The sequence below is a fragment of the Agelaius phoeniceus genome, chromosome 1 (genome assembly GCF_051311805.1).
Source record: "Agelaius phoeniceus isolate bAgePho1 chromosome 1, bAgePho1.hap1, whole genome shotgun sequence".
Classification (NCBI taxonomy): Eukaryota; Metazoa; Chordata; class Aves; order Passeriformes; family Icteridae; genus Agelaius; species Agelaius phoeniceus.
The window spans coordinates 19,338,312-19,460,207 of NC_135265.1; the positions used below are offsets into that span (position 1 = coordinate 19,338,312).

Consider the following 121,896-nt stretch of genomic DNA (forward strand, 5'->3'; position numbering starts at 1 on the left):
AGTCAAACTTACTCCTCTCTCTTTGTTATCATGTTCTAACTCCAGTTTGTGACTCTCTACCGTGTAGCCACTCACTCCCTGCAGCCCTCACCAGTGGGAGAGGAAGGAAAATCAGAATGAGGAGAAAACTAAAACTTAAGGGTTGAGATAAGAACAGTTTAATACTTAAAACAGAGTAAAGAATAATAATAAACCAAATAAAGAAACTAATATCAAGAGCAACAATAACAAAACTACAGGAATGCAACACCATCAATAACAATAAAAAGGAAATTAAGAAAAAGAGAGAAATAAATGCTAAGAAAAATGAGTGTGCTCAATATAATCGCTTACCACCTGTTGACTGATACCCAGCTGACCATCAGTCACTCCCTCCCAGCCAATTTCTCTCAGTTTATACACCAAAAAAGATGTTCTATGGTGTAGAATATCCCTTTGGCCAGTTTGGGTCAGCTGTCCCAGCTGCACTCCCTGCCAGGTTTTTGTCTCCTCCTTCCTGCCAGGGCATGAGACACTGAAAAATCCTTGACTTAGGGTGGCACTACTTAGCAAGAACCAAAACATCAGTGTGTTAGCAACATTATTCTCACACTGAATCCAAAGCACAGCACTGTATGTACTCGCTACTAAGAGGAAAGCTAACTCTATCCCAGCTCAAACCTGATCCTTATGTAAATAGGAAGGATTGTAATTGTTTTATTAGAGCATCTTGTCTTTAAACTGTCCAACTTACTCTTGCCTTTGCCTGTGCTTTATTTCATTGGTTTGTAATCTCTGCTGACTGCAGGATCAGAGAGAATAGGAGAAATACATGCTGTTTATAAGGTCTTCCTACATCCACTACTGTTGGGTCTTTCAGCACATAAAGAATTGTCAGTGTAGAAGTTAAGTGACATATGAAGGGCTTGCACAGGAGAGCTGTGTCTGTGATGTCCAAGTGCTGTTTCTTTGGACATTCTCAAATAACCCAGGAGAAATGGGGCAGCTGCAGAATCTGGTAAAAAGTTAAACTACTGTTCAGAATAATCACTGTGTCCTTACTGTCATTGGTTAATCTATATTTTTGCCCATAGTTTCCCTTTTGACTTTGTGATTGACTTGTAACATGTTCACAGACATTGTATTCTGACCACTGAGCAGCTGAGCTGGAATTTGATTGTTTTGTATTACAAATGAGAAATTTCTTATTTTTTATTAAGCAGCATTCGTGAAATGAATGCATTTGATTATAATATGCTGCTTATAATTTATATTCTTCTATAAGGAGTGGTAAACATTGCAGAACTACTTTGAGGATATATAAATACCTGAAATTCATTATTGTATCTTCAGGTCCTGGGTAATCTTCTTTTGTCCTGAAATTGTTCCCTTATTACAGGCATGACTCCATAGATAAATGAATATTGCCTTCCTGTTCATCTTCTCTAAGATAAGTAATAAACAAATCAAAGGAATTGTAAATAAACAGATTTAAACAATCTTGATATTTCTATGATATATTCTTATATAGTTTTATTATTTTATCTTTCTTACATAAGCAAAGCAGGCAGATTACTGTGAAATAAGTCTTTCTTTTCCCATTCACTGTTACTTCTACTTTTTAATACACTTTTAAGTATTTCAGCATTTAGTTTAGAAGAGCTATCAATTTACCTCAACAAACAAATAGGAAACCCAGCAATGTGATACTTGAATGTGAGTTTGGATATAACTACTTCGGTAGAGAAAATAGTAAAATGATACACAGGGTGGGTATCAGCTGCTCATACAGGGACCAGAAGAGTTCACAGTCCTTGCAGGTATGAACCTATAGATGTCATTGTTAGTCTATTAGTATTAATATTCCTCTGTAGAAGCAGCAGTTTCAGTTCTGACGGATACATTTAAAAAGCTCAACAAAGGAGAGAAGGTTTGGAGACATGGTGAAGGATTGATCTGAGGCAATATTTTAGTCCTTAGGCTAATACTTTTTTTGTTGTTGTTGAATAAAATATTGAAAGGATTTCATTGTTTTGAAATATTTTGTGAAGAGAGAGGGTGTTTGTTTGGAGAAAGATACTGTATGTGTTGAAGAAAGCAAAACTAAGATCTACTATCTGGAATAGGAGCTTAAGTTTGAATTAAAGGGAACGTTTTCAAGAGAAAAGATAATTAGCCATGATTAACCATGGATGATTAACCATGAGGATTGTCAGAAAATGTTCATATTTGTATGAACTTATAAGGCTAAGTAATGGTTATATTTCTATAGGCAAAATTTGGTATTTTACATCAATTTGTGGATTCATGGTAAAAAAACTGGTCAACATGTTGCAGAGCAGGTAGATTCAATATAGACTTACTTACACATTCCAGGAGTTAGGCGTGGCAAAATTTATAGGAGTGGAACACTTACTGCTCTTCAGGGTTGATTATGTGCACAGGATTGATGGCTGACCATAAGGATGCATTTCAGGCTGTGGTGTGACATTTGTCTTGGGCTGATCTAACGTTATGTTTCTGTTTAAAGAGATCCTACTGCTGTCTGCCGTGACAGTGACAGGGATGTTCCTACCCCTCTATGCAGGAAGTTAACACCTGTGAGTTGTGTGGGAAGACTGGGAGAGGACAGGATTCTCTTTTAAGTGACAGTGAAGTTCTGAATTGATTTAAGAGAATTGTGAATCTTGACTCATTTGTTTAATGTCTATGAGGAGGTAGGAAGTCAATGGAAGTGGGTAGTAAAAGTACTTATAGTGCTGGAAGTTATTTAAGATCTGATCCCCCTGCAAAATGTTTAGCTGATCTAATTAAATTGGGTTTTACTTTGGTTTAAACTAGTAAAATTTGTGTATCTGAAGACAATTTCATGAAAGGTGAGGTTGAAGAAGGTGGTCTAGTGGCTTCCTGTAAGATGCTGCCCAAGAGGCACATCAGAGAGTTTAGTGCTCCTCTGCCCTTCATGTTCACCCTTGATTCCTCTGTCTTACAAAATTGTTATAAGTTAGTGCCTGATAATTTTGACTGAAAGTGTTCCAAAGGTTTGATGCATCACTGTGCACAGAATTAATGCTGAAAGAAAGAAATGTGTCTCTTCGTGTGGGGTATTCATCAAATTCTCCTGAAATATGGTCTGGTCCTTTTGTCATCGGTCTGTATATAGGCTAAAAGTGGATGCTGCTTGTAAGGGCTGTGAATCCATAAGAATTTTCTAGTGGCCTGTCTTCTGCCTTTTCATGTAGGTAAAAATCTGCCTCCAGCATGAAGCTGGAGTTTTCCAGTACACCAGAACTTTGAAGTAGCAGACTTTCAGTTTTGGACATTTCTGCAACATCAAAAGGCTTTATGGCATCCAAGCCCCTGCTTTGTAAGGGAGATGATCAGCACATCAGTGAAACTGCTTCTCATGGCTGCAGGGTGTTTAGAGCTGTACAGGTGTGTGATTTCCATCTTTGGACAATAGAGACTGGGATATGCGAGAGCAGAGCTAGGGCACTCAGGAGAAAATTCTCCTCTGTAGCGAAGTCATTAATGATTTCAAAGGGCTTTAAAGGTGTAAGTTCATTTTCAAAACAATTCCAAGTTGGTTATGTTAAGAAAAAAAAGACAAATATTTGTGGATTGCTTAATGACTAAAAGTTGCTGGAAAAGTTAAGGATGCTAAAATGTTACCTTGTGTCACATCAGTCACATCAGACTTTATTCACTTGTATTGGAGTGGACATGGATTCTCCATTCTACTTGCGGAAACCACTTCCATTTTTCTACCTCAGTTTTTGAAACTTGAGTTATGAGGAAAAGGTAAAATTTAGGTGGAAGTATCCCTCTTTTTTCCCCCCTGGTCGTGAATGGTGAAAATAAAGGAGATATAGGACAGCAGACAGAGAGGCCAAATGTTTTTCCATATTTTAATTGGTAAAAGTGAAAATGTAAAAAAATATTTGCCAAAGACTATATTAATATAGTTCCTTTTTGCACTTGGTTTTGGTGCCAGTTATAATAAAAAACATGAGAAAAATTTTAATGCTTAATTGGTCAGTTCAAAGTCAATGTATGAGATAATATTGAAACTGTATTAAACTTCTTAAATGCAAGTTATGCTGCAATTTAAGTGCCTTTTGCTACAGAGAAAAATTGTTCTATTATAGTCTGGTTTTATGTAGATAATGGATGCAATTCATTCAAAGAGGCTTTGTAATTTTGTTTTGGTATATGAAATACCATTTCATATATGCCTTTTGGCATTTTTCATGCAAATTACTTTTTCATCAAATGCAATTTTTGGATACTAGCTCTGATTTTCAAAAGATTAGCATTCAAAATAAATTGACGCATAAGTATTGAATTTGTGCAATTAAAATTTACTCCAAGTAGAGAGAGGAAGTGGTTTAAGAGTCTGCTGAGATGCTCATTGTGTTTATGACTGTTGCAATGACAATAGATGCCAGTGTTGACCCTCTGTTACTAATTTAATTGCTCATAGGGATATAAATTTTCCCTTTGAAAGCAATAAAGACAATGTTTTTATAGAATCAGTGGAGAACATTGAGACATCCATTGCATTTTGTCCATAATGTAAAACATTCTCTCATAAAGATAATTAAAAATTGGTTAAATTCCACATGGTAGTGAGTGGGGTAATTTGTTTCTTGTGAGCTGGGATCAGAAATGGACACTGGGCTTTTATTTTCTGCACAGTCAGAGGATGACTCTGAAGTCCCTCCTGGTTGGCACTCAGGCTGTTTTGTGCATAGCTGTTGCAAAATGCAAGTCATTATTTTGTGAATCATGTATATACTGTTAGTTATTTAAATAAGTAGAATATGAGTCTCATGTGAGGTTTAAATCAGGTCTGTTCCTTCTGCATGGGGCAATCTCTGGGTTGTTCAAAATAATAAAGACAATTTCTAGTGAATACGACTTAGAGACATGTATTTTTTCCTTCAAATTATATAGGTAGTTTGTATTTATCATCTCCTGTCGTGTACAATTTTGATTTGATCACAGTATTAAGCATTGCTCCTGTGAGGAAGTTCATAGGGGTGCATGATTTTGCCTGAGCTGTGAAGTGGTTAGTACTTTGAATAAAGGCAGATCCTGACCTGCACTGAGCTGATTGCAGGACTGTAGCTGTCGAGACTGCATTAAATAACCCTGGAAAATATGAAAACAAAAGTCTAATGATTCTTATGAGAAAATTATATTTTGTCACTTTCTTAAGACAGAGCTAATTAGTTACATGTCTTAAGTTACTCTAAAGATGCTTGGGCTGTACTCTTGCTCCATATGTGTTGATATGATTGCAGTTAAGTGGTAATTAAAGGTAATTTGATCTTTGCTGATGCATACACTTCTATATAAAAATATATATGTAGACTGCTCTACTGACAGTATGGAAATCCCATGGGATGTGAAAACTTGTTACACAGAATTCCAAGCAGAATTAGAGCCATAAGTTCAGTTTCCTCTTTATGAATTTTCTTTTTTTGCAAAGTAAATACTGGAAAATGAATGGAAATAGATTGAGGTTTCTGGAAAATAGGAGGACCGTGCCACAAGAAGCAAATTTCTCTTGTTCTTCCCCCAAGGAAAAACTCTGTAGTAATTGAAATAGACAGAATGAATATAAATTCCTCAGCCCTAGTATTCTGTCTAGCAATGCTGTGGCCTGTGTCATTGCCAGGTCAAAATTTATTAAATGATAACAAAATAAAGAAAGATTAAGGCTTTTTAATTTCAGATGTAATTACAGAAAAATGTATCTATATGTTTGTGCTATATGCTGTGATGTAGGAGTTACTGCATGAAATTTATGAGTTTTCAGAGGCTAAAAGTAAATATTACAGTGGTTTCTTGGCTGAAAATTCGTTATTTTAGGACTGCTTTCTTTTTAATTTTAACTGTAACTCTTATATTTTGTGTTTATAATTTATTTCAGGATAAGTAGAATTTTTTTTTTGTCTGATCAGCCTGAGAAAAGTGGATCTGGCACAGCCCTGTCTATAGTTGCTTATGTTGTGGATGGGATATAGGAAAGGCTGGGGTAGATCCAAAGGTGTGGGGATGGTGTAGAGACCTTTGGAGAACCAGTGTCACAGCTGGCAGGGATTTGTATGTCTGAGCAATAAAAGACAGTGGGAAATCAAACCTTGTCTTTTCTGGGGCTGGTGAAAAAATCAGTTAACTCCTAAGTTATTGATACAAACTTTCAGTCATAACTCCAGTTTCACACAGCTTTGTCTGGGGCCCTGAGGCTTCTGGTGCTCTGTTTCTTCAGTTTTAAGGAGCCATAGTATTTTTCTCTCCGGTTGGTTACATTGACAGAGGACTGAGAAAATGTAGTGATATAATTTACATTTCCAGCTGAAGTTTCAGTACTTAGTAGAACAGCCTCCATGTCAGTATTTCTTTAGTTTTATTAGTGCATCTTTACAATGTCTGTTGTGTCTGTTACCTGAGTCTACATTTAAAGCAGTTCCTATTGCTCTTGCTCTTTTGGAACTTTTAAGAGCACAGTGCAAGAAAAGCAATTACTTTGAGGTGCATCTATACCAATTCAAAGATGAAGCCCTCAAAATATATTTTTTATTTGCTTTTTTGATAGTGTTTGTGTTGACCATGTTTTCCTAGTCTTTTGAGCTACGAATGAGAAGGAACATCTTTCACAGTATTGACCTTTCAGCTGAGTTGGGCAGTGACTCAGTGTCATTTTGGCATCAGTTGGCATTTCTCTGGAAAATGTCATTACCAATGGCTCTGCTGCCTTAGAGAGATGCCTAGAGGGGAATGTAAGCTTGCATTATAACTTAAAGAAATTACAGTGATCAATACAGAGTTCTGGTATCAGTGTGCAGTAGTGAATATTGTACACGGTCCTGATTTGTTTTTCTCAGAGAAAACTTAAAGCAGGTTCCATTATGAAGGGGAAGGACTCAGTTGCTTTTTGGGCAATGTGTGCTACTTATGTATAGTCAGTTCTGTGGAATATTAATAAACTTCACCTCCTACTTGTGCATGTTCCAGAACTGCTGATATGATTCTTTCTGAAATTAAACAGTGCTTTTGAGACCTGCAGTTTACAGATACTAATTTTAAATTTTGACTTTTGTGACATTCCTCTGTTTGAGTTGGGAGAATGAGTTTTATATATACTTCATGGGGGAAAAAATGTAGTGTAAAATTAGGAAGGAAGGAATTGGAATTGGTTTCATATGCCCCTGCTTGTATGGAAAAATGTTTAAAAAAATGTCAGCAGAGATGTGAGATTTATTCTGATGTTGGTATGTCAAGAGTATCCTTTTTTTGCCTTGTGTTTTTTTTTTTGAGGACACCACTGAAATGCTGAAAAGGTAATAAGCCCACAGTCAGATTTGTTCCACTGGGATTTTTCTATTTGTTTTTTTTTTTTTTTTTTTTTTTTTCCCTTTTCATAGACTTTACAAAAATTTAGAAGTGTAAAAGGATAGTAAGTGGGAAAAATTTGTTTCAAATTCATAGCAGAGTAAGGACAAAAAAGGGATCTCAAAAAGGTAGGTAATGGAAGACATACAGGTGGACTTCATGTTCTGAGATATTCTGTACAGAGCTGTAACAGAATTTAATATAATGTTGGTCAGAAAAGATACAGCCGGGGAAGAGGATATGCAGTCCCATGTCTCAAGGACTCAAGGACTATTTTTGCATGTCCCATGGACTTTTCTGTGACCTTAGACAACTCATAATCTTCCTAGATAAGGGAAAAATCCTGTATGAAACCGAAACTGCTGTTCACATCTAAGAGGAGTAGGCATCCTATGACAAGGAGAACTATAAACATGTAAATGAATTATTACACTTTCATCTTTATTCTTAGAAGAATCCAAACAGTGCAAAACAATTACAGAGCTGAGAATAGAAAAGTGGTGGAGTTCAGGATTTGATAAACTTTGACACCAGCTTGTATTTAGAATAGAAGCTTTTTGGGGGAAGGAAGTTTTGGCAGCTCTTAGAACCCAGCATGGTGGAGACCTAATGACAGACCAGGACCACTCCTCTATGCTCCAGTACAATCTAGAAGCACAGTTTACAATTCAGCCAGATACATGATATCAGTTAAGATCATTAGAGAAACAGGAGTGTCAAAATATGAAGATTAACCATATCCACAGACACTCTGGTGGTCTGGTGACATTCTTGATTCATAACTTTTACACTTGATTTTTTTTTAATGGACAGAAAGAAAAAAGAGAGTAGTTAATGGAAGATTCAGAGATGAAGTAGAGAAAGAGAGCTGGAGCAAGAAATAAAAGAGCTCTTGGGTTAGAATTAGATTAAATTTATTCTGGTCTGTTTCTGTTCTAGTGCTGCATTTGTGCATTATAGTAGGATATACCCAGGAAGCACCAAATGTGTCCAGTAATACAATATTATTCTCTTGATTTAAATTGAGAACAAGCATGTTGTTAACAGGAGAAGGTATCTTTTGGGGTTCTTTCTGTTTATAAGTACAGTGTGATAAATGAAATACCCCTAAATCTCAGTGTCAGTCTTTCTTTTTCTACCCAGTGATAAAAGGGTTTATTTTTATTCTCTCTAAGATTTCATGTGATTTACTAATAGATCTTGAATGAAGTCACAGTACTTGCAACCTGGGTGGAAGCCATGTGAGTGTCAGTACAGGAATTCCTGCTTTCTTAGCTTTTGGGAAGATAAACTAGAAAATTACATACAAAATAGTAGAGAAAATGTTACTGTGAATACACTGACATATGACACACATTTGTAAGGTTAGGTAGGAAATGCCAAATTTCAGTTTGTCTTGGCATCCTCAGTAAAGACCATATGTGTGGTGATATAGTTCTAAATCACATTCAGATGTTTTCATGTATAATATTTTAATATTGTTAATAAGCTAACTACTGTATTTGCTGTACTGTCAGTGTCCAGCTTTTGTCTTTCCACCTCATGATTGTGTATCCAGGACTGATCTTCAGTTGTAAATCTGAAACATGAAGTTCATTCCAGCTTCCACCAAGCTCATCTTGGTTCATCAAAAGTATCTGCCATAAACTTCCTGCTTGGACCCGTAATTGTTCCTCTGACTCCTTACCAGAGGACTGCATTTTCTTTATTCTTATTGATTTTGACATTTTATATGAACTGATGTGAAAGTTGACCTAGACCACCTCAAATTCTACAGTGTCTAAATTTTCTGGAGAAGTGTATTTTCTTTTTGCACTGCTTTTGTGAAAGGGTTTTTATTTGGTTCTAGAAGTAGAGCTCTTATCTGAGGGCGACAAACTGCGATCTCCAGATCGAACACATCTGTTTTTTGTATATTTACAATTATTCGCAGATTTAATTCAAAAATGAATGTTCGTATCTATCTTAGTACTGTTGGCTCTTATGATGTAGAAAAGTGTGAATTCAGTTGAGCTTCACACAGTATGTTTTTTGTAAAGTAGGCTGCTCTGGTCATGGCCATACACATTCATTGTAGGAGAAGTTGCCTTACTGTGTGCCAGCATCTGCTTGGTAGGGCCAATCTGAAAAAGGCCATTGACCAGAAAACAGTAGAATTAAACTACCCTGGTTGGCTTTGCACTGAAGAATATTTGGTATATAAAAATATAAAAATATTTGGTATATAAAAATATAAAGACATTGTTAAGCTTGAAGTGTAAACTCTCACATGCCCAGAGGGAGTGTGCTGCAGCAGAGCTTTAAGGCAACTTGCACATGTGATGTGGATAATGCAGGAACCAACACAAGGTTAGGCTGTGGGAGCACTGGAACAGTATTTTGCAGTTTTCACTGTGGTTGTCTTCATCTTGGTAGTTTTGTGAGAGCTGACCATTCTTCCCCTTCACCCTCTTCATCTCCTTGCCATAGAAGCCCACACTAGTGCAGGCAGCATGCTGCTGATGCCCCTGTTGTGATGTGTCAGGCCAGCTCTGATTTGCAGTGTCATGGGATACACTGTGTTTTCTGTGTGGGTGGTTTTATCAAACCTGTCTCAGAATGTTGTGTGGAGCTGCAGAAATGTCCGAGAATGGGCTGGTACAGCAGAACCATCAGCTATGGTCTGCTTAGTCTGAATCTGCTTAGTGCATCTTGAGGTTCATTTGTTCTGGCCAGGAGGAACTTCATGTAGATTGGTGTATCCAGAGATGGGAGGCAGGATGGGAGGGCAGAGGCAGAGCAAGCACAGCAGTCACTCTGACATCCTGAACTGCTTTCGTACCACGTCCTGTGCAAGGCCCACACTGTGGCAGCAGTTCTCAGTAAATGAAATCTGGCTGTAGGATTTAAGTAAAAAACATTTTTTAACTGCACCATACAAATACAAGAGCATGCTATTGAAAGTATCCAACAGTGCCTTATTTTCACAAATGTGTTCAGCTTTAGATTTTGGAAGAAGAATGAATGTTCTGTGCTGCCAGCTTTTTCTTCTGTTTGTTTCTTCCATAAATTTGAAATGATAGTGGGGACTTTGTGCAGCCAAGCGCCGCTGGTGAATAGATGTTGGAAAAAAGAATGAGAAGCCACAGTGGTATGGAGGAAATCATGTGGCTACAGCTATCTGTAGGAAAAATAAACATCCTTTTTCCCACTTCCCCACAAAAATGTTTTTGTATCTGGAAAAAATATGGAGCTAAGGCAGATAGAGTACTGAAAGGAATTAACATCTATACACAAAATACATTGCCTTATATGAACACATCATTTAACAAGCTATTTCACCTGAAAGGAAAAGTCTGTCATTGCATTTGAATTTGGAAATTAAAAAAAAAAAAATCAGTGAAAAGAAATATAACAATATGGTAAAAAATTATATTTAAGTTAAATTTCTGCGATACTGTGTCTGAAATGACAAAAATTTGTATGCCTGAGCTGAGGACTGCCCCTGGTTACAAAATAATTTGTTTTCTAGGTTTTTGTATCTGAATTCTTTCTTTCAATGCATTATTTTTTTGCCACTACCTATCATTATTATCTTTAAATGTGTTTATTTTGTATTTTTCTAATTGAGTTTAGGAGTAGAGATGAAAAGAGACTTTTTCAAAATCACAAGCTGAGGCATGGAAGGCATGAGATTTAAGCTTACCATTTGAAAGACATATCCAGAAGATAAGGGTGTGCTTTAAAAATGTGCATTGTTGTAGCTGTTCCCAGCTTCAAATTCAGCAATAACAAGAATTTGTCTCTCCAAGTGGAGCATTTTTTCCAATAGAATAGGATTCTGTATTAATTTTTAATGAAAGACTAAGCAGAAGTCATTAATACTCACTCAGAACAAGAGAACTTTACTAATGTCAATTCTCACTGAATTTTTCTATTGATTCCAAACACAGTCCATCATTCTGAGCAGATACTGCACTGGACTGCCTAGAAAAATGCAGAACAAAGTCTCTGTGACTGATATGTTTTGAAAAAAACCTTCTCATTTATTTAAAAGTACAAAATACTTTGTTTTCTATTTATTAAATGAAAGATCAGGATGTCTAGATGTCCTGAAATGAGCTGATGGGGAACTAAGAAACTGAGTGGAAAACCACAGAGATGTCTGATTAAAACCAGGATATTCACTGTCTTTGATTTTTCCAGTGGGTGACGTAGAAGAGATTTCTGCATCTTTATGAATCTTAAATACTGACAGACAATATTTGGCATAATTTGTCTCAAACATGATACTTTTTGTTTCATAATGAGCAAATGTGTGAAAACCTTTTGTCATCTTCAGTTTAGATTTGAATCAAGACAAATAAGACATATTTCAGTATATAGTAGCTTATAGAGGACAATTGTTCCATTCCAAATTATTTATTTGTTTCCATGGATAGAGAATATATGAATATATTTTTTCCATACCAATGGAATTAGTTTTTTTGGCAGAGTACAATCTGCAACTCAGAGTGCAATAAACTAAACTATACTGTGGATGGCACATCTTGTACAATAAGGGAACCTGGATTTTAGTTCTAAATCAAAATTTGCTTAATGATCTGATACTCTATTTATACCAAATTGATTTTAAAGTTCTGCTAATTTTAGCCTGTTTTCCAAGCTCTTCCCAGCTCCAAGCAAACCCGTTTTTAACTCTAGAACACCTATAATGATTGCATTGGTAATCAATACGTATAAGCTATTGTATCTGTGAGTGAGCTGTGTCAGGGCTTGCATGAAATGGACATGTTAATAAAGAGATCTGTTTTTCATGCATAAGATTATTTTGTAATGAATTATTGAAAGTAGTAAACTTCAATTCAGCGTACTCTTTAAAAGAAGTCAGGTGGTGTTAAACTGAGTAAAAAGTATGTGCTAAACTGCAATTTTAGCAATGTTTTTGCATTGTACAAGGAGATAGTCATACTTTTGACTAAAATACAGGTCTGAAAAAAGAGATGCCAATTATGCTGTTTTACATTGCTTGGGAATAGTTATCCAGTGAGTGCTGAGACCCTGTAATATTTTCTACTATTTATGGATTCTGCCATTTTCCCACATGAGAATTGTGTATGGCAGAGAATTTCTCATGTATTTGCTGTTAAATGTAATTCTGGTTTGGTAGAACCAGACCCTTAGGGATTAGTTGTGTTGTCCTTATTGATGGAAAGATAATGACTGTCTACACTGGAAGAAAATTGTTGTTGTTGGTTTTTTATAGAACATAGAGCATGTTTATTTTTAAACACTCTTTTCTTTTGTGGCTAGAATACAAGGAATGGCTACTGAATAAAAGTATCATTAATTTGACTCTCCAGCAGAACGAATTATAATTTAATGGACAGAAAATCCATGAGGAATGTCCATACTCCTACATTGTTTGAAAATCACTTTACACCAGATGTAACAATGGAAGTTCAATGCTTTTCCACTGAAAGCAAAGTAGCAAAGACTGATTGACTTTTATGTAACAAAAGTGATTAAGTGGGACAATACACAAGTTCACTTAGATTTCTACACGTGAACAAAATCTATCTGCTTGCCTAACTTGTATCTGTACATCTTTTAAGTTAAGCTGGGATAAAGATAATGATTTTGCAGTTAAGATGCAGGTAGAAGCAGGACCTCAGAGGAAAATCTAATTGAAGCTTGTAAAATTTAATCTTAATATTTTGTTTGTCTCAAGATGAAACAGAGAATGTATCATTCAGGATCATTATACATAAGTAAAGACTTAAAATACTTAGGTGTTTTCTTTGGTTTTCTTATATATGTTTTCTTGTTTAAGGATTTTTAAAAACTTTCTAAGATAAGGGAATTCTGTCCTTGAAGTGACTCTAAGCTTTTTAAAAGTTGATTCCCAGAAATTGGAGTGTCACTTCTCTAGGCTTGGTCTGGACAAAATGGTAATTATTTATTCTCTGTTTTAAGATCTTTAACAATTTCATGTCTGACAATTTATTGGCCTTTTTGAAAGTGACTTAAAAATATAAAACTTTAATTTCAAAAATAGAAACTGGTATTTTTAAAAAAGTTATCTATCCATGTTCATGAGCATTTAGCATACACTTTTCAGATTATAATCTCGTCATTAGACTTTAAATACTGCTAGTCTGATATATCTTATCTCCATCTACCTCGGTATCATGATGATATTACCAAATAATGTTGAGAAAAGCTGCTGGGTCTCGCCCACCAGTCAGCATTGTAAAAGTCCTGATACTGAAGAGCATTTTGCTGAAGCTGTACCCTGGTGTTGTAGATGAGAACAGAGAGTTCATGGGCCAGAGAAGGGTCTCCTGTGGTTGTCACACACTAAGGGCTGGCTGTCTCAGTTCTGTCTGCTGCTCCAAAGGCTGTTGGTATGTTTAATGATGGTGAAACAATGAGATTAAACTCATTATTAGCTTTACAACCAACATGAGATTAGCATGACTTGTGCCCTGACACTCGTTTTGGACCTCAGCTTGATTTTTAGCTGTAAAAATTTCTGACATCTTAAAAAATCCCTGTGGGTAGCATTAGTCAAGTACTGTGCACTACTGGATGTTAATGTCCTAGGATTTAAATATAAGCTTGCAGAAGCTGAGTCTGACATATTTTGAATGTCTACATGGAGCATATTATAGCTGCATCTTCCTCTAGCAAAGAGATGGTTTAAAATTGTTGGGAGTGAGTGAAATGTGTCGTTACTTCTGGGGCTGTAGAATAGCGTCCGTGGATGTAAGATTAGGCACTCGCTGCCCCCGGGGTTTGCAGTTTTGTATTACAGATTATCATTATTGCCTACACTTTTCTGATGAGATTGAGAAATTTCTTTAGCTGTAGAGTAAAGCTGCCAAAATACATTTACCACAGACCTTAAGGCAAATATAATTCTTCCAGAGGCAGCCTCAGGCTTTGGAGGTTTTTGTGCTGAAAGCAGGCTTAGACTTCCCATGAGATCCTCAAGGAGATAAAAAGACTAAAAGCTCTTCAAAGCTAGGCCTTAGGCCCTGACATAATTTAATTCTCTGGTGAGGGTTTTTGTATGTAAAAAAATGAATAAATATTTACAAAAATTTAAATGGAAATGTACCCAACTAGACCTGAAAATAACTTTTTAATATCACCTATTATTTTGAATTCAACATAAAAAAGTCTTCATATAACTTTAATTTAGACATCAGATGACCAGGAAAGGACATGGTATTTTCTCTCTCTTTCTATATGCAAAATTTCAGCAAGGTTATCTTGCTTTTTTTGTGCAGAATATTTACTCCTGATAACTGAACAGACGTTGAAATTAATTTGCATAACAAGTAACTGCGCTCTTATTCTAACTCTATTCTGCACATTAACCCAATCACTTACTAATTGTAATTGAGTTTAAGGTCCTAAATTAAAGAACAGCTCTGTGTTCTGATCTCCTCCCACTTTCTCCTTTCTTGTTTTTTAGGCTATATTAGCACTAGATTTTATTTAACAAATAGCAAGATGTTCTAGAAAAATCCCCCAATCTTCAACACTGTGAGTAGAGTATTTTAAGTTAAGAGTTAATTTATGCTGGAAATGACTTCACAGAAATGTCACTGAAAAAGAGCCAGGAAAAATCCTGTTGAGAAGCTCTTTGGTATCAGCATTAAAACTGTAGGGCTGGGAGTCAAGAAATCTTGACTGATTGCAGGCTTTCCTTCTTACTGTGGAAATGCTGCTTTGCTTCATGGCTCCCTGTTCTCCACCTTGTAAAACAAAACGATGGAATCATCATGTATCTTCAGGTGTATAGCAAGGAGCAGCCCATTCCATTAGCTATTTATCCTCTTCACAAAATTCCAGATGTTCAGAGGAGACTTCAGAAGTTTGCTCCCCAGATCAAGTCTGCTGCACCTCTCATTTCTCTGTTCATACCATGATTGTCAATTGGCCATGAATCAGCAGCATGATCAGGAGCAGGTTTTTTGGTCAGGCTTACTTATCCATGGCTGTTCTCACTTAGGCCTGACTCCAGCCTAGTCTTCAAATGCCTGAGGGTAAGGAGAGAACTTGGCTTGCTCTGTGTCTGTATATTCAATCAAAAGCTTTATCCCTCTATTTATAAAATTCTTTAAATCTTATCCACAGGAAGCTGTATGAGTTAAAAGTATTTTTTGCTCTTTAATGTTATTTACAGCAACAAGCGATCAAATCCAAAGATGGTATTTCTGGATAATCTGTAGTGTACAAAACATTGCTATATAATTTCTTTTGCTTTTCTCCTCTCAGGAGGTGCTTACTGAGGAGTTTCACATAGTGCTGTCATTAGCCTTCTTTGATTTGAAGAATTGTCGTTCAGTGTGCTTTTTTAAGTGGTAACTTAGATATACTGTGTTATATGAAGAGCATCTTAGGGTTATGTTTTCATTATTTATTTATAGGAACTATTTTTGCTACAGTAAAATATGAGAACTGACATTTTAATAGTTATATAGGAATGTTCTTAATAGATTAGGAAGTATGTTCACCTAGAAGTACCTGTGTTGAGATAACTCCCAAGCTTAGGTTCCACTGTTGTCATTGGAATTGCTTGGTTCAAGAGTAGCCAGGTCACAGGAGTGACTAAAAAGTAGCTGAGGCAAGAAATTCCAGTTTTATGTCTACTACTGGTTTGAAGAAAACAATTCAGACTAGAAGTAAGATAATGCTCTAATGTGAAAGCAAATTAAGTAACTGATAAAACATAATGGCTTTATGTAATTTTTTTTTTTTTTTTTGAATGGGGGAGCAAAATTAAGCCAATTTAAAAATAAGACATTCTTCTGCTAAATTTAGCACTTTGGAAAGTGCTAGATCAGCTTTTATTTGATTCAAACAAAAGAGATTTCCCCAGGGGTAAAAAAATTTTTAAGCTGAAATTTTGAAGTTAAACTATAGACCATAATTAAAGTAAAAGATAAGTTTGATGTAACTTGTTATAAAAGACTAAAAAAACCAGATAAATAATTTTAATGTCATTCAGATATTTAATGAAATCCTTTAAAATTATGATCTGCATTTCTTTGAATTTAAAAATATGTTACTAAATGCAAGTTGACATTTCTAAATTAGGTACTTGCCACTTCATAAGTGATATAATCAGAAAAGTACTTCTCAGGGAATGATGGAAGGTGTTTTTATCATCTTCTCACTGTTGTCATGGAAACGTGTGTGTATCATTGTTAAACAGACTGTACATAAGGATCTAACATTCCTGTGACTTACAATTGCCAGCTATTGTATTTTTAGTGTATTTTCACCAACATTGTAGCCAATGCTTAGGAACTTGTGAGTTGCTCTCCTCAATTACAGCCATGAACACAATTACAGGATTAGGCGCTCCAGAGACCCCATAGTACAGGGTTCTCTGTTAAAAGGTTCTTTTCAATACAGGGTTATTAACAGTTTTATTTCCTAATCCATTGTAGCCTACTATAAGCACTTAAAAATTAATATTCCCTCTATTCAAGTAGACTATTTTGACACCAGTTTCTTTCACCAGCTATCCATTAGTCATTATAAACTCTGTCTTGAAAGCTTTGGATCTTTTCTGCATGTGGATTTTTTATATTATGTGCTTTTTTTTGAACACAGTGCTAAATTCATAATATACCTCTTGTGTATCATTGTCTTAACCTATCATGCATGGAACAGCAGGCTGAAAGAGAAGCTTGACTGGAAAATCCAGATTTAAGAGCTCCTGGACACAAAGTATATGTAACTTGTGTTCTTGTTAAAATCTTATGATGGGCACAATTGACAATGTAGGAAAAAAAAGGTAAATTCCCCCCTCCCCCCCATCCCCCAATGAGATTTAGGAATCAGTAATTTTAAGCACAATAAAAGTGTTGTATCTTTTGCATAAGTAAAGGTTTGTTTTGTCTTTTAGTGTTTGGAGTTACTTCAAAATATAGCTTCTGCATCAATTATTTATGACTTGAAATTACTTTTATTTTTTAAAAAATGGAGTTACTTAAATACATTTTTCATCATTGAACAAGTGACTTCATTTATCTCAAAAGTATTCATTAAATTTATTTTCTTATCCTGGCCTGTCTGGTTTCATCTTTTGGGGAGTTTTCTGAACACTCTTCTGAAATTTTAAGGCTATTATTTTAAATAACCGTCAATGAAGAATGTAGGTTTTGTGTTAGAGTAAGCTGTCTGTAGCAATTTGATGCAAATTTAACTTATCTAAGAATCACAGTAAGATGGATTATTCAAGAATAGTAAAGTTGTAAAGATTTTTTAAAGATATATCTTACTATGTTGGTATTCTGTTCAGAGAGTTACAGTATCAGGACTAGTAAAATACAAGTACAGAAATATGAAGAAGAAAAAACTGAAATACAAGTAACACTGTGGCCTTAGTTTCTAGAAAAATGCATTCATAACCTTCAGTAAGTGAGGGTTATAGGTTGAAAATTGAATTTATAGGAAATGTGTACTTTTCACTTCCTGCTCCAGGAGATTCTGTCAGTTCAAGCAGTTGAATTCAGTGTAGTGCCACAAGAAAAAATCCTGGCAAGTAAACATGCCAATCTATATGACTAAGAACCTGTACATAAGAGAAATGCATATTTTCTATTATTCCAGATTACAGTCAGCTATATATGAATGTATAGTCATAGGAGGAGATATACTGAGCTTTTTAGGATTTATTGAGGCAAAATGGAAATACAATCATGAATGATTTTAGCTGGGATTTGTAGAAAAATAGAATTTACAAACTTTATATATTCCTGTATCTTTCTTTCAAAGGATTTAGTTTTGGATTAAATGGAAATTTTGTGAATGGAGAACTTTGATCTTTTATCCAAACTTTTCTGCATTAAGAGAAAAGCTGTAACTCCCTCTTCTGCTGAATGTGATTTTACTTTTATGGACACCTCACACAGTAACCCAGTCAGCTGATGAGTTTGTTTTGTAGCCATCTTCTGTAGAACAGCCTTAGGAAATCTGAGTCTCAAGTTGCAGAGCAGAGGGAAGAAAGCTGGGGTGTGTATTGCTTCCCACTGGTTACAGGGCAGCAGCTGTGGGTGCATTCAGCACATGTGAGCTTTGGGACTCTGCATTCTGTAGGTAATGGGAAAAAATATCCTGACTATTCATTGCTGTAATGCACTGGGAAGAGTTGGGAGTGCTGAAGAGCTCATCTGCTATGCCCCAATGCTGTCAGCTCTGCTGGACTGCTGCACCTTGGTGAACACTTGAGTAAGGGGACAGAGGCTTTATGACAAGAAAGGGAAATGCCACAGCAGTTGGGTGGAGTGGATTAAACAGTTGCAGTGCAGCCAAATGTGGCATCTCAGCTCCTGATCCATCAGCTTGCAAAAGGACCTGTAGGAGGGATAGGTTTTCAGGCTTCTGGTTAAAATGAAAATAGTGAGGGAGTGGAAATATCAGATTCCTTCATTGTTGAGAATTTAATTTCTTGACAAATGAAAAACTAGGAAAATATAGATAGATAGAACTTTGTACCCCACGTAGAAAATACTGTTTCTAGGCTTAAAAAGTATTGTGTAAACATAGTAAGCAATTACAAATATTGGTAGAAAAATGAAGTGGAGGTCTTGGGGTAATTTTAATGGCTTATTTTGGTTTATTTTAATGTATTGTTCCTCATGACAGGTAAGGCTACATCTATATGTCGTAATCCTGTGCCCTGATACATACTCTCCCTTCTGAATTAGTTAATTTCTCAGGATAATGAGTTGTGTGGGAAAGAGTTTATTAACTCAGGTTACATGGCTTCTGGTATCTAGATTAGATTGATTATTGTTATAGTTGAGTACCATACAGACATCTGAAATGCTCTGCCATCAAAATCCAGTTAGGCTAGACAATGTCTGAGAGTGTGAGTTTACAAAAAATGTCTGTTTCGGTATCTATTAGACATTGAAAATTCTTTAGGTTTTCTAGGATTCAGAAATCAGAATTCTAACATCTCATTTGTATTTGTCCTTAAAAATATCATTGCCACTCTCTGCTTTACCAAAACATTGAATAAAATAACTTTTATTGAATGAAAATCCTAGCTTAGAGCCATGAGGTATTTGCAGGTTCTGAAGTGCTGATGATGAGTGCAGTGTTAATGATCTGACAAATACAAACTCGTGGGTAAGTTTTTTCTCTAAATAGAGTAATCTCTTGAATTTCTCTAGTTAATGTGAACTGGTATTTCATGTTCAGGGAGGTTAAGACTGGCAGGCTGAGATTCCTTGCATTTTTCTGTTTTTGATTGTGGTGCTGATAGCCTAACTATGAACTTCCTTATCCAAGGCTGCTAGGAACTTCCAGTCTGAGTATTTCTAGAAAAGAGAATTGATTGATTCTCAGCACTTAAAAATGCCTTGTGTGCTTTTTGAATAGACACCACCGTCTGTGTTGTGTTGAATTAATTGTAGTTATTTTGGTGATGTCTGTGTGTGTCCAGTAAGAACAGAAAATAACATTTTAATTTCAGGGATGTCTGTGGGTTGATTTTTAACTGGCTGGAAACAGGATAGCTAAAGTGCTACCTTTACCTCTGGTTTTTTTTTAGGTTTTCAGTCCAGAATTGAAAGGAGTATATTCATGTATGTATAATATGCATGCATCTCAGTATAATGCTGTGCAGATTTTCAGCTGAAAAAACTTGGTCCTTAGTTTGCAGCCTATGTTCAAGCACCCCATGAGGAACTCTGCATTAAATAAGTTTGACTTTATGAGGTTTCTGTTATCTTTACCAGGGCAAATATGGGTTCTGCTGTTCTGTGAAGTGGTAGACTAGTCCTTTCAGCCCAGCAGTACATATAGATATTGAGTATATCAGAAGGCTTTTAGGGGTTATGCCCAAGAATTCCAGAGGTATTGTTTGTTCAGGGACACAGCTGATCATCACTGCTAACTTGTTATGTGTATCAGGGCCAAAACGAGATGAAGCCTTTTAACTTTCCAGGCTAACAATTCCCAAATGTTAAATTCCCAAATTTCTTAAAAGACTGATAAAGGGACAGGGAGATGGTGGGGCTCTGGCCAGATGTGGACTCAGCTATGTGTGATCAAAGTGGGAAATCTGCCCAGCTGAGCACCTGAACTATTCCCACTCTGGGCCAACTCACATTCAGGGGGATTTGGGCTCATTTACACTCCGTGTTTCTTCCTCTTCTGCCTCCTCAGCAGATACATGTTTACATCAAGTACTTGAGCGATGTTCTGTGACAAGAAATAGTACACTGACACATGGAATGATGGCTTTAAGTGCTGGGAGACCAAATGTCTCCTTTCATAGCATAAGCAAAGGTTGTGTATTGCAGCTACAGGGCTTCTGTAAACAGTATAGACTAAATTTGAACTAAGATGTGAAAGGTCCTTGCAGGAGTGTGGAAGTAGAAATGTGGAGCAACACAGCATTTTCTTACAAAATTTGAATCAGTTCATGTTGGGTGCTTCCCTGAAGAACCCATTTGTACATATTTTAAGGTATCTGTAAAGCAATAAGAAATTCTAATTTTGCCATGCCCTGTGTGCATATAAGTATTGTGGATGCACAGCTTAGCACTCCATTACAGTGTTTTCTTAAAATTCTGTGCAATTGGATTTTGCCTAATCTGTGCTGTTTCATGCCAGAGCAAAAGATTATGGATCATTGCATTATATATAGTGGAAAATTATTCAGAAGTGTCAGTTTGAAGGTTTTGGTAACATTGCAAATTTTGTAGGTGAAAAGTAATCCTTACTATAACATAGTTCATAATTGTTTTGGGGATGTAAAAGCTCAGCATTTTAACTGGGTCTTTGTTCAGATTCGATTTAGTATTTTTATAGTAATTTTAGAAATACTGGAAATGTACATGTACATTTGCAATGCCAAACATTCCTGCAGATTCTAGATTATTTACTGCTTCCTATAGAAGTAGCTAAATCTTCTTTCTCATGCCTGGCCACTTCAACAAGGCCAGGTTGGACAGGGCCCTGAGCAGTCTGATGTAGTGGGTGGCACCTTTGCCCATGGCAGCGGGGTTGGAACTGGATTATCTTTAAAGTCCCTTCCCCCCAAGCCTTTCTATAATTCTTCATGACTTGCAGGCTGCTCAGTGAATCACAGTGCACTTCTAAACTCTGCCACTCTTAAATGGTCCTAACAAATTCTTCCCTGAATTATATCTGGATGAATTAAATTTGCAGACTTGTGTTATTGCACAGCAAACATTTTCTGATGGTATTCAGTGTTTTGAGGAAAGTGAAAAAAAGTGGGACAGGTCTCTGTGTCATATATTATCTTGCTGCATTGGTTATGTGAAAAGTTGAATTTTAAATAACTTGTGTATGGTTAGTTGTGATTTTTTCCCTTACTCCCTTTGAGCATAGTGCTGTTTTTCTTTAATATAAGTTGATGAGTTATAGCAGCTGTCTAATGCTTGTATTTTGGAAGTTACATGGTGCACAGGGTATTTGAATACTTGGTTCTGCCTGACCTTGATCATGCAAAAATGAGAGAAAATGAATTGTATCAAAGCTGCTACAGGTAGGATAAAAAAGAATGGAATGGAATAGAATAGTTCTGTTGGAAGGGACTTGCAGTGACTGCGTAGTCCAACTGCCCAATCATTCACGGCTGACCAAAAGCTATCTTGCAGATTTTGATTATTCAGAAGCTATTGCAGGAAAACCAGAATTAATATATAAGTTTTTCTGTCCAGTTGCTGAAAACCCACCAGATATAGTGCTAAAAGCATGTTAAAAAGCCAAACACTTCCCTTTTGCCCCAAAACATGAACAGCTTTATTGTACTTGACCATATTTTCTTTCCAGTGCAAAAAATAGCAAAAGATTTCCCTATGTTCACAAGCTTTGCAGCTACTAATAGTTTTCTGTATGCTCTTAAATATTTTTCAATGTCTCCACTTAAAAAAAAAATAGTAATTGTAGTAAGAAAAAGGAAGTTAACTGCACTGAAAGCATATAGTATTGGCAATACTATCACAAAAATCCCAAAGTGAAGCTTTAGTGCTGCATTTCTGTCTGACACTTTTGTAGGTACTCTGTCTCCTTACTGTGTGGTCCTTAAAATCATGCATGAGTCTGTTGTTTAGAAATATATTTGCTGTAGCCATAATCTTAAAAAAAGACCTGTTACTGTAAATACTCGTAAGACTAAACCATTTGTTTCCACCAGGATGAAGCATCCTGGACTCCAAAAGCAGTCAGCATATATCCCAGGTGATTCTCACCTATGCAAACTGGACTTCTAGATTTTAATTGGAACTTTAGCAATGCTGAAAGTTCAAACCTGAAATTTAGGAACTTATATTTGAGAGTGGAATGGAAAGTCTTGAAGCTTTCTGTACTATTCATGTATAAAGAGTTCTCTCTCTCACTTTAGGCTGAAAGCAGTTCCTGCCTTTGTTCTTAATTTTTCAAATTTTTAGTCCTTAACTAAATAAAATGCTGTATTTTTTCTCATCTTTGAAATGTTTATTTTTCTAAGGAAAGGTGTGTTTTAAAATAAAAACAAAACTCTGGACATTGTGTGTGGGCACATCTACTTAAAATTCTTTAAAGATTGTTTTTAGGAGCACACTTTCCTTGTATCTTTGCCTGATTGCAAAGCCATGTAGTGGTGAATGACTTTGCTTGATGAACTTCAAAATCATGACCTCTACAAAATAAGAAATATACAAGCTTCAGTTTAAAAAGTAAGATGATACTAAAATGCTGGTTTCTCCAACTGGTCTTGTATTATCTTCTTGCTTGGTCTTACAGAAGTAAACACTGGCACTGCACCCATGAACATCAGGATATCTTTCAGTTTCATTCAAGCTGGAGTCAGTGACTTCATACTGAAAAAGGTTGGTTTTTAGACTACAGACCATGACAGTTTGTAACAGTGAAGGAAAATACATGTTTGTGTGAATACATAGCTGTGTATACTTGTAATACAGACTTGTCTGTATCTATGTATGCACAGGTTTAACCTGCAGCTGACATGATTATGGAAAGCATTTAAGACTTCTGTAAGCTTTGTGGCAAAGAAGTAATTCTGAAAAAATATACATGTATATAGCAGTTACATGTACTGGAAGATGAGAATAGTGTGCTAAACAAGAAGCCTTATTATTGGGACAGTAAAATAAAGTTTTGTCATAACTGATTTTAGAGTCACTGATGCCTTGAATCTTACAATTGGGCATTTTTCTCATAAAGTTAAGAGTCAATGTTCCCCTTTTAATCCTGTTAATTTTACTGAATTACTTATGTTACAAATTACCTGCATCACAGTATTTTAATGGTGTTTGTAGTAATTTTAAAAATAGTTGCTGGGGATAGGTCATTTAATTATATTTTATCAGTAAGAAAGCATTAGCTCTGCTGTGAGTGATAGCCAGCAAGGCCATCTGCAATGCCTTTCAGTTCACTCACTCTGAATTGTTCAGATAAAGACTGTCAAGTGCTGCCTAAATAAGGAAGGAGCCGTGGCAGGGTTAAGTGCAGTGGAGGACACAAATGGAGCATTGATTCCAGGCGTGCTGGAGGGTCTGAGCTGTTTCCTGCAGCACTGAACCTTTTAAGAGTTTTCATTGTTTCCCACAAAGTATTAAAATGCGAGTGTCTGCCATTCAGGATCTCAGGGAGGATGAAAATGAGGATTGGGAAGAAGAAGAAAAGGTGAGTTAAACCCCAATAGTTTTGCAAAGTACTTATTTCCTTCTATTTTTCCTCTTTAGGACAATAAACCTGTAATGATTACCTTTCTCTTTCAGATCTTCCTCAAGCCTGTTATTGAGGACAGAAATATGGAACTGGCCCGAAAATGCAGTGAATTAATAAGTGATGTAAGTGATGGTGACTATTTGCACTCTCATATTTGCATTTCTTCTTTCAAATGCATTTATATTTATGATAGATATTTTCTCAAATATGTACAGTGTAGTGTGTGCCCATCCAAGGCTCAAATAATAAAAGCCCATAAAATAATAGAAAAGCACAGATTATTCTAGTACTGTAAATTATCAGCCACAAAAGAATGAGCTTTTCAGAGCACTTGGATGGGGTGAAGCACAGGCCCTAGAAAGGAGTGTTTCAAAATGTGGGTCTCAGGGAGAGGGTGTCTGCCAGGAGAACACCTTGGCTGCTTTCATCAGGAAAATGTGGTATTTTTTCTGGTTGTAGCCTAATTTTATGCAGTTTAATTGGTTTGAACAAAACTAGGTTCCAGTATACATAGCTGTAAGGAGGGAAGTTAAAAATAAAAGATAAATTTTTAATGTTATCTTTTGTTTGTGCTGATAGATGTCCAAAACTGCTCTGCATATTGTTATTGACTATGCTTATAGGACAAATCCACTGAAATGCTAGAATATATTTTAAAAATATTTAGCTCACTAATTCTTGATTTAGTTACTATAGATTCTTAAAACTGTAGATCTGTTATATAAACATCATAAACCAGGTCCCAGACATTTTAAATTGGAGTAGATCTGATTGCTTCAATGGAAGAGGATCAGATTTACCTTGATGGAAATTTCTTTTTGTTTCTGAGACAGTGTGTCAAAAAAAGTAACTTTGTCCCTTCATGGGTGCATGGGTGTAAAGAATGACATTTCTCCTGTGAGAAAGCTGTGGCAGGAGAGGAGACCTTTCTGAGGAGATAGTGACTTACCTCAATAAATGTTCTAAAGAAACTGAAAAATGGTGTCTGCCTCATGTTGTAATACGATATTTAGGTGTTAATTTAATGGGAATAGAACATACAGAATCTACATTTTAGGTATAAATTTTTAGGGGTTGTGTATCAGAAAAGAATAGTTAACTCAGAAGACCAGTATCTGGGATGTGAAAAGTCTTACAGTGCTGACTTGAGAGTGTGACTTGACAAGGTCAAAGTTTCCTCTTTCCTCTTGTCCATACACCAGCTACTTCAGTTTTCACAGAAAGAGTGCTGAAAATTGGATAGATCCTTAAGAGAAACTACCAAGATGAGCCCTTTGTAAACTCAATCTGCTTTAGGAAGCAGCAGAGATTTATTAATACTTTTACTGATATATGCATGCTTTCTTTGGGAAAAAAGGGTATATGGTGCGTTAAGTGCCTGTCAACTCTTGTAAAGGCAAAAATGAAAATGGACCTGAAGCACTTATATGACCCAATATACATTTGCATCCATGCAGCTTCTTTCTGAACATGGTCACTGTTCTTATAGAAAAAAACTCCTTGAAAAATGCTGAAGAAATCTATCTTTAACTGAAAAGGAATTATTACTCGGCTGTGTATCCATTAGGAGTAATGTTGGCCGTGGCTCTTAATTAATGGATATGGAGTGGCTGTATATTCTTGGATTTTCTGCAGGGACTTGAGAGCTAAGGCAAATAGCTAAGTCAAGCCAGGCTTCTCCTGCTTATAATGGTTCAGGGATCTGGGCTTTTGCTGAAAACTTGTGATGCATTTAGCCTGCAAGTGTGTTAGATTTTCCTTGAGATATGTCAGGCATAATGGCAAAGTGTTGTTAATGCTTTCAAAGCAAGAACAATATATAATGGTCCAGACCAATCTAATTTCAAAAAAGAGGCTCTTTGTGTAAAAATAACATCCAGCTTTGGGGCTTTATTCAGCCTCTGATGAAATCAGTAAGTTTTCTTCATTGGCTTGAATGGAATACGCATAGAACATGAATTTTGTTTCCCAGAATTTTTTGCTATAATGGAATTTCTTATGACCAGTGAAGTCCTTTGTACCTGGGTATTAATTCCTCACCCTGCACATTTCATTGTGGAGACCAATAAATTGCAAGAAGTTTGCATTCTTACCTTCAATTTTTTGACTTGCTGACATTCAGAACTTTTAATATATTCCTTATCCTTTTTAGCATGAACCTTTCCGCATACTACTATTTGTGTGGATTTATGATTGGTGTACATTGGTACATTTAATTTGTGCAGTGGTTTTATGGCACTTTCTGTTTGGCCCGTTGGATGACCTTGGGGGAGCAGCCTGTGTCCTTGCTGGCCACAAGACTAGGTGATTGTCCTTTTCTGATGGTGGAGCTGTCAGCACATCTCCTCCATCAGAATGCAGAGCCAGGAGTGCACATGCCAGAGATACTGGGGCTGTATTATGCTCGCCCTGCATTCTTTGCAGGCTGACTTTAATTTGGCAATATGGTTTTGAAAAAGTGTTACCCTGGCAGTCCTTGGTGAGTCTGTAATTGCCAGTCTTGAGCTGTACGTAGGGAAGCTGTGAAGTGTTTATGTGCTCCCGTTCTTGAGGAAATCCCCAGTTTCATTTGAGGTTGGCAGATGTTTGTTCTGTGGCTGTGATACCCCCTGGATTGTTTCTCTCTACAGTCGTTCCATTTAATCTCCCTCTATTATGAAATTTTATTCCACAGATGTTTTCAAAACTGTCATGTGTGTTTGATTTATATGAATTGCCTTCCTCTCCAGGCCTTTTCTCTTCCACATTGAAATCGAGCTCGTCCATTTGCTTGTAGTGTATTTTCATATCTTTTTTGTTTTGATTATGTGGTGGGATGTTGTCAGTACTGTTATAAGCAGAGATGGGAACAATTATAGAAGGTAATTGACCAAACTATTATAATCCTTTTTGGTAGAATGGCAGACACTGCCTTCTGAAGATTCTGCTGAATTGTGGTAATGAGTGGTACCAGCACTTCTTTTCCTCTAAAGCAAACAAATAGGACTGCTTGCTATTTATCTGTCCTTGCACAGAGTCCAACTTAGCTTTAGGATGTCTCTGTTATAAAGCAAAGTCCAAAAAGACCTAGAGCCAATAGTGGAAACAGTGTGCCAAAGTAGCAGGATTTTGACTGCCTAATTCTGGGTGCAGCTGTTCACCTGGACTCACCAATACTAGTCACAGCCTCTAACTCAAGAGGACCTTGAGTTTGAAATTGCTGGAGATTACTAAAATGCTATGTACTTTATGAGCAATACTGTATGCCTGTCTATTTTACTCTAGGTTCCTATGGCCACAGAGAAAGGATTCTGTATTAGATGAATCTGTGGTCTTATAAGAGATTGTAAGTTCAGAAATGTAGGTTTGGAAAGTGAATACTTAGTGGAAGGAAGTTTCCTTTTGTTCCAGCATAAAAGCTAGATAAGAAGGTTCAGACATTTTTGTTGTTTTTCTAAACAAAAATGGGTATTTTAGATATGACAGTTCTACAGTGGATCTTGGCAGGATGACTGTTGACATAGTTACGCCATTGATGTTAAGATTATTAAAAATAGCTTTTGAGTATATTCATATTAAATTAGTTAGATGAACACGTGTCCCTGAATAAAAGGAATGGTGGCTGCTTGGATTATGCTGTTTCCATTGGAGTCTTTCCTTTAGCCCACACTCTCCCTTCTGTGTTTTCCCCTGAAAAAGGGTGGTGGAACAGGCCGTGGGTGAGATGAATTTTCTTGGTGAACCAGGAAGCTTCGGCTTAAAAGTTGCATGCCCTTGTTTTATAAAGTTGATCTTCCCATTTAAAATCCATTAAGAAAAAAATGCAGCTTGAAACTTAATGTTTTGGTGGTTGTCTAGGAATTTTAATCCACTTTACTGGATAGTTGTGCTGCGGTCAGAGTTGGTTTTATGATGAGTCAGGGAGAAGAAAAGGATCTGGAGAGAACTATGAAAAATTGAGCCTTTAGTGAGCTATTGAACTTCAGAAGTATATTGAAAGAGCAGTGGCTTCAGGCCATCATTTGCAAATTCTTCCTATTTGTTTTTTTCAGAAGGCTTACCAGATCTGCTCAACGTAAACAGTGTATTTTGTGGTGAGGGGTAAGCCACTTGCAGGCAAAATTTCCTATTCAATATTTAAGAGATCTGAATTTTTAATTACTGACTTTGAAGAGGAATATCAGCTTCTCTGCCTGTTCATTCCATTCATTGGTTATGTTAGATCATAGGCAAGCTCTTGAACATCTTCCTTGCATCGTTTACACTAAATATGTTTTATAACTGCAGGTGTCATGACTTCATTATACTTGTCCCGTTTCATCTTCCATCTTTCTGATTCCAAGCAATGTGGACAATACTGTAGCAGAATGGAGTTTGTTGGATCAGAATTTGGCCAAACATTTTGTTATATGTACTCTCTAAATTGTGTATTTGAGTCTGTATGCATTTTGTGGCTTCTATGGGTTACTATAACAAATGTGAATAATAAAGGATTAAGGAGGTGGCATTAGTCATTTACTGCTTTCAGTTCTTTTGAAAGCATGACTTCTATAGCAGAACAGCTTTGTTTCTTCCAGTCATGTCCTGTCATTCCCCCCAATTAAGAGATACCTTAGGAAGCTTTTGTGTTTGATTCTTGAATGTAATTATTGCTCTGCAATTAAAATGGATATAATTACAGTCAGCTTTCAGATGTCTGTGGATGATTTATCTAAGTTGTGAGCAGCAAGACTCTGTCTCCTCTGCCAGAGTCACAGCTTTACAGGAATTTCTACTGGGAATGCCATCAGATTCACCCAGTAGACAGTCAGCTCTGTAAACTTCCAATGCATGTGTGCTGTTTGGACAGTAAGTGCCTGCTCATACTTATCATAAAAATGTCTTTTTGTGTGTTGCTCTGTGATTACCTGTGTGTATGTCACACACAGGTTGCATGAACCATTGGCTTTGTGAGTCAAGTCATGACACAGTAATGTTACCCATTGTTCACCAAAAGGTTTTCTTTGAGAATAGATTGTAATCCACAAAAGCAGACAATGTGATTTGGAAGTGACGAGTAGATTCTTTCAGAAGTTCAAATCTGAATGAGCTCAATATCAAGCAAAATTGTTTCTTGTGTGAGGATAAAGTAGTCATGAATTTGAGATAAATTTGGCATTATCTAATCCATTTTTCAGTAAACACAAACTTTGCTTTAGACCGCACAGGAGCTGAATCTGTAAGCTGCCATCCTTCTCATAAGTTTTCCAAGTCCCTGTAGAGGAGCATACACTAGAACTTGTGATATCCATTAAGGATTCAGAGAAAGAGGATATTAAGGCTGCATATTTCTGTAATGCTCAGATGCAGATCATATTGCTTCTGTCAGTGCTTGTCAGCAAGTCTAGAGTGCATAAATTCGAGCTGCTGTTAGGCAGAATGTGAAAATGAGGTTAGAGAAATGGTAGCAGATAATAACCATGAAAGCTTAGTACTAAATAATTCAATTTGCATTGATCTAAACAATTCTCTGTACAAAGAAAGAAATGTCACTGAAAACATCTAAGGCTATCCATGTAAAGTGTCGTTGTTAAAACTTACTTAGTCCATCTCATCATAATTCACCATCTTTCTTCATGCAGTTTGTATATAATGAGTGTTCCTACATGTTAACCATGTCCATAGATTTTATCCTTCTTGCAGTCTCACTAATACAAACAATAACTCTGACTTTAGCAATGCTTATGTGATTATTATACCTGCTCATACTGTTTGCCCCATTGTAGAAAAAGATTGGCTGCTTAAAAAAAAAGTTTGGGTTTTTTCTTTTTTTTTTTTCTTTTTTTTTTTTTTTTTGTTACCAAATCTGTCATAGTATTCTGGTGGCTTTTTTCATGGTTTCCTATGTGCATACACATTTTAAAAAATGCCTCAATTTAAAATTTGTTTGGTCTTAGAGAAATTCTGTAATTACTTAAATGTCATGAGTGTTGGGTGCTTTGTAGGCAATAGTTTAGCAGCGGCCTCCTGAATTTATTCATGTGAGTCTTGGATTCATAAAGGGGCATTTGATGATGTTATACAGAATCTGTGCTTGCTAGGTCTGTGTTAGAAGTGAAACAATTTTTATCTTTGAGATCAAGGATCAAGGAGATCAATTATTCTATTCTTCTTTCTTTAGAGACACTAAAACATCTACAACTGTCATGAAAATGTGCTCTAGATGTAGAGAAAAGTCCTGTCTTTTTCATCTATATTATTAAAGAGTTCTCTTTTACATAGCCCTGGTAATGTGCGTGAGAACTCGTAGCTTCCCTTTATGGTTTAATTTGAACCAGCCGGAGGTATTTGCAAGCTGCCCAGCACAGAATCCATGAATAAAATAAAATAGAAATACTACTAATAATAAAACAATTAAAATAACCAATGTTTGCTTTTCTGTGTGTGTGTTTTTAAGAGCAATTAAACTTCTTTTTCTTCTCTTTGTAGGTACACTATAAAGAAGAGTTTAAAAAATCTAAAGGGAAGTGCATATTTGTACCTGACACCCCGCAGCTAAAACATGTGAAAAGCCTTGGTGCTTTTATTTCTGAGGTAAGATCTAAAAGACTGAAAAATTTTCTTGGCTTCTTATCCTTCCTAAAAACTCTTTCAGTTGAGTACTGTGATTTTTAGTTGGGGAAGGATGGCTTATTTCAAATAATAATTCTGTTTAAAGCTGAAGTGAATTCAAAGGCTGTAATTAGTGTATACTGCAATGTGAATAATAATAATAATTTGGAATTACATGACACTTTTATTTTGGGATTTGAAGATACTTTATTAATGGTTCTGAGCAAGTCCTAGCTATCCCATTTTATGTGTGGATAAACTGAGGAATAGGAAAAGAATGTTACATTTTCTGCAGTGATGAAGTTTGCAAATTACACCTGTGCAAAATTTCCCTGCTGTGGAGATTTCACAGCCTGATATCAGACAGGAGACAAGGAAAATGTTTCCATGTTATCATCCCTGTCCTCCTTCAGCAAGAGGGCTGGGGCAGACATCAGGTCAGTGCCATCTGTGGGTTGCCTGAGCACTTGCATATCTGTCTGTCTGTCTGTCTGTCTATCTGTCTATCTCTGCATACCTGTGACATGTGCACACATACACAGCCTGAAAGAAAGAAAAGAAAGATCAATAGCTTCCAAAGTGCCAGAGCAGCATTTACTGCCAGCTCTTCATGTCCCAGGTATGAGGTGCTGTAGGATTGCATCTCTGATTATTTTCCACAAGTAAGAACAGCAGCAGAAGTTTCACCTGAGAGACAGCAGCTTTATTTAGGAATCGCTGGTTCTGAGTAATTTTTCTGTCCCTATGGCCCTTCAAAAAATTAAAATTTTGGTCCCTCATTTTTTGTGCCACTTTTATGGTTATAATAAAAAAGTCCAAGTATCACTGTCTGAGGTTACATAAATTCAAAATTCTCTTTCTGACATACAACAATTTGCTATGTGGCTTTCAGTATGAATGCATCAATTAAATACTGTTCTTGTATTTATCTTCCTGTTGTCTGAGAAGGAGTGGCATGTCCCAAGGGAAGTGAATCTGATGTAATTGCACTTTATAAGAGACAGACTATTGTAGTCTACAGAAATACAGTATATAGAGAGTATTTATCTAATCTGTCTGATTCCAGCGAATCTGCTGCTAATTATTAATCAAAGATTTAGAGATATAAAAATATTCTAAAATTTTAAACCCTGTAGGTTTGATATTACCACACTTCTGAGCATGCTGCGTGTTTATTGCAGCATTACCTGAAGCCAATGAGGTGATGGATGGTTTATCTTGTAAATTACTGACCTCTAGTGTCCCATCACCTGTATTTGCAAATCTTGGACACTGACATTTTAACAGCAGTGAAAAAGAGTGCTCTGTTTTGGGGAACAGCAACAAATAATACAGCAAATTATTGATATGTATGCATATAATGCATTTGGGGAATTAGCCTTTAGTGAAGGACTGTATATTTCACAGTAAATAAGTGATATTAGTGTAATTGAAAATATTTTTCGTATTTATGATTACTTTCACAGCAGTGTTGCCATTACTGTTTTGTGAACTTGGAAGACTTAGAACTGAAGCAAAAGCCTCACACATTTTTAGCTATTGTTCTGGTACCTCTTGTAAAACCCCTTTGTGAGGAGCTGCCAAACCTGAATACTGGAGGAAACACAAGATAAATAAAATGTAATTTAAAAATGAGACTGTAATATGAGCAGATGAAACAGAAATGATGACAGGCAAACTTCAGTATTCCTCCCCTTTCTAGCTACATTTAGTTGCTGCTACTTATTAGTTGGTAAAATATTTATGGTACGCCTCCCATTTGCTCCCATTGTTCAGGACTCTGTAAAAGAGAAAGAAGAAAAGTAATTTTTGTATTTGAAAATGATCTGAGAAAGGATAGAAGAAACTGCCTTGCTTATTTTATTTTGTATTTCCATTAACATTATTGAATTTAATTAGGAGATATTTTGCATTGCTTTGTGAATTAGGCACATCCCTAGAAAGTATTATTAAAGATGTTTTTGCTAGAAAGTTAGTGACAGTTAATGAAATTTTTCCATTTCTGTTCTCTGCCATTTTACTTACTAGAAAAAAAAAAGTAGTATGTTTACTGTATCTTCATTTTTGCATTTTATGTCGCCTTTTTCTGCCCTCTAGGTGAAATATAAAGGAGCTGCTAAGAAAGACCTTTCCAACCCTCTCTATCAGCAGATGCCAGCCACAATTGACAGTGTATTTGCGAAAGAATTAATGCACCTTCAGAGCAAGGTACAACTTTAGAATTGCAAAAATGATTTTTTGATTAACTGTGTGTCAGAATAAGTACACTTTAAACAAAATACTTGAAAGGACACTTGATTGTCTGCTTGATGTATTTGGGTGAGCTTATCATCCAGAGTTTATCACCATAACTTCTTAAATTCAAAAACTGCACATTTTTAAAATGTTGACAATTTTACTTGCGTTTATTAAATATGCATTTAAAAGTTGGTAGTGCATTCATTGATCCAGTGAAATCAGTGAATACAATAAGGAATTATTGAAATTAGTGACATTGCATGGTCCTTATAGAATGGGTGACTCTTATATAACTTTTCCCCGTTGGGTGTTGTATTAACATATATTAAATGTAATACCAAATATTTGATGCTGAAGGCAAGAGAAAAGAAAACTGCTTTAATGACTTCTAAAGGCACTTAGTGGTAGCAGCAAATGTATTTCTGATGATCTGCATACGACTACTTACAACAAATTTTATACAATTAAAATATGAAATCAAGTATATTGAATATGGTATAAAGCTTGTGAACAACCAGCAAAATAGTGAATTCTGGTTCAGTTGCCTTCAAGGACTTAAAAATATAATACCCTAAGAGTAGGCAGGTGACCCTTCACTTCCACTGACCTCAGTGGAATTATGAATGTTAAGCACGTGTAATATGAACGAGGCTCCAGATTTTCATTGTTACTCATGAGAATTACATGGAATAGATGGTCATGGCTTTCCGTCCACCAAGCATTTCCATGGTTTTCTTGCTTTTGCTTTCTCATCTCTCAAAGATATCAACTACATATGGTTTAAAACAGCCAGTGCATGAAGGGAACACCCTTCTAAATCCATAATATTGATTGTATCTCAATATGCATTCTTGTAATGCAGTGACACTTTTTCAGACAAAGGAAAATATTAATAAAAAAAGAATGGACTAAAATTTCAGGACAGCTTGTGGAAAAATGTTTTGATATAAAACATTATGTTAATCAAGGCTATATTAAGCAAATACAATAACACATATTTTAGTTTTCAGAATTTGAAAAGGAACATATATACACACAAGTTAAAGCACCACAGTAGCTGAAATGACATTAATGTGACATTTCATTGTAAAGTGAGTGATTAGAGGAATTATAGTAAAAAAAAAATGGGAATTGACCTTGTATAACATTTTTAAGACATTAGCTTGACTTATAAAACGTTAGTTAACTATTTTGCCACAGATTTACTCCCAAATTCATTCCAAATTATTGCATTCTACATTTGTTTACCCAAATGAGATTAATTGACATTGGTGATGTGGCAGAAAAGATAAATAACTGAAACTAAAAATGAATCCATTGATTCATAAAAAAACCCTTTTAAGGAAAAGACTGACATTTTTATTTGGTAGTTTTTGAAGGCTTTCTTCAATCATCCAGCAGTTCTAGAGAAAAAAAATATGCATATAGGCTGAGTTATATTTAAGCAGAATTTTTTCCCACAAAATTCATACTATCCCCTTAGGAGTAGATGCATTATAAATCATAATATACCATAAAACTTAAAGATACGCTGACACATTTTTCCAACTTGTGGTTTACTGCTGCAATGGACCTGAATTTAATGCTACTTTGAGAGAGCTCTCAGGGGATTTTCTAGTGAAAAATCTTCTCCACAGTATTCAAATCTAATCCATATTGTGCCTATCACTGCAGTACCTAAGTAGCTAATACAAGGATTTCAGATTTCATCTGGGTCAGGATATGGCAGAGGGGGTTTCTGCTGCATCTGTCTAGCTGGGACTGTGAATTTACAGGTCATCACTTCAGGAGGAGGCTATAGATATTCCATAGGAAGGAGAGAGAACAGCACCAGCTGCCTTTTGCTCCATCTCTACTCCAAAAAGGCTGTGCAAACACAGAATTGCAGTCTGTTTCTGAGTTGTAGTGAACTGATTTTAAAATAGTTCTGATTTACCGAGAGGTGGAAAATATGAGCGTGTGTCCTCCCTACCCACACTAGAAGAAATTTACACCTTTGACTCCCTTTTCATGCTTCTTGGATGCAATGCTGGGCTGGAATGCTTTTGTGGGCAGATCAAGCAGGACTCTACTTGCTCTGTGGTGCCGTGTTCTTGGCAGGATCACAGCCTCACATGCCAAGCAGGTGCATTGGGAGTAGAGGATCATGGTGGGAAAGAAGGAGAGCCCCTGACCTTCCCCAGAGCTGGCTGCTGGCACAGGCTGGGTGCCTCTGGCAGAGGATCTTCTTACCCAGGTGCATCCCCTGGGCTCTCCCCTGATGCAGAGTTTGCTCCTGAAATGGTGCTGCTGCTGCCCAGCAGCCCTGTCTTCAGCCTACCTATATCCAGCCCAGTTTAGTAATTTGATACACAGTTTCAAATCACACACATGATTTAGGAACTTGGAGGAAACTAGGGGAAATATCCTGCTTTTCTTAAGGAGATATGCCCCCCCCAACAGCTGCCCTCCACTGTCCTCTCCAGAGCCAACAGGCTGCCACAGCACCATTGACCATGTTGGGATTGTTTAACTCTTGTGGCAATTGTCAGTGATCTTAGCAGAGCCAGGATCTCCTCCTTCAGGGGTGCTGCCATGCAGTGTCAGCACTGACATAAGGATCTTGCTGTAATGGAGAGAATAGCACCCTGACACATGTGGTTCTCTTCCTGTGGAGCCTCTTCCCCATACTGGCTGTGTTGAATCATACTCAATTCTGTCTTCAAGATACTCAGGAAAGCCTGAAACAAGACTTCCTCCTGGCTTTTGCATGAAACTCATGTTTACTCTTTTGTGTTTTTTGTACAACTGGCATGAGGAAGGAAATAAATACCTATAGAGAATGACATCTATCCAAAACTGGCAAAAAAAAAAAAATATCCCAATGCTGTTTATGGGAAAAATGTTTCAGGAAATGAAAAAAAAAATTCACAGTCCCACATACTTGGGTGGCTTTTATAATTTAAATTTTTTTCCTCCTCACAGAAAATTTGACTGTGGCCTCCTAAATGCCTTTCTTGAGAGTAAGCAGCCAGATTTCCCCCCTCTCTCACTTTTATCATAGCTGTCCCCAGGGAAAGCTAAAAAGAGGAGGAAGCCCCTGTCATCACTGAATAACTTCACTCTCCTTACCAGCCTACAAAGCTCTCATCAATTTCCCTGCTTTTCACAGTGAGAAAATAAATTTGATGCGAGCAGTCTAGGTAGGGAGCCTTCATTTTGATTTTTCTGAAAGGAAATGGAAAATTTTGGAGAAATTGCAATATTCCTATGGAAAATATTGCTGAAGAAAAATTCGTGATCATTGCTAGCTCTGTGCTAAATCTTTTTCTTGTCTGAAGATCAGTATGCTGTATACTTGCTTATGTAAAACAATATTTTTCTTAATAAGGTGTCACAAACAATGATAAGGTATTTAAAATTGCTTGGGGGAAACAATGTTGAAAAAAAATAAGCACTTCATCACTTTTTTCATCACTTCATTTTTGCCATAAGAAGTGATTGCACTGTTTTTCTTCTTATCTAAAAGGGATAATCTTAAGCAAACTGAAGGCAGTTTAATTTTCTACTTTGTACAGGGCAATATCTCAAAGAGTCAATATTGAACAGTATTTCCTGTTTCTTTATAAAGGTGATGAGCCAAGAGAATCTTAATCAACGTTTTCAACTTCCAGAAGAAGTTTCAGAGGGGTTTTTTGTACTGCAATAAAAATTTTGTTGTTTATTGCATCATTTCCAATCATATTACACATTATCAAATTGTTTTATGTAATTTTTAAGGGTTTTTTATGGTAGGAAATGTCGTATTCAATATTCCTTCCTTTTATGGTGGCAGGTATTAGTCTTCTGGACTTCTGTAGTTCTGTTTTACACAATTACATTGGATAATCTAATTCTCTACATGGAGATTAAAGTGATGTTTTTGGTGTTCTTGAACGTTTCCTTTTATGAAATCCTACTTTGTGGATTTTAAGTTCAGAGCACTTCTTACTGACTATAAATGGAAATAAAAATAAAAATGTAATAGTCTTTAATGTATGCCAAAACAGGGGGCCAGTCAGAGCTGGGTTAAAGGAATACAAAACCTTCCTTAATGCAGCTTCCTATTGACACATTGGTGTAAAAGAGAGAAGAAAAATAAAAAATGAGTACTTACAAATTGATTCAATCTGAAGTCATAACCACTTAAATAATTGCCTTGTATTTCTCAAGTTAATAAATGACACCACTAGAGGGTAAAGGTTATGTCAGTGACCTATAATGCTTGATCTCTGTGTAGAGTAGTTTCATATGTAGATTTGATTAAGGAAATTCAGTCTAGCTAAAACTTAAAAATCAGCATGAGTTTAGAAATAAATGTATGCATACTAACCTATAAAATAATGTTATTAAGAGTATTGATGAAATAATGATAAATATTTTTTCATGCTTACTTGGAAGCAATTTACAAATCTGGGAATAGTTCTGCACTAAACTGTCCCAAACTAAACTAGACAGCCCAAACTAAACTAGACAGAACCCCTCCTAGCCTAGGACTGCAACAAGACTACTTCTGTGAGTTAATGAAAATTGTGGGAAAAGAACAGATGCCAAAGCAAGTGAAATATTGCTACATTAAGCTAAAGAAATGGTCATCCTTTCCCAAGACAGCAGATACTCGTAATTTCTGCTAAATTTCTCATGCTGAGGGTTGATGTGTTACTGTGTTTTCATAACTTGGTTACATAGCCCATTCACCAAGGGAAAAATAGAGCTGTTGAACCAGCAAAATGGCAATGTAATAAAATATCTGTAAATTAGTAGATTTTGGAAGTAACCGTATGGGTCTTCTGTTCATAATGGCTGTTCTGTCCCCATAATTAAGTGGGGGACATCTTGAAAGTGACAGTGTAAGCAAGGAGAAATAGCAAAAGAGTTTTTGTGGCATATATTTGTATAGGAATTCTGCTTTTGTGGGGGATCATTTGTTAGTGGAGCTTCAGTCGTGTTAAAGATGATGTGCTTTTCCATTTGCAAGACGTAACCAGTGTAGGCAAGTTACAGACTTTTTGTTTCACTGTCAGTTGTGCTTGTTCCTGCAGAGGGCTGATTGTGTTAGACTGGATAAAGTGGTGGCACATTTTAAGGTTCCCTATTTGATACTTTTGTTCACATAGTAGCAGTGACAAAATACCCTTCCCCCCTTCTTGTCTTAATGTCTCAGCCTGTATATCATTTTGTAATCTGAGATAGTCAGGGAAGATACTAACATATTGCTTTGGGCACACTACTCTGTAACTCAGATGAAATCTTGCTTTAAACAAAACCAGATACAGCATTTTCTCACAATTCCAGTGTCCTGTCCTGAAAGAGTCTGAATCTCTGTAGTTGAGAGTTTCCGTCTCAAAACTTTCACAGTATTCTTTTATTGCTACCATGGGTTTTTGTGTCAATCCTCCTCCTCCTAATCAGCTTTCCATCTTATTTAATACTTGCTGTTTTCTTATGGATTATTTTAATGTTCGCTCATGAGAGCTATTAGAGAATGAATTTTCTTAATGCTTGCTACTTTTTAGGCATCGGAACCTGGTGAATTTTCCTTAATATAAGTCTAAGAGCTTCTGACAAGGATAAGTGTAAGATCAGCTTTTCAGGCAGTTGTAGTGTGTGAGAGTGTGTGTATAAGTATAACACAGTACAGTGAAAGATGGATGAATGCCCAACAGTGAGTTCCCCTCCTATTATAAAAGTAAAGGTGTTTATAAATTCACAATTCAATTCCATTTTCATTTACTATGATGACAATTGAATGTAAATATTATTTTTCTTTGTGAACCTGGGGCTAAGTCAAAATGCATATTGTGCTGGTTGCTTCCCAACAGTGAAAGAAATAGAACTGTGGGCAATGGGTTTATAATAAACAGTAAAACTGTTTGTTTATGACAAATGCATAAAATATTTTTTTCTCTGAAAATGGAGAATAATTATATAGCTGATTGCTTCAAGTGTGTTTAAAAAAACAAGGTGGCTTTTGATTATGTTTTCCTTGGGCTGTCTTCTCACCTTGTTAAGCTTAATTTTCTGTTTGTGTATTACTATTTCTTTCCCCTGTCTATTCATGCATCTGTTGCAATAATGTATGCAGAGAAATCTCACTGCTGACTATGCCTCATATGTCTCTGTTTTGGGTGGAAGCTGCTCTCATTTCAGTGTTCTGGACCCATGAAGGGGTTAAATTATTTATTAAGTTTCTTCCTGAATGCAGGTACACTATGCCACTAGGTTTAACCTAGCTCATGTTATTATACCTGCTCTTCCCAGGTCACAAAAGTATAATGTTGCTCTTTTCAGGTTCTCTATAAACAAAAACATGATGCTGAGAAAGGATTTTCAGACTATGCGCGTATGAGGGAGCCTCCAGATGTTAAACATGCCATGGAAGTCAGTAAACACCAGAGTGATGTAAGTACTCTCCCATCTGAAATGAGTGTGCTTGTTTTGGGTAGATACATCTGTTACAGCTTACTGAAATGAAATGGGCATGGAATATTTCCATATTTCCTTAGTTGCTATTTTTCATAAATTATTTGCTCTGAAGTCATTTAGGACATGGTGTGTGTATAATATGTGATATGAGTAACAGTATGTGAATTTTATTCTGAGTGCAGTGGAAAAGGATAGTTACTGTTTATCAATAATAACTAAGTGCTATCACCTTGAAATAAAATTGCAGGCACAGGTTTTCTGAATTCACTACTTTTGAAGTGAATAAAGTTTTTTGTTTAAATGTACACCAGTGTTGTTTCAGTGTCTTCATCTGCCAGTACTTGGGTAATTCTTCAGGGGTGCTGTGTAGAGGAGGCAAGTGAGCTGTTTCTGCCCTGCTCTTGCACTCTTTTATGCATATGAATAAGTTTGTTCCTATCTTCTGAATATGTATCAAGTGAATTTTCCAAAGAATTTAATAGACAAATAAATGATTTATTTTAAAGAATTTGAGCTGTAGTGTTCAGTTTGATGCCTGCTCTGGTTTATACCATTTGACCGAAATATTTATTCTTGTAGTTTTATTTAGATAACTTACAAATAAATAGGAGTACTTAGCAGTATTTTGAAAGTTGATTGCTTTTTTTTCAGCTGCTTGTTAGCTTCCTGAAGTTCTGAAGGTTTTCACAATATCAAAGCCTAATAATGGTATTTATATTTCTTATTAGAATCAGGCCACATTTGATTTCATGGTCAAGCTAGCAAATACTAGCTCAATGCATCATTTCTTGGGGCAGAAATGCTGCCCTGATTATTCTTGAATGATACAGACCCAACTTTGAAGAAAAATTTATGTTAGTTTTAAGTTTTGTAAAAACTTAGTTGTAAGAAAAACAAATTTTAGGAGAAGATTGGTTAAAATAGTGATGCCATTTTAAGGGGTACACAAAGCTTGTAAGAAGAGCTGATGTGTAACCTTAAAAGTTATGATCCAGTTCCATTCTTGTTTAGGTAACCAAATCAATTGAGGCAGGCATGTCATTTTACAACACTTTTTTGTTAGATAAATGGGATATTTGTTTGCTGCTAACAATGTAGAAAACATAGCTTTGGTGTTCGTTTTAAATTATCTTATATTTACCCCATCTTCTCCTACTAACAGTGCAACAAACACTCTAAGGTTATGTGGGCTGAAAACTAAATGTCAGTGCTAAGATGTATGTCTGTGTGCAGAATCTTGACAGCTGGCTGCTGATTAAAAGGCTGCTGGAAAACTTCAGGGAAGCATTATGTTTGAAGAATAATTTTTTCTTCTGCTGGGAAATACCTGCAATGGAATTCCCAGCAGTAATTTGCAACCTGCCTTGATTACAGAATTCCCTCTTCCTGTCAAACACTGTCCATTTCTGCTGTTGGAAGCATCAGGGTGTCATGCTGACAGAGCCTAGAGCTGGGAATGTGAATGCCTTTCCCCAGAAGCAAGAGGTTTTTTATTTACCTAGCAGTAGGAATGATGGTGAACTGCTAGGAAAGGAAATAATGCTGGAAAGAGAGATGTGAATCCCTCTCAGAGAAGGGACTAGGAGGAATATGAGACAAGTTCCTGTAGCAAATTCATCATACTTTGAGGGTTAGTATGCTAGTGCAAAACCTATTCCCCTTCTACAGCTGTATATCACCTGCTAATAGAATTAAGGAGAGCAGGTTACAGATGTGAGGATAAATGAAATGCAGTTGTTTCATCTTTCACCCTTAAAACAAGCAAAAAAAAAAGAAAAGGAAATGAAGGAAGATATGGGAGGGAAGGATGTTTTGATAAATGAGAACTTTTAACAGCATGTTAGAAATAATGAAAAAATATGAGGGAAATTATTTTCAGCCTGAGCAAACTTCAAAAAATCAAATAAGTCATCCAAATGCAACACAAAACTCTAACCAGTTAATGTGTTTAAGAACAGATTCTTTCTGGTTGCTCATGAGTAGCTGCAGTGCAATGGACAAATATCTATCACACATAAGGGAGCAAGTTATGTCAATCTGGTTATTGCTCAGCAGAAGCACACATCTCTTGTGGGTAGTATTTGGGCATCATGGTGAATAGCTGAGGATTTCTTCTTTTGTAAGTACAGGTTTAATTAAGAACCATGTGAGTTTTCATCTCGGAGTCAGAACATGGAACAGTGAGCATCCCAAATATGGAGCATTTGTCTTTCCAAACTATTTCAGGGTGTCTGTGTAATCACAGTTTTGAAAGTGCAGAGGAAAAGAAGGGAAACTACTGGGCAGGTAGAAGGACAAAGGTCTTTTATCCACCATTCTGCACAGTTTACCTGTGGGAGCAGAATGCATGTTTACCTACAATGCTCTGCCAACTCAATTCAACCTTTACATGGAGGGTTTGCATCTAAGAGGATTAGGATGTGTTTAAGACTATTTACTCAGCCTTTAAATAAAGCTGACATTTATACTCAACTCTGTGAAATGTCCAATTTCCTTTAAAAATTAAAACTGTATTCAGCTCACCATGCATTTGTGCTGACATTTTGAAACTGTCAAGTGCTGTAGGCCTTCACACCACTTTGAATATCATTATCATGCTGGACATGTTTATAGGCATCATTAATATGTTTGGGCAGAAACTGGGTAACAGGGAAATACTGTAAAAACTCCTGAACAATGTGATAATGTCTAATAAAATAATTTTTCTCTTTTTCATACTTAGTCTGAAGAAAATTGCTCTCAAATTAACACAAGTAACTTTTCTAATGACAGGAAACATACTTTAAAAAGAATTGAAATACTACATAATGCTTGAAGGCAAGCATGTTTATCCAAACCAGAGTACTTTTCTCTATAAATTGTGTTTGTGTTTTGTGAAGTGAATGTTAATGTTAATGATGTGACTTTGGCACACAAAGTCATTTTCAGAAAAGTGAAGTAGGGACCATCAGCCTACTTTGTCTGTGCTGAGCTGATCAGTTAACACATCTGGAAGTTTCCAAACTTGGGACCAAAACTAAGTGGTGGTCTTAAAACAGTGTCATGTCACATTTTTGCTTTATGTGTATCTGAGTACCATGTGAATGGAAGGATGTAGTTGAATGGTGAAATGACATGACAACTACATTTCTAAAGCAAAGAAACCATTTGCTATGTTGGGTCCCTGTGGAAGCTGCACACAGCATTTGATGAAGGTACTCAAAGCTGTGCATCATGATTTTGTCTGTTCCATGACCTGGTCCATCACTGGGCATTTTGAATAGGAAAACAATGTTAATATTTGTACAGCAGTTTAAATGTTCTGCTTTGTTAAAATGACTCATTCTCCTCACAACACTAATGGTATGAAATAAGGATGTGATCTTCTGATTTTACAAATAAGGAAACTGCAATACTCTCATCTATGGACATTTAAAAGGCAGTTTGCACATCTGATTTTAAGGCCCAGGTATCTTTTCTCTTATGCTTATCTACAAAGAGTGCTTTTTTAGAAATATTAGTTGACAGCTGGGCAAACTTCTGATGTGTATATATACACTCTCCACTCTACATGAGATCAGTAATGATAATTTTTATGTTTCACTCACCATCTACATTTGAATATTTAAGATGTCTATATTGTCTTAGGAGTAAGTTGTTTTTCATTTTCAGGGTATAGTGCAGTCACAGTCCACACACACAAAAAAAGTACATTCTTTCTGATAAAACCAAATCAGCAGATCTTAAAGTGGATGTGCTTAAAAACCATCAGTAACATACCCAAATGTTAATGTTTGTTTTGGGGCAGATCATGGTAAATTCAGGCTTCTTCTGTCTCTCTGTTCAGTATCTGTGTTAGAAAAATCACCATTCACTGACAAACTTTCTGCTGACAGTGGTTGTCAACAGCAGGTCCCCCTGGACCACTTCCAACTGGTGCTGAAAATGATGTTTACTCCTGGTGTAATTGGGACCAATCAATTTTAAGGCCCATTACTGGAAAGGATGACTGCATCAATCTGTAATGGGCCAGAAATGTGTTTGTCTCTTTTACACAAGCCGGAAGACAGTTTTCAACATCATTTGAGCAGGAATTAGAAAAGCTGTTGCCAATGATGATTGTCACCAGCTAGTCATTTTCTTAGTGTTGATGGACCCTAAAGTGTAGATGAGAGGAAAGAGGGCAGAGACACAGCTGACAGGCCATTAGTTAGTGGCCTTAGCAGCTCTTAGAAAATGCTAATCAGGGACAAACAGTAAGAGACAAATTCTTGTGCAGACAGGTGTGCCCAATTTCTTGCTGAATCCTTAAGAAGGCAAAATGTGTTCATAGCTGTTTGTGCATATTTGAGTAATTTATTATGTATTGTTTGGACGAGTTTGGTGTTGGAATAAATGAGAAGATAAAAGATTTCAAGAAAGGTTTGAATCTCTTAAACCCAGGTTTGCTTGGCTCACTATGTAAAAGTTTCTGTTTGTTGATTGACAGTCTGAGATGTTTTGCAGCACTGTTAGGAATCTGTTTACTTTATGGCACTGAAGTGCATTTCACTGGTATTCATGTAAGGTGAAGCATCTTGCAGACCCTGCTGGAGTAACTAGATCAGCATGTTTATCCTCACTGGACCTTATGCATTTTATAAGAGCTTGAGGTTTGGCCTATTAAAATCAGTCTAGTAATTATGAGCAGGCCCTGAATATTCTCCATGCTTTGCAATAACCAGTTGCAATTCACATTTGAGTATGTGGGTATGTAATCACATTTGGGATTAAAGATGAGAAATGATTTTGTTCCAATTATTGCTTCACAATAATATTCAACAATGTAACCACTTTTTATTGTAATTTCAAACTGGGTTGAAACCCACTTTAAATTTAGTTAGTATCTTTAATTTACTGTTTTCAACTTCAAAACTCAAGATGGTATATTTTTTTTTCCTTTTTAGTTGCTCCTTCTTCCTTGCTTGTATTTCCCATTGGTTGGCCATAACTCTCCATTTGTTCTTTCACTGCTGCTCTAAAATTGTTATCTCAATTACTTTTCCTATACAAGAGTCAGCTGGAACAATTTTTTTGTATCCTGTGGTCCTCGTGAAGTGGAGCAATTCTTGAGCCTTTGCTGATTTTTTGGTAAAGCCTGAGTGACCCTTTGAAGTGCAGATTGAGTAAGGACATTGTGTAATGCCTGGAAATTCCAGTCAGGGCATGAGCCTCTTGGCTGAACCAGCTCAGGACAAAAGATGGCTCCTTCTCTGGGAGTTTCCTTTCTTTTTGTTGTTTTTCCCCCCTCATGGGCTTCTTCACTTTCCATCTTCTGATGCCCATGGGTGCACACACCAAGCTGGTTGCTTTGCCCTGTCTACATCTGTTCCCCTGCTCTCTCAGAATAGCTCTGGTTTTACTGTTCTAACATAGCACTATTAAAAAAAAATCACTAGATGGAACAGAATAGCAGCTGTGTAATAGAGGCCAGCAGAGTGTCCCAATGGGAGAGGGTCAGCATCCAGGGATTGAGGTTATTCAGGAAATGGGAAACATATTTTTTCTTTCTTTGGCCTACCTCTGACAAACTACTGTTCTGCTGCATAACATTTTTATTCTCACTGGAGTATGACAAGCTGCAGAATGGAGCAAATATATATTGCAGACATTTGTAAAATGCTAGATGACTTTCCCTCAGACATAAGTAATAGGTATACTGGTTTAGGTGCAGGAAGAATAATAATTCACTCAGGGAAAGATATAGCAATTGGCCTTGCATCTAATATAATTGGAAATGGTGAAATATAAAGGACTGTCACTGTCTTATTTCTCCCCCCCCCTTCCTTTCCCCGAAATTAACCACAATCCATTATTTCATGTACTATATGATCATGTCATTTGGGAGCAATAAGTGACCACATTTCCTCAACTTTATCACCACTGTTCTTGATTCTCTGATGTTAAATTCACTGCATTCCTAATTTCTATTTTGAGCACATATGCTGGCCCTTAATTTGCAATTTACATGGATCATAGGGTGCTATTCAGAAACCTGTTTCTGCTGCCTTTGTGGTTTTCACCTCACCTCATGTGGTCATTAGGATGAACAGCATATAATTAACTAAATTCATGTAAAGTCCTGAATTGCAAATGCTTCTCTCTACCTCTAGTTTCTTAAAAATTAGAGAAAATCTAAACATAACTAAAACAAAAGTTCCAGTGGTTTACACCAGCTGGAAGAATCAACTTTTGTTTTGTATGTATGTGATAATTTGGGCTGAATGATCAAACCTATTTATTTGTTTCTTTTATTAGTGATTACACTTGTGTGTCACGGCAGATTAAAAATTATAAGATCTATTTGTGGGCAGGCAGCCAACAGTGAAGCCTGTTTAGCTTGTCTGCTTAGCTGAAGCCATATGGACGCAAAATTACTTTCCTGTTGCATGTAAAATATTTGCCAAAAAGTGAATTTTTTTCCTTTTCTTTTTGCAATACCATTTCTATGAAGTATATTTGTCACTGAATACTGCAGTTTATGAGTTTGTTGTATTGTACCCAGAGTGAAACTTTGCATTGGAAGTAGGAGCAGAGGTTATAATAAGAAACTTCAAGCTGAGAACTTTCTTGCTGGTGAAATACTATCTTGAGAGGTTGATTAACTTTGTGAAGCAAAAAAAGAAAATCTAAAAGATTTCTCAGTAAAGGATGAAATATTCTTTTACTCCCTATTTCCTCTAAACTTTATTTTATGTTCTCCAACTTCTGCCTGAAACTTCAATTTGTCAGACGCTTTAGAATACCAGGGACAGAATGTCATTAAGAATAATTCAGTAAGACAGCCCTTGGAAATTGGCTTAGATTGGCACATGTGCTAGAGCAGGAAAAAGTTGACAAACCTTGAGGAGGAGGGAAAAGCAGGATGCCTTAAGGAGCTCTATAATGTCCCTGAGGTCTGTGCTGCTCCTGTGATCGCTTTGCTAAATGGAGAATGTTTGGACTCTCCTATCTGTGGTTGAGCCTTCTGGCCAAAGGTTTCTGAGCCCATTCATTATGGTAGTGGCTTTGCACAAACAGAAAGAGTCAGTTGTGTGCTCAACACGCTGGAACTCTCAGCCTTCTTGTTCCCATGATTGTGCAAAGGAGCAAGTAAGTGGTGTTGTGGGCATGCTGAGGTGGAGTTGTATCATTGAATTCCATACAAGCTACATGGCTGTCTAGTACTGACAAAGAAACTCCCTATGACAGAATTACAGTTTCTCTTCAGTGTAGCTGCAATCTGCTAAGCTGCAGTACTCAGTATCAGAGGAGGAGCTAATTTATATTAAAAATGGGTACAACATAGTAAAAAAACTCCTATACTCTTAAAAGTCCTGTGAAATTTTATGGTAAAACCTAATATTTGTGTCTTTGCAATGCTTTTAATTTTCCACTGTGCTTCTAAGCAAAACCAGTTTTCTTTTTCAAATTGTATTTTATGCTTCTGAATTTCTTCCTTATCGTGTTGCCTTGTGTGTGGGTCTTACCTTACAATCCCTGTCAAGCAGAACTCTATTGGAATAAATTAGGTGGAGTTCTCTTTAGTTTGATGTCTGATTTGACCAGTCATTCAAAGCTTATATGTAGACTTCAAACTTTATTGTTTATTTTAAACAAAACTGTATTTTCTTTGACAGGTATCTTATAAGAAGGATGTGCAAGATACTCATAGGTACACTGAAGTGCTGAACAGACCAGACATAATGAAGGCAACTGAGATAACAAAGATAATAAGTGATGTATGTTCTCCTTTTACTCTCTTTCTATTTTTTAGACATGTAATTTTTTTTTCCCCAATTTTAATCAGATTTTTTTAGAATGCTACTGGAATTCTCAAATGTTTTGAACAGAAAATGTGCACCCCCAAATCTGCTAGGGAGATTTGATTAAATGAAATCAAACATAACCAAAACAAACCAGTCTTGCCTGGCAGGCTAGAAAGCTATGGGTTTCTCCTTTTTAGATGTTGACAGTATGATCTTTGAAATTATTCATAATTGATGTAAGGACAACATGAAAATTATTAAAGTTGGTTTTGTTTCATCTTTATTTGTGATAATCATTCTCAAGATAAGTCATGTGCTTGTATGCTATACTGCCCTTCAGAAGACATCCCAAACCTTTTTTTGCCTCGGTATGAGAGAAACTGGCATCCCAGGATACCCCTTCCTTTTGCCATCTCATCCAGCAGTGACAGGAAAATGTAATTCCCTGCTGTCCTTCCAAGAGCTGTTGGGATGCTGCTTCTTTCATAGGGGCTCTCCTCCCTGAACTCACCTCTCAAATTCTTTGCCCTTCTACTGTGACCTTGGCTAACAGACAGGTGAAGGAGCAGTTTAAGAAGCAGCAGTGTGTGATGCAGTTCAGTATTTTATTGTAGACAAGGCAAACAATATATATACTTAAAGCCCTGAGTCAAGTTTTTAAGTAGTTAATTAAATGTGAGGCTGACTAGACACATTTGGAGAGACAGATTTAAGAGATTGAAATTCACCTTTCAATATTCAAGATTTTTTGAAAACCAAGAACTTCTACTAAGTGTTCTACAGCATTCAAATTTACTAATTGCTGTTCAAATGCTCTTAGAATTAGAGTGGCTTTGGAACTTTTATTTCTTCCAGTCTATTCTTATGATGTGTCCTTGCTGATTCACAGTGCTTGAGTAATGCAAGAAGCCTGTTTTAGGCAATGGGTAATTTAGGTTGTGGCATTGCAAAGCACCCATTGTTGATTCATCTGTGTTTTTTCCCGATACATTGTGGGGAAAAATTGCAGCAGTTTGCATGGCAGGCAGTTCAGCTGGAGAGATCAGGTAACATTAACCTTGCGGGACTAATTCAGCTCTGTGACACCAGCGCAGTCTCACTGACATCCAGCGAGACCGCAGTGCTAAAACTGAGAGCAGAATTTGACCTCACCGTTCAAAAAAGTTGCCCCTCAGACTAGTTTTATTTCAAGACTACTTTCAGCTGCTGCAAATCATCTTGGGTTAACTGTAGACCCTGTCATAAGAAATGCTGAGCCACTGTGACTCATTCTGCCTTGATCGGGAGGACAGTATTTCTCTGGCTTAAGCTGTGCATTTGGTTAAAATTGAATTCTGTGAATGCTGCACATTGTGTTTTACAATTAATAAATATTATATTGTTAAGGAGCTGAACCCTGAGAAGGGCTTTACTCAGAGCTGATTAGAACAGTAGTCAACTCACACCACTCTGTGAGACTTTTTCTACTAGCTTTAATGCTTAAAAGCTAGTAGAAATTTTATCATTTCTCTTGATAAAACAAACCCAAACAATTTATTAGTGATTCATATCCCCCCCCCCCCCCCTTTTTTTTTTAATTTTTAAGGCAAAGTACAAGAAAGGAAGGGGAGAGCTGAATAAGGAGTCTGCTGTGCTTGGAAGACCTGATTTTGAACATGCTAAAGGAGTTTCAAAACTTTTAAGCCAAGTAAGATTCTTTATCATTTTACAATGATTTAATCCAAATATCTCATCCCTAGTAATGCAGAGAAATACTTAGATTTTCAGATGATTATCTCTAATGGCCTTGAAGATTATGTTCTCAAACTTTTCATTTAGCATTGCAATGACTGGTAAATTTTGGATTCTTAGGAAACAAAATACACATTTTGAAGCAAAAATACAATGAACTTTGACTATAACTTGTCTCTTATGGAGATGGTGTATATTTATACAGATTTTCTAGGATTTCTAAAATATTAACTGTATGTAATTTAGAGGCAAATTTTGCTCCTCATTCAGTTTGAGTGGAACCTTACCCTGTGATTAATCCCACTGAAGTAACTGAGGTCTTTTGTGTAGCTGCTTGCTAATGTGAGTAATGGGATCTGAATTTGGCCTGACATGTAAACCACCCGCCTTCCTTCCCCCTGAAACTGAACCTTTTATGTACTACTGTTATATATTAACCTCAAAAAAAAAGTCCTTAACTAAAAAGAAATCTGAAATAGAAATATTCCCTCTTCCTCTTAGTAGTTTTCTACTCATAAGATGTACACATAAGATCTCTACTACAGATCATCCTGACATTGTGAGAACAGATTTTTCACTGCTGATCTGTTTTTTGGATTCTTTTCTTCCCCATCTCCTTTTTTTTTTGTCTGAAGTAGTTCTTTAACAGTGCCTTGCATAATCCTTGCTAGTAATCCTGTCCAGCTACCCTTGGAGCTTTTGAAAATCCAGGAACTGCCCTCCTGTAAGAGGAGGATAGTGCCCTTTGATTGAAGAAGGCTGTGTCAGCCTTCTCAGAGCCAAAAAACCTCTCAAGTGTAAATAGTGTATATTCTAGGACAGACTCAATACCAGTGATATGTAAAAAATACCTGTGATTTGGCCAGATACTAAATGTCTTCCCTAGAACTAGCATAAAATGAGGATAATGTGTCATAGAGAATAAGCTGAAAAACAGTGCAGTGTCTGCAGGAGGTAGAGCTCCTTTTGCTGTTATCCTTAGATACCTGCTGCATTCACACCATTGTAAACTTTGAAGCATTACTCAAGGAGAAAAAGAAGGAAATAAATATTTTTTATTGCTTTGTTGGTGATGTGCCCAGAATCAAAATGAGTTTGTGTTTTTCAAATAGATTTCTGTCTTCTATTTTATAGTGGATCATATTCTCATTTCTCTGCTGATGGGCAAGTCTGCTAAGAGATTATTTTGTGTTTAGCATTGTGCAGGCTTGGAAGTCAGCCTGTACTTTCTAGCAAGAGCCACTGTGATGCTGCTCAGACCTGAGTGTCACTTACAGGAAATGGGACTGTCATTTAGCAAACATGCTCAATGGTTTTTAAAAGGGTCCATATCCAAATTTAGTGTGTAATGTCCTTTATATCTACTCAATGGCTGCCTACCCACTCCTGTCCTTGCAGCTCACTCCTTTGAGCTTGCAGCTGCCTGTTTTTGCCAATGAGACCAGGCTGTAACCCTTTCCAATAGCCCTCTCCATCTTCCCAAGCCTGGTACCCGTGAGATTGTGGCCAACAATCACAAGTGAAAAATAACAGCTGGATCATGAGATCCTGCAGGCTGCTGAGCCAGCTACGTGGAAGGCTTCATCAATGCACTCTTTATCTCGTTTTTATTAGATGTGCTTTTTATCTTGGACAATGCAAGCTGCATCTGCAAATGCTTTATAATAGGGCCTCTTCACTGCCAGGAACTGGGATGGCAGCAGTTCTACTTGACATCTTCTGTGGAAGGCAGCATTCACTGTGCAATTTTAACTTCTTTAGAGAGTCCAAATAGTGCAGAAGGTGTGACAGGAAAGGAGAAGGTGACAAAATCTATCTTATATTTGGTTTATTTGTAAAGAAGATTCTTATTAAACCTTGGTGGTCCGAACTCTGCAGTCACTGGCCCTGGATCCAAGTTTTGGGATCCTTTCTTGCATTGTCCTCTCCTCAGTCTAAGCTGCTGTGGCTGCTTTGCAATGTGTGTGATGGGGACTGTGCTTTCAGAAGAGGGGGCAGCACCTCAGCCTGACGCTGTAGGGTGGAGGGTGCAAATGCTGGGCAGCTCTCAGCAGCAGGGAGGTGCACTCAGCAATTCCCCCATGTCCTCTGAAGGGAAGGCAGTGGCCATGAGTTGTCTAATGTTCTTATATATTATTTGAATAATTATAACACTTCGACATGCTAATCATAAATCAAGACCACAGAAAAATGAAGATGACCCCTGTGTCCAAAGAGCTGGGTGGTGGGGCAGAATGAGGAATGCACCTGTGCTAGAGGAGAAAAAGAGATCTAAATACGGGTCCGTCATTTCAGTCCTCTTCCTGCAAGGATCATGAAACAGGCTTGTAACACTTACAAGATTTAAAAAGAGTAAAGTTAATGATCTCTTTATTGTCTCCAGACTTTCTGGCTTTTAGAGTTTCCATTTGTTTCTCAGAAAATGGGAAGATCATAAACTTTTTGTGTTGAAAGTTGATAATCTCCCTTAATTGCATGAATCTATAAGCTGCGACATGCAGAGAAATATTAGTTATTTGACCCTCACAGTAAATTTGCAAAGTTGACAATTCTGATGGATGTAATGGGAAGAGAAGATGATAACATGTTTTAATGTGGTGCATATGGGTAGGTAATTTAGGGAGTATAGAGAACAGGAGCAAGAAGAGGTCAGGCAGTGTGGGTGTAACGAAGGGAGAAAGCAATCAAGGCAAGCAGGAAAGCAAACAAAGCGAAGAAAATAGTGTTAATGTTTGACTGGCACTCAAGGCTCTACAGAAATCACTGTTTTCTCTCTCTCTCCTTTCTTTCCTTTTTATTTTTTATTTAACAAAGCTTTTGACAACAACAGCAGCAAAAATAATAGCTCCCAGAACTAGTATATTTACCCACAGCATGTGGTAACTCTTTTCTGTTGATTTTAAATGAAATTTAAAACAGAAACTGTGTTAGCCCTTGTGAAAACATGGAGCTTGTCAATTTGCCAAGTGTGCATTGTATAATTTGGGCTATTTTTTTTCTATTTTTTAATTAAAACAAGCTCTTGTTCATGCCCTCTTTATGTTTTTAATGTGTTTTATTAGCTTTTTCAAAGAGCTGCTGATATGAAGTATTCCTCTTATGGTGTTTAGCAACTGGTTTTAAGATAAATAATTTTGGATATTCATATTTGTTGCTGAATCTGATGCTTATTGTTTTAAGGATAAAACTGTTAGGGGTAGAATGTTTTTCAAAATGCACCTTCTCTGAGATTTTTCAGTAACAACCCGAAGAGCCTAGGATTTTCTCAGTCTTTCTTTGCTTTAAACTCTGCTAGTGCTTTTAGCAATGAATGTTTCAATTTTGCTCTTTGTTTATGCTACATTTCCTTCAATATATATGTGCTCTGACAGGTTTTTTCCTTTTTTAAAGATGGTTTCATATGGTCATGAGGAAATGCTTTAGCTGCAAGTGTCTGCTTCATCATGGGATCCTAGTGGTTGAATGATTCAATTTTTGTAGTTTCTTTGTAAATCTGAACAGTGGGTGATGTCATCCACTTCTGAAACTGAACACTCCCTGTGTGAACAGCTTTGAACTACAGATTTGATTTAGGAATGTTGCTGCTAAGCTTCAAAAGACACTGCTCTGTCCAGCTGCAATTCTGACTTTTATAGGTTTTGGGCAAGGCTGATGAGAAGTTTGTTTATCCAGGCCTTATTTAATTCCAGTTTGGTTTTTCAGGGATGTTGTTGTGATAAAAGCCTGCAGAGTCTGCTCTTTCTTAAGCAGTCTTTAGAGAGCAACCTCCACGCATTTCTTTTAAATTAACCCCCACCATATAATCTCTAAAAAAATAAACAAACTTAAGACTTTAATGAGGATGGTAAACAAGTAACTGTCCTTTTAAGCCCTCATTAAAGTAAAGCTTTTGGTTAATGATGAAATTTTTAGGTAAGTGTCCACTAACAACTGTCAATTCTACTCCCACTTGTTTGCTCTTCCACCATATTATAGCCTTGCAAAGACCTCCCCCTTTCAGATGGTTTAGAAATCATATGAGGTATTTTTCTTCCTTGTTTTTATTCAGAACTCTTTCTCTCAGGCATGTTTCCTCTCTTTAAACTGCATTTACCCTGTTCAAAAGGATGATGAATTCTGCGTGGTTTCCTTCACCATGACTCATCCATGGGCTTGCTCTTCTTTCTTCACTCTCTCCCACCCCACGCTTCCTTTGAAAAGGGAGAAAGAACCAGAAAAATGGTAATAAAAGAGAAAGTGTACATCTACATAGCTGTCAATGCAACAAGTCCCCTATGGCAGGTCAGTTAAATGGCTGCTGCAGTGCTCTGGAGACACTGCCAGGGTTGTCTATCTTACTGCTGTGCTCCACTTTGCCCAGAGTGACCCGTGTGATGGGGAGGGGAGCCAAGGCAATGAGCTGAGCAGCCAGGGCAGGCAGCTGGGCCTGGGGCTGTAAGACAGCCCTACTGCAACCAGAACATTTACACTCACCTTGGCTGGGGGGTTCCTTTAGTTTTGAAACCCTCCTGGACATCAGGATATGGGGCCCTGTGACGACTGGGTTCACTGGTCCCCCCTCTGTCCTTCAGTGGCAGCAGTGTGATCTGAAGTGACTCTGAAGAGGGGCTGCTACTGGAACCTCTAGATTGAAATGTACTGCTAAAAAATTTTTAATGATGGCATGAAATGAAGATGGAAGATGGCAAGCCAGTTGTGAGGAGAGGTCCCTTAGGCACCAATGCTTTCCCACCTAACAAGAATTTCAATACCATGTTGTGCATTTGGTCTGTGTGCACTGTTTGAGGCATTTATTGGCCAGGAGAAGGCAGCCTGTAGTAGCTGGATGTTTAAAGTCTTACGCTTGGTGGTGTTGTGATGTGGGTAGAGGAGTAAAAGACAGTTTTGCTCACCCAGCTGTCTTGATCTCTGGCTTTTTGAATGGCATATTACAGCACTGCCTGATTTTCATTAGAAGGCAAATTTTGGATACACCTTTTAAGAGAGAAAAGCACTCTGATTTATTCCTTCACTGCTCATACAGAGCATGGATTTGCCTTTGTCTTTGTATTCAGATATATGCTTTTGCACTTGATCCAATGCCAAGGCAAATATCAAACAATATAAACCAGATGAATATACCAGAAGGCAATAGATACTCTCTTCTTCTGTTAGTGTGAAAGATTATGAAGTTCATCATGTGTTCAGATAAAGTTTCTCTTTAAAAGTAACAATGTTTTAGAATTTCCTTACTTCTAAAAATTAACTAGGTGCTGGAATAGTAATATAGTGCTTGAACATACATGGCTGGTTCCTGTTTGTGTAGCTTAGTTTTGGTTTCTTGTTATCCTGATTATCTTTACCCACAATGTCCACTATTTCATTAATGAGGTTGCATAAGCTGAATCATGTTGAGGGTCTTTTGAGGCAAGGAAGAACTGAAAAGGGAAAAAAACCCTCTTCCCACAACTAAGGCTGAGAAAAAAAATTGAAGATTGTTTGAGGTGGCTTAACCACTTTATCAGACATTCATGTGGGAATAGAGAAAAAAGGAGTAGGGAAGAATCCATGTATTTATTTAGTGCAGAGCGTGGTAAATTATAATGGATGTTGCATAGGCTCAGATATCAGGTGTCTGCCTAAAATTCATGAAAGCAGCATAATTCAGACTGAACTTTATTCTCCTCCATTATGCCCAGCTGTTGGAAAGAAGCAGACATGTGTGCAGAGTCTCCAGATGTTTGATGATCGCTCACAAAGGAAGCAAAGAAGGGAGATAGTGATTTGTTCAATTTCATATTTTCAGATTCTGAATGCATTTTTTCAGCATGTTTTATGGAATTTTTGTGACTTATTTACCTTTACTGCCACTGTCTCCATATTTCTGTACTGCTTATTTCCTCTTACAAGTATTGTCATTCCCCCTTTTTCTTTGAGTGAGAAGAAAAAGATGATGAAGCTGATGGCAGGCAGTAATTTAATTATGCTTTCCAGCACTGTAATGAGGTGGGCATTATCCCCAAGAAAGGACTGTACTACAGAGGGATTCCTCAGTGTCCTCTGGGAAATTTCTGGCAGAATTAAAAATAGACTGGCAGTACTGGTGGCAGTCTAACATAGTGGGAGTGACATGTGGGCCTGGTGGTGGAAGTTTGATTCTGGCTTCCCACTTTCAAGCAGTTGAAAAATTTACAAGTGATTTGTTTTACAAATGTTAGAATTTATTCACCTTAGAATTTTTTTTTGTTAAAACCACAATTTTGGTGTTCATTATGAATCAACTGATTCTTTATTTGAGTACTGCTAGTCAATTTGACTATTGTTAGTCAAAGAGTTCTGTTTTATTTGATTACTCATGTGAGTCCTATGGTCTTGTTTCTGTTTTCTTTTTATACATCCCTCAGCACCAGTAATCACATATGACAATCTTAAAATTTTAGTAAACATCAGATATATAAAACTTAATTTGAAACCAACACAAGACTGTCACAGGTGTGGGTAAACTAAGTTTCTTTAAACTTTGTTTAAAGATTTATAAATAAAGTAATTGCATTTAATAAGCTTCTTTGTAGTCTGAATTCTCTGCCTTCTTTAAGTGCTACATTTTAACATTAGACATATTTGTTCTTGTGAAAGGTAAAATACAAAGAGAAGTTCAGTAAGGAAATGAAGAGTCACCATTACAATCCTCTTGACAGTGCTTCCTTCAAGCAAGCACAGATTGCATCCTCCTTGGCAAGTGATGTAAGTTAATTTGCTTTGTATTTTATGTGCATTTACATCCTGAATAATCAAACATTTGTTCACAGGCAGAATTTATTTTTTCATCCTATGAATTCCTCTGAGTTACAATGTCTGCTATACAGTGTGTAGCAGGTACAGCATGTTACCAGTTTCTTCCTCTGCTTCTGACTGAGGGCCTGAAGAGTTTTTCATAACCATTTTAGATGAGATTCGTCTTGCTTAATTTTGTGTGTCAAAAGGTGTGACCTCTTACTCTGAGCTAATTGCCTTGTACTTGGTCCCTTTTTATTCAGGAAAGAAATAAACATGTCTAGAGGTCAATTCTTCTCACCTGTTAGAAGTGCCTGTCTTTAGAGGAGCAAAGTACTGTCATCTCTCCAGTGGTTATAGAAGGAGGTTACATGAGCTGTTCAGATTTGGATGTCTGTCTTTTAGACTTCATTCTTCTGGTTGATCTTCTCAATGGTATTACAAAATACAGCAGTGACTAAGTTCAGCAATGGGTGGCTGCTGCTGGAGGCAGACTGGAGAAAACATCTATATTGAGTGATAATGCTCTTGGGATGATATATTTAAAAGTATGTTTAATGCTAAAAACACCATCTCTTCTTTGAGGCTGTGATCCCAGACAGCCAAAAGAGAAGCCTTCATTCTGTAGTCCAGCATTTCTGAAGTGTGAGGGGTACTATGCAATGGGAGCAGGAAAGACTGGCTCTGGGAAGTGTACAGAAGATGATGTAATTATTTCCAAAATCTAAATGTATGGTAAAAAAAATCGGTTGAAGCAGTTATTATTATAAGAAATGGGCAAATTGAAGTGAGGAACATGATACATGTGGGGAAATGACTAAAGGTATTAGTTGAAAAGATTTCTCGTCCAAGATAGGTAAGGTAGCTTTTCTTCCTGTAAAGTTGGGCATACAGGTCTTCAGGTCTACAGGTTTTCCATTCTCAGAAGAATGGAAAGTCCTACTGTAGGCTGATGGGAGGTTACTTTCTGCTGCTTCATTAAATAATTATCTTTTGCCTTAGGTCACCATATTGCTTATATTTGCTGCAAGCAATCTATATTGGATAAAATATCCAGGAGCACTTCCCTTTAGCTGCTGTATATCAAACTTCTAAATTGGATGGTGTGATTCCTGAAGCTGGGGAAAAAGAATGAGAATTAAAGGTGTTTAAAATGAATAGACCCAAAGTCTTGAGGAAGATACTCTTGATTTAAGTAGGGGGTGGGAAGGGAGGGGAGAGGAAAAAAGAAGAAAATTAATTCTAGCCTGAAAAGTGATACAAAGTGTGATTTTGTTGAAAGTGTCCTTGTTTGGAGGAAAAGTTTGAGTAGTTCCTAAGTACTTACTCGGCAGAATGAGTCCTATATTGGTCTTTCCTTTTCTTTGAAATAATAGTAGATGACCACCATCTAGTGGCTGGGAGAGATTGTTCAGGCAAGCACTTAATGTTTTGTCTTTCTGAATGGTCATACTGTAATACAGAACTGTGAATTATTTTATTAATCTTTAGTTTGCATAACCTGAATTTTCTTTCCAGGTGAACTACAAGAAAGATTTGGAAAGCCTACATGATCCAGCATCTGATCTACCAAACCTGCTGCATTTAAACCATGCTTTAAATATCAGCAAAACACAGAGTGATGTAAGTTGCCTTTTAAAGAATGACCTAAAAAATACATCTAGTAAGGAATGTGCTATGTATAGTCATGGTAGGAAACTCATTTTTGCTCTCAAATGTAGTGGGAAATAGTGTTGTAACTGTAGTAGATGAGAGGTGTAGTGAAGAAAAACAGGTTTTTATGAAGACATATTTCAGTTATTAGAACAGATAATATATACTGTGGAAGAATCACACAGACTTCTGATGTTGAGTGGTTCTTTTCATATATGTGAAACATTGACTGTTTTCCTCTTTGTTCTAAGACCTAAGATTCTTCTTTCCTTGCAAATCTCATTTTGTCTAAGATCTTGCTTTCATCTGCAAGTCTCTGAACAGAAGTGACCATTGTGCTAGTTTCATATTTGGACATTTTTCATGAATGGCCTCTGGAGTCATAGCTTACTTTTGGGCATCTCTGGCTAAGCTTTTTTCTCCTCTTAACTGTCTGACTCTTTCTGACTCTTCCTGCACTGGGTCAGATAAATAGGCACATGCTCCATTCTGCCATGTAGCAAGACATGGCCCTTGATGGGGCTGGTGGTCTGCCATATGATCGTGGTGGGGGTTGAAGTAGGAGGAAGAGCTAGGAAACTCTTGGCTCCTGTGCCATGATGAAGGTTCTTTCCCACTCCAAGAGCACCTGTGCTGCATGTCTGTTAGCTGGGCAGCTGCATTTGTCATCTTCACTCCAGAAAGCACAGCAGGCCAGCAGAACTACTGCAGAGAGGTACGAGTGGATGGTGTTGGGAAGGAAGGAAGGTTGCTCTATGGTTGGCAGGAGTTGAGTGTTTCATAGACAACTCTCATGAGTAGGAGCACACTGGGTCATCTTTTGAGTCAGTGCCTGCTTATGTCTAAAATAATCAAAACAATCCACCTATATTTGATTTTTGTGTTGGTTTTTTTTGAGAATTGAAGCTTTTTATTGTCTGTCTTACTCTCTCTGTGAAGGTAACACTGACTATCCCCTTTTGTATGAGTAATAAATGAGTTGGAGTCTTTTCTTCCTGAATTCTTCATGCACTTTTTGGCCCAAATCTAGTTTCCTTCTAGCGTATGGTAAGATTGGCAGTCCTTTTGTTGATTAAATGAGTCCATCTTAGTTTGTCCCTAAGAATGGACTTCATCAGTTTATCATCTTAGCTCTAAATTTCTGGACTTTCCCTTAAGGCAGATCATGTATTGCAAAATGAATTTCTTTCTTTTGTCGGAGGGGTTGATTCATAATGTCCATGTGCTTGTCTGGCAGCTCTGTAAATACTAAACCTATGATTTTTGCATTGTCCAGATCCTGGCGGGTATTTTTATTTGATACAAGAAGAGTTGTACCAAATGCTTTGCCAATCCCTAAGCTCTCCACTAAATAGTTGTCTTGTAAAGAAATCCCATTTTTACAGTCCTTCTCAGATTTGACCTCCCCATGTCATTGCTTTTATTTAAACACAGTTTATTCTTCTGCCTTTCTCTAGTACATTCCTTGTGTTCTCCTTGGCTCTCCACAGCTCATACCAAATCTGTTTTGTAATCTGCCACCATTGTAAAAAACAGTCTAAACAGTCTAACTGACTTCCCTGTGTTAACTGATTTCCAAAGACTGTTTCTTTTCTTTTTTTCTTTTTTTTTTTCTTTCCCCTTCTGAAACACAGAGCTGGTTGCTAATTGCCTGATTTTTCTGTTTCCCTGCAGTATACCTTTCTCCATTAAAACCTATATGGTTAATTAAACTCATAAACTAATATTGTTGATTGAATGAATGGTTTTTCTTATTGACCTGAAGTGTAGAAGTTTGTACACTTTATGAAGCACTTACACTGTAATTTCAAGGCAAGGGTGTTATACAAGTCAACTTCCATGGGAATAAATGCCAACAGTTAAGAGGAAAGCTTGATGGGCATCTTTGGACATAAATAAACTGATTTGAACAGGTCAAACTCATCCTGGTTTTATTATTGTGTTGAGGAAGAAAATTACAAGGTAGAATTCTCCCTTCATACAGTATTTCCTGGTTTCACTTGGGATGGAGTTAATTTTCTTCCTAGTAGCTGGTGCAGTGCTGTGTTTTGGATTTAGGATGGCATCAGTGTTGATAACACACTGGTGGTTGATGAGCAGTGCTTGCACTAAGTCAAGAACTTTTCAGCTTCTTATGCAGTCCTGCCATTGAGGTGGCTGGTGGTGCATGAGAAGCTGGGAGAGGAGACAGGGTCAGCCAGGAGAGCTGACCCAAACTGGCCAAAGGGATATTCCACACCATACAGTGTTGTTCTCAGTATATAAACTGGGGGAAAGCTGGCTAGGGGTTCCTTCTCAGGGGCAGGCCGAGCATTGATAGGTTGGTGGTGAGTGAACTTTTTTTCATTTACGTATTTTGGTTTTTTTCCTTGAGTTTTTTTTTTCTTCCTCTTTTTTTTTCCCTTTTATTACTGTTTATTATTATTACTGTTTATTATTATTATTATTATTATTATTATTATTATTATTATTATTATTATTATTATTGCTTATTTTATTTAAATTATTTAACTGTTCTTATCTCAAACCACAAATTTTCTCACTTTTACCCTTCTGATTCTCTACCCCATCCCATGGGAGTAAAAGTGTGTGAGCAGTTGTGTGGCTGGCTGTGGTTAAACCATGACAGATATATATGTAATTCTGGTATGAACTATGGAGACACAAAATTTGACACTTTGATATATGTAGAACAGCTAGTTTAATGTTTTTCACATTTTAAAACTGTTCCTATTGTGGAGACTTTGAGATACTTATGAAATACAGGCTAAAAAGGGGGGAACATAGATGTATTTCATTTTAATGAACAGGGTGAATAAATAGAACTTCAGAGACTGAATCTGGTGCTTGTAGTTTAGCTTAATGTAGCAAAACATTATGAGCTTAGCTAAGTTGATTTTATAGAATTTCTTAAAAATTTTCTCCCATTAGCTGAGGGATGGAGTAAAAGTATGAGATCAGTGTCTGTAGATGGAGGTAATTTTAATTTGTTCCCACTACTAAGGTGATTTTGTTGTGTGACATTTATAGTTCTTTCCACTAGGAGGCAAACCCAGACCATCATATGTGTTCCTTTGCACTTCAAATATAAATAACAATGTTTATTTTCTATGGAACATAAAAACATCTGACTTTTAGATTAGCAGGAAAAATATTTTCTCTAGAATGTACAAAAGCTATTTTTAATCATATCTTTTTTTTTTAAATTTCATCACAATATTTTAAATTCACATTTGGTAAAACTCCCCAGTTTGTAGGTATAGTTTCTTTCTTCTATGTTTTTTCTTTCACAGTTATTTTAAATAGTATTTAAATTTCAAAACCTTCTGGATTTTGCCTATGAAAACATTTCTTGAATTTTTTTGTTTCAGTATGAATAGAAGAAATCATTTAAGCAAAGCAATTGTTTCTAGAATTTCAGCCCAGATATTGCAGAACAAATCCATTTCAAAAAAAATGCAGTACTTCAAAGTCAGGTGTACACAACCACAAATGAACACATCTTGCAAAGAAAGAAATGCAGCGTTTTACCAGTGGTTGAATCATGCACAAAGCCACATAATGGATTTCAGTGTTGTACAGTGCATATTCAATCAGAAGCACCCCATGAGGAGAGAGGAGAGTGTTTTTGCAGGACCCAGTCTTAATGCAGAAGCCTGACAGAGAAAGAGAAATTCAGACATTGCTATTTTTGAAGAGATATAGAAATTAAAATTACATTACTCACTAAAAATGTAATATTTTGATTTGTACCTGTTTGCTTTCCTTTAAGGCTTGTGTAGACTATTCCATCATGCCCCACACTGACTGATGGAGATAAGTAATGTGTTTGCCAGTCTTAATCAAAAGAGTGTGAATGAATGAGTTCAGAAGGGTTCTTCAGGTTTCCAAACAAAGTGTATTTCCTTTGTGAGTTAGCATAAAGGAATAAGTTGGTGTCTTAACCCTGTGTCCTTCACTGTGATTTTGCTGCCAGCTCTAAGGTCATAGTCCCTGGTAGATGTGAGGGCAGTGTTGCTGCAGGACAGGGCCCTACCAAAGCAGTAGTTTTCCTTCCCTTCTCCTTCCCACAGGTATAAACAAAAGTGCATTTGAAAGTGGTACTTCTGAGCCTGGAACTAAGACCTGTGGGGCCTGGCTGTGAAACAGATTTCGTTGCTGTTACAGTAAATGTGTTGTTTTATGGGAACAGCAGGGGATCCCATTAAAAAGCTGCCAAGTGTTCAGACATAGGTCATTTGGTCAAACCCATGCAATTGGTTTAAGGATTGTACTTGATGCTCCTTATTCCTGTTGTCTTCAAAGTTCACAATTTCTAGGTCTGAATTGTGTAGAAAAGGAATAAATGACTCCAAAACATATTACCGTATCTAACTGACCAACAGGTTAGGTTTGGGAAAAGTCTTCCAAATCAAAATATCTAAGGAGGATGGCTAAGACAGGATTTGTTTCTTGCCAAGGGAAGCAATCAGATCTCATATTCTCTCAGCTGCTAACAGACTTTATTTTAATTTTACTAGGTCAAGTACAAAGAAAGTTATGAAAAATCTAAAGGCAGATCAATGCTGGAGTTTGTGGATACACCAATGTATCAAGTTTCAAAGGAGGCTCAGAAGATGCAAAGTGAGGTAAGTAAAAATTTACTTTTTGAACAAGTAAAATTTAGATCAACAGACAAGTTAACAGATGTCTTGTACTCAGGTTAAGAAAATGTACGAAGCAGAGAGTAAATTGTGGGTATGGTAGAGTTATACAAGGAGTTCTCTGCTGCTCTGTAGTTCAGTTCTTGTGAATTTGCTTTTTTCTCAAAAGGCCATTGGTACTAACAATACACACACATCATTTAATTGAGAAGAAGCTCAATAGATCATCTAGATCTATTAAGAATATTTGAGTATTAAGAATAGATTTTAAAAGTTATTAACATTTTAAAATTTTCACTTGAATTCCATCTTTAGGGAGGGATGGTTCTCATGTGGGAGCAAGTGAAGCCACAAAATCCAGTCCAACCCCATGATTTAGCTGAAACATCCTCCTGCCTTTCCAGCCTGGGAAACTCATCAAGGAAGAGGGACTGTTCCCAGGCTCCAGAACAGCACTGACTGTCTTATATCAGGCCATGTTTTTCTAACTTTTTAAAAAAAACTTCAAATGATGGAGATTTTGTGACTTCCCAGACAATCTAGTCCAGTGCATTACCATCCATCCTGAGTGAGATGGATGCACCTGTGTCCCTGTGCTGCAGTTTGATTCCATTAGTTTTGCTGTGTCATGGAAAACAGATGATCTCAGCCTCTTGGTAGAAACTTTAATGAGTTTTAAACCATTACCTCGTGTGCCATTTGTCTTCTCTTTTCCCTACCAAGAAAATGGTTTCTTCCATAGATCAGGTTCAACCTTCTCTTTGGACATACTGTACACATATTTTTGTCTAGATTGTATCTGTTTGTATAAATAAACGAGATAATGAAATGCATAATGAGTTGCTTATTAGTGTGAAATATAATTTATGGCAGGGCTCATTTCTGGGTCTGTTTACAATATCTCTCCTGAAATGTGCTTGGAATTGCATATGTATGTACCACTAATTGTTGGTTTTGCTACGATAGAAAACGTACCGCAGAGATTTTGAAGAAGGGATCAAGGGAAGACCTTCACTGGATTTAGACAAGACCCCAGAGTTCCTGCATATAAAACAAGTCACTAATCTTTTGAAAGAGGTAAAGGATTTTTTTTTCAGTTGTTAAGTTGTAAATGAGCAATAAGAAGCATCAATACAAGCTGCTGAGTGCTGAATAATTTGAAATTTTCTTGGCAGCTACATACAAGTCACTTCCCAAGTAAAAATTCCTTCACATCATTTTGTATTCTGAATAGTCCTGTAGTAAGGAAATTATAAAGCTCAGCACACCTGAACCAGACTATCCCTTCTCTTTTCAGATAGATAAAGGGGTGGAAGGAAGGATTTCCATTGGTGTCCAGATGGCAGTTTTTCCCTTTGAGTAATTATTTCACATTAATGGTAGACAGTTGTGGTTATACAAATGCCTTGAACTGCATAGAGTCAATTATAACTAACTTTATTAAAATAATTGTCTATCATACATGCTAAGGATAAAAAATGAAGAAGACCAAAATTCCATAATAGAGCTGTGATATTGCATAACTGCTTTAGTCCATTTTGTTAGAAGGTACATGTTTTCTGTATGCCTACTGTTTCCTTCAGATTTGTGAAATGTTCTTCAGTTGTATGTGTCACTAAAAGTGAAATATTTTTTTTCCATCACTGAGAATCCTTCTACTTTTAGTATTTTTATATTATTATTTAAAACTGATTTCATGTTAGGTTTTGAGTATTGTTTGACCAAATTTAGAAGAGCTAGAAATGCTGGAAGAGCAGTGCTAGTAGATGTTCTGCCTTTGAATCTGGAAGCCAACAATACTTTGTATTTATGATATTAGGAATAGATTTTTTTTGCCAAAACAAATAAGGCACATTAGAATTAAAAACCCTTGAACTTTGTTCCTTTCCTTGTTCTTTATACAACTTATTCCAGTCCATGCTAGATTTCATATGGTTAAAGAAAAAAAATTCTTTTAAGATACTCCTTTAAAATTCATCGTCTAATAAATAATTTATTCTGATAAGTCTGACTGTCAGGTAGGCAAGTCTCAAGGTAGGTCTGTTTTGTGCAGTGTCATTCTGTGGTACATCTCATACATGCCTTCTCACTAGGGAAAAATGCAAATTATGCTGTCATCTCATTCAATTCATCTTGCTGCTCACCAAATGCCCAAAGAAGTGGGTACTGTATGCACAGTTGTATCTTGTGCTCTATATGTTCATCTCTGACATTTTGATGTAGCTCCTCTCCTTAGTGCTAAATGCATTAAGATATTCTCCAATTCTGGCCTCCTCAAGTTTTATGCCTTCTTATTCAGGGAGTAAACCATGCCTGTAAGTCAAAGGGGAAGGAAATGAGAAAATGAAAATGGTATTTCCATTAATGCATAACTGCATGAATTTCTGATGATTTTATATCCACATCCAAGGAACGTATTCCAAACCCAAAGATTACCTAGGTAAAATTAATTATTATCTTTCACGATTCAGAAAAATTATGTATTTCTTCATAGTCAAGGATGTTGGTCAGTGTTTTTCCATAATGATTCATAATCAACTTTGAGTAGATACTGCATGAAACAAGAAAAACCTGGAGTTAAAAATGAATTAATTGTTCCATCACTTTTTTTTTTTACCCAAATGTCAGCTGTGTTCCAGCTTATTCTGTTGACTTCCCACTGTAGAGAATTCTGCAAATATTTCACATTTTATAACAACACAAACTTTCTTCTCTGAGACCACATTTACAATTCCTTCAGAAGAGATAACTGAATTAAATAGTTCAGAGTTTAATAGTTCTAAATTAGAAGAAATTTTTTCCTGCTTTTTGCGGGACATGGTTCTGATGATCAAGAGAAGCATCTTTAAAAATATCTGGTTTCCTTTTATTTAAATAAAGGGAGATCAAGGTGCTCACTGCCTCTTATGAATCTTAATATGTAATTAGGAGTATTAGTTCATGTCTATGTAAATCATTCTGATAAATATTTTGTTCAATGTTCTTCTAATTTCTTTGTCCAAGAAAGCCTAACCCTTATCTGGAGATGTGAAGAGTAATTAAAAATCCTTACAAAACGTAAAGATCTTGAACTTCAATAGGCTTACATCAGCTCTCTAGGAGCTGGAAAGAGCAAAAAGAACCAAATGTCTGTGGGCAGGTTCTAGTGTGCTTTGAATTTCATACTGAATATTTGAGTACTCTGGAGGCTGCAGTTGCTGAATGTTGATAGGTCATACCAGTGCAGGGTCTGGGAGGCACAGGAGTGATATGGTAGGAATATTGCTTCTACATTTTCATTTATCAAGAGGTTGTTTTAACAGGTCCTAGTATGGTGTTTAGGGAATCCATCCTGATTGGGATGCCATTAATGGAACTGAGGTAAAAACCGTAGCACTGCTGGTCTGCAGCAAGAAAATGCTACTGCAGTGAAAATATCTGTCCAGAGACAGACAAGGCCCCTAAACAGTGTGCTAGTGCTATATAAGACACAGCTGGTTTTCAAGAGCACAAAAAATAGATGACAACATTGAAATCTTTTTACTTTTTTAACATTGTTCCTTTTCATTTCACAATTTCCAATTCTATTTTAAGTCTGAAATCTTTACTTCAGCTAATTCATATTTCATAGAAATTTCAAAGAGACTCTTCAGATGTTTAATAAGTGGCATTTCTTTTCAAGATCTCACACAAAATAAGAAGTGGTGAAATCTCTCTCTCTATCTCTCTCTCTGTTTTTAATCCTTAGAAAGAGTATCGAAAAGATTTGGAAGAAGGGATGAAAGGGAAAGGAATGACAGTGTTTGAAGATACACCAGATTTGATTAGAGTGAAAAATGCAGCTCAGATACTAAATGAGGTATGTTATCCTAGTCAAGGTTATTAATATCACAGAAGATTCACTTTGTATAAAACTCAAAAGATTCCTTTTTTTTTTTAAACATAATCTACAATGAAATATGTAAGTATTGAAACTAAGGCTATTTCTGTTTTGCTTGAAAAATATAGTAAAGCTCTGGATGAAAAACTACACAGGACAGATAATTCAGATTTTCAGGCAAGTAAAAGGGCATTGGAAATTATTAGTGGGGTCAGTTGATCCAGCATTTAGAGCTGGGTTCTACTGAGACTTTCCCAGTGCATGAGTTCGGGTGGTCATCCAGACATCCAAGGGGAGGTTGTAGGGAGAGAAGAGGGAGGGCAAAGCTCCTGCTTCATGTTATGCCTGGGGAGAATAATTTCAGAATTTTATATATATATATAAAATTTTATTTATTTATAGTATTTTATATATATATATATATATATATGTTTATTCACACACACATGTACACAGAAAAGATATTTTTATATTTATATACATATTATATATATATACACATGTACACACACATTTATCCATAAAAAACAGAGGGAATGCCATGGATAGGGCAAATTTGACCACTGTAAAGAAATGCAGGAATATATAGCTGTAACTCCTCAGGTTATCTTTTCCTTGGTGTTTTACACAATAAGAAGCTTAGAGGAAACATCTGACATCCTACCTTTAGCAGAGAGGAATTGAGGGATGATGTATTCTTACAGGTTAATTTACAATTCTTGCAAAAAAACATGGTTTGTGAAGTAGAGGGCTGTTTAATCACATTTATTTCTACATCAGTGAAACAGAGATAGAAGACTGAAAGTCTTTTTGCTCATGTTCTTGTAAGTGATCAAACCATTGTATTGAGTACAAACACATATTTCTTTTTTTCTAACTCATGTACAAGCTAAAAGTAATTAACAAACAGAAAAGTAAGAGGCATTTAAAAATTGTATATATTATATGTATTTACTTTGAAAAAGAAGAATTTTCCACAGGCAGAAATGATCTGGAACAGAAAAAAGAATTAGTATTACTACAATACTGAAAATAGAAATAGTACTGGCTGAGAATATTTTTTATAAAAAACATTACAACTGTTGTATACAATATTTCCATATTACTTTTTAATATAATTTGCTGATGAACAAGGAGCATATCCTTGCTTGGCTAAGCTGAAGATGAAATATTAATTTTGTTTTCAGTTTATTGGTTATTTATAATTTATATCGTGAGGAAAAAGCAGCAATCACGGATGAGGACTGCCACTTGCCTAATGGCTATGGTTCAGGAAGGACCTATTAAATGAATAAATTACAACTTCCTGATCTGGAAGTTCACTGGAAGCAGTTCTGTATGGTATTAAATTTCTAACATGTAGTCTTGTCATAAATAAAATATTTTCTTAAAAGTAAAATGTGTTTCAATTAGACTGGCACCAAGGACAGACTTATTACGCCATGTTCTGCAGAGCTAAACTTCCCCTTTACTTTAGAAGAAAACTGTAGCAAGATGCATGGGCTGATTTCCTCCCACCCTCTGCCACATTAAAAATTCATTGATAGAAATTTGTACATTCATTGAAAATCTTCTAAAAGTTTTCCTCCTGTAGTTTGTTATGCGTTTTTTCTGACAACAGTTCACCAAGAGTCTTGAGAACTGTGACTCTTGCAAGTTTTGATTGACTCTAAATCCTAAATTTGAGTATCTTGTGGAAAAAAAATCTACTTGTAGCTCTCTGAATTTTGTGACTATCATATATAAATTCTATCTTCACAGAGGCAATACAAGAAAGACTTGGAAACTGAAATTAAAGGGAAAGGCATGGATGTCGGTCCAGATACACCTGAGATAAGACGAGCCAAGAAAGCTTCTGAAATTGCAAGTATGGTCAGTACTGCTCCTGGGGCGAGCTTTCCATTTGACAGAACGCAACAAATCATTGTGGGTGAGAATTCCAGATGGTGGCCAATCTAGGCAGTCCTGAAAACACAGATTTCTCTAACTAGCTAATCCATTGAGCTGCAAAGAGTTGAATAGTTGCATAATCAGTGTAAGGGGGGAAGTTAAGACTTCCCAGAACTTAGACTTTCCTATCATCTTTTGCAGGTTGTGCTTGTTCCTCATGAGCCATGCCTGGCCTGGGGTGTGCTTGGTCACTGTGGGCCCTGCTGCTCTTAGGTCTAAATAGCTGCTTATTTAGGTAGGGCCAACTGATAAACAAAGTTAGAGGGATGCTAAAGCATTATGACCTCAGTCTTGCAAGGCCCAGCAGATGGAGAAATTCTCACATGAGTCTGACTGTGGCTGCCAAAACTGCAGAGACAGGTAGATGTGGCAGGCTGCATTATATTTGAAGTGAGCAGCCTGTTTAAAGAGTTTTTTAACCCATCAGCAGCTACAGTGTAGGCATTGCATGGATAGGTTCTACAAAACTAGTACTGTTGAATCATCAGTTATTTGGTGGTTTATGAATGCTGGTCGGTGAAATTGCACAGATTAAATTGGGAAAAAATTTAAGAATTTGGCTGTCAGCTGTGAATATTTCCAATGCTGTTCTTTTCAGAAAGAATACAAGAAAGATTTGGAGAATGAAATTAAAGGAAAGGGAATGGAAGTGGGTACTGATACCCTTGATATACAACGAGCCAAAAAAGCTTCTGAAATTTTCAGCCAGGTGAGTACAGAATTAATTGCTTTAAAATTACTTTGAAAGTAAAACACAATGAGATGTTAAAAACATTAAATCCTCTTGAACATTCTTAAGCTAAAAAAAGCAAGCAGTGCAAAATAAAAATATTAAATTGAATAAATTGAAGAATTAATTTTTATAGTGTGACCAGTACTATGAGAATAGCTTTGAAGACAGCATGTACAGACAGTTGTAGTATTAGTTATGTGTTTTTTTCCCCTTTATTTTTTCTTCAGAAAGGATAGGATAATTTTTTATTCAGAAAGAATAAAAGGGACCTGGGGACTAAAATGATAGGAAAAGGGATGTAAGTTGGTCCATATATTCCAGAAATACGGTGGGTCAAAAAAGCTTCAGAAGTAGCAAGCCAGGTTGACATAGTCAAAAGCTGAATGTTTTAATTCTGTGCAACAATGACTGCTTGAAAAACTCTGCTCAAAATACTTCTTCTCTAGCTCTGTAGAGGTTTTCATTGCCATACTAAATTAATTTACATGTAGTGAAATGTCTTAACTGCCTGATTCTTATTTGTATTTTGGCCTGTTACACCATGTAAATTGAATTTAATTATTTACATCTGCCTGTAGTTCTTTTCACATTACCAAATTACCTAATGTTACATTACATATATCCTGACAGTGAGGGGAAGATATGTATGAGGATACATTATGTATGAAGGTATGTTATGTATGAGGATATATTATATATAGGTATATTATATATGCTTTAGTGTGGGGGCAGACAGTGGTACACAGTATAATGGAGAAGACAGGTTTAAGTAAATACTGGACAGGGATGAGGAGGCTTATCAGCAATAGGAGCATCTTTTGTGCAGTTTGTTTCTCTTCAGCCCAAAAAACATAGACATGTAAAAATTATTTTTCCAGAAAATGTACAAAGATGAAGCAGAGAAGATGCTCTGCAACTATTCTGCTGTCCCAGACACTCCTGAGATGGAGAGGATACGAAGTACTCAGAAAAACATCAGTTCAGTGAGTAATAGTGCTTCTTGCTTTGCTTGTAACTTTTCAGATATTTTTTAGTTTCAATAGGCTCTCTTGTGCCACAGAGCAAAATAGGGAACTTATGAGTAGGTGTCCTTTGAACCATTTCCATAATTTTCCTGGCAAAACTGTATCACTCGTTTCTTTCAGTAAAAATAATATCCAGCTTTTCTAGGTGCAACACTGTTATTTTGAATTTCTAAACCTCTTATGCCACCTTGCCAAGCCACAGTTATTTTTAAATAAAAATCTTTTTTTCGTTTTCCATCAAGCCCCAGGAAGTACTTTATTTAAAAGAGGAAAAAAAATCTTAGGCTTCTTACTTACACATATAAGATTTTTCATCTGTTTCCTATCACATGTACTGAGCATCAAGGTTGGGGTATAAAATTAGAACAGATCAAATTTCAAAAAAAAGAAAAATATAATGGTTTTATTTTACACTGGGTATCTTTTTAAAATTTTATGCTAGATTTAAGTTTCAGTTTATCCCTAAATATAAATTATGAGCTTAGATTTCTGAAATTGCCCATTTTGGGATGTATTAAGTTTCACTTCCCTTTTGGGCCCATTAATGCTGCTGTTTGTAATTCTGCCTTTGCTTGTAATATAACAGAGAAGAGGAGTAGATCTGGCCTCCAGAACAAAAGGCCAGTCAGTGGCTGGTTTTTATGGCAGACTAAGTAGTACTAATAAAGCAAATGATTTGAGAGAAAGAACTATAAGATACTTAAATATTTTTAGTATTATCTGACACATGTTTCTTGACTTAGAGATATCCTCAGCTTCCCCAGCTCTCAGAAGTAACTGAGTAAACTCAGTTTCTCCCAGAGGTGTTTTCCTGCAGCTCCCATGGACAGTGGAGGCTTCTGCAGGGGAGTAAGAACCTGTGGGGAGACCAGAGGAGATTCCTCTCTGAGCCTGCTCCAGGCTGTGATCATCTCCAGCCATCACCTGCCATTTTTCTTCCATTGAATGAGGACAGCTGAAAGCTGCATCTTTCTAGAAGAAGCTCTTGACAGGCCCACTGGCCCATTTTTTCTTGCTGTCACCTGTTGGCTCCTGGAACGGTGCCCTGCAGCATAGTGTGATGTGGTTATCCCCATTTCTCATGTCACTGGTGTTCTACCAGGCTAAAACTCCCTGGAACAGAGGCATCCAAGCCAGCCCCTGTGATCTGCTTTCCTCCCTGCTCCAGCCTTTGATAGCTTTTGATGAAGTCCCCAAGTAGGTCAGTGGCTCTGGCAGTGTGGACTCACTAACATTTAGGTACCAGGCTTAATTAATTTCAGATAGGTATCACCCCTTAGTTCAGCCTTGACAAGGCTCTGATGCGTCTGAACCCCTTGCAGCCCTGGAGGCCAGTCTGAGCTTTTAGTGCCAAGGCTGACAATGATCCTCTTTGTTAGGGTTCTAGATAATAAGAAATAAAATGTTTTGTCTTTGAGGTGATTTGTATTTGCTTTCTTTTGAGATTGTCCTGTTCCTCTTTGTGAGCTGGGTCTTCCAAATGTAGGAAAGCAGTTTACTGCAGTGACTGAACTACCTTTTTTCTTCTTTCTCTGTTTTAATCTTTCATCCTTCTGTGCAGTTTAGATGATAAAGGCAAATTATTACTGAGTGAAGATACAGCTGGAAGCAGCCCAAATAGATAAAAAATACAATGACCCCTAATAATCTTATGATATTTGGATTTTGTCTCAAGTATTTTTCTGCCTTAAGGGACAAAAAATAACAACTAGCTCTGCAGATAAGATCGTTGCTGCTTTTAGCTCACTAGCTCATTTGGCAGATGATTTATACAAGTATATTTACTTCACAGTCATTTCTTTCATAGAAAAATTCCTGTCTCCAACATATTTTACCAATCCTTCCTTGGTAGAGGAGAAAAGTATATTGTAGTCCAGTCCACAATATAAATCTTTCTAACTGATACGATTCAGAAGAATTTTCAAGTTCTTACTCATAAACTGTCTCTGTCATGGTAAAACAAAATTCTAGATTGTTAAAGGTTTTCTGAATATTTAAAATATTAGTTGCAGACATTGACTTTTTTCTAGACTGTTTGGCAGTAGTATTCACCCCAGGCTATGGAGAACTTCAAGGAAGTCGGAGGAATTAATCAAAAATTATATTTTTATTGTTCAAAGTTTGTTGATAGGAAAACTTAAATAAATCTTGATATAAGAAAGGCAGAAATGCTAAATGATAAAGATTAATTTTATTAACCCCAGGATCAGACTTGTTTTTTACACTAGTGGACTGGAAATACTTACTAGAGTGGCAACAGCAGTGACACCAAATACTGAAAATCCAGTAAAACTTCTTTAGTTTTGCAGCATGAACTGGTGCTCCGTGGTTATTTAAATTGTAACTATTCTTGGAACTTGTGGAGCAGTTATTTACTGTCTCTTTCAGTAACTTCAAATGATCGATTCTACTGATGTGCTTTGTGTTTATCCTTTACTGAAACAATTGAAATAAAATCATATAAACAGCATGTGTATCTTTTAAGAAGTGAGTTTTAGTTTTAGATGCAGTCCTCAGCTTTCTGGCTTGAACCTAGGAGTCAAAAATTGCATGACTTGGATTGTAGCTCTGGTTTGTTATGGTTATTTTTCCATGAATATTTCAATTTTCTAGTTTGTTAACTTAGAAACAATAGTAATGTCTGTTCACTTCTCACAGTATTTTAAGATCTGAAGACTACAGAAACCAAATCAAATCCTGCATGTACAGGAACCTTCAATAACATTGAAATGAATGAAATTACTCAAGCATAAAGTTACATTTGTAAAACTTTATACATTATTATATAAATTCTAATTTTTTTTCCAAATTTAAATATGTCAAATACTTAAAAATACTGATACCAGTTTAAAGGATAAGAATATATTAGCTGGGTTACAGCTGAAAACAATGTTATTATAGTTATTGACAATTAGTCCTATTTATGAAAAATTAAAGTATTTGCTTTCTTAGCAAGATTTATAGTCAGACCAATTTGGAACTTGGAAAATTGCCCAGCCCTTTTATGAGAACTAGCATTTGCATTGCTAACAGTCTCATAATTATCTTTTCTTTTGGGGAAATGAAGGTGTTTTATAAGAAGGAAGTAGGAGCTGGCACAGCTGTAAAAGATACTCCAGAGATTGAAAGAGTAAAGAAGAATCAACAGAATATTAGTTCGGTAAGTACTATTATCATAAATTATTCTTATGTGAGTAAAAGGTGAGCAATTTTTTTTTTTTTACCATTTTGTTTACTAAAAAGTTCTTCATTTTCATATCACGCATCTCATTCAAATAGTTGTCCACTGGATTTTGTATGTAGAGCTCTACTCTAGCACAGCTAGAACTCCCCTCTACTGTGGTACTTCTGTGTCCAAAGGTAGAGAGTCTAATTGAAACATTAAGAAAAATAAGAAAATAATTTAACTAAACATTTGAGGAAAGTGTTTTGTTTAAGGTTTGTTGATAGGAAAACTTCTCACTCTTAGGAGTGAGAAATATGAGATGCATTTCCCCATATGACAGACTGAACAGCAGTTGTATTTGCAGGTTAGAAAAATACCGTGTGACAAAAGAGAAAATCTGTCATATCCTGTTAGAGACTGCATGTGTTGCATAGGACTTGATAGAGTTTGTACTTCAAGATGAGAAAAACTGTGTCCAGGCTTCACCTATGTGAAAAGGTGGAGGGTTGGGTCTTTACATGCTGGTCACAAGTTGATCTGTGGATCTGATGAGATTAGTTCTGAACTGATTTTGTTTATCTAAGGATGCCCAATGTCTTTGGCACTTTAATAGGCAGATTAAAATAAAATATCAAAATGAATGTTTTCTTCAAATAATACATCGTGTTCTGCTAAACTTGGAAAAAACCTGGAAAGTGACTGCCAAGCAGCCAGCAGTAAATGTGTTGTTCATTTCCTTTTTATATTTGGTGGGGACTCCTCTGGGGCAATTTTTATGTTTGTGACATGACTTTTATAATTATTAAATTTTTTTTTTAAGTAAAGTTCAGAAATAATGTACAGACATGATACTATGTTGTGTTTAAGTATTAGTTAAAATATGAATTAGGGTCTCTGGACACTTATTCTCATAGAATTTCATTGTTTATTGAATAGTGTCAAAAACCTAATTTCCCACCAAAGTAAGGTCAGTAGAGAATTTCCAAAAAATTTTGAAAAGCTCTTATTTTCCTTAAAATTCTTTTTCTACTCTATCCATCACTATTCATCTTGTCATTTTGAGTCACAATGCAAGCTATCATGTGTCCTAAATCCTGAAATAGTTGTATATTAAATAGTTGAAACCTGCTGTTGGGAAGCTGTCGATTTTCTTGATTTGAGGGTGAGGGGTTTTTTTGTTTCTTTGTTTAGTTTTTTTGTTGTTATTTTGCTTTTAAATTTCCAATTACCACAGACATTTATTTCAAGAGTAGTCACACAGAAAGGAGAAGTCTTACTGTAGTGCTTTTTCACAATACATTTCAAAGTGAAATGGAAAAATAGCATACACTGTTCTTGCTGTTTTAGAAATTCTCAATAGTGGTGAAGAGGGAAAAATGAAAGGTTGATCAGTATGCTAGTAAACACATTTGGGGAAAAACCTACCAAGGGAAGTACAAAATGCATTAGTGGTGTAGTGGTACTATGTAAATAGCATGACCTTTACCTTGCTAGTCTTTGTGTGGAGTTAATGTTTTACAAAAGATATTTTATTACATGTAGTGTACTTAAAATTACTTCAGTCTTGTATAATATTTATTAGAGGTATAGCATGCCAAATTTAAAGGCAATGTATAAGAATGTTTCAAATTACATGTCATCTAGAAGGAAATTATATTGTGCAGTAAGGGGGAAATTGTATTGTGTAATTTACAGGAGTCCCAAAGGGAGGGTAAATTACACCAATTCTGAATCCATTAGATTTAAATGTTTTACACGTATTTTTGAATTTAGCCAGAAGAACTTGGGACAGCCTTAAAACTATTTCCTGGGCTAAACAAAACTAGTATGTGGGATGTGAAGCACATTTGCACAAGAAGTAACACCAGGTCACCAAAATAACACTTACAGTACAACCAACCACACAAAAAAGTCCATTGAATCATGTTCTGAAAGTGATCAGATTCTTCCAGACTACATATGTAGGAGGAAAACATCAGAATGGTGTTTTCAAAGCCTAAAATACAAGGTGGTGACAGCCAAGGAGGTTGAGCTTATCTCACCTGTTGTGGTCATTGGTTTGGAAGAAGCCAAGATCTCACAGAACTTTCAAAGCAAGCCACAGACCCATGGGCTGTAGCTGAATTCAGAGGAGAAGCTGCAAATAACGAACGACTTTTTAAAAACTTATTTATATTGTGGGGCAGGCAAGGTTGGACACAGCACTGGGAAGAAGAAGTGTTTTGGGAGAATCTATTTGTGTTTTTGTTAGTGTGAAATCTGTGAGGAAACCCCTGTGGTATGTCAGTCAATACCACAAAGCTGGGGTCTTACTAAAATTCAAGTAACAGACATTTTGCAGCATTTTTAGGATGAGTAGCACTGCCAATTCTTAAACTTACCTAATACTCTCTATTAAAAGACCCTTTTTTCTACTGCTATGGTGTTTTTGCCAGTCCTAAACTGTCTGGACTGTGATTTTCCATTTCTGGTCTGTACTTTGGGCTGGTTTGGTTTTATTTATTTATAAATTTCAGTCAAAGCAGCTTCCAAGTATGAGCTTAGAGGAAAACAAGTTGTTTTGTCTGTGCTATGAAATTGGGCATTCTCCAGAAGTAACATGTCTTGAGAAGAGAGTGAAAATTAAATGTTAGGAAAAAACTGGTAAGTATCTGACAGCACCTGCAAAGGCTTCAACAATCCAGACAACTACATCCTCACCTGTGCATCCCATGTTTTTTTAAAGAAATTCAATGAAACTCTGAAGCCATCCACCCTTTTAGGAACACCTAAAAGAGCTTGGTTTCTGAAATGGACTGGTAGACACCATAGCAAGTAAATAGTAAGACCAAGTCATTTTCAAAGGGGTGTGGATCTCCAAGTAGTGTATGCAGCACCCCAGTTATGGTGAAAATAGCCACAATCCCATGTGATGTCTATTCCCATTGTAAGAGTTTTAGTACACTAGAATTGTTTTAAGCACTCTCTGCTGCATTGCATCAAACAAGATACATCAGAGACCCTTAGCAGACTGTTTTAGAAATTAAGTACAACTGTTGCTTTTCAGGCCAATGGTGTTAGTAGGTGTTAGTAGTGCAGTATGTGTAAGGGTGAGAGTATAAAGTGATAGATGTATTTTAGTGCCTATCTCTCTCTTCTTCAGATTGATAATATTTTTGTAATATCTACTGCGCAGATTAAATACAAGGAGGAAATTCGGCGTGCAACAACAATTTCTGATCCACCTGAACTAAGGAGAGTTAAGGAAAACCAGAAGAATATCAGTAATGTGTGCCCCGTTTTCATTTCTTGCACAATTCTCTCTGCTGTATTAAATGTGTTTGTGTCTGTGGTGTTTGTGCTGCTTTCTGTTTGTCCAAAAAGACCAATTTAATCAATTAATGGTAATATTTGATTGTCATAATTATAATAATAATGATAATTCCTCAGCTTTGCACTTTGATTCATAAGAATGAGAGTGAAGTATTCCTGTTGAAATAACAATTGTCTGTGTTTGAAATAGAAGAACTGCCAGAGGGTGAGTACTAAGTATTGTGTGGGAAGATGGGATTGATTATTAAGGAATGGTACTTTCCATCCAAATGCAATGTGCTCTGTAGTGATGTCTAGCACACTTATGTATTTCCATTACTTGGAAATCTCTGTTGTAATATCTTCTGACATGTTTGCTAGGTTCAGTACAAAGAACAGCTCTGCAAAGCTACACCCATGAGTATCACCCCTGAGATGGAAAGAGTCAAGAGGAATCAAGAGAATGTCAGCATGGGAAGTTGCTATCCTTTAATACTTTGTGTAATTTTTGGGTGTGGAAGATGAATACGAAGTTCTGTATTCTGAAATGATGCCTTCTCTTTAGTCTGGGGGAAATGAATGTATTGTAATGTGTTCAAATTCAAGTAATGGAATTACTTGAAAATCTTCTCTTAGGAAACAATTGTGACAAGGCTTTGCTTGGTTTGGGAAATGGCAGGTGAACCATCACATATTCTATTAAAGAAATGGCTGCAATGCTTTGAGATGTTATTCTCTTCCTTGGATATTTGCAGAAAATCTTGACCCTTCTTTTTTTTTTTTTGAACAAAATACCTGTTTCCAGTTTTATTTTTCTTTGCTTTGTGAGAAATTAGCTACAGTTGGTCTCCAACTTCAGCTCACTTACCTTTCTCCTTCTGGTTCCTCAGTAACCTTCCCATCAGAATTTAGTATTTAATGGCTGAGATAACCATTTGCAGGGGTGCAGAGAAGAAGGCAAGGACTGGAGCGTGCTACTGCCTTCCTGCACTGATGAAGTTGCACCCTCTTGATGAGTCCATGAGAGACCAGGCACTCTCCTTCCTCACTGAGAGCTGCCATCAGCAGCTGTGGGTCATGGGTCCACAAATAGCGACAGTGTTTCCCTGGGTGCTTTCTGCTGCATTCACCAAAATAGTTTTGAGTCACAATTTTCAAGAATTCTGTCCCTCTAACTCAGCTTCTGGATTCCTGTTGATATATCTAGCCTTCCTAGAATGTATTCTGTTCAAAAACTGCTTTCCCTTTTTCAAGCCAGTCTGTATACTACTTCTACTCACACTACTACTGTTTACTCTTCAACAATTTTTGTGTTGTGAAAATTTCCCTGGAAAGTTTAAATTCTTTTCAAATCACTGGAATAGCTTTGAGTGAAGATTTGTTAACTTCAGCCATTTCTAGAAACATCAATTCTTGAATAGTCATTTTACCTTTATAAGTGTTAATTTGCAAGTCTAATCCATTTAAAAGCTTACCATAGTTTTAGTAAGACATTAATTTTTCAATTGGAATACATTGATGTGGACAGACCAAAATTGTGTTGTCCTGGAAGAAAATTGCTTAAGCAGTAGCTGCCTTACTGCCACAATGCACTGCAGAATTATGAGTATAATGTATCTGCCCAGTTAACCTTATCAATTAAACCCAAGAGCTTGATTTTGTATGGAAGCATTTATTTTGCATAAAAATACATGAATTGGTATGAATTTGTTGCCAGAATCTGTTACTAAATATTTACCATATCTGACTTCCCAGCATGTGGGGCTACAGTTAACATTACATTGCTTGGTCTGTCAATGCCACATCCTGTCCTGATCTGCTTTAGATCCTGATCCAGCCTTGGGTGTGCATTTAATGCATTTAATGCAGTGTGTTTGATTGCAGAGTGATGAAGGGGATATTCCTACAGTACATTTAAATAAATGCATAGTGAAATTAGGCTGGGTTCAATTGGCAGTTGTCTGATGTACTGCACCCTCTGTGTTTAATCACCTTTGAATATGTAATATATAGAATTTAGAACATAGATGGAGAACTTACGGAATTTCTGTGTTTTGACAAATACGGATTTACAGTGGACCTTTCTGAAATTCAGTTTTTCATATGCTCTGCTTGCCTTTACTGCATTACATGTGGCTTAACCCCATTCCAAATATGAGTTATTTCTCTGTAGAGCAAAGGACCAGTCTGGTAAATGCCAGATATTGTGTGCATATGTGGGTATATATCCACAGAAATGCATTAATAAACAGCTTGTACATTAAAAAATATTCAAGGTTATCTTTCAAAAATCAAGTTTTATAAACTGTAATAGACTTCAGATGCATTTTAGCTTTTCTGTTGTTTCCTGGATGACCTTTGAAGTCATGCATTTTTATATAAAACAAGAATATATTGCTATACCTGAAATAGTATGAATATATATTTTATTCTGTTAAATAATAGATTCACTACAGAGAGCAGCCTGGCAAAGCTACTGCTGTGAGTGTCACTCCTGAGATGGAGAGAGTCAGGAAGAATCAAGATAATATCAGCTCGGCAAGTTGTTTGAATCTTTTTGTCATTCAGATTTTTCAGTTGCTGTAGAAATATAAACATGGATATGCTTTTCCTTCTACATTTGCTATGTCAAAGAAAGCCAACTACATCATTCACTGATGAGATACTGGTTTTATTCTTTGAGGACATGGACTGCATATATGTACAACAAACATATTCAGGGAATGCGTTTGCAAAAAAGTAAGTGGATGTGTTGGTGTCAGTATTTTTCAAGGAGAGAGTCACTAGAGGTCAGTAATTCTTTGCAGTAAAGAAAAAGAGGAAATGAGAATTTAACCTCAGTGCAGATGTCTTTTTTTTTTTGCCATTCAAAACATGGAAGTGTCCGTTCCGTTCTGTGACGTGCCACCTCTGTTAGAGCTGAGTAGTTCTAAATAGGTCCCATTGCTAAATACTAAAGAGTAAGGTAATATCTATTTCTTGGCTTTTATGATAATAAAATGTAATTGCTACTAAAGTAGTCTAAGAAGCAGGAGACAATTCTATTAAGGAACAAGGAAGACGTGCAAAAAGCCTAATGGAGTAAAGGATAAGACCAGTTACATTGCAGTCTGTCCTCAACACTGAAACAACGTTCATGGCAAAGTCACTGCAGATGGTAAATAGAAAAGGTTTCATGCAGAATCACTGTGGCAGAAGAGAATTGCAAGTAATGAACACTTGAGAACTGAGTGTAGGAGTGAAAAGTAGGTTGAATTTGTCAGGGAATATGTCTAAGGACAAAGGAACGGAATCTGACATTGTAACTGCATATATCTTAATCATGTTCTTAAAATGCTCATGAATATTTACCAAAGTCAATTATTTTTGAGGTGTGTAGTTGAAAATAAGAGGAAAATCTCACGACAGTTCTAGTCTTTAAATAATTTTTTTAATTTGTGAAAATTAAATGTGTTTCTCCAAGTGACTCATTCACTTTGTTTCTCAAGACTTACAGGGATAAAAACTCCTCTATGTTAATGAGAAAGATAAAAATCAGCCCATGTTGACTGTAATTATTCTGTCCAGAAAATGCCTTATATTCAAAAGCATATGTAGCTGAATATATTTTCTAAGACAATTTACTGTTTAATTAAGAAGGCTTTGAAGAATATGCAGTACTATATATTTTTGTTTCTCACACAATACTTCAAGCTTACCTAAGAAAAACAGACACCAAGATATATATTTTCATGGGTGTGCTTTCTTAGCCAATATATAATCTTAAGGAGAGTTGACAGTTTCAATACATGGTTTTTCTCATCACAAACACATGTTGAAATAGGTTTGCATGACTCATTTAAGAAGTAATACTTGGAGTGTGAATACATAGGTAAATCTAGAATATTAACTAACACAGTGCACAGGTCACGGTGAAATATAGAGCTAAGAGAGGCCATTGGTAGAAGAACTCAACAAGACAGAAAAAACTGTAAGAGTACTCATTCCCAAACCAATAAGTAAGATCAGCTACTTTCACTGTTTTGGGATTTTGAGTGTTTTTTTCTTATTTTTAACAGATAATGAACCTTATATATTTACTAGTCTGTAAAATGCCACAAAATAAGGTAATCAGGAGAAATGTGATGTAAGAGATTCAGTACTTACTAATGCACAAAACCCGGAGCCCAGACATTTGTTTAGGAAACAAAATATTCAGATTCTTCCCAGACATGTTGCTTTGTGCTGCTAGTAAAGACTAGCTATTGAATGGGAGTTATAAGCTTTCCAAAGGATTAATCCTCTTGTAAGGATTGAATTCCCTGGGCTTCTCAGGTTATCCCAATCCCACAGACTCTGTGTCTGTCTCAGTAATAAGCAGGTAGCTTATCATCAGTTTTAAAGGATGTTCTAAGTCACAATGGTGTTTTTTTAGTGTTTATCTTATTTTTCAGTTGATAAATGAATTATTTCCCTTATGTCATTCAAACAGTCACAAATTTCAGCTTTTAAATAAATACTTTATTTTTAGTAAGTGATTGGTGGGATAAATGTGCCTTTTGGCCTTACCAATATACAAGCTCATCTGTATCCTCACTGTGAAATAATTTACTGGCATGTGAGTAAAAGGAGAGAACTGTTGGGCATTGTGGTTTGGAAAGGTACTGTTGCATGGTGTGATTCTCACCATCCTTCCTACTGTAAGCAAAGAAATTCACCTGTGCTGTTGTTGCTGTTTTGCAGGTCAAGTACAGCAGTGATCAGAGGCAGATGAAAGGTAGACGTAGTGTGCTTCTAGACACACCTGAGCTAAGGCATGTCAAAGAAACACAAAACAACATCTCAATGGTAGGGTACTTTCTTCCTGTGACTAGAGCCTTCTAAGGAATGGCACTTGACTTCCACTGGATTTTGCCTTCCATTAATATAGGTAACTAATGAAACTCTCTCCTCAGGTATGGAAGGAATATTTTCTTCTTACGCCTGTAGAGGGAGTGTTTGCTAACTGCATAGGAGTGTAATGAACATTTTCAAAATACTAATAAACAGTTTTCTAACAATTAAATGTCAGTTCTTTTGTTTTTTTCCTTTAAAAATGTACACACATCATTTGAGCATCACAATTTCACTGGATTAGGTGACACACTTCACCTTGTGCCTGTGCATGTTCCTGGTTTCTGCGTGACTTTGGTTCTTGGAATGAGTTGTTTTGTGTGCATCAGCTTGTGTGAGAATGTTTGTCAATTTAATGAATTGATGATTAAGTTATTTATAATGTAAATATGCATAATCAGCAGTACTATCTTTATAACTCTTACTAATACTGAGGTTTTGTTCCAACACTTGGTGCTGTAACACTTTCTACTCTAATGTCCTTTTTTCTAATATTTTCTTTTAAAGCAGGCAGTTTAGAATAACTGTTGTTCTTTCTAAAAACCTATTTTTAAGGCCAGCTGACATATGATAAAACAAAAGGGCAAAATATACATTTTCTGTGATATTGTGCAAGTAGTCAAAATTATCAGTGAATGAAAATGCTTGAGTTCTTTAGAACTACTACTGCTGGAATTTTTTTACTGACAGATGTATTCGTCTGCATCAGTAGACAGCTATCCTGTCTTTGAGAAGAAGGGAATGCACCAGATGACCTCCTGAGGGCAGGGCTGTTTTGTGTCCTGTGTGATAGTAAGATGATGCTTTGCTGCTTAAGCTAGTGCCTAATTCAGTATCAATGGACAAGAAATGCAAAATTGATAATAAAATATCATAAAAAATAGTTAAGGTGATAGAAAATACTTGGCTGGCCATCCAGCCTATCTCATGTGTACAACAATCTGTTATGGTGAAAAGTCAAAGTATATAAGTGCCTCATAAACCAGACATATATGTATTCCTGCACAGAATAACCATTTGCTGTCAGTTGCAACCTGGGGAAAAATGTAATTCTCCTTGTTTTCCTAGGTAAAATATCATGAAGATTTTGAGAAGACAAAGGGCAGAGGCTTCACCCCCGTGGTAGATGATCCTATAACAGAGCGTGTACGAAAAAACACCCAAATTGTGAGTGATGCAGCATACAAGGGTGTGCATCCACATATTGTTGAAATGGATAGAAGACCTGGAATAATTGTTGGTAAGCTGATAAATACTGTTGTTATTGAAGGCACGTTGGGGAAGAGAGAAGCCCCTGTTTGTGCTCTCCAGATTCCATTTTCTCTCTTTTCTCACCATGAAACCTATGGTTGAACTGCAGGTTCCATGTCAGCTTCTAAAGAAGTCATAATGGGAATGAATGGGAGATCGATCATAGAGATCAAATGACCATGTAGTCATTTGATCTGTGACTTAAAAAAAAAATATGGATAGTTGTTACTATTACTTTAAATTTGAATTTTGACTCTAAAAGGTAGGTCAAGGTTTTACAATTTTACACAAAAGAAAGATTATTAAAACTGATTCTGCAAGCTATCAGTGTTTAAGTTTTGCAGGCCAGTTTAAATTTTCCTTTTTGTCAGTAAGTTCTTCAGAACTGCATATATCTATTTACCTTGTGTTTCACAATTTCACACAGCTTTTAAAATATCTCAAGCTGTAATTCATCAGTAACTCATTAGATCTCTGGTAAGTCAACTACCAATGTTGAGAAGTGATGTTCTGAAAGATGGCCCAAGATAAGGATGGGTGTTCAAGGGGTAGAATGCAGATTAGATTCATATGTAAAGACAAGGTTTTGCATAAAGTTATTATTTGGCATAACCATAATGAGCTCAAAAATCAAAGTGGATATTTGAAATTGCTGAAAACTCAGCAAGTCTGCTATGGCAAAGGAAGTGGTAATATTTTTTTTCCTTCTCATTTCCTTTTGTTTTTTGTGTGTCCCATTAATGTTTTTTCTGTGCTTTGCAGCCATGATCCCCAGAGGATCTGTGAACAAAAAAAGCCATACTGAGATAGCACTCTAAAATTCTTCATATATAGTGATAACAGGGAGGCTGACTTTAAGTTTGCATCTCAAAACCAGAGAAATTGCAGGTGAAATGGACTAACTTGTTGGTCACATAGGCCATCCTCTTGCCTACAGCAAGGTTAAATATGTTATTCCTGGCAGATGCTTTCTCAGTCTGTTCCTTAAAGTCTCCGAATAAGTCTCCCCCACATAAGGAAATTTATTTCTTTCCTTTTTTTTTGCCATCCTTTTTGTGTCTGTAGCTACAGTATATGAGAAGGGGTTTCCCAAAAGTGTGTGTTAAGAGAGCTCTGTCTGGGGCAGGTGCTGATGATCTTCCATCACTACTCACTTTCATAGTTGTGGTGCAGCCAAAGAAAAAGAAAAAGGCTTCTGTGAAATTGCAGTGTAACATTCAGTTTGCAATTTGCTCTTTAGTGTATGCTACAAGCCTCCTGCTCTCTGCTGCATTGCATGTGTGCTGTAGCCCTGTATAAGAACCATGTGTGCAATCCCATGTTCAGCAGCTGAAGTCTTGCTAGAACAAGCAGATTGGAATGAAGGACATCCCTGAGATAGATTCGTGAGCTGTAAGAACTGAAATATATATATAATTATTTATCATCTAAAAATACTCCAGTATCAAAACACAAAGAAATTCTTAATTTCCCATGCCTGCCAAACAGCAAAAATTGTACAACTATGTAAAGGAAAAAGACTTGACTATTTCAGCTAGAGCTTTTTTGGAATAAAATTGCAATTATAATATCTACTTGTTTAGAAAGAAGCAGTGAGCTCCCTGATTGTGAAATGTCCTTGGCAACTCAAAAAAAAAAAATTTTCAAACCGAAAAATGTACTTAGGACTCTCGTGAGTATTATTCGTAGCTGTAAATTGTTCAGCCAGTTAGGAAAACTGTGTCAGAATCCCTCTGGTTGATTTTTAATGTATTATTGGTGAAACTAGAGCTACTCTTTCAAATGCCTGGTTACTAAAATTAATGACACTGCTCTGGCAAATAGACACGAGTTTTAACCCTACTAAGCCATTCTCAACCCATCAAGATAAATTGATGTTGGTGAGCTTTGGATCTATTACTAAAGAGAAACCACAATTCTCACATGAATATAAGGATATTTTACCTTGGCAAAAGCTACCAGGGAATGAAAACTGTTTTGTGTTATAGATTGCCAAGATTCTGATTCCATGTATTTTATTTCAGACTACAGAGATGGATAAAATCAATACAAATCAATGACTCTTGCACTGGTGCTGCCATGAAGCCATACTTATATTTTCACTTGCCAAGGCATGATCAAATAGGACAAGTTGGGTGTTCACCAATTCCCCTACCCCTTCTCATGCCTGTCAGTGCTTTATGTTCGCTTTGCAATTTGCTCTTTAGTGTATGCTACAAGCCTATTAGCATAATTTATGTGCATAATTTATCTCTATTAGAAATAACACATTGTTTATCAAAAGACTTTGAGTTAGCTTTAATTTATCTTGGCAGGAAGGAGTTAGCACTACACCTCACCTTATGGGAGTTGTGGTAGATAATGTGTAATGTACATACATTGAATGTATTCTAAAGCCATGGGATTTATTTTGCTAGCTCTGTCTGTTCTTTCCGTTGCATCTAGACTATTAATCATTTGTAACATGTAATATTTGGGGTCCTCACAGTCCTACTTTACCTACAGCCAGTTACTTAGCTTGGTATCTCTCAAACCAGCAAAAGAACAAAGCTGGGAAGACAGTTTTTTTTTTCCTACTTCCAGTATATGGAGTAAATCTTGAAGCCAGATCTGCCCAAGAAGAAACTATAGTAAAAATGTGTGATCCGGTAGATTAGTGCTTTGACTGATTATATTTTACATCAAGGTTTTAGTTGAAACTGGTTTGAAGGAATTAAAAGATTTATTAATTTTAGACATATCAGATATCGTAGAATCATTTAGATTGGCCAAGACCATTAGGACCATCAAATGCAACCATTAACCCAGGACTGTCAAGCCCACCACAAAACCATGTCCTCAAGCATCATGTCACACCTTTTAAATATCTCCAGGGATGGTAACTCAGGCACTTCCCTGGGCAGCCTGTTCCAGTGCTTGACAACCCTTTCAGTGAAGAACCTTTTCCTAATATCCAATATATAAGCCTCCCCTGGCACACTTGGGGCCATTTTCTCACATCCTATCACTTGTTACATGGGAGGAGAGACCTATTCCCACATCACTGCAACCTCTTTCAGGCAGTTGTAGAAAATGACAAGGTCAACCTAAGCCTCCTTTTCTCCAGGCTAAACACCCCCAGCTACCTCTGCTTCTCCTCATCAGATTTGTGCTCCAGACCCTTCCCCAGCTCCATTGCCCTTCCCTGGACTCTTCCCACCATAGCAATGCCCTTCCTGAACTGAGGCACCCAAAACTGAACCCAGGATTTGAGATGTGGCCTTGCCAGTGCCGAGAACAGGGGGATGATCTCTGCCCTGGTCCTGCTGGCCACTGTGGTGCTGATCCAGGCTAGGATGCCATTGGCTGCCTTGGCCACCTGGGCACACACTGGCACAGGGAATTACTTGTTAAGTTCAAGAGTGGAATTACTTGTTAAGTTCAAGAGTAATTTTTTCCCATGGTAGATGTGTACAATGCAGATTTCTACAGCTGAATTTGTCGCCTTAGTTCATTTTTTTGATATTAATTAAGAAAGATAGATACTTTTGAGTTTACATGAATTAAGCAATCAGTAGAAATTTATTTTGGACGAGCTATGGCCCTGATTCTTCTTATGCTGACATGATCTCTGCTATATGCAAAGGAAACTGTGTAGTGTCTCTGTCAGCTGTGGAGCTGTAACCTGCCAGCTGTCAGCAACAGGGATATACACTGCAGCATCTCCCCACATAAGGGTGCTGCTGGTGAACTGGGGAAATAATCTTACAGCTCTGATGATTTTGGTTCTGCTACTGGAAGAGAGCTCTAATATGTGATAATTAACCGATTCCCATTTATTTAGACTTAAGAACATACTATGATTATGTTTAGAAAATGTAAAAAAATTGGGAGCAAGAGTCTCCTTCAAGTAATGTCAGTGCTTAAAATTAATGCACTAAGTTCTTTTAAGCAGAAAATTAGGCTTTCTGATCTCTTCAGGTGAATATCTAGGTATTTTGGTTAATTTCTAGATGAAGGAAATTGATTATTGATTGTTAAATCTCATTCCTTTCATGCTTTTACTTCCTTTGTTGTTTGTCTGTCTTATACTTTCTGTGCTTTGGAAAAAGATCTTAAAGTTTGGCGCACAGATCCTGGCTCCATCTTCGACATTGATCCTCTGGAGGACAATATTCAGTCTAGGAGTCTGCATATGCTTTCTGGTATTGCTTATATCCTGACTTTTCCCCAGTTCAGCTTTTCATGTTTGTGAAATTAAGTTGATACTGTAAATTTTCAGGTCAATATGCCAGCCACATGTTTTATAAGCATATTGTATATATATTTATAACTGTTGTAGTTTAAAAGCAGTATTTTATAGGAACTTCAGCTGTAATCGCATGTGCAGAAAAGAAATCTTGAAATAAATCTTATCTTAACAAGTTATTCATGCCACTTACAAGTAGCCATTTAAAAAGCATTGACCTACTTTGTCCTTGCTATAAGTAGAATTTTCAAATAGTTGGACCTTATAAAATTTCAGAGTTCTAGAAAGTGACCTATTTACAAAATTGATTTCTTTTCCATGCACATTTTGCCTATATGGCACATGACATTATGCTTTGTTCTATTTTTTGAAGTCCAAGATCTTAATAATTTTAGGATACATGGAAAAGGAGAGAAAGTAATGTAATAACGGGGAGTGGGTTTTGGTTTTACAAGTTTATTGATTCTTTTCCTGCATAGGAGTGTTTATTTTGAATGTGTAATTTTTCACATGCATTTCCTTTGCTACTTTGGTTCCTTAAATATTCTTTGGAACAACATACTACTGTATTTCCACATGCACTTCTATGCATGCTGGGATAAAGGAATAATTTGATTTTCCACTGAAAATTTTTGTATTCTTTATCTTTATCCCTTCCCTTTCTGGTATCTCAATACCATCTTCCATTTCTGCTATTCTTTTAAAGCAAAGAACAAGCTTAGTTGCATTAGATTTTAAAGCAAGCTTTGGAACTAACGATGCTCAAAATGGAAACAAAATTGCAAAGAATTTACTTTTCTCTAATTTTAATGCCATCAGGGTATAAATAGCAATGTTAGCACTGGTGGGGTTTATCTTGTTGCTTGTCTTTGCACTTCCATCATCTATTTACTGTGATATTCTTTATTTCTTTCTACCTTTGTAGAAAGAGCAAGCCGTTACAGTAAGCAGTATTTACATTCCACCAGTCTGGGAGATTATAAGTCAGATGGCTCTGACACGAACCCTACCTTTTCTTACTGCAGTGAGATAACAAGGCCATCTGATGAAGGAGGTACCCTTTATTCCCACCTTTTTTCACTAACAACACCGTTGCAGTGTGTTGAGACTTCACAGGCCTGTATTAACTCCTTATCCTTGTGTAGTCACAAGTAGAAGTTTTGTAAACTATTGCCTGATTGACAGAGAAAGCAAAGCAAGACTTCACAGTTTCTGTGTGCCATATAATTCTATTGTGGATTCTCTTCCACAGTTTTGCTGTTGGCTCCAAAGCCCTCTTAACTTCTATTTACAGAGCTTTAAAGAAATTGTGTTGTGTTTTTGCAAAATGTACATGAATCTGTTTTTATTTTTTCTCTTGAATGACACAATGTAACTGAATGACATACACCTTTAACCTGAAAAAACATATTTACCTTGGGCTTTTCAGTGGGTAAATCAAGTATATCATAGTATTTTAGTGACTGAAGTACTTTTTCCTGTATTCAATTATGCAGGATTTTGTGGCTCTCTTTTTTTTTCATTCAGCTGGGAAGTTTATGTAGTTTCTTATGGTTTAACAATTCTAATATTAGAATACTTTGACAAACCTTCATTCTCAGGTACAAACCCACATTGCATACTTGTTTGATGCTGTTGATTAGAAGAAAATTTAGGAAAATTATGCATAAGGGTCTAGTCATGCTAGTGGTGTTACAGTATGTACTAGACTTGACTGATGAAGTGAAAATATTCTGAATCATGGCATTCTAAATAGATGTTTTTCAAAAGTAGTGATTTCTGCTTCTCAGTTGTGAAAAAATGATGCTTTGGAAAGGTTATTCAAAGGGTTGCTTTTTTTTTTTTTATAAGAAACCAATTAGTTGCTTACACAACATTAAATTACTGATGCTTTTAGAAGATTTTAAGGCTTCTTAATTGTAGACTGCACTTGTTTATGTTCTCCCATTCACTGGAGTAATATGTTCCTGTGTTGGTTGGTGCTTAAGGAGTCTACCTTTTTATGAGTGCTGTGTAAATACATACAAGCAGCTCTGATTGAGAATGGGTGAGGGAGAAGGTGTTCAGACTGCCGTGCTAACTCTGAACAAAGATAGAAATACATATCTTTGACAGAAATGTACTGCCTTGTATCATATCTGACTATCATGTTTGGTATTTTAACTATATTCTCAACTCTTTTAATGGATGATAGCAATATTGCACATTTATGTTGTTTTTTTCTCTTCTTGTGATGGTGCAAAGTGGCTTTCACAGTCTAGTGCACACTGTTTGTCTATAGCTGTTCTGATCTTTTCTTTGGAAGTATTCCAAACCATTTCAACATTGCTTTGTCAGCTTGATTTGATTTGATTTTCAACAGATATTTTTTACTACTTGAGAATGGGAAATGGGTGTTGTTTTTGCGGTAGTTCTGGCACTAGTAAGCTTGCTTTTTGTGGCTCTATTTGAATCTATTGTTCTGGTGATGTCTTGAATAGATCATTCCCAAGGTCAATGTATTTTAGCAAGAGGTTGTTTTCCATTTTAACCCAGCTGACTAGCCAGGATTTGAGCACCTGTAGACAGCTCCCATTGCAGGGAAGAAATAAGTGCCACAGCTAACTAACTGAACATAATCCTAGTTATTTACAGGAAAAAGCCATTTCTGTGAACACCTTTAGAGAGAGCTAGCAAAAGATAGCATTTTTGGCTAAAAATGCCAATCTTTTTCATCCACATAGCCACAAGACAAGATTGCCCATTGCCCTTATACAATGTCTCTTATACCATAAATGAGAACCAAGTCTGTTTTGGTGAGATTCCATGGCTGTTCCTGGTGGAGTTTGTACTCTTAGATCAGCAGGGTTTCTCATTGGCCATTGTTTTATCTGATGGCATGCCAACTGAAAGACAGTTGGAGACCTGTAACCAGTTTTACAATCTCTGAGTGTCTTTGGCCTTGTCTCATCATATTTCACATATTCCTGCATTGTTCAATTGCTACTTTATTTTAGATACCTTTACTGATATTTGATGCATAATTCAAATCTTCGCCTGCCACAGCTGATGGAATTGTTCCTTAACTACCTCTTCCCAGCCCTTAGCTGGGTCTCTGACTTAATACCAGATGTTAAAGGCTTATTCAGATCTAAATACCTCTCTCTTCTCTTGGGGAATTTCAGTAATAACATCACAGGAAAGCTACTAACATTGTTCATTAGAATTACTTCTTTCTGTTTTGTTCCTTGACTGTTATTTTAGATTATGATGTTGAGCTGAACCATGGGTCCTTCTCTACAAAATCAGCAGATTTTTGCATGATGTAAGTTCAGAAAATTCCCTGTTAGAGTATTTTAGAGTAATGCAGGTAAAATTGAATGGGAAACAATTGTTAACACTTTTCAGCAAGCTGATGCAGTTCATGGGCTTTGATTTTAATAATCTTTTTGAAATTACTTTTCAACTTTTTGTGTCTTTTTTTACAGCCTCTTTCTGTGATTGTTTTTCAGAGTTGACTTTAGTACTTCATGGTATCTTTGAGGACTTTTGCCACACTGAACAGAGGGCATTGCACGAGAGCTTCCCAGTCTGCCTAAATATGTTGTAATTAGTTATTGCCTAACAAAGATTATCTTTGTATCTGCAAGCCATTCTGTAGGTCTTCACTGAAACACTGGGTGCCACATTTTTGCAAAATTCTCACCGGCAGTGAGTAATTATTTTCATCTTGTTTAAAAAGGAATAGAAACTAGTGATATTTCTCCTTTAGTTCTGCTTTGAACAGTGATGTTGCAACTTCTCAGGCACTGAATCCTTTACTTTTGGAAGGGTTTTTCAGATTTTTTCCTTCAGAAAGAGTGGTTGAGATATATGGATGTCAGATTTATTTTTGCTTATAAAGACAGACCAGGCAGTTTTTTCTCTACAAAACACTAGGAAAAAGCAGCAAAGTTCTGAAGTTTAGGTCTCTCTTGACAGCATTCTGTCTGAAAAATATCTCAGCTGTTGTGTTTTGGATTTTATTTAGATTTTTTTAAAGTCTTTTCTGTCTGCCCTGATTTTCCATGCAGCCTTTTGCAGTGGTTTTCTCCCAATTCTTTCCACACTCACTCTCTTGCTCCCCTTCCTTCACTTTGAGTAAAGTTCTGCCCTGTTAGTTTGCATTCAGGCTCCAGGAAAGAATGATTTGGTTCAATAATATGGCTCAACACCTCTGCCAATCTGGCACTGTTTTGGAAAGTATCTAGTTGAAACCTTCAGGGCTGGTTTCCTCCTCTTTTGCATTTGACCTTTTTCCTTTTTTTTTTTTTTTCCCCTTTGGCTTCCTCTTAATGTCTAGTTTGTGTGCACACCTTTGTCTAGGTGGGTATCAGCATATTGACAGGATGCATAAATTCTTTCCTTACCACAGGTTTGGACTTTTTCAGTATAAGTGACAGTTTATTTTTATTTTGAATTGTGTGTAGTCTGTAGATGGAGAAAAATAAGAGATGAGTATCAGTTCATTTTCAGTTATGGATACCTTGTTACTCTGGTGGGGAAGAAAAATGGTTTCTTGGTTATTTTCTGTGTCATCACCATGTTATCTTAAAAGATACATAGAAATCAGTCTGTAGGAGGGGGAAATCAGTTTTGCAGTACTCCCAAAAACACATGTAGTGTAGGAAATCTTAGTGAATATTAGAACAGAATTTTCAAGGGCCTTTTGTTGTGTTTTAAATATGATTGCTGAAATTTCATACATTTGGCTGGAGCCAGCATGTTACTGGTTGGCTGCATGTGAGCTATTTTCACTCCTTCAGCCCAAGGTCTTCAGACTCAGTTCACCTACTGCTACCACACAAGTACTGAGAATTAGCATAAAGGACCCTTGATATGAGTTTAAAGGTCTTCCTGTCTTTATTTTAATGAAAACAGTCTGCCAACAACACCCAAGTCTCTGTCTTTGCCTGGTTAGTTATCTTTTACTCACACTGACAATCAAGTACGCAGATTTCAATGAAATTCCAGTTATTTTGTTATCAGCCTTAAAAGTAACCAGTAGATTGCTATGAGAAAACTGAATTTTTTCTTAGATACTTGATTGATATTACATAACAGAAAAACAACATAGAAACAATTGGTACAAACAACCTCTGAGGAATAAATACAGCAAATGGGCATTGCTGTCAATAGGATTCCAAAGTCTATGAAGACTGAATAAAACACAATGCTGCAGTCTCTTTCCTAAAGTTTTGAAGTCTTTATCTAGCTTGGAGTGGAAGTTTAATCAATGAGAAACAGTAAGTCCTTTAATCTCTCTCCCCAGTGGCATGTCCTCACGGTGTGATATGAACCTTCTGAAGAAGAAATGGTCCTGGCAGCTGAGTCTGCTCCCTCCCTTCCTTCAGACTCCAGGGGTTATCTTCCTCCTTTCCTCACTGGGGCAGGAGCTCGTTGTAGAGTTGCTGTTTGAGCTGCAGTGTGAGCACAGCCCTGCAAAGAGCAAGCACAGACCTTAGATATTGGTGTGTGTCACTGGCAGCAGCCTTGTTCTGTGTACCAGCCCAAGGAGAGGCCTTTTATTCCTCAGCCCAACACTGACATGTTAAACATTAATTTCAAGGATGTCTCCTTCTCTTCCCCTAGCACACACCAATATCTGTAACTCTGTATGTAAAATGATTGTTCATAGGATTTGCCTGAGGCTTTGACACCCACACCTATATACCACAGAAAATCCTAGCACAAGGAGCTTTGCTGCTGCTTCTGCTCCTCGTTAGTCTGGTCAGAAGACTACAAACTACTCGGATAAAATAAAGAAAATCCCTCCTTATTTCACACATTGGAATTGCAGATGTTTCTCAGTATGAAGCCAAGGAGTCTCCTTGCATTGGGATAGTGTTCATAACTCTTCTTCTGTCCCAATAGCTGAACGAGGAAGAGAAAAGAAAACCAGATTTTGTTCCCTTCCTTGATCTGTCCTTCCCATGAATTTTTGTAAAAAACCCTTGGGTTTTGAGGTTGGGAAAAATCAACATTAGTAAAAGACAAGTTGAAGAAAAAAGGAAGGAATAATACCTGACTGCTCTTTATGTTGGGATAGAGAGATCTGTCTTCCATGTCCAGGTGTCAGGAGTACAGGGCAGGAATCCTTCACTCTTCATATTCATATTCAGTTGCTAAGCTCTGCCATTCTGGGGAGGTCAAGCAGAATGACACAGCAGTTATTTTTTCTTCTCTGTCAGGGCAGAATTGTTCTTTTTTGCTAGGTAGCTGAACTCTGTTTCCATAGTATTCCCCAGAGTCCAGTAATCAAACATGGCATTCAGAGGGAGAGGAATTGTACAGTTCATGGGAAGAACTGTAGGCATTTGTGGGTTTCTTGTCACCTTTCAAGTGTGTCAGCCAGCTGCCCTGCCACAGAAGGCTGAACACATCAAAATGATGCTCTCTGTCTACTCTTGGTACCTCTTAGTGGGGGTCACACTGACACTTCCCTTAGCCACCAGACTCTTACATCTGTTTCTGACTTTTTTGTATTTCAGACTAGATGTACTTTGGTTTTCCTTCTTTAATCAGCCCACAGCAGGTTTGCCAGCCTGAAAGTCAACATGTGGGGAAAAAAATAGTCTTCTTCCATTCAACAGCATTTTGGTAAAACTGTTTCTCCATCTTGGTAATCAGGTGATTTTCTGTTCTTAAGTATGTAATGTACTACAAATGCCTGCAGTCAAATAATAAAAAAATTACCCACCAACTTTTGTGATATTTTTGAACTTAACCAAATAGTTCTCCTCTGTGTCCTACAGACACAAGTGCATGTATATATTTGTAATCTCTCTGGTGCTACAAATTTTTTAGCATGGAGAGTTTTCTTTGTTAGAGAGCTTTCTCTTCAGAACCAGTAAACCCTGGTCTTCCATGCTCAAATATATTTTTACAGAAATGATATTTTTCCCTTATAAAGGTTTGCTGTAACCACATTGTACCCCAAAACGACATGGTTTTTCAGGCAGCAAGACAGAGCTCTCTCCCTTCTGAGAATTGCATCTTTATTTTGAAGGAGGTGTGTTTTGCTGTTTCAACTTCTGCCTCTTGTTTTGCAGTGACTCCTAATGTTCAAAGCACATTTTTTTCCTGATTTAAAATAATGTCATTACAGTAAGAGGAGTTCTTGAAAACAGTGGGAGGCTTATTTGTGTTAAAAACCTTCTCACCTCTAGATTTGAGGTAAGAAGGAAAAGTAGAGACAAAGTTAGTTGTAAGAATTTAGATTTCAGTTAGAAACAGGTTGAGTATGTTCCCTACAAATGTGCTAATTTCTGTGTGTTTACATGATAAGGGGATTTCTGCTTAATATATAATTTTATCTCTGAATAATCCATTTAAGCCTTTTAAGCCATGTAAGTATAGGAATCCAGAAAGGCATTGGGACTACATTTATGTGCTATCTTGTGCATTATCAGTTTTCTGTCCTAGTCAAGACTGTTGGACTATAGTGTCCTCTCCTAAGTGCTTCATTAATGCAGAACATGAGAGAAATTAGTCTAGAAAATTATATTTCATTCTTTTCCACCACAAAGAGGTATTAGGTATCTGTAAAACCTGATTTTTTTAACATAAAACTTGAAAATTCATAGAGTAATTCCAGTGATTGCTTAGTTAAATTTTGGTTAAGGTCCAGTTTAGAGTGCTGGGAATAAAATTAAGTATTTTATGCTGGTTGTAATACATTAAGATAGAAGTAATTGATTCATCTGAAAGCACATTTTCATTCAGTATGTGTTCACTGAGGATGAGTTAATGTTCCAGGGAGAGCTTTACATTTCATGCTTCCAAAATATTTTTGCTTAGATTCCTTATGCTTATCTTTAATTCCCATGCTTCTCTCCCACACTCTTGGCATCTGGCAGCATCAAAAGACAATCCCCACACATCCAGGTAGAGGGGAATCCAGAAGAGATCCCATTTTTAATTTCTGTAGTGTAGCAGCAGTTCAGGGGATCCTTCTGTTTGTTCTGCCAGCTGTCTGAATTTGATGTTTCCTTTTCCATTAAACAGTTGGTGAGCAGAAAGTGGAAAGGAAGTTTCCAAGTGACTCAACACTTGCAAGTGTTAATGGCTCCCTTGGCAAGGAGTAGTTTCAGTTGTTCAGTGTGGTTCCCTAGAGCAGCTTTTGATACACTTCAGAGAATGTTATATCCAGTAGACAATAAATGTAATTAGTAAAATTGTGTCCAGTGACATACATCTCCTGGTTAATGCTATGCTTCCACCATTGTTCAGATTGGTTATACCCACTGTGCAAATAGATCTATGCACAGAAATCAAGGCACAGCTTCTGTGAGAAGAACTTGCAGGCTTCTCTCTCTAATGCACAAGGGCAGCAGTAGCTGTTCAGTAAATGTAAGAGAATTTGAATTATAGTTGAAGGCATGTGGGTAAAGTCACATGTTAACCTTCATTTTACTAAATCTTTCCTTTTGTGAGGAAGCCTAGAGCAAAGCTGTGTTATTCACAATTTAAGTGGGAATTGCAGCTTCCTGTGGTACACCATGGCCCCACTAGGACTGAGGGTGCCTTGGGCTGGCTTTAAGACATTTTGTGCCTTCATAAATAAAATTATGTGGTTTGGTGTGTGAAGAGAGAAAAGGCAGATTGTTGTCTCAGCTGAGACATGCTGCAGCTTAGGTTGAATGTTGAGCAAAAATTCAGGTGGCACTAAGGTTTGTTTGTGACACTGAATCCTGGCTGCTGTTCACATTCCAAGCAGGATGCCCTGTGATGTGGTTGTGCCCCAACACGGAAGCAGTGGGCAAATGGGGGCTGTGTACCAGGGCTGTGGCATAGCAGCTGCTAATAGACACACAGGCTGAACTCTTTGGATTGTACAGCTGCCACTGAAGAAAATGCCAAACTAATATTTGTAGCGGTGTCTGAAAAAATGATCTTTTATATTTGAACTGCTAGAAAAATTCCTATGACAAAATGTAATCTATACAATCTATACCCTATTAGCAATTCTTTTTTTCTCAAGTTACAATAGAGTATTTAATGTATTTCATTTGCTTTTTTGAGGAAAATGAGTGAATTAAACATCTAGAAAAGATTTTGTGGTTGAATATCAAACCAAATTTTTTTGTCAGTACATTTAACTGGTTTAGAATATTCTGTGTTCATCACAATAACCCTAAAATTATATTTTTAGATTCAAAACTAGGAACACATAGAACTTTAGTTTTAGGGTTAGAAGCCAAATAGTTTTAAGTAATTTTCTCTTTTACTGTAGAGAAATTAGGTAATTTTTCTCTTTTACTACTCTGCTGTAGTAAAAATTTGTCAGCAGAATCTGGAAGAGGGATAAATGGTTTGTATTTTAGGTGAAATTAAATTTAAGTGAAGTAGATGGTTGTAGCTGGCCATAAAGTTCCAAGTAGTCAGATATAGAATTCATACAACTTTTAAAATCCCCAAAACAACTATTCAAAGAGGTTGGAAGAAGATAATAATTAATATAATTCATTCTAAATTGTAATTTTATATTGTGTTCACTTTCATTTGTGCTGTTTTTTAGCAAAATTGACAAAAACATGAATATGAATAAACACTACAAACAGCCTTTTCCTATATTTTTAAAGGCTGATAATGCTTAGAAATATTTTACTGAATTTTCTGGGAGATCATTTAACACCCTATTTTATAATAAACACCTTTACTTTTATTTGAAAAAAAAATTGTTTGAAGGGGCTACTATAGAATTACATTTATCAAATCAATTCTTTTGAGTTTTTATTGTCTTGCAGTCCTTAATGGCTATTCCAAAAGCAGTCTGGGGAAGCTGATGCCATTTTCAGAACATCAAAATTGTCTGCTCTGCCGGAACAGGGCTGGCTTTTGCTTTTTGCAGCCCACTTACCACCTCACTGATCCAGAGTCAGACACAGACAGGGACTCTGTGGCTTGTTTGAGATTTGGCTTCTTCTCCTCCCCTGCTGCCAGAGCACTACATTATGTGTAGTTAATACTTTACAACTCTGTGTTGCTTTACTGTGACAGTAATATGTTAATGATCACAAAAGCTTTTGAGCTATTACTCAGTGTCCTCCAATTCCTGTACCTCAATAAAAATGGTGCTCTAAGCAGTATCCACAGTCTCTTTCTGGCAAAAATATTCCCTGTGTAATTGTCTTTTTATGATGAGGATGGATGTTCTGTTGACTGTCCTCTTTCTTTTAATGTTGACTGTAGAAAATAGGACATCCTGGGTTCCTTTCATTTTTCTCTAGACTCTGATATTTGGTAATTGCTTGCAGACAAGGCTTCTGGAGACTGTGCTAGCCTGGGCTTTTAAAAAATGTATTGTTATTTTGCAGTTACTGTGAAGAGGAATGAAAGCCATACTCCTTTTTTTTTAAAGGAAAAAATAGTCCATGAGAGACTGACTTTTGAAATACAGAGATTTAGATCCCTCAGAGAGGCCAGAATGCAACTTGGAAAATAATTTACCATGAAAAAGAATATAATGGAATTGATGGATCCATCATTGCTCAAAATGTGAAGAATTGGGAAGGTCTGAATCACCAGACACATAGACCATGATGTACTAGAGAGACAGTTTCTGTCTGTTCCTCCAATGTCCTAGCTAGTATTTCTCAAATTCCCTCTTCATCTCCTATTGGATTTATGATGGACTTATAAAACAAAGACCAACGTAACTATTTTTAGTGATATTGTTGCTTGTTCATACAAATCAAGAACTTTGGACTGAAATATGAGATAGTCCCTGCCTAAAAGGGAACCTCAAATAAAACACAGGATTCCAGTGTCACATGAGCACACTAGACATTTTTTTGTTGTTCCTTTCAAAATGTCTTCATTTTCTCTGACATATGCTCAACAACTTTGTGAGATCTTCTGTTTCAGTTTCATTCTAAATCAAATTTTAATTTCTAATGTTGAAATTGTTCTCCAGAGTTATAATTGCATGATTCTGCATTTCCCATAATAATCTACTTCAGCTTACATGGTGCATAGAATATAGTTAGTCTTAATTATTGCTAGCTGATAAAATGGTGTTCTGAAATGATTCTTTAAACAATCTTTGTCTAATGATGACACTAATGAAGTTTAGTTTAAAATACATTATTTGATAAACTGTAGGATGTCAGTAAGTAGTCATGAGAGTAGAGATGTTTTGATTTTTGCATGATGAATAATTAATGATATTTTAAACACAAGATCAGTAATTTTGTTGGCCTCCTCTTCATCTTTTTTTAAAGTATTTGAAGATTGCACAGTTTATTTCTTATAACTTTAGAATTTAGGTTATGGAAACTTCCTAAGCTGTAACACTCTGAATTTGCCACTGAATCCAAGTAGTTCAGACCTTCAATTCTAATGAGGTCAGTGAGCATGGCAGATATTTATTAACACCCTCTCTGAATTAGGCCATACTTTGAGGCTGTTATTTCGACAACCTAATTATATCTGGCTTTGATATTCCAATTTACTAACTATTACTGACTCCTGTAATGGATAGCATGCAGACAAACTGCTGCTCCTGACAGAACCACTGAGAGCAACCAGCCTGGTAGCTCAGACATCCATGAAAGCAAGCTAACTGACCAGTAAAGGGCAAGGAAAAGAGGGGAAAAAAACCAAAAGAAATGAAGAGAAAGTTACTTTTACAAGAAAAAATGCCAAGATGCCTTACTATGATGTTCTCTACTGTTCTAAAAACAGCATTTTTCTGTATCAGGTCTCATCATCTTCAGTCTTCAGGTTAGTGCTTTTTATATTGCTTACACAGTCTGATCTATTCCCAGTAAATTTGACTGTGCTGTGCTATTATTTCTGATTAGAAAAAAACCCCAACTCTGTAATAGATAAGCAGGGAATTTTTCAATGTTCATCAGAAGATAATAGTTTAGAAGGAAACTTATGTAGGAAAGGTTACATGTGACTAATGTCTCAATGCCAAAAGAACCACATTTTTCAATTTAAGATTTTTAAGGTTGAAGCTTGACATTTTTAAAACAAAGAATACAGCTTTTTGTTAAAATATATTTAATTTTGAAGAGCCACATAAACTGTAATGACTGAAAATTATAGATATTTTTATATGATTGGCAAAAAAAAAAGTTTCTTTACCCAATTTTTAACATTTCTTTTTACATGAACCTTTGGGATTATTTTTAAGTTTTCCTCCTATTTGGGGACAGGAGCATTCTTGGCAATAAGTTCTGCACTGTGAAATTATTACTGAGGTTTACCTAATGTTGTATCTGTCTAACATTCCTGTACTCTTCTGTTTGTTTTCTCTACTTCTGCTTTTTTACTGTATTCTTTAGAGACCATCTCCTTGCTCAGTACCACGGGGCTGCTGCAGAGTTCTGTACCTCATATCAACCTCCCTGGGCAATCCTTGCACACTCATTGAAGTATTTTAAGTTCTCTGACACCTGCTTTTACTGTCAAGTAAACAGCTCTTGCTGGCTGCATTAGGCTTAATATTTTCTAAACTTCCACTATGACTTTTTCCAAGTATTATGGAGATGTAAGATGCAAGTAATTTGCAAGTAGCTGAGCAGTGTCTGCCACATGTGAGCACATAGGAGCACCTGCATTGTATGGGGTGCTCTGTTTGGAGCTGGGTGCTGGGACATCTGGAGGGAAGCATCTGTAAGAGGCTCAGCTCCTTTGTGGTTTTAATTCAGAGGCAGCTTGCACAAAAGAGAGGTGCTTAGGGGGACATACCTTGCAACAGCTGGGCTGATCTAGCTGTTCATTGCTTTCTGCTGTCTGTGGCCTTGGGTACTTGGCCCTGCCTCTGTCCTTGCTTATATTTGATCTGATCCCTGGCTGAGCTCACCAAGCCAGCAGAAGAACAACCTAGCTGAGAGGAAGGAAGGGGCAGCAGAAGTTAGTGTTAGTGTCTCAGTGAGCTCACGGGGAGCCAGCCTCAGATGGGCAGTGGGCACCAGGGGTGGACTGTCTGTAACCTCTTTGAGAGTCATGAGTCCCCTCATGTCTCCTGCCAAATTCATTCAAAACTCTTAACTTCAGCAGAGAGTGCTGTTCAGCACATCATCTTTAAAAGTCTGCTAGAAGCTCAGCTATCATAACAGTCAAACATAACTTTTCTGCCTTTTATGCCTCTTTAACATTGTACCCTCATCACATCTAACCTTCCTTACTTGTTGCCAAAGTGTCAAGATTCTTGTTTCTGATTGGCCTGTGATATGGGCCTTCTTTAAATCTCTTACTAAATTCTTGGCTGGCAGCAATTATGTTCCATTTATGCTGCTGTTTATGCTTGGGCAGGATGTGAACTTCTGCAGAATTAATGTGTTAACTTCCTTCAAATCTCTCCTTAAAACTGTTTCTCAAGTTGCTTATGTGATTAATGCAATGCTGGGCTGAACTCATCTCAAGAACATGGGAAATAAAGAGGAGAAATTAGAGGGTTTGTGGTTGCTCAAAGAGGTGTATTAAATCTGCATCCCAAAATAAAAATTGACAGGACAAGGCCTGAAAAAACTCAACCGATCTGAAAATTTGGCCCTGATTTTAATTGAGGACAGATGATATTATTTATAGAGGTTTCTTTGAGAAAAACATTCACTTTAAATATTTCAGTGATGGTGTGCAGCAGCCAACATCTGGGGAAATTGATAGAAAACAAAAAAAATTATCTAGCCAGAATTTGTAATCAAAGAAACCTCTTTAACACTTTCTGGGGAAGGCTTTGAAAATTGTCAGGTGTTATTATCCACCAGCTTTAAGAGAGCAGTAACAGTTCTGTTTCCTGTATTTCCTAAGATTGTATTTCCTTGGCCAGGTATTACACTGGGAAGTGTCAAAGGGCTGTGCAGTTCAGGCACAGTGACCTGTGCACATGGACAGCAGCACATGGAGTGACTGGAGTCCCCAGAAATGTCCTGTAGACCTACATCTCCCCACGTGTGATTGCATCACTCTGATAGGTCTTCTGATGCCTGGGACATAGCTGAGGATTTCTAAGGGAAGAGCAAAAGAAAGAAGGAACTGAAAGCTGTGGGGAAGGCTTTCTAAAGAAAGTCTCTGAAGCCAGTGCCAAATGTAGCAACCTGTGGAAAATACAGCAGTAGCAAGGCAAAAAAAAGGGGAAGAATTTCCATATATGTGGATGAGTGTGATTCTGATAAGCAGTTTGATCTGTTCTGGGTGAGCTCATTGTGATAGCAGTAACCCAGAGATGTATGATGATGCTGTATTCTGGCTCTTTTGTGGTGCTCAGAAAGCCTACAGCTTTTTACCTGATGTATGGCAGACACTAGAATTAAGCACACAGTAATCCAAATCTTTATTTTTACTTTGTGTTCTCTCATGTTTTGATTACAGTATGTTGCAATATTCTTTGTGAGTTGTCTGAAGTCTTAGGAGTGAAACTGTGAATTCTGATAATAATCAGAAAAGGGAGGATTCCATTAAATCCTTAAGTGTATGATGTGTGTGAGAGTAAATGGAGTGGTTATTTTACATGTGGTTCAGTAACTGGCATGTGTTGCAGTAAATGGCAAAAGCACAGTAGTTACCACTGAGGATATATTGTTTTACTGTGGATTGTCAAGGTTCTGCTGTACCAAAGAATGGAAGAGAGTTTAAGTATGGTATTGATAAAATGTATCTCAGAACCAAACTTTTAACTGAGTTTTCTTTTTAGCATAACATTTCTTTTTAAGCTCATAGTTATACAACGCTCTCTTAAGGATTCCTTTCCTGTTTCTACAGTTGGACCTTTTTCTTTCCCAGTTCTTTCAAGGCATTTCCTGATCAGTACACACTCTGCAGACCCCGTTGTCTGCAGCAGCGAGTTGATACTTGCTATCATTCTTTCAGCTGCTTCTTTTTCTTGGAGGCTTCCTCTCTGTCTTATATAATGTTCATTCATTTTTCTTGCTCTTTTCTCTGGGGAAGCCTGTAAAGATATAGTAAGAGATATATGATAAATTTATTTAAGTAGATAATTTAAAGTGAATATCTGGCTTGCTTGGTAAGTGGGACAAGAAAAAAAAAAAGTAAGTTTTGATAAATCAGAATGCATCTGGTAAAGTCTTAATGCAACAAAAAAAAATCCACCTGTACTTCTGGGAGCAATGGTCAGCCCTCAGCTCCATCACCAATAAATCTGGCTTCAGTTAAATGAATTTCACGTTCCACCACTGTATTTTATTGTTCCCTTAGGTTAGCTAAAACCATTGCTTTTGCTGCTGCTGCAATCAATGATGTTGTAGAACTTTATACTTCAGACTGAGCCAAAAGATTGCAGTTAACTATGTGTGATGATGATGAAAAAAAAAAAACCCTCTTTTTCTGCGTCATTTAATCTCACCTTGAATTATCTGTATGTCACCAGCTCAGACATTGTCTCTTCACTATTGTTTATTTACAAGATTCCCAAATAGTCTTCCAAATAGACCATCCTCTGAAAGTTTCTTCAGTATTTTTTGTTAAAAGTTGTTAGAAAATAATGATTGTTTTCGAAGTTTTTTGTAGAATACTATAGTATTCTTTTAATGGAAAAAACTCCAGTCCACATGGAATTATTCAAGTGTCTTCAACACTAGTATGTGCTGATATTTATGCTCACATATATGATACCTAAATAAATGACTAAAAGATAATTAGCAAAGCTAATCTTCCTTTTTGTTTGTATAACATCTTTTTATAATACTGCAATTTCTATCACTTCCCAAAAGTTCTCATGCTTTGGAAGAACTGCTTTATTTTTGTGGTTTATGTTTTCCATCATTGCAGGTAAAGTATCAAATAGATTTGTTGAGTCAGTTTGACAGAATTCTCTCAGCTTGTGAGACACTGATTGCTAAAGAGGAAAGCACCTTTCAGACCTGCAGCTGGCAGTTGTCACAGAGGCAGGAGCTGTGGTTTATCCTCCCCAAAATAAGCCCCTTGACTTGGAGGTTACAATGAAGCTGACCATCAGTACGCTTGCTGCCTTAACGCTGACAAGGGATGATTGATAGGAAACAAGAAAGATCTCTTTTGGGGGGATAGAATCAAGAACAAAAGGTTCCTACCAGCCTCTGCTTCTCTTGGGAAGAAGAAAGGGACTCTCAGGGTCCCTGACCCTGCCAGGGACCAGGGAAGAGCTACCAGCCCTTTGTTTTTGCGGGGCAGGCTTGCTGCTGGCTGATCAGTGGCCAGTGTTGGCTGAAGGTACTCCTGTTGCTAAGTTAAAAAGTTCAAGCAATAAAAGTAATTTGCTGCTGGTGTGAGATGAGACTCCATTGGCTTTGACAAACTGGCCTACAGTTCATGCTGGTGGTGAATTAGACAAAATGTAGTCATTCCAGCTTGATCGCAGAACCTTTGATTAAATTATGTTTTTCTCTATTTTCTCACGAAGGGCCACATCTGCTCATGTGGAAATAGCTTGTAACAACATTGAAACATAAATTATTTGATGAACTACTTAGGGCTATTCACTTAATGCATGATAATTCTGTGAACATGTTAATGAGCGGTAATTCTCTGATGATTGAACTGCTTGAAAATGTCTTCCTACTTATATGTCATTAGAATGAACTTGGCCCTTCTAAAACATCCATTATTCATCGTGTTCCAGTGTTGCATCTGACTGCATATCACTTTAATTTCCCTCATTTAACAAAACAATCTACTCATTACAATAGTTAGAAGCATGTTTTCTAAATCAGAAAAACCTTAGTTAATGTATAGTGTTAGTTATCTTTACAAGTACAGTTGAACAAAGTGTAATTACACATTTAGTGCATTTGAATATGCTAACTGAAACTAAATGGAAGTTTTAAGAAGAACCTTTGTTGAAATCAATAATTTTGTTAGCTGGAGAAGCAGGATTGGTAAAACAACTTGCTGAAAGCACAAGGTTGACTTTTCATTCTGAAACAGTTGAGCAAAAATTTTCTCAGTAATCCCCTTTTCACATGCATTTCTTGTCCTGACAACTGACGAAGAAGAGAATTATGGAGTAATACTAGTGCAAATATGAATACTTATAATAAATATATATTTTTATTGGGTTTTCCTGCTTTTCCCATGTATTTTTTCATTTTACAAGTTCTGGATCCTTTCATACATTGTGAACCCCATTAAATCTTATGTTAAATTTGCTGCTTTTTGAATCTATGTGTGATGGCTGCTGCAGAAGTGGTTCTTACTTTCCAACAAGCTCAAGAGATCTATCCCAGGAAGTGCTGGGCTGCTGAATGACTCCATGTTTGAAGATTTTTAATCATGTGCTGCATAAGCTCCATCTCCTTTAACCAAAAGACAGCTTTTGGAAGAGGAGACAGATAGACTATCAGCTAAATAGACCACTTGAAAAGTATCAGCAGAAACGCATTTGTTTTTCAGTGTAGCCAAATGAATTCCCCATTGAACTAGTAAAATTCTGGTAAATAACAGGGGAGATGGGCTAATAACCTCCACACAAGTCAGAAATCTTTATTCTCTGAGAGCCTGAGTCTTGTAAAATGTGCACAAAATATGTGGTAACTAAACTTTAATCTTTCTATTTTGAAAACCACTTCAGTATTTTAAATTTTGCTTTTAAAATACTCTTTGGCCTTACTAGGAAAATAGTCACTTATGCTGGGCTTATTTCTCACAGTTTTTTGATCAACCATGTTTTTGACACATTTTATTTCAGTGGGTTGCCACAGTAAGATATTTGGGGAGATGTGGGAAGTTTATGAATGCTTTTCTAGTAAGCAATAGAGTTAAGGATCCCTGTTGGTTGTATTCATGATTTCAGCAGTTCTTGGTACAATAGAAGTTAATATATTATTGATTAGCCTACAGAATTGGTAAAATTTGAATAAAATATGTATTAAAGAAATTGAACAATTATGTGGTAAGAGAAAAATACTGAATAATGTGGACTTTGAAATATATAAGTAGCATTGATCTCTGTGTGTTGGACTAAGGATGTTGATTGAATCAGAATAAACTAAAAAACTCAACTGTGGGCTCACTTAAAATTTCTTCCTCTTCCTGTGAATCAAAATCATTCTTTGTTCATAGCCTAATGAATAAGAGTGAGTTTGCAATGAGTTAAGAATTAATTACAGTGAAATTCTGGTGAACCATTTCAAAACTGTATTAGCTTTTTTTCATCATTCATTCCCTAAAGTGACAGCTTATGGGACATATATTTAGTGCCTCATCTATGTCAGTACCAAAACTGAGTTAGTGGTGTCTTAAACTTTCTAAACCTTTCAATGATTAAACTTCTAATAGTACATTAAGCTTTTCCTTCCAACTAACCATGATGGTGTTTGTGGATATATTGCTATAGCTTTGGCTACATTTCTGTGTAAATCAACCTTTAAAAAGCCTTATGTTCTTTATGGAAATAATTCTGAACTGTTTTGTATGGAGGATTTAATGCTGTTAACAGTGAAAATAGTCTACCATTTCTACAAAATGTTAGTTAAGGGCTGTTTTAAAATACTAATTAATGTGTGCGTATTTTTTTTAATGCAGCCCCTGTTCTCCCTGGGGCATATCAACAAAGCCAGACTCAAGGATATGGATACATGCACCAGACCAGTATGTCATCCATGAGGTCCATGCATTCACAGCCTCATTCAGCAAGTCTGGTGAGTACTGAATTTAAAGGAGAATTTTGTTTGATAAGCACCATCATCAGCTATTGTGAGATCTCTTAAATATGACAGAATTGAACCCCCAGAGTTCTATAGTTGACCTATTTGACTGTCTTCATCATAAATGTAACTGGTAGTCCTCATGTATAAAAAAGATTCAAGTGACTATGGGCAGTGGTAAGAACTATATCAGAATACATTTAAAAAAAGGTATGATATTCGGAGAGCAGAGAAATAACAGAATTCTTTATCTACTTGCCTACTTAAAACAAACAGTAGATGCTTGGACAGTGTTTCACAGGCTGAATTTTGATGTTATGCTCTGCGATGAATTCTTGCTCCTAGCACTGGATGAAACGCAGTGATCTCTTAAGATCACCCTGTTGGTTTAAATCAGTTTCACTTTTTTTGACTTGTTGATTTTGTGCTAGCAGGCTTGGTGCCTACCTGTATTACTTCTGCTTGTGTAGAGCTAGCTCAGACTCCAGATTGCTGTGCCCTTTCTAATTGACACAGCAGTTGTGCAGTGACTCGTGTAAGATCCAAATTGAGTTACGCTGATCGGCAACCAAGAAAAAGCTTTATCATGAAACTGTGACTGTTTCATGAAGTTCTCAACTGTGGTGGATGGGAATGTAAAGCTGGAGTGAATATTTCACTTTACAAAGTAACTGGTCATGGAGGGAGAGCTGAATGGTATTCAGCTGGGATTTTTAGGAAATGAAGCTTCTTTTTTTTAAACTCCCTATATAAAAATTTCAGTTTTAATGGTTATCATCTTTTTTAAATCATATCACTGCCTAGAGATTTCTTAGCTGCCTAGAGATCCAGCCACCTTTTACCTTAAAATATTGTCTTTTTGAATTTTAAACTATTTTGAATACCTCTGTCACCTTTTTTAGAGATGAATAAATATTTAATTATGAACCAAACTTAGAGATTGCTGAGCTGAAAAAAAACCTGTTTTCAAGATTAGATGAAACTTGTGTTTTTTTGTAAAACTGAAACTCCATGACATTTTATATTGTAAAGGTCACGACTTTCTGTGTTGCGTGAGTAGTTTCAGGCTTGTCAGATTCTCAGCTGTCTGGGGCTGAGGGGGCTAACTTGCTGGAAAGTCTGGGATCCAGATACCTCCATCACTGAGTGAGTCAATAACCTGAAAAACTCTTTGGACACCTGCATGACAGCTGTGAGACAGCTGATAGTGGAATCAGCCATTAATTTCCAAGGATATTACAAGGCACTTTGGGAGTTGGTTGATTTCCAAAAGAGAGACAAAATCCAAAAAGTGGGCAACCCGGATGCCTGGGCTTTGCCAGCAGATTTGCTCGTCATTGGGGAGCAAAGCAAAAGCCCTCAAATCCAGCAGACAGAAAATGGAGATGCCTGCAAATCTCAGAATGCACTTACCAGCCTTTGCAGCTTTGTGGGCAGAGAGATGACCACTATTTCCTAATACCTCTGTGTCCCTGTGACTTACCTGACAGGCTGTCAAAACAGTGTCATTTCAGTCATCTTGAGAATCATCATTTGCCTCTTCTTCCAGAATTAGGAATGTGAAGGTAATAGGGAAAGGAAGGAAGTGATGTTACAGGATTTTAAGAGTAAGATTGACTTATTTCAACAGATTTATTTTCCCTGTTGTGAAACTGTTTTCACTTGGCATCCATGTAAGTGATAATATTTTGTCATGGGAAAAAAATGAAAACAGCAAACACCATGATTTAAGCTCATTTTGCTGTTGTTAAAGACTGAGTAGATTTCCCTTTAGAAAATAAATCCCAAGCATTTCCAGAGAGAGGAAATCAAAGACTGCTGGCCTGGTGCTGACTGCTAGCTTGCCAGTCTGGTGAGGAAGACAGAGTGTGATCTTACCACCCTGGGGTAATGATTTTGCTCCCAAAGAGGCATCTCAGATGCAGTTAGAAATCTGCCAGGCTCCCTTGTCTTCCCATCTTAAGACCAAAATATTTTTATTAGCCTGTGCAGCTTATCCAGGTGCATTGCAAATGCTGCCCTCAGCTATTGGGACAACACAGAGTGGTCTCAGAGTGTGCCTGGGGGAAGCCCCTGGCTGGGGATGTGTTTAAATGTAGCAGACTGAAGGTTGATGACGGTCTTGGAGTGCTTTTAAAATGAGGTGAGGACATGCTGCAGGACATCTGACAAACCTACACGATTTTTAGGTGTGTTGCTTTCAGCTGCCTGTTCAGTTCTGGGCTTGGAGCAGTACTGCCAGAGGTGCAGTGTTGTCTGGCAAATGACTGAGGGAGGAAAGATGAGAAGAAAGTGCCAGGGGAAGGTGACTGGAGGAAAGGAATCCTAGAATAGGGACCTCAAAGCCTGAGCAGCTTTTGAGGCTTAGCTAAAAGCAGTGAAGGTGATAAAGTCATTCATCAGTGCCTGAGTTTTGCCAGGACATTTCTAGGGCAGAAGTGATTAAGATCCCATGGGTTATATCAGGGTGGAGATGATTGCAGAGTTAGCTGTTTTAGTACATTTACTCCTTTCAACTGAATTGTTGTATTGTTACCAAATCTGGCCCCAAAATGCGTATGTTCATTTTATAATCATGATCACTGGTCTCCTGTATTAAGAAACAGAATTTTTCTAATTTCTAAATTTTAAAAATCTTGTTTATTTCATTTTGAGCTCTGTTTTGTATTAGGCACAATCCTAACACAATCTTTGGATGGGTTTTTTTTCCCAAATAAATTGCATTATTTTCTGATTCTTAACTTGTCCTTTCTTTCTGTGAGAAGTTCTGCATGATGGGGTGAATTAAATTGTTGCTCGGGGTAAAAAGTGCTTTATAACAGAAAGCCCTGAAGACTTATCTTCCTATTTGGAAAATAACGGGGTGTTCACACACTGTTTGATATCCGAGAGTGGTAGGAAAACAAAACCTGTGCTTCAAGTTGGCTTTCCTTGATGGCTGCTGTATGTGAAGGATGCTGCAGCAGTTACTGCTCCTTGCAAGGAGCCATCCATAGAACAGGTATGAATTGAGGTGAAGTAGAAATACACACCTGTCAGCCCAGAACAGGCTAGGGAGCTGAGAATATATTAGCTTGATTTCAGTTCTTTATATGGACAGCACTTACTGGTCTGTCTAAGCAGTGGGGGTGAGACAGACCTTTGAGGAGGTGGGAGATAACTGAGTTTTGACTCTTTTAAGGAACTCCAAACTTACACTCTCTTGTAACTTGATACCGGCTAAACTCACTCCTGACTGAGGAATACTGAGGAATAATTCACTGAAATGCATTTTAAAATCCCTGTTTTGAGTCCTTTAGGCATTGTAATTCTCGATTATAGAGCGCAGACTACACTCTGCAGTGATAATTAGGCATTAAATGCTAACAGGATTATTATGGAGATTTCTCCTGACAGCCATTTAGCGCCTAATTAGGTGTTAAGGCCATAAATTTAGGTTTCTCAGCAGCATTTCGGGCCCTAATAAATTCTTCTAAAGTTTGGAATTGCGGGCTTGTCTTCACAACTGCATCATGGTGATGTAGTCAAGCTGCCTTTTAGGAGACAGCAGCGGTATGTCCTTTGCCTTGGAGCTCTAAGGAAGAGTGAGCATCCTTCTGAGTGAGCAAAACCTCTCTATTTTCCCATTTTTATGTTGGCTTATTAAAACATTTAACCTCTTCACCAGTCTTTTCCCATTTAAGGGAGACCTATAAGCATGGCTCTAGGCAAAATCCATTTACTGCCTTATACCAGATATAGACTTGCTACCATTTTTTTAAATGGACCATCTTCTGAAATAAATTGTTTAAAAGGCTAACTGCTGCTGAGTTTGTTGTAATAGCATATTTTTCGTTGCTTTTTTAGAGTTAGTTTCAAGGCTCAGCAGTGAGATCAGTAGAAATAGTTGGAAAAAATATTATTCTGAAAGGCAGAGAGCCTTTTGATGGCTAGTTGTCTACTTTATGAATATTTAAGGATTTTTGGTGATGATAGGAGCCAAGAAATTATTTACTGTCATGTAGTGCATTAAAAATGATCCTTTTTTAAATTGAGTTCCATGCATACTTGGAAGACATTAAGGAACCACTAGGAAAGCAAATACCCCTGGTTGAAAACTGCTCTTGGTCACAGCCTGTAGGTCAGCCAAACTACAAGGCATGGCAGAAGACAAGAATATAGCACAGGGCTCAGATGCAAGGTAGACTTGTCAGGAAAGGTGGTCTCCAATGGTCTCCAGTGTTTCAACAGGAGCTGATTTCTCTGCCCTGTTTAATTTGCACTACCAATGATAGTGAGACTAGAAGTTTCTATAGCATGGGAACAGTAATGATCAGTTGCCCTATAGAGTCTGGATTAAATAATTCCACATTTCCAGCATTTGACAAATGGCTTGGTCACTCCATGTGGAGTAATCTCCACCTCTTTAAAAAATAGTTTTATTAAAACACTCAAGCCCCCATATATATGATATGAACTAAAACTAATTCAGAGCTGTTTTCTTGAGCAGAGAAGTTTGCTGTCTTTTAAGAGGCTCAAACAATAGTACTAGGTATGAACTCACGCACTGACTGTTTTGCCTTTTTTTCACTCTAAGTTATTGTACCAGAAAAATTCAGCTACATATGGTAAGCTAGCAAAAATTACCGGAAGGGAAATTGGATATTATCAGTGATGCTTGAACTGCTTTTGACTTGTGTTAAGAGGCAGGATAAGGAAAAGAAAGTACCCTTGGGAACTGGGAATTTTGAAATGAGGTAGTTTTATTCTGCTGTTCAGATACAAGGAGACACTGTTCTTCCTGAGTTTGAAAATTCACTTTGAATTCCAGTAAATGATGGCATTTTATTGGTTATGAGTGAAAACAAATACTCTATTTAGAAAAATAGAGGAAGAGGCTGAAAGCTTGTCTCATAGTGGGCAGGGTTGTGGAGAAATTTCTCTTAGCTAATGATGGGACTTTATGTGCTAAATTTTGTCTGAATATGAAAATATAAGTATTCATAAAAATTATTTTTATAAAATTTAAAAAATATTGTCTTTCTTTTAGATAATAATGCATTCATAATTCTTAATTTGGGTAAAATCCTAATGAAATGAAGGACATTCAGTGAGATGGAAAAGTTAATGGTCTGGATGAAGACTGTGTTTCTTCTAGTAGTGAAGGCACAGGAGAAGCTATTTGTGAATCATGCAAATAGGGAGCAGAAGCAGAGCTAGCCTGGCTGGATGTAATGAACTGTTACTAGTGAATTAATGAAACAACAGTTAGAATATTTCAGTATGCAGTGGGTGGCTTGAAATCTGTTTGTTTGAAGCCATAGTACAATATGAGTTAAAAAAATAATTATCTTGCTGCTCAAAACAAGGGCCTGTATTCACTGTATATTTGACAGGGTGTAGAAGGGGATACTGTTTCATTTTTGACAGGTAGCTTGTGATTTCTCTCTCTGCTTTACTGCCTCTATTCTTTTTTTCCTTCTCTTTTCTTCTTTGTGCAAAGAGAAGGAATCAAGGAATCTCAGGTTTAGACTTGAGGCTTTACAGTCTTGTTTTCTTTCCTTCAACAGAGAACATACAGAGCTATGTATGACTACAGTGCTCAAGATGAAGATGAAGTTTCCTTCAGGGATGGTGATTATATCATCAATGTGCAACCAATTGATGATGGCTGGATGTATGGTACTGTTCAGAGAACTGGGAAAACAGGAATGCTTCCAGCAAATTATATTGAGTTTGTTAACTAATTTTTGTCTCTTGTCCTTTGAGCTTTATTATGATTTACTTAAAATCTAACCTTTTAGAAAAAAAAATCAGAAGAATCTTTTAAGAGTTCATGATCATTACTTTATCACTGCTATAACAGTTTGCATTCTCACTCAGAATCCATTTTAGAGTCCTTTAAAGAAATGATAAATAATCCACAAGAAGCTCAGAGCTTTGAAAACAGCATTGCTTATAATAGTGCTCTCTCAAAATGACAAAACATATATGGAAGCCTGATGCTGCCAGTCCTATAAAAACTTTGGTCAATTAACTGTAAAGAGGTAATGCCTTTTCCTTACACCTCAAAGATGTTATAACCATAAAATTGATTCACTTCTTATGGCACTCTGAAGTCACAGGAGGTTAACACACTGAGTTTGAACACATCTACAAATTATTAGGGAAATATTTAATGTTTAAGCAGTTAGCTTCCTAATAGAAATTAATATGTTGAGTAGATAATTCAGTCATTTGAAATAAAGACAAGTAACATGCCAGTAAAAAAAAATCCAATAAAACTCCCTACTGTCCAGCAGCCTTACAGTAAATATGTCCATTTTGACAACAAAAATTTCCTGACTCTTGCATATCCACATTTATTCTTGGATTACCCATTTTTTTCTTATTTCCAAGTGATCTATTAGCTTTGCTTCCATCATAATCCATCAATTAAATCCAGGTCTAGATTCATGGTTCTTCAGTATCTTTTCCGCAGGAGATCCCTTGCAAAGACTATCTAAAGTAGAAAACCTGTCAGCTCTTCTGTTTCCTTGTAATAATACTTAACATTTAAATAGAAACTTCCATTAGGGCAACGTACAACCAGTACTCCATGTTAGCTCCTTGACCTTTGCCTGTAGTGCTGTAAATAAACACCCACGTGCAGTCCCCAGAGCCTGCAGTCACATCCCCTTCTCACCACAGGTAACTCGCTTTATGGCTGCTTTGCTGCTGAGCTGATGTCCCTCCCCTGCTGCAAAACACTTGTGCCTCCATCGAGCAGTGGAGGAGAGCTCTGGTTCTTGTAGTGCATTTCAGATCAATTGCCTGTTGCTTCAGTTTGCTCCCAAATTCCTGGTGATCCAACAGTGGGTTGTACGCTTGCCAAATGATTAATGATGGAGAAGAATTATGTTCTCTTTTAGTGACTTAATCTTTCTCATAACTGACATTGAAGGGAAAGCTAACTAAGCAAAATCCAACATGCCCTATGCCATCATGTTTCAGTTTAGCCATCTGTGGAAAACAGTAAGAATATTCTGCTGACAAACCTTCACATGTGCTATTTGGTGTCTCTTAACTTACAGCCAGAACTCAGAGATCCGGGTCTCAGTCTGTGAAGCTGGGAGAGGATCTAAGAGCTGGTGACACGGTCGATCAGTATGAGGGATTTTGTCAGCAGGCTTGGGTCACAGGCAACTTGTTTTTGCTTTGACTGGGTGCTGCATTCCCTCACAGGGAGAAATCGTGGAAGGAAGGACAAAAGAGTTAAAGATTCATGTGAGAAATTATTTATGTGAATGCAGAAATGTGTAAGGAAGAAAATGTTTTTCTGATAAAATAATTTGTGGAGTTCAGCCATGTGCTAAGGAAGTTAACTTTGGAGTAGCCCTCAGAATATTGAGTCTGCACTGGCTTTCTTTAATTTCTAAAATTTTTAGAGTGGAATTATATATAGAACTTTTAGACAATTTTGTACTTCTCATCTCACATAGCAGGAAACCCTGCAATAACTATTTAAGAATTAAATAAGGAAGGCAGTATGGATTTGTTATGTCAACTGAAAGTTGTCAATGCAAATCCCTGTAAATTCTATTTTTGCATACAGTTTTTGCATACAATTTCCAAAGAATTGGTAAGCTTATGCAATTTTATTTTGGGTCTTGCTAACACAGGGATGATACCAGCTGCCAAGCAGAATGGAATGGCTGCATTAAAAAAGAAATGTAAAAATGTCTGTGACTGTGGAATTACCTGTGCTTTCTTGTCAGCAGCCTAATTTTAAGGCTAAAGCTGCCCAGGAGTATCCAACTTCAAGAAATGTGTTTTAAAAGTAGAATTCCTTGACTGTAAATATGTAATTCGTATCGTTGACTGCTGTGATTTAAAATTCTTGCAGGTTTTACATAAGGAGCTGCTCTTGCAGCAGACCCTTGTGCATTACTGGTTACACCCACATGAAATCAGCAAGTCAAATGGTGTTTTTAAATCTGATGTGGTATGCTGAGCTAGAAGCTCTGAAACAAGCAGTTTTGCCTCTGTGCTGGTTTTCATCACTGGCCATCAACAGCGAGGAGAGGAATTCCATCTTGTGCTGGCTGGCAGATTTTTCAGATGATGCCTGAGGCACAGCTGGCTGTCACTTGCTGCTGTGCTGCTCTATTAGCTGTGCAATGCTGACAACAATAAAAACAGGGTGTCAGTTTGCTAACCAAATATGAATAAAAAAGAAATATAGAGAATATCTATATGGCATCAAGTTGCAATTTTTAGTGACTTATGAAACAGAGCGTCTCCACCTATAAATACACAGTCATTCTGCCTAAATGGGGAGACAGCTTACAGTGTTGAATACTTTATATATAGAAGTAAATCAGAAAATGAACATTTGGTGACATTAGAGAGCTATGTTATGCTGAACAATAGAAATAAAATTTCCTTTATGAATTTTGAATAATCATTAGCCTGGCAGAGCAGCTAAAGCAATTTGCAAAAAATAAAAGGTCAAGAAAACAAAACAGTATGTGAATTGTATTTCTCTTGAGAATGGTATGTCAGCAGAATTATTAAGATCTGGTTTAAGTTACTTATTCTTGTAGTCAACTTTTTTTATCATATATGCTTAGAAATTAATATTTCTATGGAATGGTTCCTGCTTTTTGATATAAAACAAACTTTAGTGTGATTTTGCAGCTTTGTTCTGAGCAATGTAATCAAAGGCCCAAAATTATCAGAATGCAATTATATATTTTTTTTATAAGAACTAAAATTTGTAAGGCAAAGAGAGTAAGTCATGAACTAAATTTAGCCAGCACATGTTTTTCAAAGCATATGTTGGAGACTGTTACATGCAGTGTGATATAGGGGTGAAAAGATGCTACATGCTGTCTTGTCACCTTTAAAGTTTATATTCATTTTTAGCACAGCATGATCCCCTCACTGTTCTTTCTTCCTGTAGTCAACATTTTTCTGGGGAAAGGAAAGGGCTTTTAAGGACTTGAATTTCTCAAGCTGTTCCAAAGTTCAGGTTGGATGTCCACATGTTCCCATTATAGAAATAAAAAATTCTATAAAGAATGCTTTAATTCTTGCTAACACAAGTATAAATGTAGAACACAACATAGAGCATATTCATGCATACATACAAGAACAAATGGGTGCCTTGCTTTTCATTACTCTTTCTTGCTTGGCTATCTTCATTTTTTAAACAAAGCTACATACAGGTACTGCAGTTGTAATTTTTCATTATGGAACATTAGCATTTAGTCTTGATGAAACAGGGTTTTCTTGATTACATTTGACATACAATAAACTACTTCAGCAGACTGGGATTTGACAGAGAATAACCTCCCATGGATTATGTTTTTGACAAATGTGTCCCTGCCGAGTGTTTCTTGGGGATGTGGAAGGTCTCCAATACTTGGGAAAGGTAATAATTCTAGTTTTTATTGTACAGTGACTGCATGTCATCTTGTACAATGAAAAAAAATTGCAAATACAGAGGTCTTTGGCAGAAGGTGGTACAGGGTATAAAATCATAGATTTTTATTAAGTTAATTAATATTCCATTTAAAATATAGAATATGCTTTAGTTAGTAAATGTTTAAATAATATACTGACACAGACAGAAGATGCTGTTGAAAGAAGTCCTCCAAACTGATGTGCTGGCAAATGCAAAGTACTAGTGAGCTGTAGAAGATTAAACCATTTTGCAATGCTTTAGTGATTTTCTCCAGCTTTATGCCATAGGAACCCCATCTCTCCTTTGGAAAGAAAACCTGAAAGCTCTATTTCCTAAACTGCCTGCACTACAACAGTATATTCAAAGGAATTTCATATGCTTCTTGTGTCTGATAAATAGAATTTGCATATTGTACTTCAGTTGTAATCCAGTTGTTGTTGACATTTGTTTAATTATTATTATTTTAGGGGGGAAAATAAGCTATACTGTAGCATTTCAATTGTGTATTTAATATTACTATTAGAAAATGCTAGACCATTGGAAGACAGCAATGACTGTATTGACATTGATTAGCATGATGTGGAAAATCTCTCAGCTGTTGGTTTTTGCAGTGTGATATAAAAAGCAAAAATGAACCGCTGTGCAGTTTGGCTTATGTTTGCTTTAAAGTGTGTAAAGTTTTAGTTATTTTGCAAAACTGTACTGTATTTGAGGGTATACAGTTATGAAGGTAACAATTGTTTTTTCAAAGGACAGATAAACTTACTCTTGGATCATATGATGTATCATCTTAATTTGGCTTTTGTTATGCAGAAAGTTAACACCAGCTATTAAAATATATTTTAGTAGAAATGCTTTAATTCCTGTTTCTTCCTCTACACTGTGAATATTTAAGCTTTGGTGGACTAGAGCAACATCATGCTGCCCAAAGTACTAACCTATGCAACCTAGTTCACATTTTAGTTGATGTCACAGTGGATGTAACATAACAATTTATTTTGCATAACATTAAACTTCATTCAAATAAAATATTAAACCCAGCACTATGTATGTATTATATTCATAAACAACACTCCATAAAGCTACCATACTCATTAGTATAAGCTCTCAAAGAGGGATATTGCTTTAACTAAGGAAGCTTTGAATTTTCAGTCTTAAGTAGAATATTTAGCATTATTTGTCAAGCTTGACCCCAGAAAACAGTTTCCTAAACCACTGTTTTATTTCAGACATGCCCCCTCCTTAAAAGGTTTGCCTTTTTCAGTTTGCATTTGTAACCCTTTGACAGAACACCAAGTTTCATTCCATGACCCTTGGTTTGTTTAAATAAGCAAATAGAGCAAGTGAAGGAGATCCACTGTTTTCATTGATACTGGTTTGCTTGTCTTTGAATGGGAATTTGGTTAGGTGTGCTCTCAGTGCAGCACTAATAAAAAAGATTGCATTGCTGGCTTCTTTAAGACAATTTTATATACAAATGCCGTCTTTATTCATTTACACAAGTAAATTATTTTTAAAACATTGTAAGAAAGTTTAAGTTAAAATAAATTCCAGAAGTATTTTGGAACTCCTCTGCCTGTAGTTGAAGAAGATTATTATGCTTAGGGACATGTTTTATTTATTTGAGTGTTAAGTGTATGCTACTGTGGACTGCATTAGAATTTTTATATTCTTGTCAAGTGTTGGTTTGAAGAAGGCTGTTAACAATGTATGAGGACAAATGGCAGCCACAAATGGAGCTGATTAGTTCCTCCTAGGTAAGTGACATGCAGTTGCTACCACACTAATTTCTACTTAAGAAATGTGTTAGCATTTCATATGAAATTTAATTGGTTACAGAGTTGTGATTCCATGTTCTGTAGTGCTTTTATATATTGAAATGCTGCCAGTATAGAAATATCCAATATCTATGTATACTGTAGCAAACAGCAGTTTTTCAAAAAGATCAAGATTTAAGAGCTGCCAAAATGGACGTTAAGCACTTGGAATGTGTTTTATTTGAAAAACCCTCCATAATTTGCTGGAGGTACTGAAGTACTTTCCTGTCTTAGTGGTCCCATAGAATATAATTATCAAAAGTAGCTGTATACTGGCACATGAAATTCTCATGGAAACCCTCCATGGGTTTGTGCATTGGACAACTCAAGAGTTTGTAGCTATCAATGCTTTTAGGTTGCCTCTGTCTCAGAACTGGGCTCTTGATTTTCTTTGGTGTGTTAATTAGCAAGAATAAGCTAATGTACCATGGAGTTCTCTGTACTGAGGGAATAGCTGCCCAGTGCATGACCACCACCTTCTCTCCCTTCTCCCACTCACACCACCAAGCCCAACCATGTTTCCAATACTGTTTTGCTGTGACTACCTCTCATCTTCCCATGAAGCTACCTGTGGGACACATTAAATTGATATCACCAAATGAGCCAGATTTTTTTTTTCTTTCAAATGATTTATTTTATCATCATTCTTTCGGTGATTCTGTTTATTGCACAACCTTGAAAACAGTAATATTGGCATAAGAAGTAGTATGAAATGGGTGGAAGATATGGCTGAAGTGAAGTCATAGATTTCTTACTCAGATTTTGCTGCAGAGGTTAATACAAGTCAACCATGTGACTGAGGGCGCCATCTGAACAACTAACCTGCAAGCTGAGCAGTGGCCTGTGGATATGCTTGGCCTGTCTGTGTGTGTGTCTGTGCTGTAGTATCAGAAACACTCTAGGGTAGTAGGCAGATACATCCTCCAGTTTTTGAGCAATTAGTTGGAATCCCAAGAGCAGCCCACCAATTGGCATATGGCAATAAAGACAGATTTATCCTTTGAGAAAATGAGATCACAGTACAGAGGAAACAAAGTGTCAATGGGTTTGACCTGCATATTTTTGTGCCCAGCAGTAAGGAAATCCTTTGTGTGCAGTTGGAAGACTAAGCCCCATGGCACTGCAGCAAGCTCCTAACTCTGAACTGTGTTTAGTACCAGAATGCGATGATGTGCCACAGAGCTCACCTGTTCCACAGATTTGATACTGCACGAGATGCTACTTGCTGGGCATTGTGCTTAACAATGACAGCAGAAACTGGAGATTATATTTATGCACTACATCCTGAAAAGATCCTAAGAAGTCCTTGATTTTGCATATTTTAGGTTTGGTTTCTTCTCAGTTGCCTGCTGTTGATAAAGTCTACATATGGAGAGGCCTATTCTCTTGCTGGCTTGTGGCTTTGGCCGCTTGTGTCTACAAAAAGAGATCTGCAGGTATTAACATCTGTATCTTAAAATATTGCTTGATGCATAAATATTAATTTTCAATGTTTTCACAAACAACTGTCAGGTTTTGTGATTGCTCTTTGATTCAAGCTGTAATTTTTCTGTGGTTTTCCTCCTCCTCTCTTTCTTTTGACATGCTTACAGCCTGTGTTGCTTATACAGCACCTTTTCCAGGACCCAAAGGAGATATTTTTAATGGGATTCTCAAGGCACTGACAAGACTTTAAATTGCTTGGAAAATGCTGGTGTTATCTCCCTGTTAAATTCTCCCTCCCCCTGCAGCTGTACACTGGCTTCACTGTCCTTCTTTGCCTTTTGCCTCCTCTTCCTTCAGTCAAGGAAGAGGAGGCAAAAGGCCTTCCTCTGACATCTCTGTCATTGAACCAGATGGGCTTGGGGCCCCTCCAGGCAGGCCTTCCGACCACTCTCTGGCCTTCACAGTTTCTGCATTCAGATTTGGAACTTCAGTGTGGCTCACCTACCTGTTCTCCTGTCAAGACCTTTGAGTAGAACTCAAAGAATATTAACCTGTGCCTATTAACCCCAAGCAGTGTTACATTTCTGCTGGCTCAGCAATGAGCAGTTCTCTCTGAAGAGTCCTCTTGACTGTGCCCTGTAGGGCACCTGTGGCTGCTTCTTAAATAAGCTGCTGATTTCAGGAAAGAGAGAGATTGCATTTTTTGCTGTCTTATCAATACCTAAATCAGTTCTTCATTCTCTTCTTCAAAGGATTAGCATGTTTTTTATGTTATCCCTGATTTTGGGTTGAACTCTTGATTCAGAAGTCATTCTGTCTCCCTCAGTGTTAGAGTGAAGGGCTCATACCCTGTCAATGCAGTCTGTTGCTCAGTGTAGAAGCTGTGTTGGATAGGCACTATCCTGCTCACCAGAACCTTTCAGTTCCTAGCACTGCTTGTTTTGTATTCATCAGATAGGATCTCTGTGAGATGTGACTATCTGTACCAAACCACAGCCTTTCTATAAATAAATATGTCATTATAAAATAAACACTTTTTCTGATTTACAGCTCCTCTGACTCAAGATGACATTGACATCCTCCAATTTTGTAGCTTGTACCGACATTAGGAAACATGCATCTAAAATGCATTAGATGAATTATGCTCTAAGGGACTGTTTAGGCAGCCCTTGATGACTGCAGCTATTATACAGTGTGGATATCTCAAGTTAAATGGGATAAGTGGCAGATCAGGTCTTGCTGGCAAGTGGTTTAACTGAGAAACAGGTTTATGTGTTTATATGAGTGACCTAGCTATTCAAGAGACTGTCATTTTCATTTCTACCCAGCAGTTCAAAACAAATACAAGAATTAAATGACAATTATTCGTGGTTAACTAGTTAGCTGTGCAGCTTAAACAATTCCTTGATCAATGTGGAAATAAAGTTAATCAGAAAGTTTTGGCAAACCACATGCAAGGTGGAGCTAGGCATTTGTTTGGTGGAGCATGATGTTCAGCATGCTTACATTTCTAACCACTATTTTCCCTTTTTCTAAATTTATTAAAAATAGTGAGAAAGATCTGCCCCTTACAGCATGACTAGCATGCTATTAGAGAAATTAATCATCAGTGGAAGAATAGGGTGAAGAATAGGATTCAAGGGTGTTGTAATGCCTTGGAAGACAATTTTTTGCACTTATGCTTTCAAATCTTAAAGTTACCAAAATATTAACTGTGCTCTCTTGCGTTTTCTTTCACCCCCTAAATCCCACTAAAATGGTTTTGCTCTGCTCTGTATTCAGCATTGCAGTCCCTGTAGCAGTTACCTTTGTGGTCTTTTTCCCATCTCACAAACATTGGAGTACTTCAAGTGACTTTCTGTTTCTATGATTTTTTTCATTGCTATGCTAAGTAACACCTGCAAAATATCCTTCATTCCAAGGCTCTTTATTTCACCCTAAAGAAACGTATTGCACAAATGACATACTCCCTGTTCAAATGCCACTGGCCATGATGCTCTGTTGCACATCTGTGGTTATTATGAGAGGGAGGAATTGTGCTACAATGGCAACAGCAAAAATCTCAATATTAGCACAAGCATCTAGCAAAGACTCCTCTGAGATCTTTCTCAGCTTGTCACTCCTTTGAAAATAGTAGCCATCACTACAGTACCAGTGTTATGTGAGATGAGTAACATTATAACTTTGCAACTTGGTTTATTGGAAAATGCTATAAAGTTAACACAACTGCAGCTGTTTGGACAGGTTGGTTTTAAATGCTGATCTGTCTTGTTGTTGCTTGTGGTTTTGTTGGTATTGTTTTTATTTCAGCTTATGGTATGATGACTAAGTCAGAAAGACATGTTAGGTCCTCTAATTTGAGAGCTTTCTGCCATTCTACAGATGCATGTTTTCTTATTTTAAGCCTTTTTTTTTCCCAGCACTTTCTCAGAGATCAAGAATATGAACAGGACTTACTCAGCCTCCTACAAGAAGGCCAGAACTGTAATCTGAACTACTGTAAAATGAGTCCAAACAAGGACATGGGTGCTGGTCACAATCAAATTTTTTCTCCTACAAGTTGATCCATGAAGCACACACACTCTTGTGCCCCCCTAGTTTTTCCTTCTCTAAGTACTGCTGCTTTCGTGACCATATATTTTAAAGTTAATTGAATCACTTTTTGAGGGAGTTAAAGAAGAAGAGATTTTTTTGCATATTATTGCAACATGCAATGATCACCATCATAGGGAATCTACAACTGGATCAGAACTTCACAGCTAAAGAAGGTAGGTGGAACAAGATTACTTAGTCTGTGCTTTAGTGTATTTAAAAAGCTTTTTTTCATTTAAATTCTGTACAAATATGCAGTGAAGGGTTCTGTACAGGATGAAACAGCTTTATATAGCTTCAGAAATGGTGTGAAACTATGGATCATATCAGAATAAAGGGACCTTGTTTCTTAGTCCAGACTCAGGTAACTTTATCTGCTCTATTTCTTGTCTGTATCATGCTATGGGGTTCAGCTAGGGCAAAAACAAGGTTGAAGAGGCAGATTTTATAATATATTTAGATTCAGAACCAGGAAAATGAGATACAAGTGGGTTTTTCAAATTACAGCTGAATTCTGAGTCTGATTAAAGAGTGATGTTGGAAATTTCACTGAACATTTTAACACTCCAGTGTGCTCTATGAAATCAGTCATCATTCTTTAATTAATTTAATGTAAATAGTGAAATGCTTACTGAATTTGGGATTATAAGATCTTGTTTGCACTAAACCAAGTATCAAACAACTAGGCTAGAGCTATGCTGACTTAATCCATCTCTTTAGTTTAAGGACTATTTAATTAAGCTATGTGAAATGGGACATCATCAGTGAAATGGATATCAGTTCTGAGTTCTTGGGCAAGATACTTATTCAAAATTGCTTTGGTGGTGAGAACAAACAAATTCTGGATGAGGACTCGAGTTACTGGATGACTAAATCAGTCATGCTCTGAAAGATCATCTCTTTTTGATTTTTTATGATAGTATCTGAGATACACCCTCTCAGCAAAAGTTCAGGGCTGTCAATGAGCAGGCATTGATGAGTGCCTGTGCTATCCTTGGTGAGGGGCTTCAGCTTGGAGATATTTAAGACCTTGTTTTGGCTTCAGCATTTTCTACCTGCTGTCAAGAAAATTTGAAGGGATGATATATAGCATGTAGCTTTGACTCAGTACATATGACACATCATGGGTCATATTTACATGATGTTGTGTGGAATGGAATGCTCATGTTGGCCTTGAACAGATAGGAAATCCTCAAGCAGAAATGGGATGCCTGGAAAAAGTGAGGGCTGAATCCTAATTTTTAACCTTTGTTAAGGGCTTAGTACTCCTCACAAAGCTCTGAGGAAGTAACATTTTATCACTGATGTGCTGGTGTTACCTCACCTCTACTGCATAAGCAGGTCTTGAGTCCAAACCTTCTCATGGCAAGTCACTCTGGTGAGGGCACCTTCTGCAAAATGTGCAGTTCAGCCCTCCCATTCAGCATGGACTGAATACCCACAGATTTCTGAGCTCTCCTTTTGTTGTTCCTTCTAGTTTAATGCATATTTTGTCTCAACCATAGCAGTGGCAGGAGGGAGACAGGAACATGTTACTTTGGAGGTGGGAGTGCAGCAATGGAGGCAGTGTTGCCACTGTGCCAGGAGGGAATACAGACCCAGGGGAGGCAGGAGGAGCTGCTGAGGCAGAGGTACCCCAGAGGTGCCAGGGCTGGGATGGATTGCATTGGCTGGGAGCTGAGCCCTGCCACTTACTCCTGCACATGGCCCGTAGGAAGGAGCCATTGATATTCAAGCACTATTTCTCATAGGTGG

General features: G+C 36.8%; 1 protein-coding gene across 1 annotated transcript; it reads left to right on the top strand.

Moving 5' to 3' along the window:
- The first annotated feature begins 23,094 nt into the window (after window positions 1–23,094).
- NEBL (nebulette) lies at window positions 23,095–115,347 on the top strand. Its single transcript, XM_077174146.1, is given in 27 exon segments — window positions 23,095–23,146; window positions 23,149–23,231; window positions 24,004–24,048; window positions 24,144–24,215; window positions 30,541–30,645; window positions 32,761–32,871; window positions 39,211–39,321; window positions 46,983–47,084; window positions 48,697–48,798; window positions 55,458–55,565; window positions 57,114–57,218; window positions 61,769–61,876; window positions 62,858–62,968; window positions 65,619–65,729; window positions 67,512–67,622; window positions 68,299–68,409; window positions 69,312–69,416; window positions 72,526–72,618; window positions 75,800–75,892; window positions 76,297–76,388; window positions 78,360–78,453; window positions 80,638–80,742; window positions 81,856–82,027; window positions 86,130–86,222; window positions 87,192–87,320; window positions 104,759–104,874; window positions 110,430–115,347. Coding segments are annotated over 27 exon segments (2,817 nt in total). The 3' UTR covers window positions 110,607–115,347.
- Window positions 115,348–121,896: the final 6,549 nt, after the last annotated feature.